Source organism: Talpa europaea, assembly GCF_964194135.1.
Source record: "Talpa europaea genome assembly, chromosome: 1".
Lineage (NCBI taxonomy): Eukaryota > Metazoa > Chordata > Mammalia > Eulipotyphla > Talpidae > Talpa > Talpa europaea.
Window position 1 is genome coordinate 111,662,157 of NC_140073.1, and position 144,179 is coordinate 111,806,335.

The window sequence follows — 144,179 nt, forward strand, 5'->3', positions numbered from 1 at the left end:
TAGTTTTAGTCGTGTAAGGTTATGTGAGTTACAAAAGCCATAATACCTATACATTTTTGAGAAGTTTAAATTATTTATTTGTATATAAACAGCGTAAATTAAATTGGGTTCTAAGAATGTCTAGTTGTATTACTTAATGGGAATGCTCTCAAAGGTGACATTTTAAAACTCTGGAGCGCCTGGGGGTGGGGTGGGGGGGAAGGTCCTTGACAGCTTTAACTAGGGAGGTGTCTGCACCTCCCGGAGGGGTCAGACAAAACTCCAGTGGGTTTGTTTTTAAAAAGTGATTTTAAAACAATCTGTGAAAGGTAAAAGCTTTTTAAAGGAAGTCTTAGCTTCCCAAGGCCCTCTACGAGGCAACTCAGGGGAATAAATCGCTAGAGTCAATACTCCGGAAAAGACATTTCATGCCTAAATGAAAATCTTGTTAAATGTTATTAATTTTGACTTAGAGCACACAGCAGCCCCCTGTGCCTTGTATTCCCTTATTAGGGATTCATGTCTTATCAAATATCTAATTAATCTCCTAGACATCATTTGTTCTGGCCAACTTTATCTCAGCTGGTCCACGGGGAAAACTCCAAATATTCTCCGTGACAAAGCTCCCTTGAAGATCTTTTTAATTGTCTAAATTAACTGCACCAAATTTGCATGTCAAACGGTAAAGGGCAACCTGAGATAAAATGTAAACGTTTTAAAAGCCCCCAAACTAAGCACTTGATTTGATAACTAGGCTTTTTAATGTTATGGAAGACAACTGCTCCTTTCCTTTTCAAAGACGGCTGATCTATGCAAATAGTGAATTGGAAATGCCTAGGTCCCCGCGCCGTCAAATGGCCCTCGCAGGTTATTTGAATATCAGTGGCGCTGCTTCTGAAAAGGTTCAAGGATGCTCTCTGACTTCTTTGTGATTACTCAGTGCGGCGTCTTATTCTGAAGAAAAAAAACTCAGGAATAATTAAAGGCTGGGATCAGGCCTGGGAACACATTTGGGACAGGAATCTCATTTAGACAGTCTCTTTCAAAATAAGGCACAGTTAAATTGACCAGAAGGCAATTATTGAAATGAAAATTATTTTCACTCTCTTTGTCTTCTGACCACCAACTTAACAGCCCAGTTTAAAAGAGAGGGAGAAGGAAGGAAGAGACGAAAAGAAAATTGGTAAATGAGATAATTTCGCAATTCGAAAAAAATGTTAATTTAGAAAATAAAGTACATAATTGACAGAATAAAAATATTTCTAAAAGGCTCCCCACACAATAGAAAATACAGGCAAAGTCAACCCCAATGGAAAAAAAGATTTTTTTTGATTACTGTCCGTCTTGGGAACTTGAATGGAGGTTTTGATTTTTTAGGGAAGAAAAAAAAAAATGCTGTGACGAACGCACAAAATGTTTTCTCGCAAACTCTGCGCTTGAAAAGCCAAAAGCAAAGAAGCCATAAAACATACAGCGGAGGTCTCCGGAGGGCGTTTGCCGCAGGAGGCCCGGTGGCTTCTTCCCTCTCCTCTGTTCGGTCTCCTCAACCTCGACTGCCCGGCTCTTCTTCCCCGAGTTTTTCTTTACTTTGGCTATTTTCTCTCCCAGCTGAAACACTTTATAACCCGGCCCAGCCCCTCCCCCGCGCGCCTTCTGCTGCAGGTCGGGGCTCGGGCGCAGCGGGCCGGTGCGCGTATCCCGGCCCCGGGTCCAGGCGCCGCAGGCCGAGACGGTGCCTGGCGGGTTTGGGGGTTGCGGCCCGGTGATGTGGAGGTGAGGGTGTGGTGGGGTTTCCGGAGGAATGAGGGCGCCGGGGCGTCTGTTCCAGGCAGCTTTGTTTCTTGTGGATAATAAAGGCAGATCAAAGGGCCGGGCCGCTCAGGTCCCGCTCGCCGCGCGCGCCCCTCCGCAGCCGAGTGATCAAGGCCTGCGCGCGGCCGTGCCCCGCGGGTCAGCAGACGTCCATCACCCGGCTCCCGCGGCCGGGGCGCGGGCGTGCAGCCGCCCGAGCAGAGCTCGCGGAGCCTGAACCCGGGGGCCAAACCCACAGAAAAACAGATCCCAGCCCTCCTGGCCAACTCCCGCAGCCCTCGCGGCCCCCGGGGCACCGTGGCTCCAGCGGGTGGCACCCCGCAGGGTCGTTGCAAATTGTGGAGGGCGTGCTTGGGAGGGGAGGGAGAGCCTGGAGCCCCGGACCAGCTTCGTCTCCGCCTGAGGTGGCGCCGCGGCCCCCCAGGGCCACCTCGGGGCTCCCGCGACCTGGGCGCAAGGCGGGGGCCAGGGTGCACGGTGCAGACCAGAGCTGCGGCTGCAGGCCCGTGCTGGGCTTGGGGACCGAGGCCTGGGGTGTGGGGTACAGACCCGGGCCCCGAGTGCCACTCAGGCCGGGATGAGGGGAAAAGCGATTTCGTTTCAGCGGGTTTCTTCCTGCGTCTCCGGGTCTGCAGCTTCCAGCCCCGCGAGGGAACCCAGACCAAGTTTGCCTCGGCCTTGAGCCCACTCGCTTGCCCCAGCCTACGCCCTCCCCCGGCGATTTCCTTTTCTGCCTACTTTCCGCACCCCCTTGGAATGAATTTAATCCTACCCGATGGAGAAAAAAGGAAAAAATGAAACGAGATTTTTCCCTCCCAAGGTGGGAAAGCAACATTACTTTGAAGAGATTAATCGCGCACCTGAGCGGCGTGTCTGGACATTCCGTCCAATCGCTCTAAGTCGTGTAAGACTGCATTTCTTTTTATTCAGATGGAAACTTTATTTATTTTAACTCTAATCTTATTTGCATCTATTATCTGTATTCACCACGGCTCTCTGCCACTACAAAAATGCAGATGAAGTAAATCTCACATAAATCCCGCCCATTTGTGTAATTGGTATACTAAGTGTTTATTTTAAGTGAGAATAATTTAGCTACAAATTTTCTTAAGGAATAACATTCTTAACACATTAAAAAAAACTGAAAACTCTGATTTGCTTTTATGTTTGACAGTCGCTCTTGATTCCCCTAAGAGGAGTGTGGCGAGAGCGGCTCGCTGGCGCCATCTAGAGCACCGGGCGGGGACGGCCGCTCCGTGCGCCCTGCTCCGCGCCCGCCGCGCGGGGAGACCGCAGCCGCCACGAGCCACAACCGTGCGAATCCAGCAAAGAAAAAACGAGTTTTTATATTACTGGGGGGACGGGCCCCGCTATTAGGGGACACTGCTTATCCATGGCCGGCACTACTGCTCCCAGCGAAGGGAGTCGTTTTTGGAATGCGCTCAAGGAGACTCCCACCAAAACAAAACAACGCCCGGCTTGACCCTAGACTTAGAGTGGTCGCGTCTACCACCCCTTTCAGGGCAACTTCAGGGTCTTCCAGTTCCGAGTTGAGCACGTTGGGCGCTGTCAGCGGCGACGTGGGTCCCGGGATGCGAACCCCGCAATGGGCGCAGCCTCCGCGCTCTTAGCCTGAAGACTCCGCATTCCCGACTCCCGGGCGGCGAGGCCCGCGTGGACCACCCGGGACCGATCGGAACCAAACTGGGTAAAACAGGCAACTTGACCGTCCTCCGGCCCCAGGCCCCTCCTGCAGAGAAGGGGCGCGAGGCATCCGGGGCTCCAGCCGGACCCGGGGGTGCCTGCTGCGCTCCTCGAGGCGGCCTCCTGCCCAAGGCGGGCGCTGGAAGGTTTGGGGCAGTCTAGGGGCACCGAGGGGCGCGCAGGAGCCTCGGAAGCCCTCGCCCCAGCTCTCGGGAAAGGTCCGCACTCTTTCCCCGCTCAGGCCGACCCCCTTTGTCACCACCTTTCGCCTTTTGAAACCCGAGTTTAAAATCGGATAACAGCTGGGGGCGTTGACCAATTTTCTCTCCTCCTGGGGCTTCGCCCTCCCCCCGCCGCCCCTTTCCCCTCCCCTTCCTAGTCCACTACCTCCCACCCCCACCTCAGTCCTCAGGCGTCGTGCGGTGTCGTCTTCCACTCCTTTCTTGAAAGCACCACCACCCCCCGCGCGGTTATTGTATTTCAGTCTTAAAAGCGAACACCTCCAAATGCGGCTCGCGTGGCAGCGGAGGCACCGTGGCCCGCAGCTCCGGAAACCCGCCGAGGCGCCCCGGCTCCGGCTCCCCAGGCTTGGGGCCCAGGAAACGCCGCGCGTTTCCCGGAATTCGCAGCCACCTTTGCAGCGGGTAACTCGGCTGGGTTTGTATTTGCTGTTTTAATACAAACCCCGCCACACTGCCTATTTCAAAGATGTGCTAATTACTACTTGGATAGCAGGGCGCAAAGTCCTTGTCCATTTTCCAGTACAAAGTAGGTTGCTAGAAAATTTGAAATTGCCTTTCAGCCTAAAGCTGCCTTACCTGAATGTCATAATTACAGTAATTATGTACATCCAAATTACATGCTAATTAAATTAGAATCAAATCGTTCTAAATCGAAATCAAATGAGGTAGTGAAGAATTAATCAATGACAACATAAATAGAGAGCTTCCTTCAGAGATATTTATTGTAACGATCCAAGGAGGAATTTGATCTGAAAAAGTCACCTGTTTATTTACTTTCAAATTAGTAATCAGTTATTATCCCTTCTCCATAATTTTAACCGTTCAGTGTTATTCTCACCCCCCCCTCTTTCCAGACGCTGGAGTTTATAGAAATATGTATGAGGTAAATATATACAGACAAGCCTACCTTATATGCTATTGATATAAATATATACAGTGTGTTTGCAACTCCAGTTAAGGGGGAATGTTTCTGAATGTCCGTGGGGACACATTCCTCCAGGGCCTGTTCAGTGACCGGGGAAAGAAAATCACTGAAGTTTTCAAATTGTTCCAAGAAGACCCTTCCACTCTATTCTTTTGAAAATTCACACCAGGAATTTTGCACTGTTTTGCAAACATATAACCTTTTCTGGGAGACTAAAATTTTTAAAAAGGCACAGTGAGAGGGTGTATCCCCAAGTCCGTTTTCTGGTCTGCAGACTGCGGGTAAGAGCTCTTTTCATTTTACCCCGCGAGCGAGAATTAATCAATTCCCTAAAACTCCCTTCTTCACCTGTGGAGGCCGAGCCATGAGAAAATCTGCTCTTTCTTCACTACCGACCGAGAGTCCGCCCTCCGACCTGCGCAGGCAAAACGCTGCCGAGGCCGGCGAGCTTAGGCGGGAACTGGCAGGCGAGGCGTGCAGCTGCCCCGGCGCCAGGTCCCCAGGGTGCAGCTACTGCAGCCTGGCGGAGTGGCCCGGGAATTTCTTCTGGAGGGTTAAGGCCACTTGTGTGGAGCGTGAGGGGGCTGGTACTTGACCCCCTTCTCGTTATGTTTGTGGGTGGGGAGTCCAGAGGTTCGAGATGGGCAGGAGGCACATCTCCTTAGGAGGGTGACGCACCCCCCCACCCAATTCTCAACCTTTCCATTTGGCTTGAGGTGTGTTCGGAAGGTTTCCAGTTGCGTCTAAATGAAAAGTGCCGGAGTACACAGAGTGATGTCGCCTCTAGGAAGGAGAAGGGGCAACCCCAACTCCGGAACCCCATCACCCTCGTCCCGTGCCACTCTCTACTCCACCTGCGGGTGTGGCTTCCTTGGGGTTTAGGGCAAAGTGAGCACCCAGCCCTGCACCTCCACTTTTGCCCTCCTCCTTGGGAGGGCAGAACCCAAGGGGTGGGATTTTCCGTGGGCAAAAAGCGGCTCTCAGGCAGTTTGGGCCAGAGTGTGCCTTTCTTTCCATTTACGAGCGACTCCTTCCTTGCATTTCACCCCGCGCCTTACCTTATTACTATGGCTACATTCTGAGAGTGAAGTCAAGTGTGGCGTGAGGGGAGGAGAAAGGGGGAAGGTGATGAGTATCTGCTTCCTTTCCTGTCAGCAGGAAGCGGGTTTTAGGAACCTCAGCCGGAGAGCTCTCAGCAGCAACCTCATTTCCCAAGCCCTAGACTTCCCTCGTTCTTATTTGTTCCTCACAACTTTTTAACAAGAATTTCTCCTTTTTGATCCCAAGCCCTGCAGCTATTGCATGTTTTCATCTCTTCAAGAAGTGGTAACTACCAAGGCTTTCTGAAAAGAAAGCATTAAGATTTCTTGATATCCTTCAGCTACTGAAGCTAAAACGCAGCCTTCTCCCTGATCTGAGCACAGGGCGTGAAGGAAGCGCCGCACTGACAGGCCTCCGTCGGCGTTTGGCCCGTGGTCATCAGGTAAGGGGGACAGTGAAATGGCGCAGGGGGATTCTGAAGTCTTGGAGCTTCAGTGCTAACAGATATTAAGCGTTCTGTGATAAAACTGGCAAATGCCGAGATCCCAGCAGTGTGGACTGATCTGATTCATTATGAAGCAAAGGGATCTCAGCGAAGAGCAACAAGAAAGCTCTCTCCAAGCCTTTCAGATAAAAAGCTTTCTTCAGATTAAAACCATGTGATTCAAAACAAGATCTCCATTTCACATCGCAAGGTAAACAGACCTGCTGCTCCGCTGCAGCAACCTCTGCCTATTTTGGCACATTTATTAACTGAAATTGTGACTAACTTACAACTAGATATTTAGATAAACAAGTCCTAACCTCCTAACCTGATCTTTCCTAGCCATTTTTAAATCGACAGCACCTCCTACAGGAATTAATTTGCTAGTGTTAAATTATGTTAAATGTTAAGGCAAGGAAAAAAGGGGGTGGAAAGTGCTCCCCCAAAAGTCTCTCACTGTAGTTTCAGGCCCATGAACAAATAGGAAATGTCACTAGGTGTGCCCAGATTTCTTTCACAGAATTCCTCTATGAAGACTGGCAAGAATGGCAAATACCATCAAACTTTTCCTATGGTTTTTCAAAAACTGCCACTGCTGAGCACTTTTATCTGGGCTCTTGAATCATAGATTCATTAAACTTGGAGGATTCTTCTTTGATTTTTAGTAGAGGACCCTCCAAATATACTAGCCATTCTCTTTGGTTTCTACCTTTTATTTCAAAAGCAAAAGTAGAATCATGGGCCTCCCCCGTGGCGCAGCGGTTGAGCGCTGGGTTGCGAAGCTGCCCGCGGCCTTTGCTGTGCTGGTTCGATCCCCGGCTGCTCCCCGGCCACCGGAGGAGGGTCCCACATGGCGCGCAGACCTCTCCTGCCGCCCGCTGCTCCCCTCAGCAGTGTACTTCGGTCCTCCTGCCTGCTCTGCTCCCCACTCTGGCTCTGGTGAATTCTCTCACCCTCCCGCGTTTCTGACTGTACCCAGTGCTTGTATAAACAAACAAACAAACAAAACATGCCTCTATTAAAAAAACAAATAAATAAAAAATAAAATAGATGAAATTGTGTCTTTTTTTTAAAAAAAAAGTAGAATCAGATGTCTAACAGTTCTATGTAAAAAATCACTTTCCTTTGACCCATGTCATGTAAGTATACAGAACAAGGTGAACCTTTTTGAAGCTTGTTTGTTGTCATGACCATGACTGTATGTGCAAAAGCCTTCCTTTTTTTGTTAAACTTGAAAAACTGGAATACTAGCCCTTTAGGGCTGTCTAACATCATTCGGTGCCCGAAGCAGAACAGCCAATCAACATCTTCCATGGAATTTTTCTTATCAGTGGATGGGTAAGAACAGCAACACCATTGGTAGCACTGAAGCTTTTCAATCATACAGTTCTTATGGCCACTTATTAAGTGGGCCACAATTTTATGAAAGTCAAATGAAAATGTATTTAATTTTTAATTACAGGACGCATTTCAACATTTCTCTTCATGAACATTACACTGCTTCAGAAATCCTTTACAGCATAAGTATTGCATAGGTTTTGCCATTATAAAAATTATAAAGTCTAAAAAGGCATAAGATAGAAAATAATCAGTGCAACACTGATGAACTCAAGGTGTAAATTAGCAGTCTATCAATTTCAAATGCATGCTTCCTTTTTTTAAATGAAGGGATCTTTGAGGTGCACTGCAACTTATTAAAGAATACTGTAGAAGAAATTTAAGTTCTCCCTCTTCCTCCCCACTCTTAAAAAAAAAATCTAAATAATCAAAGGGTTGCTTAGCCTTTTGTTAGCTTCTTCTAAATCAGAGGACATTAGTGTGGGTACATATATATGAGATAAAGACATATCAGACTACATAATGTGGTTTTACTTATCTGCTCCTTCATATGTACCTTCTTATTAAAGAAGTTGATTGTATGTCTCAATCCATCTAATTAATATTTGTATTATATTACATAATAGATGTTTTTAAAATGTGGAATCCTGATAACACACTCATCTCCATTATGTTTAAAGTATTTTTCAAATTGCACTTTACTTATAGTTTGAACTAAGTAATTTTTTCTGTAGTTTTCCTTTACCATAGCCTTTGAAATACAAGGTTAAACTTGTAGCTAAATTTAAATATGCCCATGAAATATATCCTGATAGTTTACAATGGCTCGTTTGTGGCATCATATAAATATTTAACCTTTAGAATTAAAATCTTTAATTGTTGTGTACCATCAGAAGAAAGGCTATCTGTGGCAGGCAGAATAATGGTTCCCCAGGGGCTCCCCTGGAGGCACAAGCGGTGGAGCACTGCAAGCTGCAGCACCGGTTCAATCCTGGCTGGCCAGCGAGGGTCCCACATGGCGAGGCAGACCTCTCCTGTCGTGCCCACTGCTCCCCTCAGCAGTGTATTTCGTCAGTCTGCCTGTGCTGTTCCAAGCTCTGTCTCTGGTGAATCCTCTCACCCTCCCGCGCATCTGGCATGTACTCTGGTTCTAGTATAAATAAATAATCTTAAAAAAAAATAAATAATGGTCCCTCAAAGATGTACATGTCTTATTCCCTGGAATCTGGAATGTGGTATTACATGACAAGGGGAAATTAAGTTTGCAGATAAATAAAGATTACTAACTAGCTGATTTTGAAATGTGGAGATTATCCTGGATTTTCCAGGTGGGTCTGATATTATCACAGGGGCTCTTAAAAGGGGAAGAGAGATGCAGAATGCCCAAGCGTCAGGGTGACTAGGTATAAGAACACTTGAGTAACCTTTGTTTTTGAAGATCAAAAAAAGGGCCAGGAGTCAAGGAATGTAGGAACTCCTGAGAAGCTGGAAGAGGCAAGCAGATTTTCCCCTAGAGCTTACAAGGGGAAATCAATCTTGTAACACTGATTTTAGCCCAATGAAACCCATTTCAGACTTCTAATCTCCAGAACTGTTAATATATTTGTGTTGTTTGAAGCTTGAGGTAATTTTTTTAAAGTAATTTGTTTTATCAGCATAGAAAACTAATAGATCACCCAAAAGTAAATAGGTTACCCTGTAGAACAGAACGCCTGAAGGGAGTTTAAAAGTCTTAAAAGATATACAGATGACTCTGTTATTTTAATTCACACCAAGGAGTTTCAAAGTGATTACTCTTTGCTTCAAGTAAAGCCAAATCTTAAAATACATTTGAATTAAGATCATAAAAATTAAGTAATATTCAAACTACTGTTAATTCTTTAATGATGTTTCTTTTTTCAGAACAAAGAAAATGTCAAGAGCCATATAGGGTTTTTATCTAGTATAGGGCACAAGAAACATTTATAGGCAGAAAGTATTTTACAGCCCCAAAACAGATTTCTTAGAAATATTTGCAAAGGTTATTCTTATGGTATTGATGTAGTTTTGTATAGTTTATAGAGATGAAAAATTAAAGGACAGTTTTTATATTAGAAAGACAATAGTACATAATTTAGCCCTTGCTAAAGGTATTCAATAAGAAAGTGGAGATCTTTTTATTCCCAGGCCATTGTCATACATGGTCTCTCTTGATTCTCTCTCTCTACTTCTGCTTCATTCTTTGTGTGTCACTCTAGTATGCTTATCTCCCGAGTTCTCTCTGTGCATTTTTTCTCCTCTGTATCTATCTGTGCCATGGCTTCTGGTGTCATTTCTTCTACTCTTCTCTTCACTGGGACTTCGCTGTGGCCTTTTTCTTATTTCTCTTTGCTTGTAACTACTGTGACTTCTGCTACGGCTTCTCCTCCTCTCATCTCTGCTCTGGCTCCTGCTGCTCTTCTCATTTCTTTCAGATCCTCTCTTTTCTGGGCTATGGTTATGGCTTCTGGCCTTTCTGTCAGAATCAGAATGGTTCCATTTGCTGTTCTCCCCAGAATTCTCTTGTTTTATAAACTTAGGCTTTTCCTTGTTACTGTAACTGCCAGGAAGTTCTTCATAAAGTTTTCTCTTCCTAGACTTGTCCTTCTTTTCAGAATCACTGTTGTTATTCCTTGAACATTTATTTTTCTTTCTTTTCTTCCCTTGTATTTTTTTTTCTTTGTAGTCACTCTCACTGCTGCTTTCCGAAGTATCACTGGAGGAGGAAGAGGAGGAGGAGGAAGAGGAAGAGGAAGAGGAGGAGGAAGAAGAGGATTTGCTTTTATGTTTTTTGTGCTTACTTCTGTTCTTCTGAAGCTTTTTCTTTTTACTATCTTTTTTCTTTTTCTTTTTTTTCTTCTCAAGTCGATCCAATTTCCTGTTATTTGAAGAAATTAGTAACAGATTATGTAAAAATAGTCCTTTCACCAATAAGCATTAAATTTGAATAAACAATATATTTTCAAAGAATAGCTTTTAAAAGTGATATTCAAATATAAATACATTATTTACTTTTTTATTTTTTATTTTTTTATAAATCTTTTTTTTTTTTTTTTATAGAGGCATGCTTTATTTATTTGTTTGCTGGTTTGTTTGTTTTGTTTATACATGCACTGGGTACAGTCAGAAGTGCGGGAGGGTGAGAGAATTCACCAGAGCCAGAGCGGGGAGCAGAGCAGGCAGAAGGACCGAAGTACACTGCTGAGGGGAGCAGCGGGCGGCAGGAGAGGTCTGCGCGCCATGTGGGACCCTCCTCCGGTGGCCGGGGAGCAGCCGGGGATCGAACCGGCACCGCAGAGGCCGCGGGCAGCTTCGCAACCCAGCGCTCAACCGCTGCGCCACCGGGGAGGCCCCATTATTTACTTTTTTAAATGATAGATCCTTTTCTTCCTTTTACATTTTAAATTACTTCAGTTGTATACATTAATTTTTAAAAAAATTTTTATTTATTTTTGCACAGAAGAACTGGGGTGTAGGCCAGAGGTACAGGGGGGTAGGGGGTGAGAGGATTCACCAGAGACAGAGTGGGGAGCAGAACAGGCAGATTCACTGAAGTACACTGTTACGGAGAGCAACAGGTGATACAGGCGAGGTCTGCTGAGCCATGTGGGTTACCTCCCTGGCCAGGAATCAAACTCAGGCTGCAGCTGGTGACAGCACTGAGCCTTAACCCAGGGAGGCCTTATTTCAGTCATACACATCAAATTTAAATAAAAAATGCATTAAATCTGTATTTCCTCAACAGTAATGATTATTAAGAAAAAACACTTTTTTATTTTATTTTATTTTTTTAAAGATTTATTTATTTATTTATTTTATTTACTTATTTATACAAGCACTGGGTACAGTCAGAAGCACGGGAGGGTGAGTGAATTCACCAGAGCCAGAGCGGGGAGCAGAACAGGCAGAAGGACCGAAGTACACTATTGAGGGGAGGAGCGGGCGGCAGGAGAGGTCTGCACGCCATGTGGGACCCTCCTCCGGTGGCCTGGGAGCAGCTGGGGATTGAACCGGCGCTGCAGAGGCTGCGGGCAGCTTCACAACCCAGCGCTCAACCGCTGCGCCACCGGGGAGGCCCAAGAAAAAACACTTTTGATGAGTCAGAATTTAAAACCGTAAGACATTAATGGTCATCCTACCCCAAAGAAAAGTTTATTACGTAAGACCACTGCAAACTCAAATATATAAGCTATAATCATATGCAAAATTAATTTTATGTATGTACTCTTTTAAAGTATGGAAATACAAATCCATGTAACTTTATCAAAATTCAGGAGCATATTCTCCAGAGACTTTGAATAAGCATACACTATATTTTTTGATACTCTTTTTGGTTATATAAAATAATCACATGCTAGTTTTCAACAATTACCTAAATATATAAAGAATTAGGAGAATTCTATTAAGGTAGTCTGAATTTATTAAGAGTACTTCACATTTTCAGAAGAATAACTTGTTTATATGGGTATGTCCCAGTTAATAAGACAAAAAAATGGTCCTGAAAAAAACTGGATCCTGTTCAGTCATCATTTGCAAAACGCCACACACTGAAAACAGCATGAGCTCCCTCTATTGGATTTAGCAGATATTTCATGGATTCTATAATCCAGAGAGTCTAACAAGATTTATATTTATCTTAAATTTAAGCATTTTTTCAGCATTCCTCATAAAATCTCACAAAATGTATAAAAAATTAAAAATGGCCTGCGATATTTTCTAAGAACAAACTGTGTGCAAAGATATACCCAATCTATTATGAAAAGCAAAATCTACATATAAATCTACATTAAATGTTCTGGAAGTACAATAATTTTGTGGCATAATCTGAGTATATAATTTTAACTCATTTTCATATTACTGAACAAAAGGCAAAACTGTGTTACTGCAGGTGAAGAATAAATCAATAAATGTGATACATTGTTTTAGAACCTTCATAAGTTCTTAAGATCAAGTTGCATATAATTCTAAGATGAAATATAAGAAATAATGTAGTTAACTCCATTAAATATATATATCTTTAATTACCTGAGAAGTTTCTGTTTCTGTTTGGTTGTTAGTGACTTTAAAAATTCAACTTCTGGATCTTCTTCACCCTCACTTGCAACATATTCCTGAGTCAACAAAGATATCATTATATCGCTAGACTACCAAGGACAAGTTAATTATCAATCCAGAAAGAAAACATTTACAAATAAGAGATTTTGTATTGGGCACATATTGTAGATGAGTATATACTGTGAATTGGCAAGATGGGGAATTCAAATTTTTTTTGTAGTCTACCTGCCAACAAGGATAAGAATGCACTTAAGAGTTTGCTGGCATCAAAATTAATGTTATCTCAATAAGAAAATCTATTAGGAAGAGGACAATTAAGAAACACAGATAAAACATTTATAGCATGACTTCTACTCTCTAAGTTTGATTTAAAGATTTATGGTTTAAATATTTTATTTTTTGTTGAATGAAATATTAAACATAATAAGATAATGACCCTTATGGTAAGGCCAAAGCATCCACTATTTTAGCCTTTGTAGTTTCAACAGTACATTTCAAACATGATAATTAGTTTATATCAAATATATCAAACAGTACAAAATATTATAGAGGTTATATAATTTCTAGCAAAGTTTGAAAACCAATGTGCCTCTTTTCAGTGCAGCACAAGTTTACATTAGTGGGAGTCTCAGTTTTAATCTTGGCTCTGTCTGAGATTAACCTTAGAGAAACATAACCTTAGAGAAATTACTAAACTTCTCTGGGCTCTAGTTCCTCATCAACTAAAGTACATGGTTTGCATTAGGATATCCACAGCCCTTCAAATGCAATCAATCACCTTCTGGATGTATTTACATTTTAATAAACTAAGTTTTGAATATCTTCTATAATTTTTATACCCTCTCCCCATACATTCTATTTAATGTCACTTCAGGGGTAAGTTGGAAGGAAAGAAAAAATAACAACCTTATCACCAGTTTGGTTACATTTTATCCACACATAAGTCCGGAGGAACAGTTCATTTATTAAAATATAGGTTTTAAAAACAACTTCTTATTTAGGTTAAAATAATAAAAAAGCAAAACTAAAATACATTTTAGGCATTTTCCTTGCTCTATCTTACTTTCCTATGGATATATGCATATTTGAAAACATTAAGTAGCAATTCACAGGCAATCACATTTAGATTTATAGACATTTTCAGCTTACTGATAAAAAGATCATTACCTGTGATGGATCATTTACGGTCAAGTTTCTCCCCAGTACATTTCGTTTCAGTGCAAACCCACTGTTTCTCATCTCCGCTATTAGCTCCGAGGGGTGCATAGATGGCCCTGTTCACAAAAATCACAGTTTGAATGTATCATTTATATCTCTCTACCTTTTTTGGACTCCACAGTAGGAATGCAGTTGAAGCTTTGTTAAGTAAAATCACAGCTAAATCAACTCAATAATCTTCTGCTGAGCAAATAATCAGATATGATTTTCTAAAACAGCAGTCTGGAGATTCAGAATAGAAAATAATTGCATTTTTCTTTACGTGCTAGGGGATTCTCTTATGTAACTTTGTGATATTGAAAAAGATACATTTAGGTGTTATCTACTTGGCAGTTTTTAGTATAAAATCAAAGCAAAATGATAAAAAACAAACTTTCAATAGTTACTCTAATTCTAAATTTAAAAGCATTACTTTTAGAGTTATGCAGTTTATTCACCTGGCTTCCAATTCAAATTCCTCACCCTTATTTATTAAATATCAGTATCAACTATATTGCCACTTGGTTGCTAATTATCAACAACACACGCACATTTCCATACACACGTGTACTATAGTTAACAATAAAGAACTTTAGTTTATCTCTCATATATATGGATTTTGAAATTTCTAGTTATTAGTTTGGGGTTGGTGACAAGCGGTTTTAAGCTGGCTACAGGAGGTATGTATGTGGTAATTTTTTTTAAGGGTTTATTTATACATACAAGAACTAGGGTACAGGCCAGAGGTGCGGGTGTGTGTGTGTGTGTGTGTGTGAGAGTGTGTGTATGTGTGTGTGTGAGAGAGTGAGAGAGCGAGAGAGCGAGAGAGAGAGAGAGAGAGAGACAGAATTCACCAGAGACAGAGTGGGGAACAGAACAGGCAGACGTACTAAATTACACTGCTGAGGGGAGCTGAGGGTGAGTCAGGAGAGGTCTGCTGCGCCATGTGGGTTGCTCCCTGGCCCGGGATCAAACTCATGCTGCAGTGGCTGCGGATAGCTTCATAGGTTGTGTCTTAACCCCTTGAGCCACCAGGGAGGCCCTGTGATAAATTTTTTGCAAACTTCTTTCGCCACATTTGCAAAGTCCCAAAGCTTTGCAAAACAAGCTTCTTTTTGATCATATAATATGTACTGAAGGTGAATGACACGTTTAAGAGATAAAATTAAAAAAATTTAAACGTTTGCCTCTTCCCTCAAACATTATTATATTTACATAAGATAGGAGCAATTCTTCCCTCTTTCGTCTACTCCGGTTTCATTTTGTTTTCCCTGCATAAAGCAAATAATGACAATATATTATAAAGTTTCTGGCCTAAATCAGCTACACTTGTTTAAGTGAAATACACTGAATGATGTGTCTGGAACACAAGGAAGAATGACGCAGTTCCTAATGACAAGGACTTCACAATGTAGAGTGGTGAATAGAGAAACATTCAGGAACTGATTCTCTAGTTTGTGATTAAATACTTTATGTATTAAGTTTTTTCACTGCTTTATTGGCCTTTTATTTTATATATATACATATATATATGGTCTTTATATATAGGTAGGTTGAATGTGTGTGTGTGTATATATATATACACACATTCGACCCACATGTTACCATAAAAACATAAGCAATTGAGTTTCAATCTGTTTACCAGTCAAAGAGTATCTCTGATAAAAAGTTTGGTCACAAAAGTTAAGTGTAAGGGCCTCTCCGGTGGCACAGCGGTTGAGCGCTGGGTTGTGAAGCTGCCCGCAGCCTCTGCAGTGCCAGTTAGATCCCCGGCTGCTCCCCGGCCACTGGAGGAGGGTCCCACATGGCGCGCAGACCTCTCCTGCCGCCCGCTGCTCCCCTCAGCAGTGTACTTCGGTCCTTCTGCCTGCTCTGCTCCCCTCTCTGGCTCTGGTGAATTCACTCACCCTCCCGTGCTTCTGACTGTACCCAGTGCTTGTATAAATAAATAAATAAATCATTTTTAAAAAAAGTAGTTTCTCCCTCTTTTAAAAAAAAAAAGTTAAGTGTAAGTCTCTTATTAGACTATAGGCTTTATTTACCATTCTATTCCTATTACTGTGAACTATTGAAAGCTGGCTCTAGGTATTAGGAAGATAATAAGAAAAATTATTATTACAGGGGAGTTATTAATGATGTGATGCTTTACTGAGAAAAAAATCTTATTTAATTTAAAGCAAAACAATATAAAGCAGCATCTTCATTTCATTTGACATTGATATTTATTTTATAGTAAAGGATGTTGTTTTTCTTTTACACAAGATATTTCATTCCTATGAATTACTTTAATGATTTTTTAATTGTTATAATTTGGTTGATAATATTGATAATAAGATCTTAGATAAAAACTGAATTTTAAATATTAATACTGGCTGCCTCAAAATGGCATAAAAGTGTTTAAAAAATTAGCTTTAAATTAATTATAGAATTCTCATTTTGATGGCTTCTCAAATTTTACACGGAGGAACATAATTTTATAAAATAGGAGATGTCTCTTCTGGAGGGTCAAAACTAATTTCCTTGTCAACAACTTTTTTGTATGTCAAATGAATTCAGAAAGCAAGCACACTAAGAGTTAGGATAAAAAGCACTCCAGTATAGAAAGGGCCAAAGTGCTTGCCCATTAGAAGAGGTTAGTAATTTCATCAAAAGATGGGTGATTTTAATAAAATGTTTTAGAAAACATGTTTACATTTTTAATACAGTACTTTCAACTACTTCAAGGAAATGATCTCTTTCCCCAGACTGACAGAATAACAGATTATGAAACAAACATTATTAGTCTTCTAGCAATTTTTTTTTTGTCCTCTAGCATTATATATTCTCCAAAACCGCAAATGAGGTATGTGTAGTACATATATTTAACATACACTTCTACTATGTAAGACTGAATATAGTGCCTAGTTAAGTATCTGACAACAGTACTCAATGGTAATAATGATATTTTTTATCAGTAGCTATAAAACTTTTATGATTATTTTATAATATATTTTTCATTATTAAAAAAATACTCAGTGAATGGAAACAACAAAAGTTGGAGAGGATGTAGAGAAAAAGTAATACTCCTCCATTGTTGTACGAGTGCATTTTGGTGCCTCTATGGAAAAAAAGTATGGAGATACCTTTAAAAAATAAAAATGCAAAGCCCATATGACCTACCAATACTTCTACTAGGTATTTACCTGAAGAATATGAAAACTCTAATATGAAGAGACTTACACACTCCAATGTTCAGGGTAGCACTTTCCTCAACTGCCAAGTCATGGAACCAATCTAAGTGCCCATCAACAGAAAACTGGATAAAAAAATTGTGGAATATATACCCAATAGAAAACTACTCAGCTATTTACAAACATTTTAACCCTCCGGGATAAAATGGATCAACTTGAGGTAATTATGCTAAGTAATCCAATGTCTAAAGCAAGTCAGAAAATGAAAGACAGACATTGGATTGTGTCACTCATCTGTGGAGTACAAATAACCAAAAAACCACCCTGGCAAAGCCCAGAAAAAGCAATTCTTAGGCTCTGTGAAAAATATACTGGTTGCCAGGGGGAAGGACGAGAGAATAGAGACACTAGCTCAGGATTTTGGTGAAGGGTGAGTGAAGTAACCCCAAAGTTATACAGACATGTAACTAACCAATTGGCACATTAAAAAAAAAACATTTTCAAGTAGCATTTTTCAAAATCCAGCCTTATTCACACACTTTTTGTAATTCACCATTTTATCACCAAAATCTCTGGGTTTGGATGATGTGACAAGTCAGGTTTAACTAAGATATATTTAGCAAGATATCTTTACACTTTCATGTTATTTTGACATTGGCTATGTAGAATTAAATTGACATGAGTTCTCTCTGAGAACTCAGTTTAATTGATATAATAGATTACACATATATGTTGAAAAATGGATTTTTACAAACATGTTCAAATGCAAAATGACTAATGTATGGTACCTTAATACTTTGTTTTTTTTTTTAAAGATTTATTTTTTTATTTATACAATAGCTGGGGTACAGGTCAGAGTGCAGGAGGGTGAGAGGATTCACCAGAGACAGAGTGGGGAGCAGAACGGGCAGACAGACTGAAAGCACTGCTGAGGGGAGCAGCAAGTGAGTCAGGAGAGGTCTGCTGCGCCATGTGGGTTGCTCCTTGGCCAGCTGGGAATTGAATTCGTGCTGCAGTGGCTGAGGATAGCTTCACAGGTTGCGTCTTAACCCTTGCGCCATCAGGGAGGCCCTGGTTCATATATCTCTTAAGTCTCTTTTAATCTAAAAATATTTACCCACCTTTTCCATAAGTCTTCCCTTATTACCAACTATTTGTTGAAAGAAACTGGGATGTATGTCCTATGGAATTTCCCAGATTTTGGATAATGATGTCATTTAATATATCCATCAATATATTATGACCCCAGTGCTCACTTCGGCAGCACATATATAATATATTATGACCCCTGAAAACAAACACATTCTGGCTAATGGACTAGATTAAGGAAAAAAGGCTGAGAGGGCCTCCCTGGTGGTGCAAGGGATTAGGACACAACCTATGGAGTTATCTGCAGTCACTGCAGCACAAGTTAGATCTCCAGCCAGGGAGTTACCCACATGGCGCAGCAGACCTCTCCTGTCTCGCCCACTGCTCCCCTCAGCAGTGTATTTCAGTCAATCCACCTGTTCTGTTTCCCATTCTGTCTCTGGTGAGAGGGGAGACACACCTCTGGTCTGTAACCCAGTTCTTGTATGCATAAATAAATCTTAAAAAAAAAAGAAAAAGAAAAAAGGCTGAGACTTCAACCTGGTATTGATGCTGTTTTCACCATGTATTTACTGTAGTCATAGTAGCAGTAGTATGGCCTTAAATGAGTTTGTTTAAAAATAAACCCTCAAGCATTATCACAAATAAAATGATTCTTATTCCCATGAAAGTATCATCTTCTGCTCTCTTTCATAAAGTTAAATTGACTCTATCTAGTGAATAAGCCACTCCCTGTCACTAAATGTAAAAAGAATGTTTAGAGACACTAGTTACAGTGTGCAATCGAGGAGATCGACTGGGAATTATCAAGAATTATCTCATGCTTATATTTGATTCCTAATATTACCTAACCTTTTTACTTTTAAGAAAGCTATCTTAAAAAAAGATTTAACAAGGGGACACAGTGGGAACATGCAGCACAAGTCTCAGGGAAAAAGTGAACAAAGCTATTAATAAAGTGTGTGGGTGATTTTTATTTATATAGATGGGAATGTTTTATGTATGATTTTCTAAAGGTTATGCAAGAACCAACTGTACTGAATTGTAATAAAACTGCTCCATACTGGGAATTTTCCTGACGCACTGCCAGTTCATCTTAGTGGAGGCTGGAAACAATAGTGTTTCTTATTGCCCTTATCCCAAGTTCATACTAAAGACAGCTATTTTTATCGCTCTTAAAAAAATACAATGTAAAGGAAAAATTAAACATTTAATTTTAGTCTATGTGTCTGGAAAATATACAAAAGCAAGGAAAGACGAAACTGCTCTTACTGTATGCCAGTAAAAAACACTTTATTAAAAACAACTTTGCCTAAGGGCCTCCCCGGTGGCGCAGCGGTTGAGCGCTGGGTTGCGAAGCTGCCCGCAGCCTCTGCAGCGCCGGTTCAATCCCGGGCTGCTCCCCTGCCACTGGAGGAGGGTCCCGGCCACCGGAGGAAGGTCCCACATGGCGTGCAGACCTCTCCTGCCGCCCGCTGCTCCCCTCAGCAGTGTACTTCGGTCCTTCTGCCTGCTCTGCTCCCTGCTCTGGCTCTGGTGAATTCTCTCACCCTCCCGCGCTTCTGACTGTACCCAGTGCTTGTATGAATAAATAAATAAATCTTTAAAAAAAAAAAAAAAACAACTTTGCCTCACAGAATCAATACATTTAAAGACATATGACTTATGTCTTTAAACCTACATTTTCAACTTAATTTATATGCAAATATTTTAGTAATAATCTATGTGCCAATACAATAATAAAGTAAATTCACAGTCCTAGCAGACAAAGAAAAATCACTTATGGTATGATAAAAATGAACTATTAGAAGTTCATATGTTTATTTATTTTGCATAGATGACCTGGGGTACAGGCTAGACATACAGGGGTGTGTGTGTGAGAGGATTCACCAGAGACAGAGTGGGGAGTGGAACAGGTATATCCACTGAAATACACTGCTAAGGGGAGCAGCAGGCGAGACAGGAGAAGTCTACTGCGCAGCATGTGGGTTAGCTCCCTGGCTGGGGATTGACCTCAGGCAATAGCAGTGATAGTGCTGAGTCTTAACCCCTTGGCAACCAAGGATGCCCCAGAAGTGAGTGTATTTTAAATAAATATGAGAATATGAATACTCATGAAAGGTTATGAATCCATCCATGAACTTCAAAAATATGTTGAGTCAAAGAAATTGAACAGAGAATAATTCATTTTTATAATTCCATTTATATGAAATTCAAGAACAGATAAAACTAATATATGGGACTGCAAATTAGAATAGTGGTAGTGGCAGAGGAGGTTGACTGGAAAGAGGACAGGGTATTGTCTAGGGGGATGGCAATGCGTAATGCTCTGTCTTGTCAGGCACAGGTACAAGGGTACCCGCATTTGTCAAACTCAAATTCTACACTTAAGACCAGTGTGTTTACTTAAAAAGTAAGTAAATGGCCAGTCTTATTTTGGGGAAAATAAGTTCATGTGAAGGAACAGCAAAATATATATTGTAAATTTGTGTTATAAAATATATTCACAGCAGGACCTCCCCGGTGGTGCAGTGAGTTGAGTGCAGTGCTGTGGGGCTGGCTGCAGTCTCTGCAGCACAGGTTCGATTCCCGGCCGGGCCAGGGAGATACCCACATGGCGTGTTGGACCTCTCCTGTTCTCGCCTGCTTCTCCCTTCAGCAGTGTTTTCGGTCCATCTGCCTGTTCTGTTCCCTGCTCTGTCTCTGGTGGGTCCTCTCACCCTCCCACGCCTCTGGCCTGTGCCCCAATTCTTGTATAAATAATTAAATCTGTAAAACATATATATGTGTATATATATATATATATTTAGAGCAGATGATAAACAGTGATGTTTAGGGTAGTCGGCCAAGCTTTTCTGTTTAGTCACTCACTAAGCTATTATTTTACTAAGCATGTACACTGTGCAAAGCATTGAGGATACAAAGACAAACAAGAAACAGTCCCTATTTCAGAAAAGGTTTTACTTTCCAGGAACAAACCAGAAACTGAGTTTGATTTTCAAACCTTCACAGGGTTTAGGAAAGGCAAAAAAAAAAAAGGCATTCTAAGTGAGTGGAGCACAAAGGGTCATATTAACTTCATTATGTTTGACTTGGGTAGAAGAATGAGTATTTACTTGGTGAGGTAAATTTCATTCATTCTCCTTTTCCTAAGGTAATCACTTGCTAATTTTCTTTACTTGAAACTGGCAGACCTTGATGTTAATGGGAAGAGTCAAATAAAAGAGAGTTATGACTATGATATGAGCATCATAATACTCCTTTGAGATTATGGCCAGTCTAGATATCACTAGCCCCACACATGACTTTAACTAAGCAGTCATTTTCTGACAGAATAGTCAATTTTAATTAATTTGTTAATGTCAACTTCAAGGCACAGCCATTCTAACAAATTTAATCACTGTCTTACAATAGTGCTTACAGTTTGAAATGATTTAGTCATTAGTAATCACTTCACAAATTTTACTGAATAATTGCTTTAGTTTGTCATTATTCCTTTTCAGCTAATCAGTTTCCATTTAAATGTATATGTACATGTGTGTATGTATGTTCCTGACTGATTTACTACACATAAAGGAGAGAAATGGTGCCTAACTTTAATTCCCTTATTCCCCTTATTTTGAGGTGAGCCCCTTATTTATTTAATAGATTTAATAACTATTTGAGTTCAGCTTTAATGAGAGTCTGGTAGCATAAATACTTTTTCAATGGAATTATGTTTGAGGATTAAAAGTGTGTCTAACATCAGTTGTAGTAGCTATGTAAGATTTTAGTAGCTATATATTCTGGTAGGATTCAACTTCTTTAATGAGTTGCCTAAGGAAATTCCCTAATAGATATGGGGCATTTGCAGAGAGCAACTAAGTTTTTCATCTTTCTTTCTATAGGAAGTCCCTAAAGCATAATCCTAGGTGTCTTTCTAGCAAAGCTTATGATCAGGCAATTATTTTGTTAAATTTCCCAAACATATTCCCAAGTGACAAAAATTCCTTCAACATGTAAGGTTGGTAAAGAGTGCCCACCTGGTGCCCTAGGGGTCAAGTCTCAGCGCTGTCACCTCTACAGCCTGAGTTTGATCCCCAGCCAGGGAGCTAACCCACATATGGTGCAGCAGACTTCTCTCTTGTCTGCTGCTCCCCTTAGCAGTGCACTTCAGTAGATCTACCTGAATCTACTGAAGATTACTGCTTCCCACTCTGTCTCTGGTGACTCCTTTGATTGGTAAGGAGATAGAGGAGCTACATGTGGGCGTACTACTGCAAAAAAATTCTCAGTGCTACAGCTTAGTGCAACATTCTTTTTTTTTTTTTTTTAAAGATTTATTTATTTATTTATACAAGCACTGGTTTCAGTTAGAAGTGCAGGAGAGTGAGAGAATTCACCAGAGTCAGAGCGGGGAGCAGAACAGACAGACTGACGAAATTCACTGCTGAGGGGAGCAGCGGGCGGCAGAGGAAGTCTGCGCACCATGTGGTGTGGCCGGGGATCGAACTGGCGCTGCAGAGGCTGCAGGCAGCTTCGCAACCCAGCACTTAACCGCTGCGCCACCGGAGAGGCCCCTAGTGTAACATTCTTCATGAAAAATCAAGAGTTAGGGGAAATTAAGCAAGGAAAAGAGCACTGATATGTAAACAAATCTTTGTAGTAAGTATAAAATAATAATGATTACCTTGGTTTAAACTACTTCATATTGTTTTAAACGGTAAAAACTAATGTAAAATAACTGATAGATGTGCTTATGTCATTAAGCACTTATTTTAGTCATCTGTGGTGTGACTGGGCCTCAGACTTAAGTGCTACAAGGAAATTTTGTATATGTCTAGTATAGTCAGTGACACCACTTTTAATTTGAAGTTTACTTTTATTTAAAATGTGAAATTTGGGGCCTGCCTGGTGGTGCAGGAGTTAAAATCTCAGTGCTAACAAGCTATTGCCAGCTACTGTGGCATGAGTTTGATCCCCAGCCAGGGAGCTAACCCACACAGCACAGCAGACCTCTTCTGTTTTGCCCACTGCTTCCCTCAGCAGTGTATTTCAGTAGATTTACCTTTTCCATTCCCCACTCTGTCTCTGGTGAATCCTCTCATGCCTCAGCCCCACCCCACCTCTGGCCTATACCACAGTTCTTGTATGTATAAATAAATTAATCATTTAAAAAATAAGATAACGTGAAATTTGCCATATTATCATAGTTCCCAGTAGTTAAAAAATTAAAACTAATTTTTTTTAAAAGAAGTAACTTTAAATACAAGCATACTTTGTTTCATTGCTTTGCAGATTTAAAAAAATATATTTGTTTATTTTTAACTGAGGTGATATGGGATACTCCTATCAGGTACTACCACCATAGTGCACCACCACCAATTCACCCATATTGACCGCCACTGACTATTGTGTTTCCTTTCCTCTTTATTCTTTTTTTAAAAAACAAATCTAGGGTTGGTGGCACCCCTACCATTTTTTCATGTAACGTGTTCACTTCAGATCTCTGTAACATTTAGCTAAGGTTAACCATGGACCTTTTTTTTGTTAAAGATTTTATTTATTTGTTTATACAAGAACTGGGGTACAGGCCAGATGCACGGGATGGTGAGAGGATTCATCAGAGACAGAGCGGGGAACAGAACAGGCAGAATGACAAAATACACTGTTGAGGGGAGCAGAGGGTGCAACAGGAGAGGTCTGCAGCGCCATGTGGGACCCTCGCCGGTCAGCCGGGAACGAACCAGAGCTGCAGAGGCTGTGGACAGCTTCACAGCACAGTGCTCAACCACCTGCGCCACCAAGGTAGGCCCAACCATGGACATTTTTAAAAGATATAATACTATTGCAAAACTATACTAGAGGAAATTTTAGCCTCTGACATACAACTACAGCAAACAGTAAACATAACCTAATTCCTAGTCAGATAAGCATAGCATTCACACTAAGGCTCTCATTACTAGGTTCCATTTACCTGATATGTCTGGCCTTCAATCAATGAATAACAAGTATACTAACAGACAAAAACCACAGTCTGGAGGGGAAAAAAATAAGCATCAGAATCAGATTCGGGTGTCAGTACACTGACAGCACCAAATGCTGGTGAGGATGTGGAGCAACAGGAACTCTCTTATTTCACTGCAGGTTGGAATGCAAAATGAAACAGTTACTTTTAAAGACAGTTTGGCATTGTCTTATAAAACTAAACATACTCTTACCACATGGCCTAGCAGCCATCCTTCTTGGAATTTACCCAAAGGAGTAGAAACTTATGTCCACACAAACAGCTGCAAATGGATGTTTAGAGCAGCTTCATTCATGATTAACAAAATTTGATAGCAATCAAGATGTCCTTCAGTAGCTGAATGCGTATCAGTAAACCATGGTACATCGAAACAATGGAATTTTATTCAACACTAGAAAGAAATGAGCTATTAAGCCATGAAGAGATATAGAAGAACCTTAAATACATATTATTAAAGAAGTCAATCTTAAAAGGCTACACACTATAAGATTCCAACTATATGATCTTGAAAAGGGAAAACTATGGAGACAATAAAATGATGAGTGCTTGTAAGGGGTTAGACAGGATGGGGGAATAAACAGATGGCGCACAGAGATTTTCAGGACAGTAAGACTACTCTGTACTATACTATAATTGTAGACTTATGTCATTATATAGTTGTTTAAACCCACAAAACGTATACAACAGCAAGAGTGAGACCTATGAAAAACCATGGACTTTGGGTGATAATGATGTCTTAATGTAAGTTCATCAATTGTAATGAAATTTTTTTGGAGGATACTGTTTGAATTCTCTTGATAATGAGGGAGGGTTATGCATGCATAGGGAAAAGGGACATATGTGGGCCTCCCTGGTGGCACAGGGGTTAAGTCTCAGCACTATGAACCTATCCACAGTCACTGGAGCTAACCCACATAGGGCACAGCAGACCTCTCCTGTCTTGCCGCTGCTCCCCTCAGCAATGTATTTCAGTCAATCCAGCTGTTCTGTTCCCTACTCTGTCTCTGGTGAATCCTCTGTATCTGGTGAATCACCCCCCACACCTCTGGCCTATACCCCAGTTCTAGTATGTATAAATAAATATATCTGTAAAAAAAGAGGGGGCATAAGGGAAATCTCTATCTTCCCTTTAATTTTGTTGTGAACCTAACACTTCTATAAAAAATAAAGTCTAGCAAGATAAAACACACACAAAAAATTTCAGTAGTAGACCTATAATATACAAAACTGTAATATCTATTAAGAAAGCCAAAATACCAAAACCAAAACCCCCACTTTGTTGAAAACCAATACTGTGGATTAAAAAAAAAAAGATGTTTGATTTCAATATATATATAAAATATGAGTAACAAGCTGAGAGGCAATAAGAATAAAGAATAGATAAAACGTAGGTGGGCTGGCTAGTTAGTTATACTACAATATAAACATTATATAAAAAATTCAGTCATCACTGAAGCTTGCAAGTTTCAGGAGGATATAAAGTAGTGTGGATGAAAACTTACATAGTTAAGATGATCTTATCAGTAGAAAAGATATTTTAAACCAGCTTAGCCCAAAGAAGCATTTTGATTGCCTAATTTAACTTTGTAAAGGAGAAGTAAATCTTATAGCTGGTCTCTGTAAACCTCACAGCTGGAACATTGTAACTGCACCTTGCAGTTTCCAGTGATCAAAGTAAGTTACTTTATATACTAAACTAAGAATTTCATAATAGAAATAATGTAACACCAGGGGGTACGGTTATCATGAAATAATTACACTCCTGGGAGATTACAGGCACAAGGCTGTACCCCAGGGGTGTGATTATCCCATGATAACCACATCCACTGAAATTGCCTTATTGCAAAAATAATCTCTATTCACTGGTGAGACATTATTCAATAGGTGATTTTTTTTAAATGAAAAGATTTTTTTTTTAGCTTGAATCAGCAAGTGGATTAGGAAATTGGCCAGTTTATTTTTCACTGCATTCAAATTCAGAACACAACATCACTATTATTTTTGCTTTTCTATTTGATATGGTAGAATTCTGATTTTGTTTTTGAGAAATCTTTAAGGGTTTCTATTAATATTAGGTAAGTGGTACTGCTAAATTCAAGTCAAACTTTAAAGGCATTAACTGAGCAATATAATTCAAAATAATTCAATGCATAATTTTTAATTTTTCTAAAAAAAGGCTTATTTAAAAATTTATAAATGTAATTTACCTTCACTGTTGCATAGACAGATTGGCAAAAAGATGAAACTAAAAATCTCAAGTAATCCCACTACCCAGATACAACCACTATTAATGTTTTGGTCTATCTTCTTTTAGCATTTTTTCTGAAAATATCTGTCTACATGTCTCCCCAAAATTCAGTTGTTCTTATACAACTGAAGGTGGTGGTTCTCAATCTTGATAGTGTATCATAAAAAGACCAGTAAATTTCATCAATTTATGTGGCAGCATAGATGATGAAAGTTACTGATCTATTTTTTTTAAATCATAATCTTCTTGGAGTACACTGCTTTGAGATATTCTTAGATAAATAAGGTATAGGATTTAAGAAATTAATTTGTTCTCACACACATTTTGTTCTCACACACATTTTGTCAGTTTGAAAGGAAAAAATGGAAGTTGAAATTTCCCCAATGTCTACTTCCATAAAGCCTGAGTCAAAAATGAATTCAGTCTGCTAGTTATTTCTCATCATGAACATAACCTTTAAACATAAAACATCACAATAACTCCTTACTTTCATTAGCTGCACTGATTATTTTGAAAATAAATTTAATATAGAAGTACAAAGGAAAATCTTTTGAAGGTTATCAGGTGAAAATTAATGTTTGAAAACCTAAAATTTAAGTTTTCTCCCCCAATTTTAATTGCACATTTTTTTTTTTTTAAGATTTATTTATTTACTTCTACAAGCACTGGGTACAGTCAGAAGCGCAGGAGGGTGAGAGAATTCACGAGAGTCAGAGCGGAGAGCAGAGCAGGCAGACTGACGAAGTACACTGCTGAGAGGGACAGCAGGCGGCAGGAGAGGTCTGCGCGCCATGTGGGACCCTCACCCGGTGGCTGGAGATCGAACCGGCGCTGCAGAGGCAGCGGGCAGCCTCGTAACCCAGTGCTCAATCGCTGCGCCACCAGGGAGGCCCTAATCACACATTTTAATATAAAAGTTAAAGAAATTACCCATAATTTCCTGAAATTAACATATTAACTTTTAATTTTTCCTTCTGGTCCTAATCAATATGCATGTAATTTTATATTATTAGAGTAAAAATGTAGATTCAATTGGTATTCTTTAGTTTACTTAGTATTTATTTTGTCATACAAAAAGTATTATTTAGTTTATAATGGATAGAAATTAGCAATTAGGTTGAAATAAACATTTCTCTTTTGAAAATCTCTCAGCGCACTGTCATCTTTCCTTTTCCTTTATACTACCTTCCTTCCCAAACACAACATACCAAGTGCGCATACACACACACTCACACATTCACACACCCCACACATACTTCTATGGCATCATTTTTGCCTACAATTGTTTTCCCAAATTTTCCAATCATGATCATTGAGAGGTGCGATTCTCAGACTCTCTTCAGGATTCTGATTCGACAATAGGAGCTTGGAAACCAATATCTTTAACAAAATACTTAAGTGTTCCCTTACATTCACTACATTTGAGAAACCAGCTGCAGCATCAACAGCCAACCTTTGCTTTGGAGAGAAATTCAACGCTGGTGCTACTCATTCAACGTCACCCAAGATAAATCTGTGCTTCTTTTTCTTCTGTTGTTTCTGTTAAGTCAACTTTTCTTTCCAACTGTGTTAAATCTTCAACCAAATTTGTGGTTCTCTCTGTGTGGAAGGCTGTTCTTCCTGCCTAAGATACAAAATGCTCTTCTCCCAGGTCTTGCATGGCTGCATCCTTTCTACCATTTTGGTCTCAGCTTAGTATCAGTTCCAATAAGCACTATTTCTTACCACTTATTCTAAAATTACTTCCCATTTAGTTCTTATCCCAGCATCCAATTTAATTTTCATCACACAACTTATAAATACCTACTATTTTTTATTATTTTGTTTTCCCAATATAATGGAATGAAGGACCTATTCTGATACTGTGATCCCAGAGCCTAGAAAAATGCATGGCACAGGTTAGTGATCCATAAATGACTGCTGAATAAATGAGGGTTTTTTTTTATATTTTTACCAACCCCTTACCAATGGACAGTTAGAGTTGTTTGTATAAACTATTGAGTATCTACTTTATCACTTAAAAATTTCTGGAAGTTGAATTTTTAGGTAAAAGGATACATATTTTAAAGGATTTTGATATATATTACAAAATGACTTCAGAAACGCTGCTCTGAGTGGACTGAAAGGTTCATTTTACCACACTTGCTCCACACTGGGTATACAGTTCTTTTAAATCTTTACCAAATTTGATAGATGAAAAGATAACAAATTATTTTAGCTTTTACTTCTTTTGGTTATTATGTCCTTGCAGGTATAACGGCTACTTGAATTTCTTCTTTTGCAAACCACCTATATTTATGTCCTCTGTTTCTTTTTTACTTAGCTAGAAAGTCATTAATTTGCAGACTTCTCAAGTTTGGTTACACATATACTAAAATGTGACAAGAGGGAAAAACTCAAGCCTTTTTAACTCACTCATTTTGAAAAAGTTCATTTAATTGATGAACACTACTACAGTAATATCCCACCATAAGGGGGTCCAAAACTCTGATTGTATAAAATGAATGACTGTATTATTGCATGGTTAATGAAAATAAATGGAGGGCTGTATAAGAGCCAAAAACCAGCTTCTTTATATCAAATTCACTTCATAGTCTTAAAAACAGGTTAACTTAATAAATAGCACAAGTTCTTTTGGTTGTTATCAGACTTTCTAACTCAAGATAAAGCAGGTCTATTGATTACTAAATAAAGAACTAAGTCTCGAGTCTGTCCTACTCATTCTCTCAGAGGCAGAGCTGAGGAACAAACATAACGATCACCACTGATGTCCCTACCCAATACAGGAAGCATGCAATTATCATGGCACCACAAGGCTGGAATGAAGGAAAAGATGAGAAGGATACAAACCCTTACAGAAAACAGAATATATTTTTCAGATATAACTGATCCCATAGCAATTTCAATTGCTATGAAAAGAAGCAATTGCACTGAGGCTTTTAGTCCAGTCTACTTTTATAACTCAGGAGGATATTAGTATGAGAATAACCATTTTTTGTTTTTTACCTTTTACCTTTAAATTTGAGTCCAAGCCCTGAGCTTGCAAACAGAATTTTACTCTACTACACTAAATTCTAAACATGTGATCAGAGTTCACTCTTGATCATATTTTTGAGAACATGACTTAGTCCAAAAAATCCAAATTAAACCAACCCAAAACAATAACTATAGAAATTAAAGACACGTTATTTTATCTTTGTCCTTACTATAAATTTTAAAACACCTTATGTCTAGTTCTTACCTGAGCCATCAGTGGGAACTGAACTTGCATTGATTCCAGAAAGACCAAACAAAGGACATTCTCGATCTGTGTTAACATGACCCCATTTGTGACATTTAATGCATCTCACATTTCGAACCTGAGAAACAATGAACAATATTTTGGTTATGAAAATACTAAGAATCAGGGCCTCCCAGGTGGCGCAGCGGTTGAGTGCTGGGTTGCGAAGCTGCCCGCGGCCTCTGCAGCGCTGGTTCAATCCCCGGCTGCTCCCCAGCCACTGGAGGAGGGTCCCACATGGCTCGCAGAACTCTCCTGCCGCCCGCTGCTCCCCTCAGCAGTGTACTTCGGTCCGTCTGCCTGCTCTGCTCCCCGCTCTGGCTCTGGTGAATTCTCTCACCCTCCCACGCTTCTGACTGTACCCGGTGCTTGTATAAATAAATAAATAAATCATAAAAAAAAATACTAAGAATCAAAAAATATTAATAAATAAAATAAAATACTAAGAATCTAATGTTTAACTCCCTACTCCTTGGAAGAGTTGAAGTTACATTATTCCTGTTTTTAAAAGTTCTCTAGGGAAAAGAGATTTCATAACTATGTATTTGGAATTTAATACATATAGGAAAATCTTTTACTATAAATTTAGCCTAAAAACTAAGTTGGATCCTATTTCTTTTAGATTCTTCTTATTTTGGTGGCAACAAATAAAACAATGTCATCCAAAAACAAATGGCAAAATACCAAAAAAGAAGTATGTCAAGGTTTAATCTTTTTTTTTAATTTTTTTAAAAAGATTTATTTATTCATTTATACAAGCACTGGGTATAGTCAGAAGCGTGGGAGGGTGAGAGAATTCACCAGAGCCAGAGCGGGGAGCAGAGCAGGCAGAAGGACTGAAGTACACTGCTGAGGGGAGCAGCGGGCGGCAGGAGAGGTCTGCGTGCCATGTGGGACCCTCCTCCGGTGGCCAGGGAGCAGCCGGGGATCGAACCAGCGCTGCAGAGGCTGTGGGCAGCTTTGCAACCCAGCGCTCAACCCCTAGTTTTTAAAAGTTAACCTTTAATGTTTCCATTTCTTAAATTTTCCTGTAAAAGGTCAGATGATAAATATTTTATGCTTTGTAGCTAAGATGCCTTTGTTGAACCACTCAATTCTGTCTATGTAGCAGGAAAGCAGGCACAGACAATATGTAAATGAATAAGCAAAGCAGTCTTCCAAAAAATGTCATTTATAACAAAGACCAGGCCCTGCTGTGACAGTCTGTCCCAGTTCTCAGCAACTAGTTTTATATTTTTTCTTCACATTGACCTAATTTCCCAAATTCCTTGAAAACTGCAGAGACCATTATCATTAAAACCCACCCTAAAAAACTTTGATTCCTAGCTTTAAAAAGTCACCTGTTTCCTCCCTTAGTTCTTCTACTGTCTGATACAAATAGAAGCCATGAGCCTTTTTTAAGTATAAAAAACCTTCTGGACAACAATATAAAGATATGTTTACTAAATAAATATTATCTTTAAAGGTAAAATATGTGTCACTTGCCTGAATACCAAAGGGCTGATCTCTGATGTTCATATCATCTTTGGCATATCTATGAGGTAGAGAAAATGTATAAATACAAGAATAATTAAAAAAATTAACAGTTAATCTGAAAAATAGATTTATTTAAGTACATTATGAAATGTATAATGTCAATAAACATCTAGATCTATAAAGTCTATTTAGTATTTACAAACACATTATTAAGTATCCAATCTGATGATCTGTGGTTAAAAAGATGAAAAAAAAAAAACCCAAATATGAGACTATGATTAATCAAATTCATTACATAAAACAAATCATTCAAAAAATCTCTTCATATTAGCTGCCTTCTCTAGTGAATGAAAAAAGATGTAAGATAAATTTAATGATATGTATTTTATCTTATAAGAAAACTGGTTCTTACTTTTCTCGTGGGGCTCCTTTCTGCCATTCAAATTTATATTCTGTTTCACCTTCTGTTTCTTCTTTCTAAAGACATTCATTTAAAAGTCTTTCAGTTTTTTGATAGAATTAAAATCTATTGCAAATAAATTCAAACAGAAAATAATACTTTACCTCTTTGTTTTCTTGATTGTATATCAAAAACATGGGGAAAAAAGGTACGCTAAGTTAAAAACTTTAACATAAAAGTTTTCTATGATATACTTACAAATATAATATGCTATATATTATATTTAACTGTAACTTGTAAGAATTTATTCGTTTGACTTTTCATAAGATAAAATTCAAAGCACTTAAAGAAGAAATATAATACTGAATATGAAATAGTATTTAGTAAGCATGTCAATTTTTAGACGTTTACATTTTTCAGATAGTAAATATATTTTCTATTCATAAATAATTTTAGTAAGAAAGACAAAAACATATTACAAAAGGATAAATATACTTCTGTTGATACTGAGATATTTTTTTCCTCCCAAAGGACAAGCCATGAAACATTATTAAATAATTTTCAGTAGTTATTTTACTATATTGATTACAGAACTTTTCATTACCTTAACAGAACAGTAATTTTAAACAATGAAGAGCAACTTAAAAGAAAAGTCTGTCACAATAGTTCTTAATATTTAGTTGTAAACATATCAAAGATTTCTTAAAAAATGAGGCAAGTACCTTTTTTAGCTCCTGGTGGGGCCTCATACATGAAATTAAGGCCATTCTTTACACGTTCATCTCCCATAAGCAATCTAAATGAAATAAGACAAAGTCAACAATTTTATGTAGGAGGAAAAAAATCTGCAGAATAACTCTCCCTCCCAAAAAAACCTAGAGAGAATTGAGCTAAAACATTTTTGGAGGAGATAAAATTCTCAAGCTTTACTGACATCTGAACTATATGAATGGAAATTTAAAACAATGCTGCCTTTTCAGTACTGGTTGTAAGTTCTGAGACTTTCTCATTACCTGAGGAGAGATCCAGGCCTTCCCAACAGAAAAAAGAGGAAATGCCATCTATGGTCATTCTCACATGCTTTTCTTAAACTTTGAAATGCTATGGAAATAGTGAAGCTTTGAAATATTATATGCCTGCACAAATTTGGAATTAAGTTAACTAGTGCCAACATTTTTTCTTAATTGTGAAGGATCAAACAGTTTTGGAAAAACGAGTCTCTCTCTGACTTTAGGAAGTCAAACCCAATTAAAGCTGGTAAAAGTCAAAGTCAATGAGAGAATCAAATTCTTCAATGAAGCTAATGAAGAGAGAAGAGTTTAAAGGTACTCTATAAGAGATTGATTACTATATGGAATCAATGTCTGCTGCACCTCAAAAACTCTTGTTCTAACAATGGAAGTTCCCTGTTTGAGGCTTAAGAGATATATGCCGCACCTTTTAGAAAAAAGTTCTACAACAAATTGAATGACTGGTTGAGTTGAGTTTTAATTAATAAGATCAAAGTAAACTATTGATTATAAAGAAGAAGGCTATGGAATGAATAGAATTTCCTGTTATATTTGGAAAAGTTAGTAACAAAGGATATACTACATGATCATAATTCCTCTCCTCTTATTTCCATTAGAGTTAATAAAGAACTGGGGGAATAAAGGAAAGAGCAAAAAGATGAAGGTATCTATAGCTATACAATGGAATGTTATTCAGCAATAAAAAGGAATGAATAACTGATACATGGTACAACATGGACAAACTTCAAAAACATTATATTAAATGAAAGAAGCCTGTTACAAAAGACCACATGTTGTTTGATCCCATTTATATTGCATGTCCAGAAGAGGCAAATCTATAGACATAAAGTAAGTTAGTAGTCACACAGGGTTGAGAAGCAGAAGGGGGAAATGGGAAGTGGTTGCTCATGGGTACAGTATTTCTTTTTTGATGATGAAAATGTTCTCAAATTAGACTATGATGATGGCTCCAAAACTCTGTAAATACATTCAAAATGTACATCATACACTTTAAACAACCATGCAAAATATAATTTATATTATGTTAATACCACTTACAACATTAAAATCAAGCACATAAAAAGCTCACTATCACTATTTTAGGGAAATATAAATCAAAACCATGAGATGCCAGTTTACATTCATTAGGATGACAATTCTAAAAAAGAAAAAGGAAAATAACAAACATTAGTGAAAACGTGGAGAAAATGCAAGTCTGGCACATTATTGGTAGGAATGTAAAATGATACAGGAACTAGGGAAAACAGCTTGGTGGTTTACAAAAGCTAAACATAGAATAACCATATGATTCAACAATTCTATTCCTACATGTATGTTCAAAGGAACTGAAGGCAAGGTCTTGAATAGGTATTTCTTTAAAATATATATATATATATTTTTATTTATGCATATAAGAGCCGGGGTATAGGCCAGGAGTGTGTGTAGGGGTGAGAGAGGGTGAGAGGAATCACCAGAGACAGAGTGGGGAGCAGAACAGGCAGACTGACTGAAATACACTGTTGAGGGGAGCATCGAGACAGGAGAGGCCTGCTGCATCATGTGGGTTAGCTCTCTGGCCGGGGATCAAACTTATGCCGTAGTGGCTGCGGAGAGCTTCATAGTGCTGACTTAACCCCTTGAGCCACCAGAGATGTCCTGATGTAGGTATTTCTAAGCCAGTTTTTATAGCAGCATTATTCACTAATAGCCAGAAGGTAGAAGCAGCCCGTGTTCATTAACAAATGAATGATCAATATAGGTGAGTCTTGAACTCTAATGGTAGTATACATAGGTTTTTTTGACATTCTATTTGAGTGAATATTAAAAAAGTATGTAAGAAGTCTCAGCAGTTCAAATGTAGATTTTTACTGTTCTTCTAAGCTTCGCTGAATTTGCTCACAAACTATATATGGAGTCACATCAATTACAAGTAAGGTTGGAAAAAGTGGTCATCTACAGGTAAAATGAGTAAGAATAGTTCATGGGTGAAGAAAATTTTATCATTGGGGCATCCAATTAAAACAAAGCTCAGTGATCAAAAAAAGATAAACTCAGGCCTCCCTGGTGGCACAGCAGTTGAGCGATGGGCTGTGAAGCTGCCCACAGCCTCTACAGCCCCGGTTTGATCCATGGCTGCCAGTGAGGGTCCCACATAGCGTGCAGATCTCTCCTGCTGCGCCCGCTGCTCCCCTCAGCAGTGTACTTCGTCCGTCTGCCTGTTCTGCTCCCGCTCTGGCTCTGGTGAATTCTCTTACCTCCTGTGCTTCTCACTATACCCAGAGCTTGTGTAAATGGCATGAGTTTATCTCATGCCATTTGCAGCAACTTGGATGGCACTTGAAAGGATTATGCTAAGTGAAGTCAGAAGAAGAATGATAAATAGCAAATGGTTTCACTTCTTTGTGGAATACAGATAAACCAAGCAAAGGGTCAGGAAAAAGACAAAACTTGTAAGCTGACCTTAGATCTGAGGTAAACAGCAGGGGAGGAAGAGGGATCAAAGCAGGTAATGAAGAGCACAAGGGATTGTGATGGATCATAGGTGCTACTGTGGTGGAAGAATCATACAGACTACATTAGAGGGGAGAAATCAAATACCATCCAAAAATTAACAAAGATCAATGTAAGGGGGGGAAAAATGCTTATTTAATTCAGTTAGGGATCATTCTAATGAAGCTGGTTATTCTAAAGCACCAGCATAGAATTTCTTACCTATTATCATATGATTCCTGTTCTTTAAGATACTGTTGCATTAATTCTTCTTGTTTTTTCTTATCATATGATATTTTCTGTTCTGCCATCCATACCTAAATTAGTAATGGAAAAAAATTTTAAATAGTTGGATTTAAATTAAATAGGAAATTTGTTTTTCTTTCATGATAAAATACAAGATGATACTGTACACAGTTTAAACATACTCAATTTTGATCACCATGACACCACAAAATAATAGCTGAAAAATCTGATTTGTGCCTTGTTACAAATGCTAAATGCAACCATTCAAATTGCTTAACTATTAGACACATATGCTGAAAGTGTTTATTAGTGGAAATACCAATTCTAGAGTTATGACTGATATCAAACTGCCCTATTTGGATTCTAGTATCAAAAAAACATGCTAAGCTTTCAGGCAAAAAAAAAAAAATCAAGGTTGAGAACCACCGTGAGCATCTGTGGTACAGCAACTTTCTTTAGTCACTCTCTGGGCGACCTCAGAGAACCACCATCTCTCTACACATAATATGTGTAGTATAGAAAGTTTTTTAGCATAGGACACAACCAGAAGAGTTAAAAAATGCTCAAGAGTTAAAAAATGACACCCCAAGGGAAGAGAAAATGAAGGACAAGGGGGAGAAAAAAAAAGAAAATGAAAGGCAGATGTAGAAAAAAGGGAAAAAGACATGAGAGGAAGCAGAGATAGGGTAGAGGTGCATCAGATGTCCTAGACTTGCTCAGGGACACCAACACCACAGGCATAATGTGTCTGTATGTTAAAGTCTCAAAATTCTAACCCTATATGAATAAAAAGTCCACATAACTTATGCAAAGATATTAATTATGTTATATCCAGGCTTAAAAGGTATCAAAGCCTTTATTCACATCTTAAAAAAAAAGGACAAAGTGTTTGGCAACCATTCAACATAAAACCGCAAGTCAAAACTTTCTCTCCAAATGTGCTAAGTTTTAAGAAGGTAAATTCGAGGACAAATACTTAAAAATTACTAACTGTGGGTAGAGGGAGACAAGTGTGGGAGAAGGATGTGGGACAAAACTGCCATTATTCAATTTTTGGAGCAAAACAGGGGTAGTTACTAGTATTTTAGTAACACTGAGACAGGAAGGTTCTATAAGGACACAATTTGAGACAGTGACAAGAAAAATCATTATGGAGATAAAGGCAAAAGCTGACATGAAAGGAGAACGCTTTAGAGACAGAACATACCAGAAATGTTTTTCAGTATTAGTTTCTGAAAGCTTCTTCCACTGACTTAAAAACCTATACTTGGGATAGGCAGTAAAAGGCACATGTTTGGAGTTTTCAGTGTAGTTCAAAAGGCAAAGAGTGCAACAGATAAATATAATGTATTGTTGCTTGGTGGAATAACATTAACAACAACATTGTAATGAATAACATTATTTCTACAAGAATACATGCCATCAATTTAAATCTTTTGATTTTATGAAGTTATTTTACAAATTTCAAAAACTCAATAGTTTAAATACATATTAAGTACTTATCATGGATTGGAATAAGAAGTAACAAACACATTCTTGCCTTTAAAATGCTTAGAAATCTGCTAATAGAAAACCATATTGACTTTTCTATATGTTAAAATTATTTTATAATAAAGATGCAAACTGTGCACATAAATAATAACAGTGAGGTTTGGTTTTTGGAGAACAGAAACATGTAGAAGGTAAAGAAATAGAATAAGACAAGGATTAACTTTAGGGGACAGGGAGGAAGGATATAATAAAGGAATAGAAGTTTTGGTTTTTTGAAGTCATTTAATTTTTAATTATGTAACTATACTCACAGGGCAAGATACTACTGGCAGTGGGAACTCAGGAAAAGATCCAAAGGTGTAAAATAGAAAGTAAGTATTTTGATATTACTAGAGTATTAAAATATGAGGAAGAAGAACAGCAGGAGGGGATGATAAAGTAAAAATAAACTGGATCCAGATTACTTGGACTTAATTCTATAGTATTTTAATAAGGCGCTGGAAGAAATCAGAGTCGTGCTTTAAAGAAACTATTTGGAAACAAGCCATATATTCATCAACTGGTGAAGGATAAATAAAACATACTGCAATGGAATTATTAAACAACAAAAAGGGATGATATACTGATGATTCTAAAATACAGATAAACTTTGAAGACATTATGCTAAGCAAAAAAAGCTAGTCACAAAAGACCAGAGGATTTCATTTATATGAAATGTGCAGAATGGGCAAATTTACAAAAACAGCAGATTAATGGAGCAATGATTAAAGACAAATGGGGAGTGACTGCAAACAGACAGGAGTTTTGTTATGGGGGGAGGGAGGAATACACTTTGTGGTGATGACTACACAAATCTGCAATTATACTAAAAAACAAGAATTGTACACTTTGAGTGGGTAATTGTATAGTATACGAATTATATCTCAATCAAGGTGTTAAATACAAAATATTATCTGATGGACATGTAGAGAATGAATTTGAAGAGAGGACAAGACTAAAGGCAGAAAAAGCCTTGCAGGTAAGAGTAACAGTCTAGGTTAAAGATGAAGGTAGAAGTTAATTAAGACCAGTTAATTAATTTCTGACTTGGGTATCTGGATGAAGGATTGTATCACTACCCGTATTTCCTACTAACATAAGCTAGAAAGCAGATTTAGGATGAAAGATAAGTTTCATTTCAGATTTGTTGTGTTGGAGATGCCTGCAGGACATCAAGAATAAGTTGTCTAGCATACAGTTATTTTGAGGTGCCTTGAGCTGGGGGAGAGATCTCGAATTGTAGATTTGATAGTCATAAATAAATAGAGGACGTAGTTAAACCCATGAAATCAATGTGACTGCACCGGAAAGCACATACAGTAAGCAAGATGTAAGCCAAAGATGAAAATGCTAGGGAGTACCTCTATTTAGGAGCAGGGTATGAATAAGTATGTGTGTAAGGGCAATTAACAGTTTATTGATCACTTCCTCTTTGAATGGACACAGTGCTAAGTGGTATTTTGTTTTAAATTCTTTACCTACACCATCTTCTACAGTCTTCGTAACAATTTCACAAGTCAAGGCAAACCGACACTGATCATTCCTAATTTATAGGAGACTGAGGAGCAGGAATATTAACATTTTGTACAAGACCTCAGGGCTAAAAGTGTGCAATAACTAGACTCCAGGTCTGAATCCAAAGGTCATATTCTTCCCACTTTATTCTGCTTTCCACTGCTACACCATTCAGCACTTTTCTGTAACAGCACCTAGCAGACACATAATTGTTTACTGAAAACTTCATCAAGGCCATTAAACAGGTACTATATGATGGGATGGGATTAAAAAAGAGGACGAAAGGGGTCAATTTCTCTTTTAAGATGTTAAATAAATAGGAGGTCGTTTTTGCAATGATAGTAGAGTTCTGAAGCGGTAATTTTGGGCCTCAGGAAAGAAAAAAAAATCAGTATCTGCTGAGAGAAATAATGAGGTTTTCACACGTTATAGATTTACATGGTACCGCACATAGAGGCGAAGGGAGCCGCCCATTTTTTGGATGAGGTAGAATAAACCTCGAAGGCCATCTTTATCAGCGACTGTCTCGGGGCGAAGAAAGGGCAAGAGCCCCCGAGTTTTAGGCCTGGAAAAAGAGGCGACTGTCCCTAGCATCCTAGAGAAACCGCCGCTCTCACCTCAAGAAGCCCTGAGAACCCAGGAGCTAGGGCCGGGACCCGCCCGAGCTCCCCTTACTTACTCACTTTTTTGATATTGGATTTGGAGGCGGGATGAAAGTCCTTCTTGCACATGAAATTGGCGAAGGATTTCCCCATTTTGGAGCCTAAGCTGGGAAAGTCAGGGGCTAGGTCTGGGAGCAACGTAAATAAACCCTACCGCCTAACCGGAACTGCGCTTCCGCGGGGCGGGAACTTCCGGGGTCAAAGGTGGCGGCTTCCGGACGCCAGCGCCATGTTTGGCGCGCCTCCTTCGTCAACACTTTTCACTTGACTACCTCCGTGGCCAGGTGAGGGGTGTTCCCCGCGGTGGAAGGGGCGTAGTTGAGGCAGGAATTGAAAAGACTGCGGCGGCGCCGGCTGCGCTCGGAGCGCCGCTGCTGGGGGTGCTGAGCGCGGAGCCGCCACGGCGCTTCTGCGAAAGAAGCTGGAAATTCGAGACCTTTATTCTCAGTGAACGCTATTTTTTTTTCAAGATTTATTTATTTATGCGTACAAGAGCTGGGGTACAAGCCAGAATTGTGGAGGGTGAGAGGATTCGCAGAGACAGAGCAGGCAGATCCACTGAAATACACTGCTGAGGGGAGCAGCAGGCGAGTCAGGAGAGGTCTGCTGCGCCATGTGGGTTGTTCCCTGGCTGGCTGGGGATCGAACCCGTGCTGCAGAGGCTGTGGACTGCTTCATAGTGCGGTGTTTAACCCCTTGCGCCACCAAGGAGACACTATTTTCTGTTAACTCTAACACGAGTTACATAAGTATTTCTGCCCCAATTTTCCACCTGTGTTATGAAAATAGTAATTCTTGCCCAAACTGTAGTATGTTTGTGAGGATGAAACGAAGTTGTGTTTCTGAAAGCGTTTTAGTATGAACCAAAGCGTATAAAATAGAATCACTCTGTGTATGGCGAAGACTATGGATGGCGCCTGGCCCAGTTAAAAAACGCTTCACACACATAGAAGTGAGTAACGGCTCTCGAGACCGCCCCTCCTCATGGGCTAGGGAGTCTTCCCAACTAGGCCACGTGTTTCCTGAGCTTCCGCTCGGACCCCACTTAGCCTCATCATTTAGTGCCACTTGCTAGGTCTGGAGGCTCCAGAGATTTGAATGGAAGTGGCTGCAGCTTCTGTAGGGACCCACCGACCAAGTCCTCTCGCGGGTGTGTGTGTGCGCGTGTGATGTCAAGAATGTGCCTTTTGTAAGAGATTTACTCTGATGACAAATAATAAATTTTCAATTTAGTTACTGTGCCAGGCACTGCACAGTGCATTAGATATTGACTTACTAAAATCTCATAATAACCCCATGAGATACATACCGATGAGGCAGGGAACGTAGCTTGCCAAGATTATGAGTGATGGAACAAACCCTGGATTCGGGACACAGGGAAAAACAGATGCCATTTTGACCTCTCTTTCCATCACTGAGAAAAAGAGAAAAACTTTCAGGAGCTTCACACTGCAGTTCTTTCTTATTTTCTTTTTAACGGAACATTTATTAGATTTAAAATTTGTTTTTTTAGATTATTGGTACTTATTTAGCCTGTGTAAAGACATTCCAAGGTATGGGCTTTATAAAATAAAGAAGAAAATTATATAAAACAGTGACTTCTGGCAGCAAAAGGAAAAGTTTGAAACACTGTAGTGCTCTACTAAAATTGAATCTTAAAATTTAAAGTTTTCCAACTTACAAATGAAGATGTAATTTGATACTAAATTTACCATAAGGATTTACAAGTTATATACGGAAATTTCCGTAGGACGCTTCCTCCTGGAAATCAGTAATTTGGAATTTTGACATTTTTGCATTTGTCTGATTCAGTGACTATTTCAAATTTTAGACATACTGATATTATAATTTTTGTGTATTATTCTCTAGCTCAAAGGACACTGAGTACATAGTATAGGGACTTTCCTGTAAGATAAATTTCAGAGATGAGAATACAAAGATTTATTCCCAACACTTAAAGATCTCACTGTCTAGTAAAGGATTAATATGTGTATATGAATATAGTAGAATATGATCTTTAGTAAGAAATGTAAAGGAATCCCCAGATATGGAAATAGTGAAAGATGATTCAGGGAAGACTTCAGCAGAAAAATACAATAGCAGGTAAATATGACCTATAGACTAGAAAAAGATACTTATAATTGCCATTTTCTTACTCATACTTCTAGTAGACTCACTCCCAAGTAATGATTTTTATACTACAGCACTGTATGTAGAGTTTAAAACTTTAATGAACATACTTTATTAGCAATGGCAATCATATTTCTTGGTCAGCAATTAAAACTTGGTTTTGTATGTACTTAAAAATGTTTTTCTATTTTGAATCTTCGGTGTGATTTTTAGCTTTAAAAAAATGGAACCTCGTTCTTGTGACACTTTCGTGGCACTGCCTCCAGCCACAGTTGGTAATAGGATTATTTTTGGGAAAAATTCCGATAGACTCTTCGATGAAGTACAAGAAATAGTTTATTTTCCTGCTGCAGTTCACAACAACCCTAGAGAACATCTTAAGGTAGGTGAAATACAAGTGTTGCTAGCAGTGTTTTTTTAATATCATAAAGTTATTTTTATCATTAGCTATTTGGCAGAAGCTATAGAAGGTAGAAATTCAATAATTTAAATTTGAAAATTAATTTGAGTCAAAATTGAACTTCTAGTCTTTTATCAATAATTTGGAGGAAGCTGAAATAACAGTAATGATTGTTAAATTATTTGATTATTTGAATTCTTGAGATATATGTGTATGTTAAATAGGACAAAGGATTTAAAATCTGGTGACAAGACTAGGACTTTCTTCTAGGAGTTCAGAGTCTAGTTAAGGGAATATTATGTGTATTCAACTAACCCCATTATAAAGTAGGATGGCTTCAATGCTAAATTTAAATAGAGCAGCAAGCTGTGACAGCAGTGGAGAAGGAACAATTCAGACTTAGGATCAAGGAAGACTTCATTAGAAATTGGGATTTCAGCTAAAGTCTGATGGACAAAAGGAATTCTGATTAATGCAGGATAGGAAAAGTCATTCCAGACTCTGGGAATAACACTTTTATCAAAAAAGATTTATCAGGCAAAGTGATCACGAGCATGCATTTTATGCAAGTATTTGGTAGTATTCATATTAAAGGAGCCTTTAAAATTTTCACTTAAAAATCCTTTTAAGATGGACTTTAATGTATAAGTTTATTATGCTTTTATTGGTATTACATATTTTTTGATATTTAATAGCAAATATTAGATGTATTATGTTTCAAGATTTCACACCTAGAAACCGTTTCTCTTCTGAGCATCCATTGCCACCTTGCTTTCACTTTTCACTGCCCTTCAATTTTGTATTTTGTTGTATATTAGTTGATGTACATGTCTTAGTTTCTTGAAAGCAATTTCTGTATCTGATTCATTTGTGTAACTAACATATCTCTTAGTGGAGTGCTTTGTAGTAGGAGATGCTCAGCAAATGTTGAATAAATGCTTCAGAATGAATAAATTCTGAATCTGGTTTCATTATTGAAAATTTCAATTTATACTTCATTAATCTCTTTCATAATGGTCATATCTTCTCATTGATTTTTAAGATTCTGGACTTTGATAACTTTTCCTTTTTTAGTTTTATTGTTGTTGCTATGACTTTCTTACAGTGTACTTACATAGAAATTGATCAAGTTCCTGAAACATATGCTGTTGTTCTTAGTCGCCCAGCTTGGTTGTGGGGGGCAGAAATGGGAGCCAATGAACATGGAGTTTGCATTGGGAATGAAGCTGTGTGGGGAAGAGAAGAAGTTTGTGATGAAGAGGCACTGCTGGGCATGGACCTTGTCAGGTCATTTTACATTATATTTTTGAACTATAGAACTTGTCTAAATTTTGAATTTTGATGTAACACTTTTATGTTTTATTTTCCCTTTTTTTTCATTTTTGGACTTTGATACTTTGTGTAAAACTAGAAGCATGCATTTTTTAAGACTCAAGTTTTATTAATTGGGAAAAGGGAAAGTAGTTCAAAATTATTCATTGGAGGTCCTGTTGTACTTTATCACACCATAACCAACTCGCACGGTAACCTCATAGGGTATATATATTTTTATACTCACTTAACACATTAGATATCTGAGTTTCAGAAATAAAATAACATGTTAATAATTTACCAAGTTGGAATATAAACATGGATTTATTTGATTCCAAAAACAAACTTACTTCAGAAGAGTTAAGCAATTGGGATACAATTTATTTGTTAACTTGAAGTTTGTTTGTATTTTTCCCCTTGAATATAATCATAAAATCTCGTGTACATGAAATTATTTAAGAAAAATAATGAAAATTTATTTTAACTTGAGAACGTAAACATTTGTATTTTAGACTTGGTCTTGAAAGAGCTGATACAGCAGAAAAAGCCCTCGATGTCATTGTTGACTTACTAGAAAAATATGGCCAGGGTGGAAATTGTGCAGAGGGTACATTGCTATTTAGCTATCACAACAGTTTCCTGATAGCTGATAGGCATGAAGCCTGGATTCTGGAGACTGCAGGAAAGTACTGGGTGGCAGAAAAAGTACAAGGTATGGGCAATTTTTCACATTTTAATATGTTTTATAATGAATAAAATACCTCCTTAATTGTAGACATTGCATTTAATGTTTTCTCAAGATTTATAATCCAGTGCAATGAAGGGAAAATGAAAACAGTTCAAAGAACATACAGTGAAAGAGCTCTATAAAGAGCTGTCTTGGGGAAAAAAAAAAGTGGCATCTATTTGATACATATGAACATGAATAAACTATTTTCTGTGCAGCAACTTTTGACTTTGATGGTACTTTTTTCACATTTTCATAAATTCTTACTGCTTATTCCTCTTTTAACTTTGGGCAGAACTCTTAAATTTTATCATGTATAGGTATGGAATTGCAGAAAGGGGAGTAGGGTTGGGAAGTAGGAAGGGGATATGGTCTGTGGGCTAGTGGTTAGAAAGAATATATTGATGCAGGGCCTCCCCGGTGGCGCAGCGGTTGAGCGCTGGGTTGCGAAGCTGCCCGCGGCCTCTGCGGCGCCGGTTCGATCCCCGGCTGCTCCCAGGCCACTGGAGGAGGGTCCCACATGGCGCGCAGACCTCTCCTGCCGCCCGCTGCTCCCCTCAGCAGTGTACTTCGGTCCTTCTGTCTGCTCTGCTCCCCGCTCTGGCTCTGGTGAATTCTCTCACCCTCCCGCGCTTCTGACTGTACCCAGTGCATGTATAAACAAAACAAAACAAACAAACCAGCAAACAAATAAAGCATGCCTCTATAAAAAAAAAAAAAAAAAGAATATATTGATGCAGTCAAGTTTGATATAAAATTTGATATCATTGAGTAAAAGAAAATAATTTAAATTTTGGAATATTTTGTATTTATTTTTTTCATGGTTGCTTTGCCTCTGTTTTCAAGTGAGGAAATCCACAGATGTGAAGTAATGTACTGGAGGCACTGAGTGAAAGACTTAGAATTTAAATCTTTCCATCCTGACTCTCAGTTCATTGTCCTTTCATTAGGGTACAGCTTTGTGGTCAGTCATGATCATGTTCTTGTGCACTGCTTTGTGAATCTCCTGGAGATAAGATACACATGTGATAATATTAAATCGTGCATGAATGATACACTGTGAACATACAGAGGAAGGAAAAGTTACTGTGAGCTGAAGAATTTTAGAAGGGCTTTTTGAAGATACCCTTGAACTTTGGAGTATTTGTATGTTTTTTGTTTTTGTTTTCAAAATAGGTCACTGCCAGTTCTTAGACATGCTATATTTTGCATGTATGTTTTTTAATACATAAAATTGAATTTAAACTATTTAGACTTTCAATTATTGTGACAACTGACCTAACTATACTATTTTTTATTAAATGTGCCACTTGGAAGAGAGAAACGAATAAAGATATTCAGTTGAAAAAGATAGCTTCATCTAACTATACAAAATGAACACCTTAAAAAAAATAAAGTGCAGGATTACAATGTCATTTCTAAGACCTAAAAAGTCTTTCTGGGTGTAATAATAATACAAAATAATGGTAACAGAATTCTTACTTTAGAAATATAAATATTACCTTATTGTAGAAGCAAATACCTTCATTGGGTTTAATTATCCAGTTGTAGATTAACTATTCAGTTATTTCTTTTTGTATTAATAAATGGACCCAAGATGTAAATAGTAGATGGAAAACCCCTATTCGCTATCTTTGATTCTGTCATTACTTAAGTCTAGTTTTTGTAGTAGGAATATCTCAAGTGTGACTTTATTAAGGTAATTTAATGATTTCTTCCTGGTAGACTGTCATCCTAAATCTTTTAAAACATTAGCAATTTTTATTTAACATGATCTATTTCATTTATTATGAATTCTTTAGAATAGACTTTTATTGTTTCTTCTATTATATTTTAATTGAAAATTTTGTTGATAATTTAGTGCCATAATATTTTTGGAAACTTTATGTTTGTGTTCTACACTTACTCATGTCTATTTTTAAAAGTAATTTATGTAAGACTAATACCTAGAATATATAGAGAACTGTTGAAACTCAACAGTAAAAAAAAAATCCCATTAGAAAAAAGGGGCATAGGAAATGTAGAAACATTTCATTTAAAGGAAAGTCAGTTGTCAAAAAATCACATGAAATGATGTTCAGCATCATTAACTGTTAGGGAAATATAAAACCACCGTGAATTATCAATATACTGTTATCAGAATGGCTAAAATAAAAATGACACCACCAAATGCTAGTAAGAATGTGGAGACTGGATCACTGATACATTGCTAATGAGAATTTACCATCACTCTGGATAACATTTGGCAGTCTTATAGAAAGCTAAACACACAACTGCACAATTGAAATCTTGTTTATCCTGGAGAAGTAAAAACTTAAATTAACACAAAAAAAAAGTATATGAATATTTATAGCAGCTTTTGCCATGATAGCCAAAACCTGGAAACAACCCAAATATCGTTTAACTGATAAATGGTTAAAAAAACTATAATAATCTATACCATGTAATACTATTCAGCAGTAAAAAGGAATGAACTATTGATACATATAATTACCTGAATGAATATTTAGAGAATTATACTGAATGAAAAAGCCAAAAAGATATATACTGTATCATTCCATTCCATTCCAATATTCTTGAAATGACAGTTGTAGAAATAAATAGCAGACTACTGGTTACCTGGGGTTAATGGAGGGGGGAGGGGAGAATTGGATGTGACTCTAAAAGGACAACATAAATGAGCCTTATGGTGATGGAAGTATTCTACATCTCAATATCAGTATTTGCTTGTGATATTATACAAGATGTTACCATTGGGGGAAACTGGGTAAAGAGTACATAGGATCTCTCTATTACTTGTTACAGCTGCATGTGAATCTATAATTATCTCAAAGTTAAAAATGTTTATTTAAAAATTTGTTTATCTTTTTGAATATGTAATAGAGTCACATGGTACAAAATGTAGACATGTATATCTACATTCAAATAATGATTAAGAATCAACTTTTCTTCTGTTTTTCCCTGTTCTTTGAAAACAGAGGGAGTTCGTAATATTTCTAATCAGCTTTCCATAACAACCAAAATTGATCGGGAACATCCAGAAATGAGAAACTATGCTAAGCAGAAAGGTTGGTGGGATGGCAAAAAGGAGTTTGATTTTGCAGCAACTTACTCTTATGTTGACACAGCCAAAATGATGATTTCACCAGGCAGATACTGTGAAGGTAATAAGCTTCTGAATAAACACAAAGGTAATTTTATTATTTAAATAATATCAGAATGAAAGATTATGTGTTTGCTAGATAATTTGTGGGTATGATAACTTTTTTAAGGAATTATTCTTAGTAAGATATAGTTTTATTAAAACCTATTTATTGTGACATAGTAAGGTATTTTTGAAGATGAGTGAAGAGCTGTATAGTTGTGAGAGAGTAATGATTCTTTTTGCAGGTCAGAGTTGCAATCCTTACTAATACTTTCTTTTTTAAAGATTTATTTATTTTATACAAGAACTGGGGTAGTGACATAGTAAGGTATTTTTGAAGATGAGTGAAGAGCTGTATAGTTGTGAGAGAGTAATGATTCTTTTTGCAGGTCAGAGTTGCAATCCTTACTAATACTTTCTTTTTTAAAGATTTATTTATTTTATACAAGAACTGGGGTACAGGGCAGAAGCGCGGGAGGGTGAGAGAATTCACCAGAGCCAGAGCGGGGAGCAGAACAGGCAGACGGAGCTAAGACACTGCTGAGGGGAGCAGCCAGCAAGGCAGGAGAGGTCTGCTGTGCCATGTGGGGTTCTCCCTGACTGGCCGGGAATTGAACTGGCCCTGCAGAGGCTGCAGACAGCTTCGCAGCACGGCGCTCAACCTCTGCACCACCCGGGAGGCCCACTAATATTTTTTTTTGAAGATTTATTTTTATTTATGCATACAAGAGCTATAGGCCAGAGGTAGGGGGTAGGGGTGAGAGGATTCATGAGAGACAGTGGGGAGCAGAACAGGCAGATTTACTGAAATACACTGCTGAGGGGAGCAGCAGGTGAGGCAGGAGAGGTCTGCTGCACCATACATAGGTTAGCTTCCTGGCTGGGGATTGAACTCAGGCCTTAGTGGTAATAGTGCTTAGAAAACCCTTAGGCCACCAGGAAGGCCCCTGAAGATGAGTTTAACAAAGTGCATTGTTGTGTACTTTTTTGTGGCAATAAATTTAAAACTGAGGACATAAAATTAGTAATTATTCTTTAAATAGAGCACTACCACATATATAAAGTGGAGAGGAAAATGTAAAGGATCCTGAGGTTTAGAATAATTAGAAAAAAGGAAGAAAAACAGATATAAAAATTATAAATTAATTATCCATTGAATAATAATTCTGTTACATTTAACAGCAAAATAGCTAAATCCTAGATTTGAAATGCATACTGATCATAGTTATAGGTGCATCTGACATGAAACATTTTTCCTCAAGTGTGAAGTACAGTTCATCCAGCTTTCTGTGCTTTGCCAAAAGAATAAATGTATTTCTAATACTTTCATAGAAAATTGTCTACTAGTATATTATGATTAATTTTTTCCTATGATTTTTCTAGATGAAAGAACCTACCTCTCTCCTTTCCAACTATCCCTACCTGATAGCTATTAACTGTGCTGCATGTATATCCAAATTGTATCTATATTCACTCATGTATTTTAAATAACTAGTTTAAATTGCGATGAAATTGCACCCTGTGTTTTGCATTCATTTTAGTGAACCCTGCCACTGCAGTCTCAGTACTTATTCAATGCTTGCTAGTGGATTACTTACAGATGTCCTACTCAAGTGATCATGTAAATCCTTCTTTCATTTTGAGAATTACAGGTTTTGAATACAGAAAACATTTTTATAATACATGTATTATCACAGTGTTATGGTTCTGACATTGTTTTCATTAAAACTTACCATTTATAGGAATTTAGATTTGAATCATTTTACAATTCTCACTAGGCATTGAAGCTATATACCCAATAGATAGGAGTGGGCTATATGCTTTTGCTTTATTGTTTAGTTTTCTTATTAAGTGTTGTTTTTAGGTAAATCTTTTTTTTTCTTTCTGCATTTTATCAACATTAACAGAAAGATTGCTCCTGTAACAAGTTATCTATAATTTTTCTTGAATTTGAAGTTATAGCAATATTATAGAGAAACTGAAAATTTGCTATTAACATATTGGTAGCTTGCATGATTAACAGAGCGTAAGAACATTAGATTGTTTTATATGAATGCCAATTTTATTTTAAATTGAAATGCCACAAAACTACAATTTTGGTACAGTCTTGCTGTAAACTGTTTTTCTTTTAGTTATTCTCATGTATCATGAGAATGGGGGAAATTCTTGCTTTACAAGTTCTCTTTATCTTCGTGAGTTACCTAATTTTTTACTCCTCCACTGTCATTGTGGTAGGGCTTTGGAAGAGGAGGAATCTAATACTTGTTATTAACTGTGTTAAATTACAATTTTGGGGGGGGAACTGATTTTAATGTAATATGTCAACATCTCCATATAAAGTTTCTGAAGATATCTGATGGCAAGAATTATATGGTTTTTTAAAAAAAACCGTATGTTACAGTGTGTGTCCATTGTGTTCATTACCATTATAAAGAAATTAATACTACTTCAGGGAAAAAAGAGACTGATGTATGTAATAAATGGAAAGCATATTACAGTAGTCAGCCCTTACCTGAGATTTTGCTTTTAGCAATTTCAGTTATCTGTGATCCACTGGAGTCTGAAAATATTAGGTACAATAAGTTATTTTAAGAAAGGGAGGAGGGGAGAGAGACAAAGATTGAGAACACATTCATATAACTTTTATTACAGTATATTGTTTTAATTGTTTTATGTCATTGTTAATCCCTTACTGTGCCTGTTTATAAATTAAACTTTATCATAGGTATGTAAGAATAGGAAAATACTCTGTGTGTGTGTGTGTGTGTGTATTGTATATAGAGAGAGAGGTTTTGGTACTTCTCTGAAAGTATAACTGGTTCTTTAAATTTTCTGGTGGAATTTCTTTCCAAATAATGGGATTCTGTGGCATTCTGATGCTATCTGTGCCCATAAACATATTGTGCTTGTTAAAGAGAAAACAAATTTTTTTGTTTTTCTCAAAAAACTCCTTAAAAACCAAGTTTACAAATAAATGCAGAAAACAGAATATAATGTCATCTATTTTCTTTACATGTAAACTCTGAAAGTAGTGCTGTAGAATTATGCATCTATAAACTAATAATGTTCTTTGTTTCCTTTATTCCCACCCAGATTATAATTCATATTTAAATGTAAGAGTATTAATTTCAAGCACAGAAATTATTACAGGAAGAAATAATTGTCATTTTGCAAGGAATAGCTATATAATATTGAAAACGAAGCACAGTATTTTCTTGAATGTGTGGTTCTCGGAATAGATAATAGTTATTAATAGTGTCAATTATTGCTAACTAAATACATCTTAAAATTTTTGTAATGGCAGTGAGATTGAATATACTTTCGCATTATTGATTTCTTCTTTGGGAGTTTTATACAGATTCTGCTTGTTTTAATGGTTTTTTGAGACTGCATATTTTGTATTAAAAAAAATCTTCCTATAACAATGGAATGAGTTTAATTACACTTATGATAAATTTCTAATTTATGCCTAGATCAATATCATATTCTATATAATCAATAGAGAAAGGAGTTCATATTTACAGGATACCAATATGATGGTTTTTAAAATTGTTTTCCTAGGAAGTATAACTTTTGAAACAATGATGGAAATTCTCCGTGATAAACCTAGTGGGATTAATATGGAGGGAGAGTTCCTTACTACTGCAAGCATGGTTTCTGTGTTGCCTCAAGATCCCTGCCTTCCTTGTGTTCACTTCTTTACAGGGACGCCTGATCCTGAAAGGTAAAGTCACAAAATATAATAAATGGCAAGGGACTGGGATTAGGGTAGAATCATTAGTCTGCTGATTTTTGTCAGGCTAAATTTTTGTTACACAATTATGACAATTACTTGTAGATACAACTTCTGTATCTTAGAGATACAAAAACATAGCTTGCTATGTTCAGATGCACTAGGCCCAAGTGTCCATGGGAATATAAAGCTAAAGAAACCATGGCTGCCTACCTCAGAAGGAGATCTCAGTGTACCAGGGAGAGCAGGCATGAGTATAACTAGTATGATAGGAACAAATTGATATATAACAAATTAATAGAAATTCCTAACTGGAGGGAATCATAGTTGATTTCAAATAATACCAAGTATTTTTTATATCCCCATCAGCTAATTTAATAAAGACTTTTTCTTTTAGATCTGTTTTTAAGCCTTTCATATTTGTGCCAAATATTTCACAACTATTGGATACCAGTTCACCAATATTTGAACTTGATGAACCAGTTAAAAAGAAGCCACATTGTAAGAATAAGCCTGACAGAAGACACCCACTCTACCAAATACATCAACAGGCATTGGAAGTAATAGATAACAATGAGGTAGGATTATAGTATAGTGTTTGTTATATGATTAATCATTATAATTTAAAATGTGATTAAATTCATACTTTGAATGTTGAAATTTCAGCTTTCTCTCTCCTTCATGTAAAAATGGATTTTAAAGTTTAGATGCTCAGACTAATGTAGAACTATATTATTTTTGGCCTTTCATTAAGAATAATGGTTAATAATGTACAGTGAATGTTTTGGAGAAATTTAGTATATTAAACATAATAACAATAACAAGCATTTATTGAGAACTATTCTGTACCAAGCATGGAATATTTATTTAATCTTACATGGAATATTTTATCTTCGCAGTCACTTTATGAGGTAAATACTATTATTATCCTCATTTTTGATAAAGAATCCAATGCTTAGAGAGTTTAAGTATCTATCCTGCACCAAAAATTACTAAAGGGCATTTAACCTGTTCTCTCACATAATGTTTTTAATCATATAGTCTCAGATTTATTTTAATTAAAAATGACCAATACTTAGTATTTTTAAATGTAAGCATTTTAGAAAATCAGCATGCACCAAATCTCATCTCCAAAAACCAGCAGGTGTATTTTTATGGTACATATCTAATAGATGGATAGACAAATACTTCTGTAGTATTCATACCTCTCAAGTCTTCTCTCTCTTTGCTCTTCACCCCAGATATAAAAAAAAAAAAAAATAGAAGGAAATAGAAAGGCTACATAAAGACTTTTCACAGAACCATCAATTGATAGCTATAATGAAGAAAACAGTAGGCTATTTAATATATTTTCTCACCTGTTTCTACCAACTCCTGATTTAAAAATAAACAAAATAAAAACATCTTTATTGAGGTATAATTCACATGCAGTATGACCTGTCTCAAGTTTGCCAACCAAGGAGTTTTGAATCTCCTCACTTTTATTGCCTGTAATTTTACTTCATCAAGACATAAACATTTTGGGCCTCCCTGGTGGCACAAGGGGTTAAGAGACAACCTGTGAAGCTGTCCACAGTCACTGCAGCACAAGTTCGTTCCCTGGCCAGCCAGGGAGCAACCCACAGGGGCAGCAGACCTCTCCTGACTCGCCCGCTGCTCCCCTCAGCAGTGTACTTTAGTCAGTCTGCCTGTTCTGCTCCCCACTCTGTCTCGGGTGATTCTCTTACCCCACCCCCACACCTCTGGCCTATACCCCAGTTCTTGTATGCATAAATAAATAAATCTTTTTTTAAAAAAAAGACACATTTTCATTATTTTTATGTTAATGTTCCTACACATATATACTACATATGTCTGTAGTGTGTTTGCATAGTTGTCTTGCTTCCCCTTGCTGTCCATCTTGCTTATTCATAAAGAATAATAGCTCTGTCCAAACCTCCTATTTGCTATGAATTCTTAATATTATTCCTCCTTCATCTGGAGCCATTTTTTTTCACTTTTTTTAAAAAGATTTATTTATGCATACAAGAGCTGGGGTACAGGCCAGAGATGCGGGGATGAGAGGATTCACCAGAGACAAAGTGGGGAACAGAATAGGCAGACTGACTGAAATCACTGCTGAGGGGAGCAGCGGGCGACAGGAGAGGTCTACTGCGCCATGTGGGTTGCTCCCTGGCCAGCTGGGGATCGAGCTCGTGCTGCAGAGGCTGCGGATTGCCTCATAGTGTGGTGCTTAACCTCTTGTGCCCTGAGGAGGCCCCCTCCTGATTTGTTTAATTTAGCATAACCCTCTCCAATTCCATCTATGTTGTCACAAATGGCAAGACTCGTCTTTTTTTATAGCTATATAGTATTTCATTGTGTGTATATACCACTTAGTCCACTCTTTTGTCCTTGGGCACTTAGTTACTTCCTTAAACAACACTATTGTAAAGAGCTGCAGTGAACGCAGGAGTGCACATATCTCTTTCAGTTAGTGCTTTTTTCATTTTCAGTAGATGTGGAATTGCTGTATCATATGGCAGATCTATTTTTAATATTTTGAGAAATCTCCACAAACTGTTTTTCATAGGGGTTGGACCAATCTACATTCCCACCAACAGTGTATGAAGTTTCCTTTTTCTCTCCATCATCACGAACAATTGTCGTCTCTGGTCTTTTTGATATAGGCCATTCTCAGGTGTGAGATGGTATCTGATTGTGGTTTTGAGTTGTATTTCCCTAATAAGTGATGTTGACTTTTTTTTCATGTACCTGTAGGCCATCTGTATGTCTTCTTTGAAGAAGTACTTATTTAGCTCTTCTGCCCTTTTTTTGGATTGATTTTTTTTTTTGGTCACTGAGTTGAGTAAGTTCTTTGTAGATCTTGGCTTCTAGCCCCTTATCAGATGATTTACAAATACTTTCTCCCATTCAGTAGTGTCTTTGTTTTAACAATAGTTTCTTTGCTGTGCAGAAGTTTTTTTAGTTTGATGTAGTCCCATTTGTTTGTTTTGCTTTTGTTTCCCTTATTTAAGTCCCCAAAGACATCCCTTGTACCAGTGTCATGGAATGCTCTAATAGTGTTTTAGCCCGTGTATTTTTATGGTTTCAGGTTTTACTTCTAAGTCTTTAATCCATTTTGTATTAACTTTTGTATCTCATATGAGATCGTGGTCTAGTGCCCTTCGTTTGCATGTGGCTGTCCAGTTTTCCCCATACCATTTGTTGAGGAGGCTTTCCTTTCTCCAATGTATATTCTTGGCTCTTTTATCATAGACTAACTGTATAAGTATGGGTTTCTTTCTGGGCTCTCAGTTTTATTCCATTGGTCTCTGTGTGTGTTTTTACAATGCTATACTGTTTTGATTACTATAGCTTTGCAGTATAGTTTGAACTCTGGGTGCAGGATTTTTTTTTTTATCTCTGTAGCTGTAACTTAGTGATTTGAACTCCTACCTTTCAAGCAGGTGGTGCTATGGCTTTTATATGATTTTTAGATGTTTGGCCTTTTTGGGCTTCCATGTGTCTGGAGAACTGATCTTGCAGCTGTCAAGTCAGGGGTGGTGAAGGACAATGATTTTTCCCAAAGAATATTCATTCTTTTTTATCTAAAGATCAAGAGGAAGGGAACAGAATCTGAAATAGAAATCAGAGTGAACACATCTTGTCTTTAGAGGGAATTGGAATTTGGTTACATTTGTGTGTATGTATGTGTTTATTTTTATTTTTTTAATTGTTCAGGAAAAAGCCAAAACAATGCTGGACAACATAAAGAAACTGGAGAAAGAACTATTTGAAGAGATGGAATCAATCCTTCACAACAAGCATGTTGATGTGGATAAAATTGTTAATCTCTTTCCTAAGTCTGTAAAAGATGAAATTAGAGTTTATAAGTCTAATTAGTTCTTAATGATCATATAAGTGGCCAGCAATTTCCCCAAAGTCAGAATCTGTCACTTTGGTAAATAACATACTTAGTTTGAACAGATCTGATTATTCTTTAATGGCATTCAACTGATAATCTTCAATACTACTACTGCTTGTTGAAATATTGAGAAAGAAAATGACATTGTAATGGACACATATATAATGGAATAGCCATTTTCTACAGGTAACAACAGGGTTTTGTTTCTTTAGCCATAATACCTGTTTTTGAAAATTTTAATAATTATTCAATTCTGCATTAAGTATGAAACATCAAAATAATGTAAGAGTTCATGTTTATTATAATTATGTAGTATCTTCAAATAAGCTTCTAAATTACAAGACTGAAAACTTATCTTTAGTAATGGAAAATAGTCACAAGTGGTAAGTGTTTTGTGGTTTAGGCAAATAATAACCTGCTTTACCAAAATTTTCTAGATTTATACATTGTTTTATTACAATGTATTATTCTGTGAATGCACTTTTATTAGCACAGACATGCTCTTTATCCGACTTAGCCGACCTGTGAGCTTTTAACTAAACTAAAATTATCTGACATATTATGCCATTGTCCTTAATTTAATTCAAAGGCTCACTTATGTTAGGTTTTTTTTTTTTTTTTTTTTTTGAAGCGCTTATCTGGGAGATTAGGAAATGGGATTAAAATCTCACCTTTTTTATATGAGGGAACTAAGTATAAGCTGCTCATTGATTTATCCAGGGATACATACATGAATCTTAATTCTCTCTGGAGCCAGCATCATTTCACTGTCTTCTTTGACACCATTCTAGACTGGACTAATACCATCTCGCACTAGACCACTGCAGTTAAGTGTTGTTCTGCACCCTTTTTTCTTTATCTCCATTGTTAGTCACTATAGCCAGAGTGATTAAAAATTTATACCTGACAATGAATTTCCCTCCTAAATTAAAAAAAAAAAAACCCATTTAATTTCTTAAAGCAGTTTCAGGTTTAAAGCACAATTTAGCAGAAAGCAGAGTTGAGCAGAGTTCCCATATATACTCACTGCATCCACACACACATAGCCTCTTCTGCTATCAACAGCCCATACCAGAGTTACATTTGTTACAATTGATGAACCTACGTTGACATATGATAACCCAAAGTCCAGAGAATATAAGGTTCTAGATTACATATTCTGTGTGTCTGGATAAAGTATAATGACATGTATACACAATCATAATATAAAGAATAATTTCATTGTCCTAAAAGTCCTCTTTTTACCCTTCTTTCCCCTTAACTCCTGGCAACCACTGTGTTTTTTTGTTTTTTTTTTTTTTTCCCCACTATCTCCATAGATTTGTCCTTTCCAGAGTATCATAGAGTTGGAATCTTATAATATGTAGCCTTTTTATACTGGCTTTTTAATTTCCTAGTAATACGCACTTAAGGTCCTTCTGTGTCTTTTCACTGCTTGATAGGTCATTTCTTTTTAGTGCTAGTAGTGTTCTGTTGTCTGGATGTACCACAGTTTATTGATCCATTCACCTATTGAAGGACATCTTAGTTGCTTCCAAGGTTTGACAATTATGGATAAAGTACTTTAAACATCTGTGTGCAGGTTGTTGTGTTGTTTTCAGCTTTTTTGGAAAAATGCCCAGAAACACAATTGCTGTACAGTATGGTAAGACTATGTTTGGTTTTGGGGCCTCCCTTGTGGCGCAAGGGGTTAAGACGCAACCTATGAAGCTATCCGCAGCCACTGCAAAACGAGTTCCATCCCCAGTGAGCTACCCACATGGTGCAGCAGACCTCTCCTGACTCACCTGCTACTCCCCTCAGCAGTGTATTTCAGTCAGCCTGCCTGTTCTGTTCCCCACTCTGTCTCTGGCCTGTACCCCAGCTCTTGTATGCATAAATAAAATCTTAAAAAAAAAAGTATGTTTAATTTTGTAAGAAACTGCCAAATTGTGTCCCAGAGTAGCTGTACCATTTTGTAGTCCCACTAGCAATGAATAAAAGTTTTGTTGCTCCACATCCTTCCCAGCATTTGGTCTTGTCATAATTCTGGATGATGACCATTCTAATAGGGAGATAACGATTTCCAGTTCCTTGACATATGATGTGGACATTTTTTCATATACTTCCTTGGGTGTTCATAGCTTCAGCACATTTTTTAAATCTGGTTATTTTCTTATTGTTGAGTCTAAAACTCCCAGAAAATTTAAGGCTCTCTTAAATTTCATTTGTGTCTTAAGTATAAAAAAATACAGTAGCTGAAATTAAACTTCTTTGGGTTATCCCATAAATAATGTGATTTACCATTATGTAATAAATTAAGGGAATAATCTAATAAACTGAGAAAGTTTGATCATTGATGAAAATCAATTTATATATTAATCCTCAACCAAAAATTTTGCGAAATAATTATGCAGCCTAAAACCTTGGAAATTTACTTCCTACTTAGAAAATCTGCCAAAAACAGGTTCTAAATAATAAATGTTTTCTCTTTGTAATTATTTCAAGCCATTACACTAGTTTCAAAAATTTATCATCCTGTCTTTTCCTGAAAAAGTGGTATTTCTGACCTGTGTTTTCAGCCTTCATTCATCATTTGACTAGCTATATAGTCAAATGGTTTAAAGTTATTTAATATCTTACATGATATTAGTTATGAAGGGGCAAATACTAAAAGGTGTATTCTGCGAAGAAAACATAAAACAATACTTTTATACTTTGCATGCTTTTAGGACCTTAATGATATTAATCATTATTCTTAAAACCTTAAGCATACTTTACACTAAAAATACTGTACTGACCTTGAAACACAAGCCAGGCATGGAATAACTCACTGAGAACAAAGACTCATTGTTTTTAATTACAGTTGTATTATCTTCCTAGCAGTGGCCCCTGCATATTAAGAATTATGAAATGTATGAAAAGGACTCCATTAATTTTGACTCATTAATAAGTGTTTCTAAGTGCATAATAGGGCTAGGTACCATAATTTCAGGAGATTCCTTTAAGAAAACATTTAAATTTTATAGGAAAAAAAACTCATAAAAATTCTTATGTATTACTCAGATTACTCAAAGAAAAGATGTTGGCAATGCAAGTTAAAATAGGTATTTTATTGAGAACCTTGTCAGTGTGGAGTAAAAGTTACAAATATTTTTATATAATAAAATTCGCGTATCCTTCATTCTAAAACATCTTAAAAGCCTTTATTATCTGAAACTGCAGATCATTCTGATCCAGGATTTTCTTTTAGTGTCTTCCAAGGAAAAAGATGCTGCAGATTCCCATCATGCAAATAACGTGTGGTATGACTTATTCACAAACAAAACAAATTTTCCACTTGAGTTTGAGTTGCCTGCATGCGTGTGAATTAATATCTCAATTGCTGTAGCCATAAAAATCTGGTACAGCAGTTATGTTTTATGCTTATCCTTACTCCTGAGAATTCAGAGTTACAAAGTGTTCATTTTAAAAAAATTTAATAGCAAGACAGTTCTCCTGAAAAACATCCCCATTCTCTAATTGTAACTTAAAATTGGTATAAGTTAATTGTATACACTAAAGTGTAATTTGCTTGTTAAGTGAAGTAGGTTTCCATGCAAGTTTTTTTTTTTTGCATTAAAAGGGGAATCACCTAACTATAAATTATTTTCTAAATGGTTTATACATATGAGACACTAAAAATGAGACAAATATTTGAAACATGTTTTAAATAAGTTAAGTCATCACGGACACCTAGTAGTTAAATGAAGTTTCAAAGGTCATATAAATCTCTTTTTAGCTTATTAAAGATAAAATTTATGAGGGCAATATTTAGTAATTTTCAAGTTTATAGATTTTTATACATGAGTATTTTTCTTTTTAATTGCAGGGAATACATTAATAGGGTTATCTTTGCACTATGATACTTTGTACAAACATCAGAAATGATACATCACATGGCAATAATTTTACTGATAAAATTTAAATGTATCTGTTCAAATTATCCGTAGTTCAAAAGTTAAAAATTGGACTTTAGTTGATGGATTTGCAGACAGTAATATTTATGAAGGTTCTTATTCTTCTAATGGCACAGATTAGTACTTTGGATAGAAAAGCAAGAAAAGATGAGTTTTAAAAATAGTGCTTCAAGTTTTTAATGAGTGCTTTTTGTCAAGGAAATGAGAAAAATAGAATAATAAGGCTTCTTATTAGGATCATTAAAATTCTTTAGGAGGTGCCATCAATAAGTGCAAATGCTATCATAATTTAAGATCCATTCCAACCAGCAGGACATCTACCCAAATTTGGCAATTTAAAGTAAAAAGAAATTGGATGTTGGTTTTAAAATTATTGCGAAAAATTGTTGGAAGAAATGTTTCAATATCTTGGCATAATTAATTAAAATTGTGGTTCAGTTTTCTCTTTTTTGCTAAGTCAGTTACATAATATAAAGTCATGTAGTGTTATCATGGGGTGGAAACACATCAAATTTTATAGAAGAGGTGACTGAGGCTCAGAGAGATTGAGATGTAACAGATCTAGGGCTAGAATAAGATTCCCTATGTGTTTCTTTCCTTCATAATTTAGGTCTTAGGAGATGGATATGAATGCTCAATATCTTTATATCTTTCTTGCTGGGGAGAGTTTGCATGAACAACAGGAGGACTCCGTTCAGGACTCTTTTGAAGGAATCTGTAAAACAAGTACTCATCCCGAAATTCATATTCATTGGTGATATGTTGGATGACTCCCCCTTGCATCAGTCTATCTCCATATATGACAGCTTCACCACGGTCGGAGGCAAGGCCAACTTCAATTAGCCAGTTCACCAGATCACAGCCACAGAAGGTCCCAGCAGAAGTCTTTGCACCACACCTGTATGTCAAAGGAATGATTCACCCATATGTTCTGTAAATCTGGTATCAGCACTGCATGACAGAGGATAATCAAGGAAAAAAATAGGAGACAAGGAAAGACAGCATGACAGTTAAAAGTATGGCAGGAATGAAACTGTTCTGAATATAAAGGGCTTGTTGTCACCTCATCTAGAAAGGCCTACAACAGAAAAGATGTGCCAATAATGCTTGTGAAAACAGAAATGCTTAAAAAATAGCAAAAAAAATCTTAGACAATGTAAATCCATTGACAAGCATTTTTACAGTACCATAGCTTTTATGGCTATAGATAGCCAAATATTATATATTTTTAAAGTGATATTGAGTTATATTGTCTCAGGAACATTAAATAATACTTTTTACAAGTTCTTAAGAAGTGACTATTTTTACTAAGCTACTCAAATGATTTATTTTCAGCTTATTAATGTGTCTAAAAGTAGCCTTCTTATCATCAGCAGCCAAAATAATCTTTCTGGTATGTTTTTTAGGAATTTGCTGCAGTTGGAAGCCAGGAAAGAATAAGTAAAATCTGCCTTTTTAAATGTACGCAGATTATGAATCTACTTCTTGATTGTTTAAAATTTGCATTCCTAATGCAAATGTGGGGCACCTAGTGTATGAATAAATAAACACGGGAAAGAAATACAAAAAGAAATTCTGTGTATTTTCACACATGTATGCAATCCTGAATCTGTCCACAAGCATCAGTCAAGCTGTAAAACCTGAAGAGCTTGACAATAGGAAAAATGAGGTGAAATAAAGATGGAACAAGAAATAGATAAGAAAAATATTAAAACATTTAATCACAAATGAATATACATTAGTTTCATACAAAAATTAGATGAGAAGTTAATATACATGACAGCTTTTCTCTAGTATATAAAATCACAATATTTTAACACCAGTATTTCACTTAGTAATAAAATAATTTATGCTTTGCTACTACAAACATCACTTTCAACAAAAACCTGAATATTACAACCTATGTCTGAGTCTTCTTTTTATGTGTTGAGTCATAACGCAACACTTTCTATCCCAGACACTAACAGAATGATTGTTTCCTGATGACTGATCAGGCAGCTAAAATCACAGCTCATGGAGGTGTAAAGAGCGGCAGTGAATGTGACACTACAGGCTGCAGAGCAGTACTACTGCCAGCAGTGTCCACTTAGCCGCCTGGGACCTGGCAGCCCTGCAGATGACAGAAGCTCACCTTCTCATAATCAGCAATCACAGTGGACCCGATGAGCTGACTTGGGGCTCCCTTTTTTTAATTTTAAAAAGCAGTTGTAAATAGTTGAAACAATCCATAGGCGGTACTTTGATAATAATTGTGTTTGTCTTAGAAGGGTGGGAAACTAACTTTTCTTCAAAGTTTACCATTTCCAGGTCCGTTAAATAGATTTTTATCAAACACTGACAGCCAGGTATTTTAAAGAGCAAAATGAAAGTTTAGAGACTTGAAGTTGCACAGTGTCATACAGCTAAGAAGTAACAGATCCAGAAGTTGAGTCTTAATGTCAGTCCCCATGCCAATAGCTATACCAGACTATCTTCTGGTTATGATGAAATATAGTGACAGAATATTTGTAAACAAAGCATCTTGAATGATAATCATAAATTTTCAAATTTTCAGTTATGAAAGTTTTTGGTTCTTTATGGTTTTTTCCCTCTCTTTTAACAACAGCCAAAAAATTCTAGCACTAATACATTTACTTTTTCACTTCGTACTGCATACTCCATACCTTAAGAATTAGCAAAATAATTAAGATGTCACAGACTGAGAATTAGGACTTGAAGTGAAAAGTAAGCAGCAGCAGAATTAATTAAGGGACAGAAATTTTATTTCATTTTCTTGACATTACATTAGTGATATGAAATAATATACTACTAGGAGACATGAACATAAAATCGCCTCTAAATCCAATGTATCTCAAAATTCAGTGAGTTTTTAATGGCCAACATAAAGTAACTTAATATTTTATATTTTTTCCACTCAAAACTAAAGTTTTAAAATTTTATATAAAATCAGAAGTTATATTACATTTGAAAAAATAAATATCAAAATGACATGGCTCTTTTAATGCTGTTTCTTAAACTATAAACTGATCCAAAGCTATTTTAACTTTTACATGTATATGTGTAATTGAAATAGCAATCATTTAGTCACACCACCTTACTTAGCCTATTACAAACCAAAATTAATCATCCAGATATAATAATCTGGAATGTATACCTACCTTCTTTCCTTGACAATATTCTGGATACAGAGGTCACGATGATAGTGGATAAATTGTTGACAAGTCATTTTTATTTCCTCTGGAACAGGAGAATTCCTATTTTCTGCTGTTTCTTTACTGGTCCATAGGAATTCAAGTCTGAAAATGAAAATTTAAGGAGGCCATTTTTAAGGAAAGAAAATCACTGAGAGAGTACCCCCCCCCAACTTAATACTCCATCAACAGGGCTGGGGTGGGTGGTGGCTAGAGGACTTGAACATTTTATAACCTCTCCAGACATACTTGACCCATTTCAATTTCTGCCAAAAAACGTAAACTATTCTATAGTCCACTGTTTTAAAATGCAAAAATATCTTACAAAGATCAAGTACTCCATCATTTTCCAATTTCAGTACTAAAAAATGCTTGGATCTGGAGTAGAGAACACTTCTGTTTCTGCCAGCCCAGACAATTAGCATTGTTGGCTTTTTTTAAACTAAGTACTAGACATTATGAAGCTGATAACTAAGTTCAGTGACTTTCCTATTTCACTTCACTCCCCTCATGAAAGAATTATGACCCAAGCAATATATCTTTTTTATTTATTAATTAATTTTCTTCTATCATTGTTCATTTTTGGACAGTATTTGATTTCTCAGTTGTTATCTCCTTAGTTCTCCCACCACCATAGCATCCGTGATCCATCACCACAGTCCCTTGTGCTCTTCCCTTCCATTTTGATCCCTCACCTTGCCCCTCCCTTGCTATATGCCTCAGATCTATGGTCCAGCAGCTGTAGCTTATGACGATGAAAAAAGAGAAGGAAAAAAGAACAGTTTCTACTTTATGCCTTTTATATAGCTGGTAGGATAAATTCTATTAGTACTTTTAGTTTCTACAAATTTTGATTTTGAAAACAAGTATAAGGATTTGCCTTCAAAAAAAACTTTCCACTAAGCTAAAAAAAAAAAACCAAAACTTTAGAAACCTTGAGTTTTTAATAAATTATCAGTTTGATAGAGAAATCCTGCTGTCAAAGGAGAAAGACAAATACAGATCTTTGGGGGCATGCCCCAACTTCCATTTCTAAATACACGAAATCAAGTTTCATTTAACTTTATGTAGTTAATGGACTACACAAACAGGTGTAGAAGTCAGCATCCATCATTCCTTTTCAAGATGCAAATTACAATGTTGGATTAGTAATAGTCTTCCAATATTTTTTCTGCAATTATTTACAACAAATATGTGAATCAACAGATCACCTTTCTGCGTTGTTTAGTTTAACCTTCCTGTATCTCCTAGCAGCTATTAGAGGTTTAAAAATATCAGTATCTTAATAGGCTGGCTTTGTTATCACCTTTACAGCTATACATTTATTTGAAAACTAAATTTACCTTCTTTTAAAAGGTAGGATGATTAAATGTTTGTCCAATCCAAAGATTCCAAAGGAAATAAATCCCTGTGAAAGAAAAAGAAAGATTTTATGAACTCAAAGATAAATGCTAACACAGGGAAATAACGGAATTCACCTGATTTAGTGCATGGGGAAACAAACCTATCATGATTAGAAAATTTAAATAGAACACACAGGCAGTTTCTCTAAAAATTTAGTGCCTGGAAGCAGGTATGATACTTGGCTGCCTCTTCCCCATCATCTGTCCTACTATGATGGGTGATATAAACCAATGCTGAGCAGCCACATGTATGTGCTAGCTTACTGAAGAAAAGTGAAAACATTTAAGGGCTGCTTATTTTCCCCTTAAAAAGGTGCTTGAGCATTTATTATTTTTTCTGTTAAAATTTCAGAAGTTATAGAATTAACAACGGTTGTAGTATCTGATTATCTGCAGTCATTACAGAAAATTTATGTGAAATAAAACCGGTTAGTGACCAGGAAATGTTTGAAGGATTTCAAGTTGCCACTTGAAGGTGCCATTTCCAAAATGGCACCAAATAGCAGCCACAGATCAGGACAATAAGGAATGCTTGTGGAGACAGGAGTCTGGGAACTGCCATGTGTCAGCCGCACTGGGAGAAGAATGTAAACCAGGTTGGTGGGAGGCAGGATGGTGAATGCAGTGTATTATTCAAAGGTCCTACATTTCTACAACCAGCCAAAAGAATGATTTTACACACCTTCCCAAGAGGAAAGTGGGATGGAAACAGGGATTTGCTTATTTTTTCTCCCACCTTTGAAGCACTTGAACCATAAAGCTGTGGATGTACCAATGCAACAATCCTGGCATTACCTTCTGATATCAAGCTTTCCTGGGATGACTCTGTGTGGAGTGGGCCTTCTGGATGCAAAATGCTAAGTGAGACTATGATTTTTCAACCTACTGTTTTATAGTTCTTGGGCACAAAGTCAGGTCTTAAACAGTATCACAAAGTGAGGTGGGCATAAGGCAGTCGTTGAGATGCTCACATCTGTCTGTAATAACCTGACTGAAGTCACTGGTTTATCTAGACACAGTCAAATTTGCTCCCACAATAATGGCGAAACAAACTGGAAATATTTCCAGAAATCAATGTTAGGGAAAAACTTGCAGGAGTATCTACTGATAAATGTTAATTAATTTATACAGCCAGTTCGTTCAGATCTAAAAGACAAACCCAGTAACTTCAAACACATTTTTTTCAGCTAAATAGTCAATTGGGAACTAATATTCTCTATTTAAAAAGTAAGGGATTGAAGACAACATTAAATTTGAAATTTGCACATAAAAATATTTTCTCAACATGTAAAATGTCATTTATCCTTACATTACCCATTTTAATAGTGACATAAAGGCAACAGTACCTGTCATAGTAGGTCTTTGTGGATTTTAGTTTCTAAGTTTTAAATTGGGAATGATAATAACTTTGCAGATTTTATTGTGATGTTTATGAGAGAATTAATGTAAAATGCTTAACAATGGTTGGGATATAGTAGACTCTCAAAGAATAGTAACTATTATTATCACTTCCCAAATTTATTCAGACACCACATTTTAAAAAAATTTAAGTACCTATTGTTCAACAAAACATCAACATATAAATAAAATGATGTTTATACAGTAAACTGAAGACTCCGGGAAGGTAAGTCATTTTCCCAAAGTGACCGAAACAAAGTTTGAAAGAACTTGGAACATCTTGTCTCTGCTTAAATTATCATTCTTTATCTCAAAACCAAAGCAAAAAAACGATTTGGTATTTCTGATTGAAACACACAGTGTGCATTCTGATGACTTTAACCAATATAATAATTCATCTCTACTAGGAGATAGGCAGCAGCTGTCAGCTGTCATGCACACCAGCAGCTGGCAAACAGACTAAGCCCTTTTGATTTAAAAGAAAACAACATCCACAGGGCCCTCCCCCCCCAATAAACCCATCAAAAAAGACAAAAACCACTCAAAGTTCTCAATAAATACCTGGCCAAAGTTAAATACAGCACAGAAAAACTGTAACTCAACATATAGTCTTCCAGGCTCTTGGTTGAACAGCCACCATAAACAACTGGAAAGATTCTGTAAAGGAAGAAGAAAATAGTACTTTAAAAGGAAGCAAGCTAATCATTTTTCTCTATCCAGAACACAGTACAATAACTTACCTACTTAATAATTAGGGAGAAAAAGATTAAAGGGAAAAACACCGAGAGAATATAGAGGCTTTGTCTTTTGAACAAGAGGTTTCAACCTCTCCTCTTGACAGATGTCATTCAAACAGCATCTATTCTGATCAGACTTGAAGCACGAAGACATGAGCCATAATACAGAAGCTTACATAATACATCAGGACTGCCGACTAGCCTAAGACAGGGCTGATTTTAAAATTAGTTCTACACAATGAAAACAATCACATCACTAAGCAGCAATTCTTGGCAGCATTTCTTACTTTTGGATTTTTGTTCTGAAATAGCAGTTAAAATGTAACAAGAATCCCGATGTGAAAAGGGTAAAAGGGTTTCTTCATAGGCTATATGGTCCATTTCCCATCTCTAGACAAGTTATAATTGAACCATCTCAAAGAATTATATAACAACAACTGACAATTCACTAATGAAGACCTAAAACTAATTTTTAAAAACCTATGTTATCAAAGAAATGCATTCTTCTTAAACAAAGCATATATTTTACTTTAAAACATTTATAATATTCAATGCTAGTGAGAGTATTTTACAAATCTGTACTACTCCTTTGGAAAAAAATTAGTGGAATGCATCCAAGGTCATATAAAAATTCTTCCATCTTTGATCCAGGTTCCCAACTCCAAGACTCTATCATAAAGAAATATACTGTATGGAGATGTTTATTAGAGCACTTTGAAAAACTAAGAACAATCCATAAGGAAGTAATTAAGTAAATTATAGTGTACTGCCTTTATGGTTGATTGAGGAACATTTAAAGTAACAGTTATTAACAACTATGCAGCACATGCATGGAAATGTTTGATAGAATTGAAAAACAGGATGTTGATCTGGATGTATGATCAGAACCTTAAAAATGTACTGAAAAATAGAAGGCAGTTGTTTTATGGATATTTCCCCTCCTTTTTCTATTTTGCAAGTATCTTTTATATGAAGTGGTTATATTGTGTGTATCTATATATGGGGACTATATGTATGGGGGATATCTTCTGAGAGATCATGTAGGCATTTATCCACTGAAGTTAAAGAATAAATTAACAAGGGGCCTCCCTGGTGGTGCAAAGTGTTAAGACATAGCAATATGAAGCTACCCCCAACCACTGCAGCAGGAGTTTGATCCCTGGCCAGGGAGGTGACCCATATGGTGCAGCAGACCTCTCCTGACTCACCCGTTGTTCCCCTCAGCAGTGTAATTCAGTCAATCTGCCTGTTCTGTTTCCCACTCTTTCTCTGGAGAATCCTCTCACCTCCCCCACCTCTGGCCTGTACCCCAGTACTTGTATGTATAAATAAATAAATCTTAAAAAAAAAAAGAATACATTAACAAGTGGCCCTGCATATGTCATGGAGCTATGTGGTTTTACCAAATTCTAGCTTGAGAGCATAGAATGAGTAAGTGATTCCAAGCAGCATAAGCTTTTGGGGTATGCAGGCAACAAAGTAATGTGAATTATTCATTCTTTTCACCCACCTACCCCCAAACATTTAGCTCAAGATTAGGATTCAGATAGTCTATAGTCTAACTGCCAACCCCTAGGAAGTATCAACTAAGTTTCTCCCAGATGCCTGAATGAAAACCTTTGTTAAACATTTAAAGAAATGCCCCCTAAACAAAATCAGAAGAAACATTTACAGCAAACAGGCCAATAATGAGAAGTAAACACAGCAACACATGTCGAGTCAGTTGTTGGTCTCCACTCTGTAGATACTGTTCTTCTTCCTGGGCTAATATACAGCTCTGGGAGTTACAGCGACTCACACAATGATCATCTATAAGACAGTAAGTACAACAATTTGTAATCAGAGCTTTTTATTTGAATGCATTTTAAATTCATAATGACTTCCTAAGCAAACTACCCCATATGCACATTCAGCTCAGAATCAGTATATTATTTTAGATGAAATCCGAGGAAGGCTCCTTCATATTGTTGTAGGATAGTTCTACTTTAAGGTCTTTTTATTGAAAATAAAATGTGATTAGCATACAATAGTTCTACACCATTCAACAATGTAACATATGGTGTGTGTAGCACTCATGTGCATATACATAAATTAATAATTCAAGTTTCACCTATGATAAATCTGTATATTAGACAGGAATACTCTATTTTGGCTAAATGTAAAACAAATTTACAACTACCCTTTTCATCAAAGAATTTAAATTTTGCCTTAGAAAAGATCTTAAGGAACCAAAGAAAAAGTATTATACACTTTGTTCTGTTCACATATGAAAACAAGTCCAAATCACAGGGACAATACTTTTCTGGCCTAAAATAGAGATGTGGGGTCTTTCACAAGAAGCCTTTTTTCCCCTACCTCAACTCCACTTGTAGACATGAAATCAAAAGCTGAGAAAAGCATCTTTACAAAATAGATGTTAAGTCTAACAGTCAGATTTTTAAGTCAGTGATTAAAAATTATAATTTTATAGCTCTTACCCTCAAAGCAACAATAAAAATTTATATTTCCTAAGGCCACCTTTTAGAAAAAGGATGCACACAGAGTTTAATCATGGTCTAGCATAACAGAACTAATGGCAATGGGGGAGGTTTACAATGTTGCTAAGTAAAAATAAAGTAGGCTGTTAAACTGTCTCTGTAGTATGATCCTGTTTCAATAAAAATTATTTGTGTAAATCTTGGCATAGAGAAATTCTAGCAGTATAGATAATAAACCTGGTGTTAAAATATTATGTGCAGGTATTATAAAAGTACATAAAAATAAATTTCTTTTTTTTTTCATTTGCCTTTTTTAAATTTTACATATTACAATATTTATTTTGTCTTTGTGCTGTGCCAGTGTTTTGTTAAAGAGCATTACTATTACATATATTGTGCAGGGGGAAAAAAGTGAGGCAAGCCAAGGAAATTCTGAAGTAAAGAAATTTGCTTAGAAAAGAGACACACAAGTAAAAGCTGAAAGACAGTTCAATGGAATGCCAAAAGGAGTTCCCTATTAGAAAGTCAGTGAAGATCTAACATCTGATAATTTTAGTTTTCTATAGAAATATGAATTCTACTATGTAAAGATTTATTCCTTGCCAACAGATAATTTAGTATAAACCCCACCTGAAAAATAACAAATATTATGACTATTATTGTTATTATTACTACAATGTTTAATGAGCATTTGCTATGTAAAATATTAAAGAACTAGGTATAGCAGCCATAGCAAGACAGCAGCCATTTTGAGGAAAGATGACATTTTGAAGGGCACAGCTATGCCCTAGTTTCGTTTCTGGGCAGAAACCACAACATAAGGAGAAACAAAACCTAGCTGGAACCATGACAGCTATTCAATCAGGGTGGACCCTGCCCCAGGTGTGAAAAGTCCCTGCATCCTGTCAACAAAGTACAAAAACAGCTGGTTGCTCTGGGAGGGGGTCCCTCTCTCAACCTGGTGAGACTGCTGTGTCAGTATCCAGGCAGAGTTGGGCCCTAGCTTAAGCTAGCAATAAAGCCTTTTTGCTTTTGCATCTCTGGCTCCGTGTGGTCTTTGAGAACCCCGGATGGAGTTGAGGTGCCAACTCCTAACAGCTATAATACTGTACAAAGTGCTAAGTGATTTGTACACATCATTACTTATAATTCTCACAACATTTCTTATATAAAAACATAACACCTGACAACAATACAGCTGACATATGCTTCACCAGAAAGAGAACTTTTTGGGGTTTCCCTTTCTAGTTTGATTATAATTAAGCATAATTATTGAAAGTACACTGCAATTTCATATAAATATGCTCAGTTGTTTTTAAAAATTTGCAATTCAGACCACAAATGTGATTCAGTCTCTTAGTCTAACTGCCAAAAGATTATTACTTTTAGTCCTGGCCCTGGAAGATGGAATGAGGGGAAATTTGGTCCCTTTGGACAAATTTCTTGGAATTAATCACTTGAATCTATTGGAAAATAACATGTGTATATATAACATTACCTATTACTGTATTGTAAGAACTTCATTCTTTAAAAAAAGTCATTATTAAAATCGCTTCTCGGCCTTTTGGCTAAGATCAAGTGTAGTAAAAAAAGTCATTATTGGGGGCCTCCCTGGTGGCGCAAGGGGTTAAGATGCAACCTGTGAAGCAATCCACAGCCTCTGCAGCATGAGTTCGATCCCCGGCGAGGGAGCAACCCACATGGCGCAGCAGACCTCTCTTGACTCGCTCGCCGCTCCCCTCAGCAGTGTATTTCAGGCAATCTGCCTATTCTGTTCCCCACTCTGTCTCTGGTGAATCCTCTCATCCCCACACCTCTGGCCTTGTACCCCAGTTCTTACATGAATAAATAAATCTTTTTAAAAATGCATTATTATTATCCTGTTAGTACTTTCCACCATCTTATTTGAGAATATATTTTCTCAAATATGTATCTTCTACAGAAAGTCCACGTAGAGTTCTTTTGAGGCATAAAGATAAATAATCAATCTTCTGTTCCTTGGGCCCATCCTATCAGCCCAGAGGTACTTACTTTTCTCAAAGGAAGGATTCAACGACCCACTGGTGCTTGTGTTTGCTGCTGGCTCTGCGGATGGGCAGCACAGCTCACCATTTCCCATGGAACAGGAGCAGCAGCCTGTAAAACAACACGTCAAAGGAGAGCCCAATCACAACAGAAATGGACAGCTTCAGGAGATGCCAAATAAAACAGAAAACAAAACTTACCAAAAGTTTTATTCAAATGTACATACACAGAAGTGAACAAATAAAGAGTAGCAGACATAGGATCAACTCCTTTAGATATTTTTCCTCTTTGTATAAGACAAGGAAAATGTCTTTATATTATCAGTTTCTTTTGTGCTTTGGGAATTGAGAATTTGAACATTTTCCTAAAATACCGCATTTATTTCATCACTCCTCACATTAATGCTTTATTGCTTATTGCAGTTAAATTCAAACTCCTTGGCCTAAATTTGAAAGCTCTCTAGGACTTGGCTCTCTCTCCCTATTCAACCACCCCTGCTATTCAGTTTTTTCAAGACAATTTTTTAGTGTTCTCCACAAACCCCATTCTTAATTGGGTCTCAGCCTAAATAAGTTTGCCATGGAATTCCTATTCTTGTTAATTCATCCAAAGTTTCTCTTTGGTCAAAACTTACTTCTCACTTCTTTTAAGAACATGTTTCTACAAGTTTAGAGAATTCAATAGAAACAATTACATTCTTTTTTCTTTTCAAATAAATACCACTGAAAATCTCTTGTTGGCTTATAGGTAGACTGGTTTACAGAGTTCATGCCGAGAATCTACTGTAGTGCAGTAATTTTTTTCCCTGTATATTCAGAGAATTGCATGCAGTGCATTTTACACACATATAGACATGGTGCTCTTTGACACAGATTATAATAGAATAGTAACTTTGCTAATAAAATTTAGTGTGGGGAAAAAAGAAATAATTCTTAGGCAGAAATTTATTGATAATGTGTTTTAATTTTCAGTAGTGTTCTTAAAAAGAAAAAGATTCCAAACTACAATCTATAATAAGCTATACAAATGTTTTTCTAAAATTAAGATAATGATGCTACCTCAAGGTTAAAATAAAACCACAGATTAGTAGGAAAGAAAATAGAGATCATCTGTGCCCAGCCCTCTTATTTTCAGAAACTTAAAGGTTTAAATCAGCTAAGGAAAAAAAACTGTTAAAAAAACAGACAGAAGGCCAGCTATTGCAATGACATACATGTAGGGAACCCGAAAACATACATACACACACTCGCACACACACAACAATGGCCACCATGAAAAATACTATGGCAGTTTTTTCCTTTAGACATAAAGATTATATAAGTAGCTCATTAGCCTTCTCTTATTAACTGAACCTTTAATCTCATGTTAAAATAGGTTAATTTCCCTTTCAGTTATAATTCTACACTTATGTGCAAATCATGGAGCTCTTGCAGAGGTGGCAGAGGTCAGTGAACTAGTTTGGGTTAATGAGATTGAATGGGGGGTGTAGCCAGGATACCTAGTGTGTCATGTGTTATTACTACTAGCCAAGCAGAAAAGAACAGGATTTAAGGAAGGAAAAGAACCAGCAGATTTAACAACCTTTTCTCTAGGAACATGAGTGAACAGGTATATAAACAATTGCTTTGCCATAGCAGTTCCCAAGATAGCTTCAGAAAACCCTGGTGTATCCTATCTACCTATCCATCCATTTAACAAATATTATTAAACAGATATAGTCAGCCTGGTACCAGGCTAGGTGCAGAGGCTATAAAGAAGGGCAATCAGTCACAGCACTTACAGTCTAGTGGGTTATGTACATCACTTAAAAAGCAATTATAAAAGAGTGAGATAAGAGGAGTAGGAAGTATAAACATTACAGAAGCTTTCCTATGGAAATAAGTGATAGCTGTCTTCTATACTAAATAGCTGTCTTTTATACTAAAACTACAAGCTAGTTTTCTTGCTGGAGATAATGCTGACAAGATTTAAGCAACATCTATGGTATAGAATTTGCTATTTTTAAAAGACAGGTAAAGAGATAGCAGCAGCAAAAGTCTCTGGGCTTAAGACATTTAGTTTAGGGCTCCCCACTCAGGGGATTAAGAAAACTTAGAGCCAGCTGAACATGGGGGTCTAAAAGCCCTGCCTGAAAACAAAACCCAGACTGTTTTATAAAATAAACATAAATGACCACAATTTAAAGTGAGGAGGGTAAGGATACTGGGCATGATCAGAAAGTTTAGACTTAGGGAAAACAGTTTTTAAAATTTTGGTGAAAATATAACATTTTTGAGTTTCCATTTTAAAAAGGAAAATGGTCAAGAGGGTTCAAAAGAATGAAATTTTGATGCTATATTCACAAAGATTTATAAATAGGAATCTAGTAATGAACTTGCAAACCCTTTCTATTATTGATTATGATTCAAGCTCCTCACTGACAAATATTTGTGATATTGCTATCTTTAATAAAAATTAATATTAATATTTAATTAAGGTCATACTTGTTTCTGGGATAGAACTTGTAAAAGGTTCAGGTTCGCTTATTGGCACAGGACTCTCCTCAAAAGCAGTGTTTCCAGGCTCTGCTACTTTGTGGTTCTGAGACTGGTCAAATCCTTCATAGCTTCCTGCCTGGGTGGTACGGTTCATGCACATGAGTGACACGCCAGCTATAACAATGCTGCAGAACAGGGTGACGGCTGTGATGATCATCTGCCAACATTGGGAAAAGACTATTAGGCCACCTTTACAATCCCATCTTGGTAGTAGAGAAGGTGAAGGGCACTTTTTGGTGAAAGATGCAACATCTCTATAGTTAAAAATGCTCTAAAGTAGTTCTTTAAAAAGGGTAGGAGTATGTAAAATATGTAAGTTACCTAGAGAAATTATGGTTTGCTTTTAATATGAGGTTTCAAGATGTTTCTCTCATACAACAAAGTCACAGATTTCCTCTACAAGTAATCTAAATGTTTGCTTACAAACCTTTTCTTTACTTCATCATTCTTGCTTACTTTATTACATCATTCAACGTACTCCAGAAACTAGAGACTTTTCATGGTACTAACACAAAACATAAATAATTATAGCTAATATAAATTGAGTACTAACTATAAACTAGCACTAGTTTAAGTCCTTTATATGTATAATCTTATTTATTTTCACAGCTCAGTAAAATTCAAAATTATAAAACAAAAGGATAAATCAAAATCATATGAAAAGGTTTTTATAAAACATACATCCTTGGGCCCTTCCCTTGGAAAATTGATTTATTAAGTCCTATAAGCCTCCCTCTTGAGACCTTGTTTTTTCTTTTTTTAAAGATTTATTTTATTTATTTAATGCATCCAAGAGCTGGGGTGTAGGCCAGCGGTACAGGGGGCGGGAGTGGGGTTAGAGGATTCACCAGAGACAGAGTGGGAGCAGAACAGGCAGATAGATGTACTGAAATACTCTGCTGAGGGGAGCAGCGGGTGAGAGAGGAGAGGTCTGCTGCACCATGTGGGTTAGCTCCCTGGCTGGAGATCGAACTCATGCTGCAGTGGCTGCAGACTGCTTCATAGTGCTAAGACTTAACCCCTTGCACCACCAAGGAGGCCCTCAATAGCTTTTCAAGCACTCTTTTTCCTAGATACTTTTGGTCTGAAATTTGTATGTGTGCTAAGGATTAAAAGTCAAGAACTTAGCTTTTATTATTATTACTGCAAACTCATTAAATGACTTTAATTACTCTTTCCGCCAATAGAGGAAACATAATTCATAAGTATGTTTGAGACCCAGTAAGTTTCAAACATTTAGAAATTCTCTGCTAAAAAAATCACAGACATGTAAAACATTATCACATTTAAGGGGTAATTTAAGAAAGTAATAAGGATCGCCAGTGTGATATTCAAAAAGTTGGAATAGATTTTCAAAATTAATTTCAATGGAAATATATCAAAACACATTTACAAGCTAAAAAGGGATTCTCAATATATAATCGTCTATAAATTCTTCTTACCTGCTCTTTCCCATAAAAAAAAGCCGAGTCAATGCTCTCTCCATCATGTTTCCCTGTTATCAAAAGAACACCAACAAGGAGAGCAGGAATTCTGTAACAACAGGGGTTTAAAGGGAAAGAAAGATGATTAATAGCAACTTTGTATATGGAAACAAGTAAGGGAACAGAAAACTACCAACTTACCCCCAGCCAGATATTATGATGATTCCAACAGGAATTTGCACCCTCTCTCTCTTTTTCAAAAGAAACAAAGAAATTGCTAGAAGCCCTAAGAACAAGAAATAGAGGTGAAAGATCATTACTGTTGATCAGATCACGACGCTTTAACCAAGTAGTCTATAGCATTTGCCCTAAATTTTTTTTTTTTTTTAAAGATTCATCTATTCATGCATACAAGAACCGGGGCACAGGCCAGAGGTGTGTGACAGCAGAGACAGAGTGGGGAACAGACCAGGCAGACCGACCGAAATACGCTACTGAGGCGGGCAGTGGGCAAGTCAGGAGAGGTCTGCTGCACCATGTGGGCAGCTCCTCGGCCCTAAGTTTTATTCCTTCTAAGTATATGCTGTCTGTCCCCAATATTTTGAAGCAAGTTATCTTGCTCTAAAGTCATTCATGTTTTCCCCTCTATGTTGCTGACTTATTCAGATCTTTTAATTTTATTCTTGATTTTTTTCCCCAAAGCCCAAATCATTTTATTCTTTTGACTGATATGTCTAGAATCTAAGTGTACTTGGATAATAAGTTTAACTGCATACAGAAAAATTCTGAAACTAAAACACCCACATTCTGCTGGTGCCTAGAAGCATAGGAAATTCTTAACCAGGTTATATTTGCAGAAAATGTCCCAAATCAAAATGATGGACCTTAGTAAAAATACAATATAAACTTAATAAAAACCAAAACAAATGTTTTAAAATTTCTGAGATTTCCTTAAACCTTGTATGTAATTATTTATACAAATAACATCTTATTTAATAAATTCTGCATAGCTATATATTTTAGGGTTATTTCATTTCACACATAGGGAAATAGGTTTGCCTAAGTCACACAGCCAGCAGAGGGCAGAGCAGAACTAGAAACCCAGACTCTGACAAAAGGTAAGTCTTCCAACTCTATCAGTGTTTCTAAATTTCAGGATTCCTAAGACACATGTTACCAGACTTGGAAATTCCTACCAGAAATTTTAAGTCTTCTTGGTTTATTTTCAGTGCTAATCATCTGAATGCCTATCTTATAAGCAAAAGTAGTCTCATGATTCCAGGGCTTACATTTGATCTTACATTAAGTCTGAACCAAATGAAAGCCAAATGATATCACAACACATAGTCCAAATGAAGTTTCTATGGTAGTTTGATGACAGAAAACCAATGAGATGATCAGGTCATAAACCCACATGTGGAAGCAAAGGCAAAGCAAACTAAAGAAAGGAAGTGAATTCTACTTTACATTTCAAGCTGTCATTCAGATTAGGCTTTGTCATACCAATTAACATTGCTAATTAAAATTACTGAATTTGTAGTTTTGTTTGAATCTCACCTGTTTCTTTGCTTTAGTTTTAAATATTAGATTTTGGCTGTATATAAGAAAATCACACCTAGGCCTATGATTGTATATATTAGGTAATGCTATGCTAGAATTAACACCAAGATCCTTGAAAACTTTTTTTTTTGGTCCTTGAAAATTTTTTGTCTCTATAGAGAATCACTATGTTACTCAAGTTCAGAAGATAAAGTACTATAACTGCTCCTCCTAAATAAACATGCATACTCTATAAAAGGCTTTCAAATTTCAGGGAAACAAATAATCAATTACAAAAGTATGCCAACTGTGTTACAGTAATCATGGGCACTCTTTAAGTTTCTAATAACATAGGTTGAAAGGAAGAGATGTGAATAGTTACTATATATATATGTAGAAACATATCAACAAACCACCAACTTACCCCCAGTCAGATTCAATGACTATTCCTACAGAAATCTGTATTCATCATTCCTGATTTGTGAACAGACTGATATTTAAACATACCAAGTCTTGCTGTGACTCTCACCTGCCAGGTTGTGAGTACTCATGTTCAAACCAGTTAACTCTTTGGGGCCTTATTTTCCTCACTTTCTAAACGAGGGTCTGAAACTAGACCAGTGTTTTTCCAAAAGTGCAGAGACTATAGGAGGCACAAGGGTGAAAATTTGGGGGCCAGTTTTGTGTTAATTTTAACAAGTGCTTAAAAAATTTAGCTAGTACATGAAACTCACGATTTTTATGATAGGTCTCAATTTACAAAAGTAAAAGAGTGAGTCAATTTTAAGGGGAAAAAAAGGCTAACTAATGTGCAGATATGGCAAAAATCATAAGGTTGGTATGCAAATGAGTAAAATTGAAAATGGCAGAATAGGATGATTTTAAATTACATTTTAAGTCTCAAGTTTTATTATATCATAATAATCTCAAGGTTAAAGGGCACATTCTTCCAGGTCAGAGAATTAATAACGCTTTATACAAATATTGGCATGCATGATTGAAGAGGACTTCAGGGAAACTTGGGGCTCTCTATTGATCTATTTGCTGCTGTCTTATTCTCATTATTTATCCTTAATAAACTTAAGTATCATTAGAGATCAAGCTGGCTCATCTATATCTGAAAGTAAAAAAAGAGTCTCTGGGGTCTTTTACCTTGATGAATCTTACGCTGTGCAAGGTGTACCTGCCTTAAAAAAAAAACACAAACCTCCTGTTTGCACTGAATTTTTCATTCTGTAATGAAATGGCTGCTTTACTTCAAAAGGCTGTTGACTTAGATGGGCACTGCTTTTGATCCTGAATGCATGAAATCAAAGGTCTGTCCCCAGTAACCACTTCCTGACACCTGCCTATTAACAGTGTCTCTAGCTGGCCCTATCATCCTACAGTTTCTTTTCATGTGCCTTTTCACATGTTCACATTTGTGATATGAATACAAACAGCTATATGAAATGTTTTACAAACATACTAATATAAATGCATTGAAACAAATATTATATCTATAAAATAGCAATGTGCTACAACATCTTGAATATCCTTTTCTGGAGCCAGTTGAAATAAGAAAGTCTTTCTTACTTGGTTACTCTTTCATTTCCACCCCCTTTTATTTGCTCACTTTTTTTGTTTTCATATCATCCTTTCCCCCTCTGCATAATGATACAATCCAATTTATGAATGCCTACCTTATATCAGGCATAAATACCCCTATTTCATTTAATTCTCAAAATAACCCTATAAAGTGCAATAATCCATTCTAACAGACAAGGCGACAAAAGTTAAGTAATTGGTATAAGCAAGAGTCAGCATCTTTCATTAAGTTCACTTGGACTGTGAAAGTAAGCCCTGCAACACACCTTATACCTCTCTGCCCATTCTTTTCTCCATCAGTCTGTGTCTGCTTTCTTGGTATTTCCAAAGAGAATCTGTATTGAGACAGCCTAGAGTCAGCGACAGCAAGGAAAAGGACCACGAGACTGGGAACATGCAGAAAGAGAGTACATTAGGAACAACTCAGTCGTGCAGACTGCTGGTATCAGTGGGTGTAACTGCCTGAGTGGAAGCCTTAATCCTACACTATTAAACTTCAAACAAATCACTAGAAGTTGAAAACTTTCATGATCCAACTTACCTGTCCACAGGTAGGTGCTATAGAGGGAGCTGTACAATAGAACAAACACCAGGATTTGTCCAACAAAATTTTTTTCTTTAACAAAATTCCATATCATCATTCCAGCACAGACAATAGACTAAAGGAAAAAAATATGGGAAAAAAGCCTGTCATATTTTATTCACAACAAATATAATTTTCATATTAAATCATTGCTGAGTACTATCAGCAACTGCATACTAGTTATACTAAAACTTCAAGTTTTATGATTAAAAAAACTTTTTATGCAGAACCTTTAACAGCATAAATATTCAACTGGAACAGAAATGACCACATTTTAAATACTAGTCTTGAACTTAGTAGTGGTTTTAGAAAGTGTGAAATTTCCTTCCATTATAATTTGAGACATACAAAGATTTAACTGGAAAAATAAGATCATGGGAGCTCAGTTTTTAATGATTCAACTATTTCTATTAAAATGCATGATTATCATCAGATGTCATTAACTTCAACACTATATAGTTTAATACCTTATATATAGTTTAGCAAATTAGGCAAAATTAATTGTAGCCAAGTTGTAACTGGTAGCATGTGGTGATGTTTCTGTGGGAAAAATCCAGCAAAGTAATTTCCACCTCTGTAGTAGAATAATACATGAGAAAAGCATAGTTCTGAATATATTTGTTGGTTTACTAACCTGCGCAATAAGTAAATTGGTTGTAAGCATATGTGGAAGCTGTTTGTATTTCTTACTCAAAAGAAGGATAGCCAAAGACCAGATCTTAAAAGACAAAAGGTTCAAAAGTTAGTCAGGTTTATTAATCTTTATAATTAGGTATTAAATAACTCATTGATTAACCTCTTAAAAGAAATCTCTTTATCCTGGTTTGGAAAAAAACTTTAAAATTTTATTTACTTTAAACTGTCTAGTTCCCAAAAGAGTGTTTTTTCTGTTTTGTTTTGTTTTAAAGATTTTTACTTATTTATTTACACAAGAACCAGGGTATAGACCAGATTCCTGGGAGGGTGAGAGGATTCACCAGAAACAGAGCGGGGAACAGAACAGGTAGACTGACTGAAATACACTGCTGAGGGGAGCAGCATGTTAGACAGGAGAGGTCTGCCACGCCATGTGGGACCCTCGCCAGCGGGCCGGGATGGAACCGGCTCTGCAGAGGCTGCGGACAGCTTCACAGTGCTGCGCTCAACCACTGACCCACCAGGGGAGGCCCCCCAAAAAAGTGTTAAGGTAAATTACTATCCCTAAAGAAAAGTAAAAAGCATAGAGAAATACTATTGTAAATTAATTGTCTAAAGATGTCATGGTCTGTAAGAAACTAATGCCTTGACCAGGAGTGGGACAGAGGTTCATAGTCAACTCTTCAGGAAAAGAGCTTAAATGGGAGATGCAGTTACAATACACTATTCTAAAGTTTTCCCATTTTGATTTCCTCATACTAACTCATGAGTATCTAAATTCCAGTCATTCTTACTTCAATCAATATACATTGCCCACCTTAAGATTGCTTTGTGTTCCTTATATTTATTATTTTTTTTATTATTATTATTTTTATTATTTTTTTTTTTTTATAGAGGCATGCTTTATTTATTTGTTTGCTGGTTTGTTTGTTTGTTTTGTTTATACATGCACTGGGCACAGTCAGAAGCGCGGGAGGGCGAGAGAATTCACCAGAGCCAGAGCGGGGAGCAGAGCAGGCAGAAGGACCGAAGCACACTGCTGAGGGGAGCAGCGGGCAGCAGGAGAGGTCTGCGCGCCATGCGGGACCCTCCTCCAGTGGCCGGGGAGCAGCCGGGGATCGAACCGGCCGCGGGCAGCTTCGCAACCCAGCGCTCAACCGCTGCGCCACTGGGGAGGCCCCTGTGTTCCTTATATTTAAAAACATTACATTGCTATTCCATTTACACCATGGCCAGCAAACTATCCTGGTTAGTTTTCTGCCTTCCCCCCACCCCCGCAATGTTCATTAAAATGTATAGTCTCTCTCTCCCCAGATTGCCTTCTTATTAGTGGGCACAGATTTTAAGAATATGCAAGTTTAGGGCCTTCCTGGTGGCTCAGGTGGTTGAGCGCCGCAATGTGAAGCTGTCCGCAGCCTTGGCAACGCGGGTTCAATCCTGGCCCGCCAGCGAGAATCCCACATGGCAAAGCAGACCTCTCCTGTTTTGCCTGCTCTCCCCTCAGCAGTGTATTTTGTCAGTTACCCTATTTGTCAGCGCTGTCTCTGGTGAATCCGCTCACCCTCCCGCACATCTGGCCTGTACCCTGATTCTTGTATAAATAAATAAATCTTAAATAAAAAAAATTAAAAAAGGAATATGCAAGTTTAATTTCCTAAAATTACTCTAATTATGCATATATTTGTTGCCAATATACATGTTCATCCCCACCTCTGTTCTTTTAACAGTAAAAAGTTTTTTTTTCAGCCAGAATGTTTGAATTCAAGGGCGACTTGATCTTTAAGATAATCTAGTTGTCAAGTATTTATGTATTTAGTTTGAAGTAGATACATTCAAAAAGTTTCACTAACATTAAATGGGTAGTTGGCCATGATCCCGAAGATCCCTTCCAACCCCAGACTTCTATAGCAAGTGGTATTTGTATAGTGATTTGCCAACTGCAGAATGCTTTCCATACATACCGTCTTACGTTATCTTTAAAACAGTTCAGGAAAATAGGTAAAATGTATCTCTATTTTAAGAGATAATGAATCTCTATAAGAGCAAATGAATCTTAGCAAGATTGAGGTAATAGATAATAGAAGTAGTTTATGATACATATCTTGAAGTCAAATCCAACTCTGACAAAATCTCCTATTTTGTCTGCTATACAATCTAACTCTCAACTGGAAAGACAGAACTCAGAAGCCTGGTGTATTTTATGGGGAGGCTTCAGCTTTCTCTGTTGCATAATAAATCAGATTTTTAAATCCCTAACTTTCTGTTATCAAGCTATTCTCAAATTCATTCCGTAGTTTTCATTCATTTTATACTGCAACACACTTACCAAGGAGACCAGGCTGATAATACTTATATCAAAACTAACATTCTGGATGGCATATGCCAATGGCTTAGGGTCCATAGTGGGGAAGGTCAGTAACCAGGCAGAAACGTACATGATTGGAGCAGACACAAATGTGCTTATTACCATCCCTGAGGTTATCTGCAAAAATGATGTCAAAGTGAATCACACTCTCATTTAGACAATTACCTTAAAATTTAAATAGCCAGAACATATTAAGGCATTCAAAAATAAAAACAAGAGCCAGAAAAAGGAGATTTAGAATCCAGAATATTATCAAATACTCCCCTTTCCTTAGAGTCCTTAAAAGAAAACATAGTTAAGTTTCCTTGGAAGCTCTTCTAAGCTAAGCTCAAGTTATATTAGTATATAATAGAGACATTCACTGCTGATGGTTATCTTCCAGGTTGTAGAAAGTAAATAATATCAGTGATCTAATGAAACCAATGTCCAGTTTCCTTCTATGCTATTTCATAAAATAGAGGGCAATGAAAGCAATTCAAAAAGAGAAAAAGTGAATGTCAATATTTTATAGATTAAGTAACAAAACTGCCCTTCATCAAGCAATTTTAGCTCCTTCATATTATGTTTTAAAAACATTTAGTCTGATGAGGCAGATAACAAGTATAGTTAGTGCTTAGACACTAGCAACTTGGTGTTAAATGTTATTTTAGTTATTTAAAACAATTGATTATATGGTGCTTTGCATTTGGTGATTGATTAAACACATTTTTCTCCTCAAAATTTCAAGTTACCTTTCTGTAAATAACTTTTAGGCTTAATTATAAATACAGCAAAAATATACTTGAAAACAAGAAAGATTAATGAATAAAATCATGGCTAAGTAAAGATCCTAGATTAAATAACTCTATTGTTGAATGATGCCTCCTTACTTATAATGAGGTAGTTTACAGACATCAAATTGTCCAAAAAGAAAGCTGATTCTAAGGGTCAAAAAAAAGACAAAATTTGCAAGCAGATCATATCTGAGGCATCCAGGGAAGAGCCAAGGGAGGGGTCAAAACAGGGGAGGGAAGAGAACAAGGGACTGTGGTGATGGTCACGGGTGCTATGGTGGTGGGAGAACTATGGGGACTACACCTGAGGGGAGAAATCAGATACTGTCCAAAAATTAACAATGATGTAAGAAAATACATAAATAAATTTATGAAAAATAAATAATGTAACTAACAAAAATGCAGATTCCTGTGTTTAAAAAATTAATTTTTCTGCTAACCACACAAACAATCAAACTTAGAAAGCAGTATATACATACAATCTCTACTTCCATGTTGAACTGTGTTGCAAAGATAGCCACTCCTGGTGCTACAGGAAAGACACCATACAAGAATGCATAATTCGATAAACTTGTATGGTTCACTACACTGTCGCCCTTGTCCAAGAGTTCCACCATTTCTCTGCATAGAAGTGGCAGCACCAGGCTGAAGAAACAAGAAATGCATTATTCACTTGATATCAAAGCAGGCTGGTCCTTAAGTAGTAGATTGCTTTAGTAAACTTGGCACTAGGTCATTCTTGTCTACCCAGGAGGTATTATCTATTTGCACACACACATATGTTCTGCATGCCAAATGAGGGTTCTTTGTTGTAAGAATCAAGAATTCAACTCGGAACCATTTAATGTGGAACAATACTCTAGAAATACTTCAAACATAAGGGATTAGGAGAAAAAAGAGGACTGTTTTACAAAAAATTATTTTACAAATAATCTTCTTTTTTGGAAATACTTATTTGTTTTTTTTAAAGATTTATTTATTTATACAAGAACTGGGGTACATTCAGAGGCGTGGGAGGGTGAGAGAATTCACCAGAGACAGAGCGGGGAATAGAACAGACAGACAGACCAAAGACACTGCTGAGGGGAGCAGCGGGTGAGGCAAGAGAAGTCTGCCACACCATGTGGGTTTCTCCCTGGCCAGCCGGAAATTGAACCCACGGTGCAGAGGCTGTGGACAGCTTCACAGTGTGGCGTTAAACCCACTGCACCATGGAGAGGCCTGAAATATTTGTTTGTTTGTTTTTTTTCATTTTATCCAAAGATCTAGCATTGTTTCTGCTGTAAGATAGATGTCTTGGATGACCAATTCAAGAAAGTTCACTTAGTTCAACTTAAATGAAGCCCATATCCTTCACATATTGCCAGAAGCATTGGTGGCACATATTGAGGCGTTTATTTCTGGATTAGACTATGTGGATTTGGACAGGTGCAGCAATCCTGTCCAGATGGCACCAGATGGTGGTGACCCATCTTGCTTTCTCTGAGACACAAGGCAAAAGGAAGCAGCCATACAAACAGTTTTCTTGCAAAAAAAATTGTAAAAAGTTATATCTGCTTTCTTTATTAGATCATTGAAAGTGAAAAGAAAAAAGATCAACTTTTTTCCAAGAAAATTACTTTTTGAAAAAAATTGATCTTTATGTATTTTAATTAGGGGTTTAAACAGTTCAGGTAATAAGAATGTTGCTCAATTAAATTCTAATACCAGTAGAAAAGTTGGTATCTTACAATTAACTCTTCATCTTTGTAAAGACAAAAAGGTTCGGCAAAGAGAACTGGAATAACTGAGGCAGAACACAAAATTCATGAAATTCTGACTGGATGAAGAGTCAAACAAATCCTTCAGGATTCCATAGAAAGAGCTTATTAACAGTAGCTGAGCTAATGGAACTTTCCTTTAAAAAGAACAAAATTGATAGCTTTGTCATAGTAGCACCCACAGAGACCCACCAGGACAGAGTAAAGAACTACTCTTCTATGTATTTTTCAATGTGAAAAAAGATGAAAATATCTAATAAAGATAAAAGACCCAGGAGAAAAGACTTAAAAAATGGGATATTTAAATTTTACTTATAAGTTGAAGTTGATAATATTATTGTAGAACCATATTTATTACTGTGGCAATGCTAATCAGTACTTTATTTCCAAAGAGCATAAGACCACCATAACAATTTTCAGAACTTTCATTTTTATCATTTTGAAAATATAAACACTATTTCATATTGCACTGGTTTCATGAATTTAACTATATATGCCAGAGCTAAATTCAATATAAGTATGCCTCAAGTGCTTTGTGCTAATCTAGCAGTAAAAATATGTCACCTGTACCATAAAGTATAATTCCATGATTAATGAACTAAGTAAGCTGAAGAACTGTAAACAATTGAGTTGGTAAGAACTTTTTATTTGACAGGATAGGATCAGATGGTTGATAAGAATCATTCATAATGACTTACCTATATTTAAAAAGCTCAACCACCCTCAGAATTACAGAATATTTCTCCCAAACTCATGAAAAATGTTTATATATAAAATTATTATTCTCATAACAAGCTACGTTAGGATTTTAATCGATTTAGAAAACTCAGAAATCTTGCAAAATCCCTTTAAAATATGATCAAACCAGAACATTAGGAGATACTAAGTTATATTAAATTCAAGGAAAGCCAATAGTCCTTATCTCCTGACAGTAAAATGGAAAGAACAATCTACCAACATCACAGTTTCTTTTAAATCACAATTACTCAATTAGGAGGTCTATTATTATCTGACTATTTAAAGAAGAAAATAGTTGCAAACATAACCCAATGAACTGGAAGGCTTCCACAAAGTACAGTCCCCAAGATAAATAAGTGAAACTTACAGTTTTGCTGTGATGAGAAGAATCAGGACAACAAATGTTGACTTCTTCAGTTTCTTTATTTTTCCTACCATTGTAAGACCAAGATAAAATAGGGCTGATCCAGAAAAAGAATTTGCAAGTCCATCAAGAAAATTTTCCATATATACGGGCACCTTTTGATCAAGAATAAAATTGAAGGCTATGCCAATGAAAACCATAAATACTATTGGGTTCTGCAACACACGTAGAAGTCCAAGTCCCACGATTTTTACTTTGTTTTGAGAAGCATTTTGAGTGTCTTTCCACTTCTGGATTTCACAGAAGATAAACCCTATAGGGTTTAACATCATAAGAGATACTGGTGCCACCAAATAAATATACTGAAGATATTCTGGATATGTAGTTTGATACAAAGCTTCAACTGCAAAACAAGGATTAAAATGGACTTTTAAGTCACCACCATAGAAATACATTAATATATTATGATATAATGTTTTCAGGGCTGAATTACAACATATTGTAAATTAATGTAAATAGTACAGAATGATGCTCATAGCCTACTTTTAGAAAATGCGCACTTTAGAAATAAAGCTGAAATGGAAGAAAAAACTATATTAATAACGTTTAGCATATAAAATGATAACCAAAGTTAAAATATTTTTAGTAAAACCTTCCTAATTTTTACTATCCAGTAGTAACAGCAACAAGCTGGTTGTTAATTCCCTTGAGAGAGGTTCTCATTGGAGTGGAGACGCAAAAGTCAGAGTACAGAGGGTTGGGGAGTGAGCTGGAAACAATGAATGAACAAATAGGCACTGAAATGATGGGGTCCAAGCTATACAAGAAAAGATGTGAAGATGGGGGACAGCTGATGGAAATTACAGGGGTCAGAGACTAGAGGTCCCTATGAAATCCAAGATTTATGTGTAGTTGGAAGTTTAGGAATTTGGAATACATCAGCTGGTAAACTACTGAATTTAGTATTTCCCAGAAGACTAGATCCAAGATGAGGCCCTGGGAGTTGGCGGCTGAAGCGGTATAGACGTAAACATCACTGGAGATGAGGAGGCCCGGGAACCAGGAGGGCAGAGAATTTGATATGTAGTGCACATGGATGCTAAGGTCGAACAAAAAAAGGGCAAAACTTGGGAATATAGAAGATGAAAGTGAGCCGGATGTTGAAGTCTCCAGTGAATGAGGAGGGATGACTAGACTGAGGCCAGCAGATAACAGAAATGAAGATCAGAGGTCTAGCCAAGCAGCATGAACCTCAAGGTGCAGTTTTTACCAAAAAAGCAGAGAATGATGCCCTAGCAGTGGTACTGGATGGCCAAGGCGGATGCCAGTCCTGCCTCCCACTGCTCATGTAGTTTGCAGGTGATGAGAAAATGAGCAGTCTCCATTTGAGAGGAATGAAAGGCTGTGAATGCCTTCAGAAAAGACCAGTGAAGATGCTGAGGAAGGGATGGAAAGGTGGAAATAAGAAAAGGAAGGGATTACACTAGAGTCATGTAGATGCAAATTTATCTAACCTGAATTCAAATACACTTTTAGGAAAACAAAAGTGTCATTCTTTCCATAAAGCATGTTCCCAAATGCAAACTAATTACATCACTTGTTCACTGAAGAACACGGCTCTATTAGACTTAGTGATGTGGTCCAATACACACAAAGTATGTGTGCTGTATTTTATGGGTGACTAAAGGGATTTTTCAAGGGTTTGACTATACACGATAACTTCAGAACCTAATCACTGCTTAAGATGAGTTTCCTTGGTGGGTTGGATCAGACTTCTAGCAATTTTTTGGTGAACGTGAGGATTGGTAGCCTGTTCTTATGTGGAGTGTGGCAACTTAGAGTATTGGAGTAAGCAAACTGGTCTCTACACATTTTTTGGCAATGAGTTCTGAAATTATTTAACCTAATACATGTAAAGCCTTATTCATAAATAATTAGAGGTTGAGAAAGATAAAAAAAAGAACAGCCATAATCACAAGGAGAGAAGCAATCATGTGAAAAAATGTAAAAGATTAGGTTTCTCAATTTACATTAAGATAAAGTGACACAGGTAGGAAAATATATTTGTTTACTTACTCAGGATAGGTTAAGTTCAGTTAATGTCATGCACATGTCCCGTTGAGTTATATAACTAGTTATATAAGATTTAGAATTCACCTTGTTCTCATTAGCTAAAACCTACTTTTTATACAATTCCAATCCTTTTTTCTTTCGGCTAAGCATATACAGAGGTCTATAATATTGCCAAAATGAAGCAGCGGTTGAACAAAACATATCTGATTACATAAAATTTCACAAATTCTTTCCACTGATAGCCAAATTCCATACATTAACCCTGTAACTTTTAGTGGTTTCCTTTCATGTTTTATAAGGTTTCATCTTATAAGTAAAAAAAAAAAAAAAGGCAGCATTTTTAAATTGATTTGCCCCTTGTATACAAAACTACATCATTCAGGGAGTATAACTTCACATCTCAATGTGTGCACATAAAAAAGCAGCACGTTTTGGTAACTATTTCTCCATAGCTATGCTTCTGCTGATTAGACATTCTATCTCCAAGGGAAAGCCATCCATATCTGCGCACCACTAGTTTTTAAAATAGAGAGTATATTTTTTGAAAAGCACAAGAATTTTCTCAAGTGGCCAAACTAAAATGCTTCAGGTCTTTCCTTTGACAATGGACAGTGCACAATACCTCTTAAGTTAATGTCTTTCCCCCAGAAATTTACATTCCCAGCATAGTAGCACTTAATCACCATCATATAAAGGACACGAGAATGTTTTAGAAGCTCGATGCATATTTGAGAGATCGTATTTATTACATGTGACAAGTTCTTTCTTTTGCAGAATCTTTCATGTTTTCTACCTGCAATGACTAAGTCAAAAATCTCAAAATTGAAATGAGTTTACGTACCTGAATTTTTTTTGTTTTTTTCTTGACCAGCTCATCTACTTTATTCATTGCTGACAATATTATCTAAATTTTAATTTTTAAAAATTAAGGTTTTCCCACAGCTCTCACTGCTCACAAGAAAAACTGTGAAAGCTTCATTTTGACTCTTACAGGTCAGTCTTCACTACTGGTCTAGTTTATCTACCTCACCTATTTTTTTTTTTTTTAATACTGATTGATTTGTGCATTTTTTTTTTTTAATTTATACAAGCACTGGGTACAGTCAGAAGCGCGGGAGGGTGAGAGAATTCACCAGAGCCAGAGCGGGGAGCAGAGCAGGCAGACTGAAGTACACTACTGAGGGGAGCAGAGGGCGGCAGGAGAGGTCTGCGTGCCATGTGGGACCCTCCTCAGGTGGCCGGGGAGCAGCCGGGGATTGAACAGGTGCTGCTGAAGCTGCGGGCAGCTTCGCAACCCAGCGCTCAACCGCTGCGCCACCGGGGAGGCCCACCTCATCAATTCTTTAATGTAAAGCCTCCTCAGCCACTTTAATGTCATTTGCATAGGACAAACTACAGATTAATAATTACTAGTTCTACAAGCTTATCATCCCCTGTATTCTTGAACTCTCTCCTTTCTTATCTGAGCCTCACCTACTAGTTAAGGTCTGTCTCTGGTACCACTTCTTCCACCAAGTCTTCAGTCCCCTTCTTTGGGTTGCTCTGGTAACTTGGTAACTAGTTTCATGTTATTGCTACCTCAAGAGTTTACTTTTTTTTTTTAAAGATTTATTTATTTATGCATACAAGAACTGGGGTACAGGCCAGAGGTGTGGGGGGTGAGAGGATTCACCAGAGACAGAGTGGGGAACAGAAAAGGCAGAGTTTACTTCTTGGAGGAACTCTTTTATAAGGCCCAGCACAGGGTTGAGCAAATCTGAAGATACTTGCTGAATGGGATTAACTAACACATCAAAGGCTTCAGTCATAGTAAAAATGTATTTTGTAACAGCAATTTATATTTAATTGTTATTCACTAGGCCATTTCTTTTTTAAATCGAAATTTTTTCATATTCTAGATATTTATAAAGCAAGTTACTAAAGGTATTTAAACTTTTAGTATTTAAAGTCAGTGGAACAAGTATGTGAAGACATAAACAAATACTTGTTAAATTACTGTAAGAATAGGGTTCAAATGAAATTTCAGTCCATTTCTGACATTCATTTGCATAATTACTTAATATTACACAATTGTCTGTAAATTGACAGTGCATTTTTTATTATGGGTCTGAAGATGGTTTTACAAATATGAAGGCAGTGACCTAAATCAACAAATTAGATTTATAATCATTATATCAACTATTAAGTTCTAATTAATTAATACTTATAAATAAGGTGGGGGGGAGAATCCCAACGATGAGGAATTATTATATAGCTTTGAAGAACTAAAAGACAAAATTAGCCACCTACTGTGGCTCCTATTTTGATTCCTGCAGGGTTTCAATCCCTAGCAAATAACACAAAGACCCAGACAAGATCATTCTATTATTTAATGGCATATAGTTAAATGCTTCATTTCCTTTGTTTACAGTCCTAGCACTAGAACATAATTATGATTAGTCAGGGTACTTATGCTATCAGCATTGTTTGAAGAATAAATTATAGGACTTAACTATGCCCTATTAGTACCTTTTAATGACAGAGGCAGGGAACCATTCTGCTTTGCTAAAATCAACATTTCACCTTGGTAGATTTTCAGTTTCTTCTCACATTCAAATTTCTTAAAGTACCTTGGAAATAACTGTTTTAAATAGCCATGAGTTCTTTTTTAGTCTGTAATAATTCCCAGTATTATTCTGTCACTTGAATATAGATAAATCATTTTATTATAATTTTAAAGACTGTTATAAGTGTCATACTACAGAAGAAAAGGAAACATAACTGTTCTTTTTCTATATACACAAATTGACCTCCCTTCTCCTGAGTCACCTCTAAGTTGGACCAATGTTGGGGGACAAACGCAACCTTCAAAAGGACATGTCTATGAGCTATGATACTTATTTGTGAACAAGAGAGTGGGACTTCCTAAGAAAGGTCATGTAACAAATGGAAAGAAAGGTCTTCTCTAGGGACAGTCTTCTCTGTTCACCCTGAACAAACCAGGGGCAGATGGGCATGGACAGCAATAATAAATAACTTCGTTGAAGCATATGCACAGCTCTCCAGTTCTCTATCACATCTTTCCATTTGCAGATATTAGAGGGTATTTCTGTCTATACTACTGGCTTCTGGTAAAGTTATTAAATACAACCTAATGTTACAAGAACTCATTGTTTATTTAAAAAGAAAAATTACAACACAAAATCTATAAGCATAATCATCAGGGAAATGTGGCTAGCCTGGCTGCTGGAAATATGATTATTACAGATTCATTGATTTAATGTGGGACATAAGAAAAGCAACAGTGACACATTGCTTATTTACAAATTCTGCCTCAACATGAAAATGGTTAAACTTCTCTAATGGGTCCTGCTATGCAGTTTATGGACTATTTTTAGAATAATGTAAAAACAAAACTTTCATTCCCTCTGAAACTAATGTATAAGGGCTGGTTGGGTCTTCTGAAGATTAAATGAGCATGTTACATAACTGTGTGGCATAAAGACTACCCAGGATTTAGAACCAGAAGATCTAGGTTTGGGTCTCAGTCACCTGTTTGCTGTCTGACCTGGAATAAGACAGTTAAATCTCTGAAATCTCTGTAAGCTGTCTCCTTATTTGGAATTAAGGATAATAATCTTCCCTAGCTCAAATGCGATAAGTCTATTAGAAAGTACTCTTTAAATGATAAAATTACAAATGCTAGTTCCATTTAGTTGTGGGTTTACTGATCTATAAGATCATAAAACTATATACTTGAAATTCCTATCTAAGTTGCGATACACTGATATTTATTAAATATTTAACATTTTTATACTAAACCACATCTAAGGTCCTGATACCATAAATGCCTTGCCAAATTTACATTATTAATATTCTTGAAGAGATGGTCAAACACATTAACTCCGTGCCCTTTTATTTCCAAAGTATTAAAACACTTGGTTTACCCCTAATTTTGAAATTCAATTATTTTAAAGGAACACATGTTTAGTTCTGACTATTTACAGCTGTTATCTAGCATGTAGACTTTCCTCTCTCATAAAACTTTAGTTTTACTCAGTTATTTAATTTTTGGTATATCTCTATTTCTCATAAGTGAGATGAAAGAGGGTCAATGGGAGAAAAATAAAAAGTATAGTCCACTAGAATCCTTTTGGTGCCAGTGGGGAAATGGGAGAAATTTGAAAGTTAACAGTAGACTTCAATTGTCCATTTCAGTATGTTTCATTCAAGTCTCTGCTCAGAATATCATCAGAAAGGTCTTCACTGACCCCACCACCTCACTTCAATTAGTACTTCTCATTCTGATCTCTCTATATAACTTTATTTTTATGGCCCTTGTCTGATATTTTAATTTTATTATTTATCTTTCCATTAAAATGTAAAATCAGTATGATGAGAACTTTGGTCAGAAGTGTGCTCCCGGAAGCTAGTACAGTCACTAGTAATATGAATGTGTGAATGATTAGATTCATAATATCCAGGACCTCATGATACATGATTAAAGTACAACATAAACTTTTCTTAGTGGCAGGGCATTTTATTTTTTATTTTTTTGATTTTTTAAAAAAAAAATTGCAGGGAAGGAGGGGATTTTTATTTTTATTTTTTTAAAGATTTATTTATGTATTTATTTATGCAAGCACTGGATACAGTCAGAAGCGCGGGAGGGTGAGAGAATTCACCAGAGCCAGAGCGGAGAGTAGAACAGGCAGAGTGACGAAGTACACTGCTGAGGGGAGCAGCGGGCGGCAGGAGAGGAGGAGAGGTTGCGTGCCATGTGGGACCCTCCTCCGGTGGCCGGGGAGTGGCCGGGGAGCAGCCGGGGATCGAACCGGCGCTGCAGAGGCTGCGGGCAGCCTCGCAACCCACGCTCAACCGCTGCGAGTGGCAGGGCATTTTAAAAAACATAGTTTCTTTCTTTTCAAGAGAGCTCCGCATCCCAAATTGGTATGTTACTGTTTTGCCAAGAATATACACACAAAGAAACACAAAGCTAGGCAGCTTAAAAGGTTGGAATGGTAAAGAAAGAAAATTTGGAAAGGTAAAAATGCCCACATCATTTTTGTTCTTAAGAAATTAATTTGCATTAAAAATTTTGAATAACTCGCTCAAAAATAAATTTTTAATGTAAAATTATACATATATATTCTAGGTGACAAGAAAAATAAAGGAAGGGGAAAAGTCACTTATAAATTTCCACTTTTTCTGTATAAAAAGAAACATTTTTTTTTACATAATTTAAATCAGAATCTAATCCTTCTGGAAGTCAAACTTCTTTCATATGTGATTACTAAGATAAAAAAGAATACTATAGACAGATGATTCAAAAAATTTACATGGAGGTGACATTTGAAGGATCCTCAAACTCTGAAGTTATGCAATTCAAGATTTCCTAGAGACACAAAATAACTATCACTAACAAATACTAAGTCTTTAATTTTAAAGGCTTACATTTTGTTACTTCTTAAAACACATGAATTTCTTAAAAACTTGAAAAATAAAAAACAACTTACCTATTGGATATCCCAACGCAAAGTCATTACTTTGTGTAGCAAATATAGGGAATAGTCCAGCTTTTCTAAATCGACTGTCAGGACTGGCGACCAATAAGGTCAATACACATACAATGAAAAATACAGAAGCTTTGGCAATTAAAATACTATATAGAAAAGACCAATCTACATTGGAAAAATTAAGCACAACCATGTTTTTAAATAACAAAGCTGGAAGTGCAAATCTGGAGACAAAATTTCCCAATCCTTTGGCTTGTGTTGATGTTATGACATTGGCCCTTCCTGCTATGTAGCCACAAAGGACTATGCCAAAGCATTCTAGTAAGGCTGGAAAAAGCCTTGTTATTGACATAGAAGGTGGGTCACCAGTGGAATTAAATCCATATGTTACTGTTGAGGACAATGTCTTGGTCATATTGGATGCCAAGGTTAAGTTCTCTGCAGGTAAATCAGAAAAAGAATTCATTTTCTTTCACCTTTCAACACCAGTCAGATATCTAAAAAGGAAGGAAGAATGATTCAATGTGACAATAAGACAAACAATAAGAATTCTTGTTGAAAAGTTACATTGGTAAACCTAGACTTACTAAATGGTCAGGTAAACATATATACTTCTTCAGTTACCATCAGAGTGAAATACAATATAAAAAAAGGGGGGGTACAGGTAATTGCCTCTCAAAGGTTGATGATCTCAAAATGTTTCTGTTACTGTCCTGTATTCAGAATGTGACACAGAATAATATTCAGAATGAGACACAATTATTACAGCAGCAGTTATGCTCTATGATGCCCAATGATCCACACTTCAGTCCCCTTAGTGGTTAAGAACATGGAGCCCACAGGCAGTCTCTCTTGAATGGCAACCTGTCTCTAAATCCTCATGAAATTTCAGAAATTCTTAGAGTTACATCAAGGAGTCACACTGGACAGAAGGGTCCTTGTCAGTTGTGGTCATATCTGAGTACAGGACAGGAAGAGAGTGCAGCATGGTATCATTTATCATCTTTGAACCAGTAACATAACTTTTCTGTGCTTCACTTTCCTCATCTACGAAATGGCAATAATAGTATCCACATAGGAACTAGAGATTATTCAAGTAAAGTCCATTATAATCACATCTGGCCAAAGTGATTATTTTTTTTTATTTTTATTTTTTATTTTTACATCATTGTTCATTTTTAAACAATATTTGCTTCCCCCGCCCTCTCAAGTGTATTCCCCATAGTTTCCTTCACCAGTGCAGCCGTGCACCATCACCTCAGTCCCCTGTGCTCCTCTCTCCCCCCTCTAATCCCTCTCCCTTCTCCTCCCCTGCAGTATGTGTTTGATTTATAATTGTCTGTTTTTGCTTTGTTGTGTTTTGTACTATTACTATTTTTTTACACTGATGTCTTATTTGGTTTTCCTATATTCCTGCTATAAGTGAAACCATCCAATATTTTTCTTTTTCCTTCTGGCTTATCTGACTGAGCATAATTCCTTCTAGCCTGATCACAAAGATATACAAAAAACTCCCACGGCTCAACAAAAACAAAATAAGCAATCCAGTCAAGAAATGGGCAGAAGAACTTAAAAGACATTTCTCCAAAAAGGAGACACAAATGGCCAACAGGCATATGAAAATATGTTCAACATCTCTGATAATCAGGGAAATGCAAATTAAATTTTTTTAAAGATTTATTTATTTTTATACAAGAGCTGGGGTACAGGCCAGAGGCGCAGGAGGGTGAGAGGATATACCAGAGACAGAGCAGGGAGCAGAACAGGCAGATGACTGAAATACACTGCTGAGGGGAGCAACGGGCGCGACAGGAGAGGTCTGCTTCATCATGTGGGAATCTCCTTGGCCGGCCGGGAATCGAACCCATGCTGCAGAGACTGTGGACAGCTTCACAGCACTGCGCTCAACCCACTAGGCCACAGGGGAGGCCCCGGAAATGCAAATTAAAACCACATTGAGATACAACCTTACACCAATAAGAATGGCACATATCAAAAAAACAAGCAACAACAAATGCTGATGGGAGTGCAAACTGGTCCAACCACTATGGAAAGCTGTCTGGAGGTTCCTCAGTCTACTAAAAATGGAGCTACCATATGACCCGGCAATTCCACTATTAGGGATCTACCCAAAGGACACAAAAACACTGATTTAAAAGAACACTTATACACCTATGTTTATTGCAGCACTATGTACAATAGGTAAAACCTGGAAACAACCCAAATGCCCAAAAATAGATGACTGGATCAAGAAGATGTGGCATATATACACAATGGAATATTATTCAGCAATCAAAAAAGATAAATTCATGCCATTCACAGCAACAAAGTGCTTGCTTAACAAAAGTTAAATATAACTTTTGGTAGAAAATAAGAATGAAAATAAAAATGATGGTATCCCACCTTATAACAGTCTCACATATTAGCCTTATTGAATGCCCCTTAGTCCCTTCATGCTACAGGGACTCTTACATGCAGTTCACTATAAAAATGTGCTTTTGAGGGCCTCCCCAGTGGAGCAGCTGGTAGAGCGCCACACTGTGAAGCTGTCCACAGCCTCTGCAGCGCTGGTTCAACTCCCGGCCAGCCAGAGAGAGTCCCACATGGTGCAGCAGACCTCTCCTGTGTCGCCAGCTGCTCCCCTCAGCAGTGCCTTCAGTCCGTCTGCCTGTTCTACTTCCCACTCTCTCTCTGGTGAATCCTCTCACCCTCCTGTGCCTCTGACCTGTACCCCAGCTCTTGTATAATTTTTTTTTAAATGTGCTGGGCCTCCCCTGTGGCGCAACGTGTTGAGTGCCACATTGCAAAGCTGTCCGCAGCCTCTGCAGTGCTGGTTCAATTCCCGGCCAGCCAGGGAGAATCCCACATGGCGCAGCAGACCTCTCCTGTAGCACCTGCTGCTCCCCTCAGCAGTATATTTCGGTCGTCTGCCTGTTCTGCTCCCTGCTCTGTCTATGGTGAATCTTCTCACCCTCCCCCGCATCTGGCCTGTACCCCGGTTCTTGTATAAAAATAAATAAATCTTTTTAAAAAAGTGCTTTTGTCTCCTCATCATATGCTACTCTCTACATAATAACACTTATTCACCTTCTACATCATATAGTTCAGGAGTCATTTTATTGTGTGAGGTTTCTCTGACCCCACTTTTAGTGCCACAGAAGTAGGGACTATGCATGATTTTGCTCATTGTTGCGTCCCTAATATGTGTATGTGTGTATACATGTGTGTGTGTATCTTTTTAACATATGACTAAATAACCTGCTCTCAAATAAACCCTTTACCCTTTAGTGGAGCCATGTTCTCTTTTAGGAACTATCTAGTTCATGAACAGAAATCTCTTTTTTTTGAATGATAAAGTATTCTAGTTTCTTTTTTTTTTTTTTTATAGAGGCATGCTTTTATTTATTTGTTTGCTGGTTTGTTTTTTTGTTTATACATGCACTGGGCACAGCCAGAAGCGCGGGAGGGTGAGAGAATTCACCAGAGCCAGAGCGGGGAGCAGAGCAGGCAGAAGGACCGAAGTACACTGCTGAGGGGAGCAGCGGGCGGCAGGAGAGGTCTGCGCGCCATGTGGGACCCTCCTCCGGTGGCCGGGGAGCAGCCGGGGATCGAACCGGCGCCACAGAGGCTGCGGGCAGCTTCGCAACCCAGCGCTCAACCGCTGCGCCACCGGGGAGGCCCAAAGTATTCTAGTTTCTTATTAAAGTTTCTTACTAAAGCAACAGCCCAAGATGACAAAATGGGTACTAACATGTTCTAAAGCTACTTATAAAATATGTTGTGAAATGTTTTATAGATGGTCAGAAAAACATTACACTGCTTATCAGATTCCTTTTTTATTGCCAGGGACACAATGTTCTGCAACTAATCATCTTTTGTTGTTGCTGTATACAAGCTAATCAATTTATTATAAGCAAGTAGTCATCCAAATAGTGGGGCTTCCATACAACTCAAAAAAAAAAAAAAACTAATAACCCAATCAGTAAATGGGGAGAAGAACTAAATAGGCACTTCTCCAAAGAAGATATGCAAATGGCCAACAATCATATGAAAAAAATTTTCGCCATTACTTATCATTAGGGAAATGCCAAAGAAAACTACAATGAAATATCAACTCACACCTGTGAGAATGGCTCATATCAAAAAAAAAAAAAAAAAACCCAGAAACCTCTTACACTGTTGGTGGGGAAGTAGACTGACCCAACCTTTGTGGGAAAAAGTATGGATGTTCCCCAAAACACTAATAATGGATCTATAATATCACCCAGCAATTCCATTCCTAGGCTTCTACCCAAAGAACACAAAAACACTAATTCAAAAGGAACCCTGCACTCCAATGTTTAGTGCAGTACTATTAACAAGTGCCAAGATATGGAAACAACCTAAATGCCTCACAACAGATGAATGGATCAAGAAGATGTGGTATATATACACAATGGAATATTATTCAGCGATCATAAAAGATAAACTAATGCCATTTGTGGCAACATGGATGGAAGTAGAAGGGATTATCTAAGCGAAGTAAGCCGGAAGGAGAAAAACAGTGGATAGTTTCATTTATATGTGTACTACAGAGAAACCACAAAGGATCAGATAAAAACAAACTTTAAGGGGCCTCCCTGGTGGCACAGGGGTTAAGCACCATATTATGAAGCAATTCCCAGCCTCTGCAGCACAAGTTCGATGCCCCGCCTGCCAGGGAGCAACCCACATGGCACAGCAGACCTCTCCTGTCTCGCCCGCTGCTCCCCTCAGCGGTGTGTTTCAGTCAGTCTGCCTGTCCTGTTCCCAGCTCTGTCTCTGGTGAATCCTCTCACCCCACCCCGCCCCTGCATCTCTGGCCTGAACCCCCAGCTATTGTATGCATAAATAAATAAATCTTTAAAAAAAAAAACAACTTTAAAATTGACTCTTGAAAGCTGACCACAGATCTGAGGCATCCAGAAGGGAAAGGGGAGGAAGATGGAGAGGGGAGAAAACAAAGAGGGAGGAGAGCACAAAGGACTGTGGTGGAGGACTATGATTGCTTTGGTGGTGGGAAAACTACGGTGACCACGCACCTGAGGGGAGAAATTCTATACTGTGAAAAATCAAACAAGGATGTAAAATAATATGCCATTAATTAAAAATAAAAATAAAAACAAAAAGCAAATGGTAGAGCTTCTACTGGTCTTTCAATTCCTTCGGTTTTCTAATGACAGACTTTACTGTGATGGCAGCAGTGGGGTTGTAGGTCCAGGTACCACCAGCTACCGTTTTCATGCAGGAACCACAGTGCCAGATCTCCAATGGCTCCACCTTGATTTTGCCACAGAAGGAGCAAGTGTACTTGGCATGTTGGCTGATTTCAATATTCTTTGCCATTTTCCTGAGGGAAGCACCATAACAGGTCTTGTATTTATTGACAATTCCAACCGTCTCAGTGTGGTTAGCCACAAACTCAGTCTGAGCTCAGAAAGCCTATTCTGCTTTTATTAGTGATTTGAAATTAATTAATTAATTGCTAAGTTCTAAGTGATTATTCTGGGTTAACCATCTAAAATGATTTTATGTAAGGTAAAAATTGAAAAAGCTCATGCTTCTTACTATTTACAATAATGAAGTTAAATTCTCAAACACCCACATCACATTAAAAAACACTCAGATGGCATAGCAGAGACTGGCAACAACTGATATGTGGGGGTGTGGATGAGATAATTTTCTCTGTGCTACCCCTAGTATAAACTGAACCATTTTAAAACCTTATATTTAATCTGGATTAAATATTTTTCTACCAGGATTAGGTAGGAGTGGTCAAAATACACAAAACCTACAATATTCGCATACTTGAAGTTTATCAAATAAGCATCAAATTATATCCTGGGAAAGCTACATTGGTATAGGTACCCATAGTTGAAATAAGGAGCCAATGAACAATGAACAAAGGGTAAAATGTTTTGAGCTCTAAGGGGGGCAGGGATAAATATTAAAGTAATAAACTACTCTAATTCCCTGTTATTTTTTTAAAATTCCCTATATTTGCCAGGTACAACTTATACTGTTAATAACTCCTTATTTGCATTACACTTGCAACTCAATGAATTCCAATAATTTTTTTAACCAGCAGTGGTTGTTCAGGTAAAAGAGTCAAACAGATCTTAACCCAGTTTGGGGCCTTACTGCTTATCAACTCTTTCACAAGAGTTAGCCTCCCTGAATCTTAGCTTCCTCAAATGTAAAATGAGAGTAAACTCCCACTTATGATGGGGATAGTGTGAGAATTAGAGATTTCATACACAGCATATTGCTATAGCTTATCACAGAGTAGGTCTTCAAGAAATGGTACCAGTTACCAGTTGCTATTTTGAGTTGTAATTCTGATTATAATAACAATGTAACATTAAAAACAATTCATTGTCCTATGCTAGTTCTTCAAACATACGTGGCATTGAAGATTCACCAACTAAAACAGAGGGTCAAAAGTTTTTGCTTTATACTAAATAGTTAAGAGGAATTCCGTTTAATTAGTTTGATCTCAAATAGCTGTCAGCAGGGAAAGGAAGGCTCTTCATTTTGGTTGAGGTGATGGCTAAGTAGTTGTAAAAATGCCCAGGTTTAAACTTTCAATTAGTTGAAAAATCAAGAGAAAACTTTGAAAGGTAACGTGCCCCTTCCCATGAAGTCTCTTTTAATGTTCCTCAAAATGTTGAAAAAAGCAGTATCTGCTAATTGAGAGGAAATCAAAATAATCAAAAAGGACATAATAAAGTTTCATCTCATCTTAACCTTTTTCCCTCCCAGTGGGAGGAAAATATGCTTTCTAAAGCATTCTTTTATAATGAACAGGAACCAAGCAAGGGAAGTTTAAAAAAAAAATAGTATCCAGTCTTTTCATCTAGTTAAAAACAAGTTTTGTTACAGAACAAACAAGTTGACCTGAGACTGTAAAAGGGACCGCTCACCAGGTCCTGGAGTCGGGAAATGTTACACACAAACCACTTCTGGTCACTGCATAGGTGATTCAGATAACATCATGGACCCACTGAAACTGTAAACAACTATTAAGTGAAAATGGGAAGAAGGTTCTGATTAACTTCAAAGATAAAGCTTTAAACTCAGGGTGTCTGTTTCACAAACACCCAATAGCCTTATCCCAAAGGGAAAGCACAGTACAACGAGGTACAATTAAAGCACTCTTCCACATCATCCACCACCCACCCACTCCCACCTACTAGCAGGGGACCAAATGTCCTCCCTGAAGACCCAAATGTAAAATGAGAGTAAGCTGGGGAGTGCTGAGCACTGCGTCCTTCCCCCGCTGGCAGCGACAGACTTTGTCCCTTCAAGATAAGGGTATGGAGAGTCTCTAAACAAATATGCCGCCCAGAGAGCTGCTGCCACCCAATGCCTGGGCTAGCAGCAGTGGAAGTGGAAAAGCAGCCGGGGGTGTTGCTGGGATTTAAAAAAAAAAAAAAAGTTGGTCGTTCAGCTTCCACAGGGCATAAGAATCACAATCCCATGGAAATTGAGATGCTCCAAAAAAGAGTAAGGGTGAAAATTTGATCACCACTCCGTGTATCTTGGGAGCAGCTCCCAGGATGCGCAGATACTGAGGCCACCCCGGGATAAATGGAAGAACCTGAGAAGTCAGGGTGTACGCACGTGCAATGAGGGACTCCTTAAATTGGGGGGTGGTAATTCTATCACCAGAGGGGAGAAGTCGCCCCTTCCCCCAGCTCAAGCCTTCCCCTGTGGTCCCAAAAGCCGGCGGCGCCTGGCAGAGGAGGACAGGTGCAGGCAGCGGGCTGCGGGCTTGGGCGCCACTGGCTGGCGCTGCCCACCTGTCCAGACCCGAGGGGACGAGGCACTGGGGACCATCAAGGCCGAGCCAAGATCCCGCAGGTCGGCGCCCCTGAGGTGCATCTCACCTGCTACGTCTGCAGCCCCGGGGCCGCGAGGAGAAGGGAATCGGTGCGTGCGGTGGGTCAAGCAGGGAGGAATTCACAGTCATCTCCCACCCCAGCCCTCCTAGCCGGCTCAGTCACGATCGGAGAAAGTGAGGTGCGGGTAAGTCAAGGCCTGGTCAGCTCCTCCCCTGCTCGCCGCGGAGCCCCGCCCCCGCCCCGCCTTCAGGCCCGCCCAGGTCGGGAACCACCCGGCCACCAGGCCCCGGCCCCGCCCACCGGCCCCGCCTCTGGCCTCCAAGCTGCACAGTCCGGGTACCGCCCCCGGTCGGGAGCCTCCGGGCAGGGTCTCGTCTTCATGCCCGCCCACCACCTCGAGCCGGGAAGCCGCACGGCCCCCAGCCCCGCCCTCGGGCTCCGCCCCCGACCCCCGAGGGGCAGACGCACTCGGTGCCCGCCCCCGCCCCGCAGAGTGCGGGCCGCCCACCATCTAGCTGGGGGCGGTGGGACTTCCGGCACTCTGCGCCCGCAAAATGGCCGCCGCCGCCGGGGCTTTCCAGCCTCCTTCTCCTTTCTAAGCTCGAATATAGAGGCTTTCGTCTTTCTGTCTACCCGGGCCTTCTGTCACTCCTTTCTTAGCCTGGTTATTTTTATAGCAGAGTTTAAAAGCAACGACTTAGAGTCAAACCTAGTTCAGAATCCTGCCTTTCCTCAAGCAGTGTGACCTTGACCTTTCTAATCACATTAAAATGTCTGAAACGTCAGCCCGGTGCTTGGAAGTGGTACGCAGAGCCTTAGTGTACTGAGAAGAAACTGGTTGTATTGGTAGAAAACTTCCAAAGCTGCTTGAAATGAGGGATTACAAATGTAGAGCTTCCTTTTGAAATCTGAAGAAACCCTGTGTTTGAATTGGTCTTTAGGAATCAAAAATTATTTCAAATTTAAATATATTTAGAACTAGGCTCTATATGTCTTATCGCCAAACGCATCTGTACTTTGTAAAACCTGTTTTGCTTTTTATCTTTTCTGATGTTAACTGGAATAAAAGTCTCATAGTTTAAAAAAAAAAAAAAGAGTAAGCAGTCAGATTTTACTCTGTGAGAACTGTTCCAAAAATCACAGCTAGAATTTAGTTTATATTGGTTGGAGCAGTAGGTCATTGACATTAAGAATTAATTATTTTTGAAGGGGGCTTCTGGTTCTGAGTTTTTTGACCTAATGCTATCTATGTGCAGAGGAAAGCAATGCTGGGGTTTAATCTCTTATTGTCTAAGAAGTGCGCTGTGGAGATATAAAGGATGGGTACCCATTGTTAAATCTTTATCCAGTTCCTTAGTCGTTAGTGGAGGTTGAAAAGACTGGCTTTACCGGAAGGCAGCATATTTTGCATAACTTTCATAGACTGCAAGTCTATGAATATGGCAAGGAGGGGCTCTCAGAAAGTTCTACAGCAACATCAGTGTCCTCTTGGCAGTTTTGGTGCTGTCAGGGAGGAGGAAAGGGTGATTCTTCCTTTTCCCTTTCTGTTATAGGCTGGCAAATTGTCAAATTATCATCACACAGATTGACGAGAAAAAAAGTTAAAAACTAAATATGTATACCTACTGTATATATGGGAGATAACAGTAAAAACCAAAATGGCTTGTCACCTTTTTAAATAACTTAAGACAAAGGATGGTGGGGGTGGAGGTGAGAGAAGATCAGTTTTGAGACATTTTTAGGAAAGGTACATTAAACAAGGCCATGACTATTATGCAGATTTAAGTTGCTGCCTCCCTTACTGAATTAGAGATATTTGGTTTTTCTGGTATAGAGAGACACCCTTATAAATGGAGATTTTCCTTTATACATATGCATGTCTTTTACTAAAGGGCAACCTCCAACCTGTTTTAGAGCCCCTCCTATGGCATAATCCTAATCCCAAAGAGACATATTATAGGCAAATTTTGCTCCCTTATAGTACAAAGATGTAAAAACATATGACTGAACTTGAAAAATCATGGCAAGTTAAGAGTAGTTTAAAGTATCTGAAAACCAAGCGCTAGAAAAATGAGCAGGAACTGAAACTATAGAAAGGTCACACATTTTGCTCCTATTCCACTCACCTTTGGTTTCTATCTTTCTCACTTTCAACTGCCTTCCTTGTATTAAAAATTTAGAAAATGACAGTTTCCAAAAGAGGTTCTCGTGCTAAGCCCACCAAGATGCAATATCTAACCTAACTGCAGTTTCAGCCTTCCCCAGGAATATAGTCCTAATGGACCAGTAGGGAATTTTCTGGTCAGCACCAATGAGGCAATCTTTTACATTCTCTAGTGGAAAATGAGAAAATCTGCCACAAAACACTTACCCATTCTGTTACAAGGCAGCCCCAATATAAAACTGGCTTGATGGCTTTGGTTTAGAGTGGGGGTGGAGTCCACAAAGCCTGTATGGAATTAGCTCAGGACATCCTTTCCCCCCTAACAATTCCACACAGGTAGATTACCTGGGTCTGAAATAATTCCCTCTCCTCTTACCTAGTCTGTCGATGATAGTAAAGTCTGGTCAACCAGGTTACAGCTGCAGAGTGACAGTTCTTGTTTATAGCTTGAGTATTACAGCAGAGGTATCACAACTCAAGTGTTAAAGTTTGAGTATTACAGCAATAATTAGGGACTTCTGAACTGTAGTCCCCGGGATATAAACTCAAGTAGCACTTGAGCTGAATTCAGCCCAAATTGCTCTAAGTGGAGCATGCTTCTGTAGGCAAAAGAGATAGAGCTAGTTTCGCTTTCAGGGTAAGTTTTTCAGTCAGTGCAGTTGCAATTGGTGGAAAGTTTGTGAAGCAATGCTAGTCTGAATTTCAATCCTGGGCATGGATTGCCAGTGTGGTTTCATTTCTTCTTGACTGTGGACCCATCTGCATGTGCCCCAACATGCCAGGGGCCCCCTGGATGTGCCTGGGATCTAACCCTCAACTACCTCTTGGGTCTGTTTTGTTGTTACTGAGACTTGGAATAACTCCATGTTCATTTTTCTTTTTTACTTTATTTACAATGTTTTCTTTCTGCCCATAAAACCTTTTATTTTGTACAGTTTTTTTGAGCATCTTCCTTCTGTCTAGATTCATGAATCATTTAATAAAGCGAATTAGATGTTTAAAGTTAACTGGTTGTGTGGTCCAGTTTTGGGGGTGCTGGATTTGGGGGTTTTTTGGTCCTTGACTATGGTGGGAGAAGAATTCATTGCCACATCTTTTTTTTTTCTTCCAAGATTCACCCATTTATGCATACAAGAACTGGGGTACAGGCCAGAGAAGCAAGGGTGGGGGTGGGGTGAGAGGATTCATCAGAGACAGAGTAGGGAACTGAACAGGCAGACTGACCGAAATACACTGCAGAGGTAACAGTGGGCGAGGCAGGGGAGGTCTGTTGCGCCATGTGGGTTCCTCCCTGGCTGGCCAGGGATCGAACTCGTGCTGCAGAGGCTGTGGATTGCTTCATAGTGTGGTGCTTAACCCCTTTCGCCACCAAGGAGGCCCCATAGCCACATCTTTAGCAGAAACAAAAGCAAAGTTTATTCAGAGACAGAATGAAATTACTCCAAGAAAGAGGTCTGGGCAGAAATTCCTGGGGAGAATAACCGCAAGGGGAGAGAGAGGAGCTCTTCTCTTAAATGGGGCATAGGAGTTAGTTGCTCACTCTGTCCCTTCCTGGGGTATACTGCACAGGTGCCACCAGTGTTTTGGTTTATTTGTCTAAGTCACTCACCCTTCTCCTGTGTTCCTGGGCTGCAGGTTTTATCAGTCTGGCCCCAGGTTTGGGTGGTGTCAGCCAGCCCTACCCTTCCATTGGGAGGGAAAGAACTCAGAGGCATTGTTTCACTGCCCAGAGAGAGACCTGACAATTCCCAAGAAATCCCCCCTCTAGGTAGCTTCTTGCTGTCCTCTGGCTTTATCTACCTGCCTGTGGGTTGAGGTGGGGGCTGCCTTTTTCCCCTCTCAGTGTTTCTTGCCTCTCCCTGGGCTTTATCATCTCTGGCAAGTGTTTCCTGGGGTCCTGGGTAAGCTGGCAGCTTAATTTTCTCTAGGCATGGCCTTCCCTGCTCTAAATGTCTAACACTTGGATTTTTGTTATTTAACAGTAGTTTCTCTTGAACCTGGGCACTTTAAAAAACAAAACAAAATGGATATATTATATCTAGGCTAAAAAGGATTTCTATTTAGAAAATATGAAGATTCATTCAAATATATACTAATAGACCACTGACTTTTAGGGGAATACTGGAAAATGGGTTTGAAAAGGTAATTGTAGGGCCTCCCTGGTGGCACAAGAGATTAAGACACAGCACTATGAAGCAATCCGCAGCCACTGCAGCACGAGTTCGATTCCTGGCCAGGGAGGTGACCCACATGGCACAGCAGATCTCTCCTGACTCGCCCACTGCTCCTCTCAGCAGTGTATTTCAGTAGATCTGCCTGTTCTGTTCCCCACTCTGTCTCTGGTGAATCCTCTCATCCCCCACACCTCTGGCCTACACCCCAGTTCTTGTATGCATAAATAAATAAAATAAATCTTTAAAAAAAAAGGGGGGGGAGAATTGATGGAACTAGACTACTGGTAGGGCTAAAGAAGATGGAGGTGATAATAAACCTATGTATTTTCTTACCCATGAAGTAAAGAAAAGGAATTGCGCCTAACACGACTTTCCAAATTCTCAAATTCCATTATTTTCTATTAATCTATTGTCTAAAGATGAAAGGAAGAAATGTTTTAAATGAGAAAGCAGTTATAAGAAGACAATGAATTGGTTTTAAGTTAAAATCTAAAACCTTGAGAAATTATCTAGTTCAGTTTCCTGTCCTGAAGAAGTTACTATCATTCCATCTGAGATCCTGGAGATTAAGTGATTGGCCTAAGAATACCCAGCAAGGTGGTTTATAAGAATGGGAATAAAAGTGCTCCACTGTTCTTTGAAATAACTGCTCATGAAGGTATCAGTACCTGTAAGTAGATATTTTTGGTAGTACCTCCAGAGAAAAGAGAATCTCAAGAAAAAGAAAGATCAGAGATGAAACATGGTTTGGAGATATCTTAATGGAGCGGATGAGTTTTCTGAGAAGACCAATCTATGGGGGGAAATTTGAGGAACTAAGTGAATACAAAGATGAAAGACTTGATTAAAAAGTCATCCTTAGATAAGCAATCACTGAGGAATACTCTTAGAAAATCATTGAATTCCACTATTGTATCTGTCAATTGTCCTTCGAGATGCTGACCTATATATAAAATCAACTAAAAAAGGAAGAAAAGGGTCTTCCCTGGTGGCGCAGCAGTTGAGCGCTGGGCTGCGAAGCTGCCCGCAGCCTCTGCAGTGCAGGTTCGATCCCCAGCCACTGGCGAGGGTCCCACATTGTGCGCAGACCTCTCCTGCTGCTCACTGCTCCCCTCAGCAGTGTATTTCGGTCCATCTGCCTGTTCTGTTCCCTGCTCTGGCTCTGGTGAATTCTCTCACCCTCCCATGCTCTGACTGTACCCAGTGCTTGTATAAATAAATAAATAAATCTTAAAAAAAAATTTTTTTTAAAAGGAAAAAAGGTAGAACCTATTCAAAAAGGGAAAACTCTAAATTAATCTTAACTTCCACATAAATAGGACTGTACCTTTATATACAACCATATGTCCATCTCCCCCTATTCTAGCTGATCAATATTGTAAAGGGGATTAAATTGAGAGCCTTACACAAGGATGGAGGTCATGTAGGGTGTATGTTGAGGCAGTATGATATATATATATATATATATATGTAGATTTTTGGTGGATTTTCTTTTTTCAAGAATGTAACTTTTCCTAATTTTGAAAGTAATAATTACAAAATATTCATATAATATAGAAAGGAATGAATAAAGTAAAAATTACAACACCTATAGATAATATCTGTTAATATTTTACCATGTGTCATTTAAATATTCTATGTGTAGATTAAGAAAAATAGGATCATACAATATGTATGATTTTTAGTAATCATTTTTATTTAGTAATTCACAATTAATATTTGTATTCATAAGTATAGACCTATATCATAATTTTTAATACCTATTGAGTACTTCCTCCTGAAAATTTGTGGGTGATATTCCTTGAAAGAGTAAGAATTCTAGTAAAAATATAAGGAAAAAATAAAATAGTATGAGTCTAGAGTGACTTAAAAGTACTCTTTGGATGTCTTATATGATCTCAAATTTCTGTTAAGATATTTATTTTTTATTTTTAAACTCCCCATTCCCACCCTAAAAGGATCAATTTCTCTTTAGAGAAGTGGCTTCACTTTGTCTCAGAGGTTCTGTGACTAACCTAGGCTATCCAGTCAGTACATGCTACCCTTTTGAACAATAACTGAATTAGTGTGGGCATAAGCTCTAGATAGTTTGAGCTTCTCCTTTCTTGGACAAGAGAAACTTGTAGGCTGTAATCTTGGAAACAGCTGGAAGTCAGTCCTAGAATAATGCAGATATCAAGGAAGCACAGCAGAGAGAAGGAAATAAGTAGTTTCTTGATGAAATACTGAGTTGTGGGGACAAGTGTCATGTCAGTGGATTTCTCATTCTTGTGAACCAATCAATTCTCTTTATTGTTTAAACAAGTTTGAGTTGTAGTTTCTATTACTTGAAATCAAATGTACAGAAGAAATTTCTAGAAGAAATACCAACAGTAATTGCTTGCTTGTGAGTGGTAAAAATACATGATTTTTTTTTTTTGTCTGTAAAAAAGCACCCGAAACTTCTATGAAAACATGTATACTGGGCCTCCCCGGTGGCGCAGCGGTTGAGCGCTGGGTTGCGAAGCTGCCCGCGGCCTCTGCGGCGCCGGTTCGATCCCTGGCTGCTCCCCGGCCACCGGAGGAGGGTCCCACATGGCGCGCAGACCTCTCCTGCCGCCCGCTGCTCCCCTCAGCAGTGTGCTTCCGTCCTTCTGCCTGCTCTGCTCTCCCCTCTGGCTCAGGTGAATTCTCTCACCCTCCTGCGCTTCTGACTGTACCCAGTGCATGTATAAACAAACAAACAAAAAAAAACAAATAAATAAAAAAAAACATGCCTCTAAAAAAAAAAGAAAAAAAAAGAAAACATGTATACTGATTCATCGGGAAAAAGTCTGAAATAAGTTATAATATATATTTTTGGCTCTATGGAAATGATGAAAAACACCAAATAGTAAACATTTTCTAAAACAAATTTAAAAGTCACTACTATGTATCAAACCACGTAGGTAAACAAAATCCATTCAACAGAACAATTTAGGACACCTAGAAGGTGCAATTATACAAGGCAAATGCCTTGTTTTTGTTAATCTTTGTATTCCCAGCATTTAGAATAGCACTTTCCTTGACATATGGTAGGTTTTCCATAAATGAATTTTGAATTATTGAATAAAACATAATTTCCTATGGGCTGTCCAAGATGTCAAAACATATTTCTGTTCAAAGGGAACTGTTTGATACAAGCAACTGTGGTAGAGCTCTTTCATAGTGGTTGGGTTTCTTACCCTTTCAGTTTTCACTTGACCCTGTTTAGAGCTTTATTTAAGTAGACTCCCAGTTTGGGAGACTATTCTCCCAACAAATTTGGAGCATGTTCTTATTTTCATTATTTTAAAGATATAATTAAATAACTTAATTGCTGGTCTCACAACATAAAACCCAAATATTATCTTTCAATTTAATATACACAAATTTGTGTATGCTTGTGTTTGTTTGTTGCCCCTCTTTCAACTTGCTATTAAAATATTCTTACAGCGGTGGCGCAGCGGTTGAGCGCTGGGTTGTGAGGCTGCCCGCAGCCTCTGTAGCGCCGGTTCCATCCCCGGCTGCTCCCCGGCCACCGGAGGAGGGTCCCACATGGCGCGCAGACCTCTCCTGCCGCCCGCTGCTCCCCTCAGCAGTGTACTTCGGTCCTTCTGCCTGCTCTGCTCCCCGCTCTGGCTCTGGTGAATTCTCTCACCCTCCCGCTCTTCTGACTGTACCCAGTGCTTGTATAAATAAATAAATCTTTTTAAAAAATATATAAATAAATAAAATATTCTTACAAAAAGCAATGAGGAAAAGTGCAATCTGAGTATCTCACCTTGTTATTATTACCCACAGGTAAGGCTCAAATGTGGTTGTATAGGCAGAGACTTGTCTGGGCCAGCACTTAAGAGGTTAGTAGAAAAACAATGGAACCAGAATTAGATTATGAAACTCAGAGTTAAGTCAGTAACTTAGATAAGACAGAGCATAAAATAGAAGAAGGGTGTAGAAATTGAACAACAGAAGCATGATGACTTTGAAAGCTCTTTTTTTGGCCACTTTTTTTTTAAGGGTGTTCATGAAACTGAAAAACTTTTTTTTTTTTTAAGATTTATTTTATTTATTTATACAAGCACTGGGTACAGTCAGAAGCGCGGGAGGGTGAGAGAATCCACCAGAGCCAGAGCGGGGAGCAGAGCAGGCAGAAGGACCGAAGCACACGGCTGAGGGGAGCAGCGGGCGGCAGGAGAGGTCTGCGCGCCTGAAAAACTTTTTTTTAAGGGCGTTCTGTTTTTACTACTAGTTTGGTCACTTAAAAATATGCTCATAAAATTAATAAAGAATTAATAAATAATAATTAATTAGTTAAGAATCTTATAAATGTGGAGTATTTGTAATCTGAATCATCTCTTAGGTGAAAAACGAAAATGAACTGACTGTAAAATAAAAAGAGAAAGTTGAGGGCCTCCCCGGGTGGCGCAGTGGTCGAGCACTGGGCTGCAAAGCTGCCGGCAGCCTCTGCAGCGCGGGTTTGATCCCCTGCCGCCAGTGAGGGTCCCACATGGCGCGCAGACCTCTCCTGCCGCCCGCTGCTCCCCTCAGCAGTGTATTTTGTCAGTCTGCCTGTTCTGTTCCCTGCTCTGGCTCTGGTGAATTCTCTCACCCGCCTGCGTTTCTGACTATACCCAGTGCTTATATAAATAAATAAATAAATAAATAAATAACTCTTAGAAAAAAACAAAAAACAAAAACATCCCTTTGGTTCTTTAAAAAAAAAAAAAAGAGGAAGTGGAGAAAATCTCAGATTTAACTTTGACTTTGGAGTAAGATTTTTACCTATTTCTAGGCACTACAAGAATGGATCTTTTGTGTAAATTACTAGCTCAGAAAATGACTATCACATCCTCAGCACAGACCTCTGAAGTGTTTGTCTAGAAGCTTGTGTATTCCAGGAGCTCCACTACCTTTCCTCCTTGAAAGGGCAGATTCCCCCTCTGTGTTGGTTTCCATAGTAATCCTTAGTGCGGGAAACAGTGACTGGCTCATAGTAAGCACCTGATAAATATTTGTTGACCTACTAACTCTTGAAACCAGATAAGTTGTGAATTGTCTGTATTTAGAGAATCCCTTAAAACAGAAACACCTGCTCTTTCTTATTTTACTATCAACTATCAACAAGAGAAACTTACTGAGAAGTATTAGAACCCAAGTCTCTATGTGGCAGCAGAAGATCCAGATTGTCTCAGCAACTAATTGTATGAGGAATCCCCTGCAGTTCCTGGGTTGGGGGTATAGCCAAGTGTCCCTTTACCCTGCCATTCCCTTAATGCAAGATTGCCAAAGCTGGTGCTGGGTGGGTTTTCATGTCTCTACCGGGTTTGGGTTTTGAAAAATCACATTGGTTTTTGAGACATGCAGTTCAGGTTTAAACCTGGCCATTGCCGTTCAGATGCAGCAGAGCTTACCCATCCAGCTCCAAGGCAGGGCCTACCGCTGCTGCCTTGAGGCTGCAGGACCTCAGTGCAGGCTGGAGCCAGTGGGATTTGGTTTTAAAGCCCACACCTTTTTGTAAATGGACCAATCAGGTTTGAGCTTACACCTGGTGCCAATCAAGACTTGGAAATGGTGGCAGTTTTCAAAACTGACCTCTTTGGTTTGAAAGGTGGATACCCTGAAGGCAATATAAGCTGGGGCAGTAACCAGCTTCATTCATTGATTGGGAGTCTCTTGTTGGGTGTTCATTTATCAAGACCTTCATTCATTGGGAGACCTTTTCTCTGACCTCCCCTTGGAACTGCTTTCTGACTGCTGCTTCTGCCCCAGACTCTGCTTCCACATTGCCTGCTGAACAGAGCTGCTGGCCTAGGCCTAGCATCTCTGAAAGAGTTGTACACTAGTACCTGGTGCTTTAACATTACCCCTGAAAGATCTGTCTGCCATTGGCCTGTACTTGGCATCTCTAAGAGCTGTGCACCACTGGTCTGTGCCTGGTTCCTCGAAAGAACTGCAACACTGGTGCCTGATCCTCCACATTGCCACCTGCTGACAGGCACTAGCCAGTGGCTGTGACCTGATTGGCATTGCTGGCCTGTACCTGGCTACCTCTAAGAGCTGTGCATTGCTTCTGATAGAAATATGACCACTACCTGACCACTGCCCCTGCCTGTAGCATGTCCAATACTACCTCCTGGTGCTGTTGAATCTGGTGCTATACAGCCTGGCCTTTAGCTGTCTGCTGTGTTGCTGCAGTGCTGCCTCAGTAAGGCCACCTGTGACTACCTCCAGCTGCCATTGTGAGTTGGGTCCTGGTCCACCACTTACTGGTGTGCCACCAGCTGCAGGCTCTTGTCAAAGGGAAAATGCCATCTTGCATGAGCAGTTTTTGGCTTGGACTACTGGATGTTGCAGATAGTATCTGTGTAAGACAACTAGCCACTTGTGGACTTAGAGACGCTTTGCTTTCCTCCAATTTTCCCTTTGTTAATAAACCCTGTTATTGTACTCTGAGCCTGAATCAGAGTACAATGTCTTGCCGTTGTAAGCACATGGGTGAGGACCTACAACTGTGAATTCCCCAGCTTCCAAGTTTCATAACAATGGCTGAAACAAAATAAATCATGGGGGGATATCATCATTGGTTGTGACATAGACTAAATATGATAAATTGTATCCCAATAATTAGTGCTACAAATAAATAAATGTCCCCAGAATTCCAACAGTCTATATCAGTTTTCCCTAAACCATATAACGAATTTGAAATAGGAAAGAGAACTTAAGACTTATGAAATACAAGAATATTACCCAGACCTAGCCAGAAAGAGGCCTGGTCACAAGATTTGGAGATGGTTGTTCTTGGAGAATAAAGTTGATGAAAACAATCTCTCAGTGTGCTATTTAGTGGAATCTAGCCTTGTAGAGGCTAAGACCAATAACACAGTTATCAATATCTATAAGTCTGATGTGTTATCAGTTATAATGACCTAACCCTCTCACATGGTTTTATTATACTCAAATATTTTGGAGATAAAATATTTAGAGTAATGTTATAATTTGATAAAATTCCTAGAATGTTCTAAGAAGTTTTAATTCAGATGTTGACTCAGTAACTAGTCAAGAACTTTGAAAAATAAAAAATTCTTTGTCAAACAAGGAACTATTATTAAAAGTTCAGGGCCAATGTTTGCCATAGTGAATATGGTTGTGTGTTTTAGAGGCAAAAAGGAGCTTATCATGAGGGCAATGAAAACAGTTTTTTAAATCTTCAAGCCACAAGCGTGATCCCAGTGAAATTCAAAAGCATCATCTAAATATCTTTTTAACCACTTTAATATCACTCTTTCAACCGTGTGTGTGTCAAAACTTAGAGTATCTGGGGGAAATGGCATTTTTCCTGTTTATCCAAAATCCTTCTAACTTGGGAAAATGGTAAACAGAAAAGAAATATGACCTCTGTTCCAGGGAGTTTAGCCTGTATGAGGAAGTTGGAAAGGAAAAAGCCTTCATGGGAGTAGCTAGACATCTAAAAAAATGTAAAAGGTTAGTGGAAATAATTACAAAGTAACCTGAAGAAGAGAAATTTATCTCCTCAGCTCTTGGAAATAAGAGAAGCTTTGTATCAGTACCACTGAGGCTGGGGACCAATGGGAAGCTGTTGTCAAGGCCACAGCTGTTACAGGGATTATGCCATAGGTAATACTCTACAAAAGGATGGGGGTGGGTGGGGTTAGAATTTAGACATTCCCTCCTATTTGACAAAAGTGGTTTATTGTTTCCTTTTGATGTGCTTTCAAACGCTTTTTTTCTCAACATTTTTTCCCATCTTCTCTTCGTTATTATTATACCCTAGCAATTTGGTGCTAACAGGCTATAATATGCTTCGCATATTATTTGTTCAGTATGATTTGCATGTAAGTTACTGATCAAGGACCTAGGAGAGTCAAGTGAGCCAGCAGATGGAGTAATAGTGGAGTGAGAAATCAGTGGTAAGAACGAAGGTACAGCGTGGCAGAAGACAGAATGCTTAATCACAGTCAGGATCCAAAGGTCTGTCACAGTCATTCTCAATTAGTATGTCAGAGCACAATCACTTGGGGGACTATATGTTTTTAAACTACAATGCTAGGACCCCAACCAGGCTTACTAAATCAATGACTCTGAGATTGGGTCCAAGATTTGTAGTTATTTTTTCCAGCTCTGTGAATGATGCTAATGCAAATTCCTAGTTAAATTACTCATTTAAGGAATAAAGTAGAAATTATAAATCTGTTTTATAGTCAGTTGGGAATATTTGTCTTTGAGGAGGGCAGAAAAATTTTATGGAGTCTTAGTGCCCTATGGGGAGAGATTATTTTCATTATAGGAAGCAAGGCACAGTGAGTCTGGCAACTTCTTTAGGAAATTCATTTCAATAGCTATTTTCCTACAGGACAGTGTACCTCACATGAAATCCATTTCTTTTTGGTTTGTCCTTTGTGGAGAATCAAAGTAAAACAAAACTAAACTAAACTAATCACTGTCATGTTTCTTGTATGTGCCATTATCAAACTTCAGTCAGAAAGTTCATGTTATGGGTGAAACTGGGTGAAGTAATTTTGTGGCACATTCAATAACTAAGCCAATTACACTTGCTGTATTGTGGATTGTGTAGCAAAACTCTAGTGCAGTTATTTCACCATCTCTTAAATCGTCAGTTTTTGAAAAACAATCATAATTCCTCTTATCTTCTTCAGAGATGTTATTTTCTAAAATATGGCTTTTTACTAATCTTTTCCTTTACAGTTTGTGCATTTGGGTCTTATTTAAGAAACTCTTCCACCGAGGTTGCAACATACTCACCTACATTTTCTTCTAAAAGTTAAACACCTTTTAAAGTTGTTACTCTTTGTACCATTTTTCAAATTCTCATATGTTATAAGAGTCCTACTCTAGACCCAAAGTGTAGAAAGTTCCTGTCCAACACGGAGAATACTTTGGCAGCTCCAGCTACAAGTCTAGATCAAATAACCCTCAGTGTGGACTAAAATAATATCAGAATGTACAGAGAGATAAAAATCTATAAGGTGTAGTAAAAGAAGATAGCAAAACAGAATCAGCTGATGGAAATCTAAATTATCTTAAAGTCAATGTGATTTTCCCTAGAGGTACTAAAACTGTAAAGCCTTAAGCTCTGAGAATAGCATGTGTAGACTAATGACAGGTAACCAGGCTTTGGATAGGCTTATCTCATGTTTGTCAAAAGTCTAGCAGAGATATACTTATCATGTTTGTCAAATGTCTCAGGGGGCCTTTAAGATGCCCTTGAGCAAAAGTCATATTAAAACGCCATGCAAACCACTTCCAAGAAAGAAATCTTTTTGATAATATTCTGAGAAAGTGTCTCATATCTGAACCCCGTGCTTGCTCCCCATAGCTACCTACTCCTGTAGGATTGCAGTTCACTCTGGAAGTGGTTGCTAGATTTTGGGTTTAGGATATTATGTATTCTAGTAAATATATATATATATATATAAATATATATATTTATTTAAAAAATATATTTATCATTTATATTTTATTTATATATATTTATATTTATTTATTATACTTTAAAATATATTTAAATATTTATATATTTTATATATAAAATACATACATATTTTATATTTTAAATATATTTTTAATATATTTAAATATATTTAATATATTTAAAAATATATTATATTTTTAAAATATATTTATTATTTAAATATATATATTTAGTATATATTTATATATATATATATAGTAAATATATATATATTTGATCATTCACATGACCAAAATTTATTTCTCATACATATTTGGTCATCATTCACAGTTTCTTTCTCTCAGTTCCCCCCAAAGCTCTGGAATATCTTCAGGGTTGAAGTGTTATTTACTATGTTAAGGCAACTTTTGGAAAGCTGAGAGGCTGGTTACCTGGGAAACCAACATGAATAGAGGGTAGAACTTTCAGTTCCACCCACCCTCCAGAGATTGAGCTCCACTGCCACTGTCCAACGAGATAATCAGTCATGCCTCTGTAATGAAGCCTTCATTAAGTCCAAGAGGACAGGCTTCAGAGGACATCAAATGTGAAGATTTGGGGGAGAATGGTATGCCTAGAGAAGGCAAGGAAGCTTCCTACCTTTTTGTAGGGTAAGGAAAAATGTCAGGCTTTTCTGCCCTCCCGCCATCAGAATCGATGATGGATCCTTGCGGTCCTGAATGCATGCCTGATGGCAGGCACCTGGAGTGGGGTGTGGGCATAGGTAGATAGGATTCACCTGGGCTGAGACTGCTTTTAAAGGCGGTGTCACGGGGACGCCAGTAGGAGCCAAGAACGAACAGAAGCCAAGAGAGCAGCAGAGAAGGCCAGAGAGTCCAGATAGAGTGAAGACTTGCTTGGGGCTGGGAGCCCTGCCAGCCTCCTGGCCCCCCAGCACCCCTGCCTGCAGTGTACCTGGTAATCCCAATAAAAGACCTGCAAAAACCCCTGAGGGCTCCAGGATTCCTCCTTTACCCGGTCTGCTGGATCCTAGAAAACCTGCTCAGTGGTCCAGTTCTGCCCTTACACTTTTCCATATACCTTGCCCTCTGTATCTCTTCCTTCTGGCTGTGAGTTTTAGACTGTAATAAACTGGTGATCTAGTAAGTGGATTTCCCATGTGCCATTCTAGCAAATTACTCAAACCTGAGGAGGGTGTCCTAGGGAACCTCTGATCTACAGCTAGCTGGTCAGAAGTATAGTACTATTCTGGGTATGCTAAGGGCACTGAAATTTGAGGAGGGAGCCCTGGTGACCTCTGGTCTACAGTCAATTGGTCAGAGGCATGGGTTCACCTGGGGTTTTCGGTCAGTGTCTGAAAGGGAAGGTAATGTGGGGAGACTGAGTCCTTAACCTGTGGAATCTGAGGCTATCTCCAGGTAGGTAATGTCAGATTGAGTTGAATTCTCAGACACCAGCAGTTGTTGTGGGGTATCCTCCACACCCCTCCCCTGGAATTGAGCTGCATGACATATAATACCAAGTGCTCCAGCTCTTGCTTTATGAATATCTATTATCTACTCTCCATTGCCTGCTTCTAATGCCAAGTGAGCTGACTCACTTTTGTACCCTCTGCTTTAACTAGTCAGAACCTTAGGGCTTCTGTGCAGGATCCTTAATACCATCTCAAGCTGTTGCATATAAGTTTCCAACCACAACTTTGCAGCTGTTACCCCATGAAGACTATTACTTGCATTAGCAAAGCTGCACCTTTATAATACTCTCCACATACTCAAATGGTCTGACAATCATCATAGTGAAGGAGCATATCTATAGGTATAAAACAATCTGTTTTCAAAGGTGTCATTTTGTGTTGTGCTACTCTGCACAATACACCCTTTGTGGAAGGATCTGCTGTTGCATAGGGCAACACCACACTAATAAAGAAACAGGAGATCCTGGCCTTTTTATTGATAGAAAAATAATACAGCATCAGTTGTGAGGGTAAAGAGGAAAAAAAGGAAAAGGGAAAGGAAGTAACTAGAAAATGTGCTGACATCTATATTGTCAGGGATTGTGAGACTGCTCTTCCAGGCACTTCTCATCTGCTTAATGACTCTTATTGTAATTGAGATCAAGCCTGTAATATAAATGATTTTCAGGCTTTTCTGCCCTTGGCCATTAGGTTTGCCCTACCTGATGGGGCACCTTCATTTTGTTAAATTGTTATGTTATGTTGTTTACTTCTGTGGGCCATGGCAGCAGTATTGAGATATTTGCCCAGAGAAGCAGAGGCAGGAGAGTGGCAGGAGAGAGAAGGGGAGAAAGAACACCAGAGAACCCAGAGTGAAGACTTGCCTAGGGCTTGGACGCCTTCGGCCTCCTGGCCCCCGGCACCCCTGCCTGCCATGTACCTGGTTGCTGCACTACATCTAAAAGCTCAATAAAATACTAAGAAAGCCACTGAGGGCTCCAGGACTCTTCCTTTACCCGTCTTGTCTGCTCAGATCACAGAAATCCTGGAGCTCTGTGTCATCCTGCCACTACAAAGCCCTAGTTCCCCAGCCATGGTTTCAATCTTATCAACAAGGCCGTCCACTGATCAGCTTCTGGGGTCCCTTGTCATACATCAGTCCTTGGACCCCTGGGCGTTCCCTGTCATACCTTGTAATGCATAGCCTTCCTGTCATGGTCCATCTTTGTGCTATGGTTTCTCTCAGTTCCCTCTGCTCAGATGTTTTTCTCCCCTCACGAAAGTCTAGTTCCTTAATTCAAGTTTCAATTATGGGCTGCTTGGCTGCTGCTCATTCTAAACTGAATCCCCACTTCCTGTCTGTCCCTCTGGGCTTTCTTTTTTTTCTAGGTCTTCTTAACCAGTTTCACTATCCTGCCCTGATCCCTGCAAAGAATCTTGTTTACTCGTTTAACCATTTCCCTTTAAATTTAAGCTGCCTGAGCTTATCTAATTTGTTTACCAAGGTATTTCCAGTCCCTAGAATAATACCCAGTGCATAAAAGATATTCAGAAGCTTTTTATAGAACATTCATAGGTTTATTTTCTTTTGTAATAGAAAAAACTTTTATTCACTTTACAAAAATGTATTTACTAAGCACCTACTTTGTGGCATTACCACTTTGGATTTGCACAAAGACGCTGTTTTTTAGAGGTTGTATTAATTTCCTAGGGTTGCCATAACAAAAAACCCCACAAATAAATAACCACAAATGTCTTAAAGCAATTTTATTACCTCACCAGTCAGGAGGCTGGAAGTCTGAATCAAAGCGTTGGCAGGGTTGGTTCCTTCTGGAGGCTCCGAGGGAGAAACCACCCATGCATCTCCCCAGGCTTCTGGTAGTTGCCAGCAATCTTTGACACCCCATGACTTGAAGACACATCATTCTGATCTCTGCCTCCCTCGTGGCATCATCTTTTCCTTTGGGTGTCTTCTGTCTCTTATAAGGGCCTCCTCACTGGATGTGGGGCCCACCCTAATCTCATATGACCTCATCTTGGATACTTCTCTAAGTGACCTTATTAATGTCACATTCTGAGGTTCTGTGTGGATATAAATTTTAGGAAGATGCTATTCAACCTGAATAGAGGGGTTTACAATGCAACTCAGCAATGGGCAGTCTATTCTTGATGTAGGGTAGTGACATGGGTTGTGTTTTCGATGACCAGTAACCGTTCTTCTTTCTCAGAAGCACCCCAATTTCCTGCTGGGAATTACTGCTTCCTCTTTGTAAGCAGTTTTAATGGGGATGTAAATCAATATTCTTCATCCCACTGCAACCGAGAGGCCACATGTAATCCAAGGGAAGACACCTGGACTATTTCATTTTTCCAAATTTATATCTCTTTATATCTTGGCAGCCAAATGAGACCTAGCTTTCACTCATTCTAAATTTCCCATGAGTTTAGCTGGAAATCTGTGAATGCAAAGGAAGCAATAAAAGATCTGGACCCATGGAACCTTTCATTTTGAGTTGAGGCCCAAAAGAACGGGGAGAGAGGGAGTATGTACATCATAGCCTTGGCATCTAGGTAAGATCTGTTAAGCTGTTCTTGCTGTTGGGGTGCCAGGAACTGGCCTCCTTCCTGTCTTGTGTCCAGACCTGGCTCTCCAGCTCCCATTTTTCTGAGTTCCTGGCTTGTACTCTGTTAAAGTCCCCTTTGGCTTAAGTTTGCCAGAGTCTATGCCTATGGTTCCCAGCAGAAGAAACTCAACAGTTAACACTGCAATCCAAGGTTTTTCAGTCCTGGTGCAGCTCTGCATATTTAGCTCTAAGTTCTGACATCTGCGTTTACTACTACAGGAGATATTACCTTCAAAATGTCAATTTTACCCGAAACCTACAAATTAGTGCAATTACAAGTCAGCATATTAGCTTCATTATTAATTTATTTATAACCCATCTTATTTCAAAAGGATTTCATTGTGTTAAATTACTCTACAAAGGTACAGCAAGAAAAAATATATTTAAAATAAGAAATGAAAGTGAGACAAAGGAAGAGCAAGGGTAGAAAAATGAGAAGGAGCCATGAGTGAACATACTCCATAAAATGACACCAGGAAGACCCAGACAATGTGTAAAAGACAGATGCATGAGGTGAGCTATGGTTGTTGCCATGGTTTCGGCAATAATATTTTTTACTTGAAGTGTTACAGGGCAGGGAGAGGGGCAGCCCAATCCCCCTTTCCTGGGGACCACCCTGTTACAGAAGTAGTACTTTTTCAACCTGCATTTCAAAGCATTTTGTATCTCCTTGCAGTAAAGGATCATGAGATAATCAAGCAACTTGCCAAATAGGGAACTGCCTAATTAAGTAACAGAACAGACAACACATTTGCTTGGAGTTATTATGTTATAACTTTAAATATGGTTAAAAATAATCCTGAAGTATTTAGGATTTAAAATTTGGGGAGAGGGTTAAAATTGCTAAAAAAAAACCCAACCCTTTAAAAACTGTATTTTCAATTAATAACTTATTTTACCTTAATGGTAACTTATTTCATTTTATTTAATACCTGGACTTTGAAACACTTGTTTGATAATCTGTTTTTGCAAATTAAAATATTTAAAAAAGAATAGAGGGACTTAATATTTACTCCCCCCCTTTTTGATATCAACTATTACTTTCTTATTATTTTTTTGATGTGGTGTTTTCACATATTATAGAAATGCTGGTTCCCCTCTTGCAGTTTCTATAAAAGAAGTGAAAACCCAGATTTTAAATGCAAACACTGCATAATGATATTGCTCATACATAATAACATAGTAAACACAATCATAAGATACTGATCTTCATTATTATAATGAAGATTTTCCCATTTTAATATTTATTGCATTTTCCCCCTACCAAACCTTTTCCAAAATGAAAAGGCAACTATTGAATACATCACAAGTGCCACCTAGTGCTTTCCTGGAAAATAACATTTTTATCTTTAGAAACCAGAACAAAACAAGTTGTATGGAGAAGATTGTGCTCCAGGCCAGAGCTCATTTAAATAACTCTGCTTCCTGAAAAAGAGTGTTATATGTCAAAAAAAGGCTGTGAAAGTAGAATCTGAAAATGAGTTTTCCTGACTGTAGTCTGATCTCTCAATATGGCTTGATTTTACTTTCTCTATAGATAGAGATGGAGTGGAGTAAAGGGGTGGGAATGGCTAAAGAAAGGGAGAATGAAGGCATTTCACTAAAGTGCAACAATATTTTCAGGACATATTTTCTTCCATCTCCCAAGGGGAGCTGACCTCTTGCTAAAGCTCTAAACCCATTGTCACTATTTTATGCCCCAAGTCACTGCTCTTCTCGATTTTTCTATCTTTAAGGCACTTAAGCATCACCGTCACTACCACCACCCCCAGTCGCTATAGCTGAGTGACTATCATTGCGGGACGCAGTGCAGGTGTCAAGGAAACAACTCTGGCTTTAGTCCCCACCATCAAGGATCTTAGTACCAACTTGGAGAGAGAAGAGGAGAGGAGGAGGGTCAAGAGGAGGAGAAAAAGCATATGTGTAATAGGAGAAGAGCAACATTAGATAAAAGTCATACTGTTTTCCAGTTCAGAGATCAGAAAAACATTGAAACCGTTCCCACCCTTTATCCTCACCTGGTGCCTGAGTCCTGCAGTCCTCTTTTGAAACGCCTCTCTTGACATGTCTATTGTCCATTTATTCCTCCAGCTCATGCCTGGAAAATTGCAACAGGCTTATCCTTTGACTTCCTGCCTCTCCTACATCCAGGCTAACATTACTGAAACGCTACCCTTCATTCTCTTCCTCAAGAACCAGTTATGACTATCTTGTGCTTAGATGATTATGGGTGCTCAAGTCAGGAACCCCAAGATTTTCTTTTCTTTTTTTAAAAGATGTATTTATTGATGTATACAAGAACTGGGGTACAGGCCAGAGGTGTGGGGGGTGAGAGGATTCACCGAAGTCAGAGTGGGAAACAGAATAGGCAGATTGACTGAAATACACTGCTGAGGGGAGCAGCGTGCGAGCCAGGAGAGGTCTATTATACCATGTGGGTAGCTCCCTGGCCGGGGATCAAACTCATGCTGCAATGGCTGTGGACAGCCTCATAGGTTGTGTCTTAACCCCTTGCGCCACCAGGGAGGCCCCCAAGATTTTCAAAGTTGTCTTCTTGATGCCTCGCTCTGACAGGAAGATTCCCTTGAGAACATTGAAGGCCCTGGAGGCTAAAGAGAAGCTCTTTTCCTTCCCTTAATTCATTTTTTGGGGGGACTAGTGTCAGGGGTGGGGGTGGGGATGTCTTGCAGGTGTAGGTGTATCTGTAAACATGTCCTCTCAGAGTCACTCATTTTTATTTTCAGAGTAAAGATGAAGTCAGTCTCTCCTTGATATGTGAAGTCCCCCCTCCTCTCTCCTCAGCTTCCCTGTACCCCTTCCTTCATCCTTTAGTTAGGGATTAAACCCCTTTTCCTGATTGGAAGTGGGAACTGCATAATCACTGTAGCTCCTCCTTGCACACATTATTGATTTTTTCATTCGTGATGAGTCTCATGTTTTGATTACTCAAACTGTCAGAGGGGAACTCCCAGGGGTGGGGGAATTTTCCCCTGTGCCTTGGCAGTGCAAACCTCTGGGCCTAGCTTTGAGGCTCTTTTGTAATTTACATGGACTTTTAACATTTAATTTGATTGGTCACTGTGCCCTACCACTACATTTTTATTTATTTATTTTAAATTTAATGAATTTCAATTTTTTAATGAAGTACCATTGTTGTATACCCTTGTTAATATTTTGACAGTATAGGATTTCTCCAAACTAAATTTTTATCTCTGGAGAGAGCAAGTCTCTTCTTACTTTGAACCAAAGAGCATAGTGTGCTTCCATTTCCTTTTTAAAATTGTGTATGTTTTTTGGTCCCCTCCCCCCCCCCCCCACCGCCCCGGTATTTCTACCTGCATTTTTTTTTTTTTTAAGTCTCTTGTGACATTGCCTTTACAATATTTTCATCTTCTTCCAGCTATTTCATTATGGCAGTTGTTCTATCACTTACTGCCATTCGCCGCCTCACACACTCTTGTCCTGGTACCCTTCCACTTGGGCAGCCAGTTCTTCTCCAGTCTTTCCTGGTTGCTCTCTCAGGCATATTAGAACTTCCCTTTTCTGTCTGGATTTGTTTCACTGTCTTCTCCATTACCAGTCTTCTCCTTTCTTTACTCTTAATTTTGCTGTAGAATATTTTCAAGTAACGTCGCAAGAATGGGCATGTGAGACATAAATGTTCCAAGTCCATGCATGTCTGAAAATGTCTTTATCCCACCTTCCCACTTAATTGTGTTTGTCTGGGTACGGTGTTATAGTTTATAATCATGTTGCCAAAGAACTTGGTAGCTGTTTCCTCATTGTGTTTCAGTACCTTTTGTTTGCAGATGAGAAGCCAATGTCAGCTTGGTGGTTTTTCTTTGGAATGCGAAAGAAAAATTCTTTGTATTTCATTACTATTAAGTCAAATCCTAACAGTCCATTTCTCCATTTTAATGCTGAGCCCCACAAGTTGGAATTCTGCTTTTAATGCTAACTAATGACATTTCAAGGCTTGCTTGTGAAATTTTGCTTTTAATGTAGATCTTCACAATTTTTTAAAATATCTGTTACTGAAGCTATAAATCTTTCTTATTTTAAAACTTGATCAAAGGATCTGATGGAGTTAGGTGCTAAATGTGAATTCTCATAAGCACATCAGTCTTCTTTCCTATGTGATATGAAGTCTTGCACAAATACAACTGCTACCAACTCATTCTGTTCTCTATAATATAAGTCATTGGAATTATTATTTGAACAAAGGAGTCTTATTGATGCTACAAATTTTAATTATACCTGTCATTCTGTCTTGCTTGTTAACATTTGTTAAGATTGTCTTATTTGTGAACCTGGCGATAATGTTGTAGTTGACACTTATGTTGCCAAGTGATATAAACATTATCAGAGTTTCTCTGTCAAATCAGGAGAGGATCCTTGGCTCTCTATTTGCATAGTGGACAAATAAAAGTCTACTCTGTTAGAGTGCTTTAATAACAAAAATTTTGTGTTTTGTTCCATTTACATTTCCACACTGACATCCAGTTTCTTTAGCACCATGAACTACGATGGCAATTTCTCAAACCAAGAGTTGGTTTTATAAGATATTTATCTCTGATACCTGAGTGCTATTTAAAACATGTTGGACTTGGGCCTCCCTGATGGTGCAGGGGTTAAAGACACAGGGCCATCAAGCTACAGCCAGCCACTATAGCACTATGAAGCAGTCTGTAGCTACTACAGCGTGAGCTCGATCCCTGGCCAGGGAAGTGACCCACATGGTGCAGCAGACCTCTCCTGTTCCTCCCACTGCTCCCCTCAGCAGTGTATTTCAGTCAATCTGCCTGTTCTGCTCCCCACTCTACGTTGGGTAAATCCTCTCACCCCCAGCAACTCTGGCCCACACCCCAGTTCTAGAATGCATAATTAAATAAATATTTGAAAAAATAAAATAAAACATGTTGGACTTAATAAACTGCCTTTGCTTTGAAAAATAAAATAATAAATAATTTTAAAAAGTCACCTTTCAGTAGTATTTGCAATATATATCATTTCAATATCTTTTGGGAACGCTGGGATGGGGAAAGAATATTTGATAACAATATAAAAAGGCAAAATAGCAATTTCTTTAATTAAAAAAAAATTACTCCTCCCTCTCAACATACATGAAGATTCAGGAGAACAATATCCCAGAATATTTTCCTAAATATGGTGAAAATCTTCCTACCAATACAAAATCAATTGTTACGTAGAGTGATCAGTTCTAGAACACAGAAAAGCAGGAACAAAATAATATGGAAAGGAACATTTCCTCAGATCCATGTGAAACTCCTGTTATCACTGAAAAGTGATTACAGCAGTAATAAAGAGAAGAGAATAGAGTCAAAATATAGGTCCAAACATAGAGGATCACTTGATTTATCATGAAGGTTGCCAGTGAAGTTAATGGTGGTGAAAAAAAGTTGTTTTCAATAATACAGTACCGGTTCAAAGAATATTTGTATTTAAAAGTTGGATAGTTATCATATTAATCACCAGAAAACTTATACTAATTCATACTCTTAACAACATGGTTTAAGGGTGCTTTGTGGTCTACTCATGTAATTGTTCACTGCTGTTTGAAAAGAAAGGATATTCTGTTTATTGAGCACAAAGTCCTCTTTCTACACGTGTATGGAATGTAATGCATTCATTGTTCAAGCAATAAGTATTTACTGAATGTTTCATACATTCTAGGTATTGCTTTAGGCATTTGACTGAAGGCAAAGTACCTACTTTCTTGGAGCTTACATTCTTGTAGGGAGAAGACAGATAATGAACAGGTAGAAAAATGATGTAATTTCATAGGGTTCTAAGCTGTATGAGAAGAAAATCTAGAATGCTAAGGGTGATAGAAAGAGACTAGGGGTGAGGACTCTAGGTCAGACAGTAAAGTCAAGGAAGGGCTTTTTTTGCAGAGGGGACCAGCACAGTGAGGAGAACAGCACCAAGCAAAGTTTGGGGAGGGAAAGGCGTGTGTCCCAGACTGGAATTCAGGAGCTGTAGAAGCCTAGGACAAGAAACTGCTTGGAGTGGGAGAGTCAGAACGAGGCCAGTGTGGTTTGAGAGTGTAGAAGAGATGCTCAAAGAGGTAGACAGGGGTTAAATAATGCTGACCTTGTTGGACATTGCAAGACATTTAGCATTTGTTTCAGTATGATGGGAAGCCATGGAAGGATCTTCAGTACTTTGAAAGATAACTTTGAAGCTGTGAAGCTGTCTGCAGCCTCTGTAGTGCCGGTTCCATTCCAGCCGGCCGGCGAGGGTCCCACATGGCAGACCTCTCCTGTCTCGCCCGCTGCTCCCCTCAGCAGTGTATTTCAGTCGATCTGCCTGTTCCCCACTCTGTCTCTTGTGAATCCTCACACCCTCCCGCGCATCTGGCCTGTACCATAGTTCTTGTATAAATAAATAAATAAATAATAAATAAATCTTTTAAAAAAAGAGATAATTTTGATTGCGGTGGGAAAATGAATTGGAGGGGAAAGTCTGGAAGCAAAAGACCTTTGGTTCTAGCCAGGGGGATACTAGCTAAGAAGAGGTAGTAGCTGGGGAAATGGCAAAATGTGACCAAAATTGGGACCTATCTGGATGATATAACAGAACTTGCTATAGTTTTGGAAGTCAAGGGTGAGGTAAAACTAAGGAGAAGAGAAGAATCAAGGATTACTGCTAGGTTTGGGGCCCCAACAACGGATTCAGTGGTAGTGCTACAAATGGAGAGAGAGATCACTGGGAAGGGAGAGAGCCAGGGACAATGGGAAGGAAAACTTTGTGGTGTCTAAATGGTGTGACCATCAACATATGAATGAGTCAACCAAATGTGGTGTAACTATAAGATGAAATATTATTCAGCTATAAAAAGGAGTGACATTATGACATGGGTGAAACTTGAGAAGAAGTCAGACACAAAAGACCACATATTATGATTTCATTTATGTGAAAAGGCCAGAAAAGATAAATCTATAGAATCAGAAGGTACATTAGTGATGGCCAGAGACTCAGATTAGGGAGGTGGCAATGGGAATGACTGCTTAATGGAAGTTCCTACTTGGGATAAGAAAAAGTTCTGGAGCTAGACAGAGGAGATGATCACATCACATTGTGAATTTAATAAATGCCACAAAATTATACGCTTTAAAACTGTTACTGTGGTAAATTTTCTGTTATATGTATTTTGCCACAGTCACAAAAATATGAGACAACACAAATTTTAGAATGTCTGTAGGAAAAATCAGGAGTTTAGTTTGGGAAATGTTAACTTTCAGTTGCCTATTAGGTATATTCAAGTGGAACTGGATGACAGAATCTGGAGCTCCAGGAACAGTGCAGGACTGGAGAAATAAGTCTGGGAGTCACAGAGATCACATTTAAAGACAAAGGATGAGTGAGAGCACTTAGAAAGGCAATTTAGAGAGAAAGGAGGAGAGGGGGTGACTGAGTCCTGGTCTTCCTTGATCTTGCGAGGTCAGGAATAAGAGGAGGAACCAGCAAAGCAGAGTGAGCACACAGGATCTCAAGGCAATGGGAAAGTGAGGAGACTGAAACATTTCCTGAGCCCAGGAAGAAAGAGCCTTTTGGAGAGAAAAGATGGTCAAATGTAGTGAAAGCTAGGAGAAAGCTGGGAGACTCTGGATTTTTGTGAGTTGGAGGGCTCTGTCATCTTTGCACAGTTTGTTAATTCCAGGTACTTAAATGCACAATGCAAATATTCTTACTTAAAAAAATTTCTTTTTGTCTATCAATTTTTGAAACAGATGTATTAAAAATTTCCACCACCATTATCAATGGAACAATGTCAGTTTTTTCACGTATTTTTAAGTCTTTTAGTTTTTGAAATTTTAAGTTCTAAATTAATAAAGATTTTGTGTCATGTCATGTTTGGGAATACTGAATTTGTCTCTTTTGGAAATAACCTTTTTTCCTTTTAATGTTTTTCATGTGTCGTTGGTAAATGTCACATAGCTGGATATTTTTTAACCCCACATCAAATCTCTGCTTTTTTTAATGAAAAATTTAGCTGATTCACATTTTTAGGTATATTTCTATTATCTTGGTTCATGTATATGTCTATTATCTTTGTTCATATTTAATATTTAAGTATATTTCTATTATCTCCTTGGTTTATGTTTTCAACTCAGGTTCCTTTTTTTTTTTTTTCTGTGTCTCACTTCTACTTTGTCTTTTTTAAAGATTCAAGTTTTCTTTATTCCATTTGTTTCCTTCAAGGGTTGGCAAAGCTATTCAATTTCAGTTATTTAAATGTGCTAAATTGTATTCAAACTCTCATAGTTATATATGTTTTTAATCAGTATTTAGAATTAATCCATCTTTATGTTTTCCCATTAAACAAAAATTTATACTCTCTGACTTCCTTTTTCTACTGCTACCTCTACAATTGTAAGCAATTTTACCAACTTAGATTTTTTTTGGCTTGCTTTTTTTTTTTTTAGGATTTATTTATTTATACAAGAACCGGGGTACAGGCCAGATGTGCGGGAGGGTGAAAGGATTCACCAGAGACAGAGCGGGGAACAGAACAGGCAGACTGACGAAATACACTGCTGAGGGGAGCAGCAGGCGAGACAACAGAGGTCTGCCGTGCCATGTGGGACCCTCGCCGGTGGGCAGTGATTGAACCCGTGCTGCAGAGGCTACGGACATCTTCACAGTGTGGCACTCAACCGCCTGTGCCACCAGGGGAAGCCCTTTTTTTGGGTTATTTTTGACATTGTTGTTTAGTTCAAATGCACTTTTTAGTATTGTAATTATTCTATAGATAGCATGTGGCAAAACTCCTGAGTCCTTGTATATTCAATGTCTCCCAATTTATCCTCACACCAATTCCAAGTTTACCTCAGTATAGATTTGAGGTTCAGAATGATTTTCCTTTCAGAATTGTGAAATATTAATTTAGTGTCTTTAGCATCAGGATTGGTGATGAGAAGTCTAATGCTAATCTATTTATGTGGGATTTTTCAAAATGATGTTTTTTATCTGTGAGTTTTTTACATTTCATTAGGATTTGTCAGTGGGCCCTTTCAATCAACAATTTTTTCTTTCTTTTATTCAGGGAAATTTTATTTAACTTTTTTTCTTGATAATTCCACCTTACCTTATTTTGTACCTTCTTTCTGAAGCTCCTATTAGAGGGCTTTCAGATCAGCTGAATTAGTTCTCCATGTTGCTTAAGTTCTTTCTTAAATTTTCCATTTACTTTATCTTTTTTTATTTAAAAATTTGGGGGATTTTCCTACCTTTGGTTTTCAGGTCACTGGTTTGACCTTCCATTGTATCACTTCCATTGGTCATGTATTCATTCAACAAACATTTTAGCAGATTCCAACTATGACTTAGACTTTAATTTATGTGCTGAGACTTAGTGGTGAACAAATCCTCTTGCTGGGCTTTTATTTTTCAATAACTCTATTTCTCTGAATCCTCTTGTTGTCCATGGGTAAAATATTCCTAAATATCCCTGAAAATATCAAATGGACTTTTCTTTTTGATGAAAATTTGGATCTTAAATTTGTTGTCACAAGAAAAGCTTTTTTCTAACTGATGCTGACTGATGTTAACTAGACTTATTGTAGTGATCCTTTTACAATATATACAAATATTGAATTAATTTGTTGTACAGGTGAAACAAATATAGTAGTATATGTTTATTTTAGCCCATTTTTTAAAAAAACATAAAAATCATATTTGGATTTTTTTAAGGTCAGTTCTACTTGTTACTATTTGTATAGTTGAGTCTTGTGCTGTTGGTTTTCCTTAATATCTGCTGATCCTGGGTTATCCTTTACTCTTACAAATAAGGAACTAGGTTGATTATTATAAGTAAGTGGTATGGATTTTATCTGCTTTTATGTGGGTTTGCTATCTGATTGACCTCTCCTCTGAATGCAAAAATCTCAGTTCTTTATAGGTGGGAGGGGAATGTCCACAGGAAACATTTACTTAAAGATACAGCAGCAGTGTGGAGTAGACAGGTGGGACATTTTGCATCTGAATTATTGATTAGAAGTAAGAGAAACCATCTCTGGCTTATTTATGCAGTAAAATATTGTATTGGCAGGCTGTTGTGTAGCTTTCAAGATTGATCAGAAGGCTAAATATTGGGCTTGGGAAACCAGCAGGATCCAAAGAGAGTGGGCAGAACCAAAGACACTCTATAGACTCAGCCTGGTTAGGTCACTTCTGCCAACCTGTGTAGGTATTACATCAGATTCAGGCTGCCAGTGCTCTAACTGCCAAACCAGACAGCAGGTTATGTGCAACCCACCAAATAACCAAATGGGGAAGGCAGAAAATGGCCCCAAACATACCATCAGCCTAATCCCAGAAACTTGTGAACATATTCCCTTACATAGCGAAAGGGACTTGCAGATGGGATTAACTTAAACAGTTTGGGAAAGGGAGAGTAGCATGATTATTCAGGTGAGTCCAGTCATATGATTCCTTAAAAGTAGAGAACCTTTGCCAACTGTGGTCAAGGGGCCACGTGACTGTGGAAGAACCATTAGAAAGACATCATGTCGCTACCTGAGATGACAGACAAAGGCAACCAGCTAAGGAATGTGGTGGCTTTTAGTAACTGGAAATGCAAAACCCAAATTCTCCCCCACAGTCACCAGAAGAATGTACCTATCTGACACTTTGATTTTATCTCTGAAGTTCTGACCTACAGAATTGTAAAATAAGGAGAAAGCAAACATTGCACAAAAAATGAACAATGGTGTAAAAAATATATAAATTATATTAATATAAAAGGAATTGTAAAATAATAAATGAGTGTTGTTTTACCACTACACTTGTGGTAAATGGCACCAATGGAGACCCAATATACCACACATCTGCAATATTTCCCTGCCACAGCGCTAAAGCAGGAAAGGTTTCACTGGAGGCAGATTGTACATTTTCTTCCTTGCAGAACTATCTTGTCACTTCCTAGCACTTCCTCATATGCACACATCTCTCATTCCCAACCACACCCCTCTGTGCCCTCTCTAGATCAAACACTACTGGTGTTTTCTTTCTGCCAGTTTAGGAGCAAGGGAAGGTCAAGGTTCTGAATATAGTTCTTACATGAAATATCCTCACAGGCAGTTCAGAATCTTCTGTGTCATTGTAAATGTGCCTCTGAGTTTTGGTTTCTCTCTGAATTTGCTGTTACCTTCCCATTACGTAAATCATTTATTTGGTTAATTTTCTGCAGCCAGTTTAGGGATATGATTTTTCTTTACTTTTTTTAAAAAAAGATTTATTTATTTATGCATACAAGAGCTGGGGTACAGGCCAGAGATGCAGGGGGGTAAGGATTCACCAGAGACAGAATGGGGAACAGAACAGGCAGATTGACTGAAATACACTTCTTCCCCCCCCCACCCAGCGCCCCCCTCAAAATACACTTCTGAGGGGAGCAGCGGGCGAGACAGGAGAGGTCTGCTTTGCCATGTGGCTTTCTCTCTGAGCGGCTGCGGATCGCTTCATAGTGCAGTGCTTAACCCCTTGCGCCACCAGGGAGGCCACTTTCTTTACTTTTTCAACGTTGATTTCATTTAGTATTTTCTGGATATTTCACATTTTTCTGCCCTTTCCTATTTGTCAGTGCTGCATACATTTCTTCAAAAACTACACTTTCCCTGTTGTGAGAAAATCTGGACATTCTCTTTTGACCTCAGATCACTGTGTTGATTCAATCATTGCCTGATATTTAGACTGATAATTCTACACCTCAGACAGAGTCCAAAGGGCTAGAAAATTCCCTGAAAAGTGGACCTTGTGGTCTAGTCTCAGCAGCTGGCTATGGGATAAATGCAGATTCATAGTGGCTTAGTACTTAGGAGATCTAGGAGAAAGCAGATGCAACATAGGGATTGGGAGGATTCAAGGGGTGACAGGGGAGTCCCTTAACAGGAACAGAAGACAGACCTGCCTGCATTCAAACCTCAGTTTTGCTCCTTGCTAACTCTGCAATCAGGCAAGTTTAGCCCCTGTACTTCAGTTTCCTCACTTCAGTTTCTCACTATGAGATTGGTTTGCTGCAAGGATTAAACGAGATAATACTGGTAAAGTGCTTACCACGGGGTTGGCATCTAATAATATTGGGTATTTACAAAGTGCATTTTGACAGTTTAATCTTGTTTAATCCTGATTATTAAGCCTATCACACAGATCAGGAAACTGAGGAATAGAGAATTTAAGTAAGCTGCTTAAGACTGTAGCCATTAAGTGGCAGCACAGGGATTTGTTTTTTTTTTTTTTTTAATAATAAATTTTATTGTTATATTCCCCATACAATTGCAGCCCCCCCATTCTGACCCCAATCCCTCCCCTCCCACCCCTGCCCCCCTAAAAGTGTCTCTGGTTCATAGTTTTTTGTTGATTTTGATTTTCACTTTCTTATAGTTATTCATTTTCCTGGTCCCTTATTTAAGTTTTCTAGATTCCTGCTATGAGTGAGACCATCCGGTATTTTTCTTTTTCTTTTTGGCTTATTTCGCTGAGCATGATCCCTTCCAGCGCCATCCATGTTGCTGCAAATTGCATGTGTTTATCTTTTTTGAATGCTGAGTAATATTCCATGGTATATATGGACCACATCTTCTTGATCCAATCATCTATTTTTGGGCATTTGGGTTGTTTCCAAAGCTTAGCTATTGTAAACAGTGCTGCTATAAACATAGGGGTGCAGGTGTTCTTTGGAATTGATGTATCTGTGTCCTTTGGGTAAATACCTAGGAGTGGAATTGCTGGATCATATGGAAGCTCTATGTTTAGTAGGTCCAGAAATCTCCACACAGCTTTCCACAGTGGTTGGACCAGTTTGCACTCCCACCAACAGTGTAGAAGAGTTCCTTTTTCTCCACACCCTCGCCAACATTTGTTGTTGCTAGTTTTTTTAATATGTGCCATTCTCACTGGTGTAAGATGGTATCTCATGGTAGTTTTGATTTGCATTTCCCTGATGGCAAGTGATGTTGAACATTTTTTCATATGCCTGTTGGCCATTCGCATTTCCTCTTCAGAGAAGTTTCTTTTTAGCTCTTCTGCCCATTTTTTGACTGGATTATTTTCTTTGTTGTTGTTGAGTCTCATCAGCTCTTTGCAGATTTTTGTGATCAGTCCTTTATCATTAGTGTTGGGTGCAAAAATGTTCTCCCAGTTGGTGGGGTTTCTCTTTGTTTTTGTTATTGTCTCTTTTGCTGTGCAGAAGCTCTTTAATTTGATGTAGTCCCAGCTGTTTATCTTTGCCTTCACTATCACTGCTTTGGGTGATGTGTCTGTAAAGATGTCTTTGATGTGCAAATCACGTAGTGTTTCGCCTATATTTCCTTCTATATATTTTATGGTTTCAGGTCTTATGTCTAGTTCTTTAATCCATTTTGAGTTGATTTTTGTGTATGGTGTGAGGTAGTGGTCAAGCTTCATTCTTTTGCATGTAGCTACCCAGTTTTCCCAGCACCATTTATTGAACAAACTTTCTTTGCTCCAATGCATAGTCTTTGCTCCTTTGTCAAAGATTAGTTGACCATAAATCTAGCACAGGGATTTGAACCCGGGCAGGCTGGTGCTGTCATCTCTGCACATTCAAGACCAAGCTAAGATTACCCCATGGTTGAGAGCCCGTGGGCTGAACCCTCTACTCTGACTTTTTGAACTTCCTGTGCAGTCTTGGGGTAGAAAGGTAGATTAATTTTAGGAATTGGGAAGGGATTGAGTCAGCAAGAGGAGGCTAGTGGCCCCAGTAACAGGTGAGTCAGAGCTAGCAGGTCATTATAGGTTATTGTTTAGGATCTGTGTTTGTTGGCTTGTTTGCTTTTATTATGTATTTATTTTGTGGAGGTGACATTTACATAGCAGCAAAGTACACATATTATGTATACAACTCAATGAATTTGCATATATACACCTGTGTAATCATCTTCCAGATCTGCCCCCTCACATCAATACCTGCTCAAAGCTAACTGCTAGATCATCAGAAGTGAGTTTGGTCTGTTTCTGAATTTCACGTAAATTAAACAAATAGCTTGTACTCTCTCATATTTGGTTTCTTTCACTCATCCTGTTTGCTTTTTTACCTTGATAAGGATGAATCTGTGGGCAGATGACCTCAGTCCCTGAACAGATAGTTGAGATCTGAGCGTGACCCTCCAAGGCTCTGTACACAAACACAGCCTTCTGCATCTGGGTAGCCACCTGAGGGGGATGGGAGAGAGGAGGAAAAACCTGCCTGGGCAGGGTGGCCATCTGCTCCAACGCCCTGTGAAAGCTCTTGGGTCTCCCTGAGCCCCAGGGATAAAGGACTGTATACAGGTGCCAAATGAATGTTAGTTCCTTTTCTCTTTCTGGGTTCCCCAACAGTCAGATTTTTAAATGGGACATCTGCTGAAATTTGGCTGAAGGTGGCACGTTCTATGCTCTTTTGCAGCCGTGGTAGAGAGGAAAATTGAATTGTAAGAAATGTCCACACCTCCCTCTAGTCTCTGGGGAACACATCTTTTTAGGGTGAGGGCAGATCTGGTGTCCCTACCATTTTGTTTTAGGATAAGTACAGTTTCTCTTCCTAATGAGACAAGTACTCTCAAAGGCCTGATTTGGGCTATCTCCGGGTCTCCAACAGAAACAAGAACAGGGCACAAACGACTCCATCATTGCTTTATCCTGTCTCGCAGCACTGGGTTCCACCCCCAGTGTAACAGTGAACTACAGGACAAACTAGAAATGGTGTCGATGCCCACCTTATGAGGATGTTGTGATTAGTACATGAAATTAACAATTTGCAATGCTTTATACATGGGGGCCTGAAAAATGTATTTTCTTACATAACACAAGCGGGAATCACCTGGTGACCCAGATGACAGGGTTCTGGGATGGAGAAGTGATGAATTTGCCTGGTGGGTGGGAAGCAGATGGGGCACACAGAGACTTTTCCTCCCATCTCTTGGGTTCCAAGCAGGTAAGTGGCATCAATAGGAAGGTACTAGAAGATATCCCTGTGCTCTCAACAGTAGCATCTAAACCTGACTGAGCATTAGAATTACATGGCAAGGGCCTCTCCGATGGCGCAGCGGTTCAGCGCTGGGTTGCGAAGCTGCCCGCAGCCTCCGCAGCGCCAGTTCGATCCCCGGCTGCAGGGCGAGGGTCCCACATGGCGCGCAGACCTCTCCTGCCACCCGCTGCTCCCCTCAGCAGTGTATTTTGTCACTCTGCCTGTTTTACTTTCTGCTCCGACTCTGGTGAATTCTCATCCTCCTGTGCCTCCGACTGTACCCAGTGCTTGTATAAATAAATAAATAAAACTTAAAAAAAAAAAAAAGAACCACTATCTCTATTAAAAAAAAAAAGAATTACATGGCAAGTTTAATAACAGCCCTATGCCATTCCTTACTTTCTCCTACCCTGGCTGAGACCAATTCAGTATGGCTGAGGGATTGAAAATGTTTATTTAAAAAAAAAAATCCCCAGGCAATTCTTATGACCAGTGAGATTTAGAGACTACTGTTCTGAAATATATTCCTGCCTGAAAATCCAATAGTATTTCCTTATTATCTCAGGACAGGGGAAGGCATGAGTTCCTTTGACTATCCAGAAAGAAAAAAACATAGAAGTGTTAAAATTACATGACCTTTGTCACATGCATTGTGAAGCCTGTGTTTTGATTTTTTTCATAAAATTTTCGTCAAAGTAAAAGAACAACTACCAGCACCTGTCAAGTAATCAATACATTCCCCAATACTCATTTCTAAATACATTAACCAGGCTATGCCTTTAATTGGGAATTTTTATTAGATTCATGTACATTAGAATGATCAGGCATGCTTGCAACTTCTCTTTTTTATTTTATTTTTAAAGATATTTATTTTTGTGTAGAAGACCTGGGGTGCAGGTCAGAGGTGCACGGGAGGGGGATTAGAGTATTCACTAGAGACAGAGTGGGGAGCAGAACAGGTGGATCTACTGAAATACACTGCTGAGGGGAGCAGCTGGCAAGATAGGACAGGTCTGCTGCGCCATGTGTGGATTAGCTCCGTAGCCAGGAATAGAACTCAGGCACTAGCAATGGTAGCTCTGAGACTTAACCCCTAGGCCACCAGGGAGGCCCTTCTTCTCTTTTATATCAGCTCCTTAGTTTCTGTTATTGAAGGGGTTTTAATATCTACCTCTATAGGATGTAACCTCTGAGCATTCTAATAAGACACTTTGAGGACAGGCCCTTAGGACTATGAATTGGTAGCTGAGAATATGTATTAGAAGTTGCTTAATCAGATCGCTTTCCTAACAGCTAGATTAAATACTGACAGAATGGGAGATAGATTTTTGATGGAAGAGAGCTTGAGGGGATTGAACAAACCTAAAATTCTAGTAATGTTTTATTACATATGCTGTAATCGAAACCTTAATTTGGGAATTCATAATTGAATTTGGGAGAACTGAAATTTAGAGAGGGCAAAATGAGAAAGACTCCAGTGAGTCAGAGGAACGAACTCAGTGCAATCCTAGGTAGTGGATGCAGATAGATGGAGATAGACAGGAAAGCAATTGTGGAGGTATAAAGATACCAAAATAAATATGATTTTCTTCTGCTCCTAATGGTCTTTGCTTAGCAGTTTCCATCTTAACTTTCTCCCACCTCTTGTCACTACTTCATCACAGTAGGAATGAGAACCAACCTGATTCTTGAGCTAGTTTCAAAGTGACTCAAGTAGCAGTTTAGGAGATGCTTAGATATAGCCTTAAAAATACCGAGATGAATCAGACCAATTTTGCCTTGTATGGTTGAGATACCCAGTTGGGGGCCATGCTTTTGATCTTTTGAGAACAATCTGGAGCTTGGACAGTATCTCATTGTTAATATTTTTGAGAATGTTTGAATACTGTCTGCCTATGCTATTAGTGGTGGTGTGTGTTTTGAATTAGCTTTTTGGAAGATTTGGATAATGGAGTCATGTTAGAGCAAAACTGGCTTGCTGCTGTTAAGAAGTCTGATTTTTGATTTTGCTATTATGATAGCAAGCAAACGGAGTCTAAAAGGAAGTTTGTTGGTTTTAAGTGTACCAGAGCTATACCTTCTCAAAATGAACAGAGGATTTACTGAAAGTAAATAAATGACTAAAGCTTCAGACACCCACTTGAATTATAATATGTAGAACATGACTTGAATTTGATTTTATTGTACTTATTTGTTTTTAATATTGAAAGTATATTTTTTACCGTGGTAACATTGCTTTACAAGACATATATTATTTTGGGTATAGGTTCATACCTCTTCAGATTTTTGCTTCCACTCCATGCCTACCACCAATACAGTTTTATTTATGTAGAGAAGAATTTTTTTTTAAGCCCTCATAGGTTAGAATTAGCAGTCTGTGACCTAATGACACTTATTTTATTGAGATTGAGTTTTTTTATTTGGAGGTGCTTAGTTTAGAATACTTCATTTTCTCACAACAATGATGCAAATGGTGGGATTCTCACTCCCAGGCTGCTGTTCTGAGTATTCCCTTGGAACTTTCTTGAGGTGGCCCCCTTGAAGAAGCAGGTCACCCACTCCAGGATGCCAGGGTACATGTCAAGGAATGAAATCCCAGCAGAGAAGTTCATTGGCCCAAATGGCTGACTGAGTCAGGCAGAATCGTTCACTTGACCTTTCTTCTATTCTTATTTGTACTCTTTCTTCATGTCTTATTTAAAAAAAAAAAAAGAAACATAGGGCCTCCCTGGTGGTGCAAGGGGTTAAGTCTCAGCACTATGAAGCTATCTATAGCCACTGTAGCATGAATTTGATCCCTGGCCAGGGAGCTACCCACATGGCACAGCAGACCTCTCCTGTCTCACCCGCTGCTCCCCTCAGCAGTGTATTTCAGTAGATCTGCCTGTTCTGTTCCCCACTCTGTCTCTGGTGAATCCTCTTACCTCCTGCACCTCTGGCCTGTTACCCAGTTTTTGTATGCATAAGTAAATAAATCTTAAAAAAAACATAAAAATTACTATCTCAAAATAATTGAAAACAGTGTGAATTGTATAATGAGCCCTTATGTACACATCACCCAGCTTCCCAGTTATTATTCCTAGTCTATCATTTCCCCCATCCCTAATTTTGAGGCATTTGAGGTAAATCTCAGATAGCATATCATTTCTGCTATAAACATTTCAGTATGTCTAAGAGATTGAAGACTTTTAAAAAACATAACCATAATACCTTTATCATTCTTAAAAATATTGACAAAAATTCCTTAATATCAGCAAATAACCAATCAGATTTAAATTTTCCTGATCATTTCTGGCTTTTGTTGATTACCTTCCTGAAGAGTTAACAAGTTTCTCTGTATCCTATACTTCCTATATGCTGAGTGTTATATCTACAGGTTTAATCTGATTTGATTTAATTTTTTGGCAAGAACACTTCATTAGTGACATTGTATAATTCCATAGGAAGGCATGTGATGTTAGCAGGCATTAATTATTATTGCCTAGGAGATTTTCTTTCTTCATTTTTAATCATCCCTCAACCCAATCATCAAGCTACAATGCCCCCTCAACACACCTCACAAATATCCTCTTTCGCATTGTTTTAACGGAAAGGAACTAGGTGCTTGGTGATAAATTCATGTCACAAACATCATGTCCTTGGAAAACAAATAGAAGACCCCTTTAACCTTCAGTATATGCAAATTGAATTCTTCTAAACTGGTGCTATGGTGATATTGTTGGTTGTCTCTTCAACTGCTATCCCTTCCACCCTTTTCATGTGCTGGCAGGGCCCACAACCTACCCGCACCCCCAAACCCTCTCCCCTCTTTGCAAAGCTGACCACTATTCACTTTTCAAAAGCTGACTGGTTTCTGGGAAACTCCTTAGTGAGGATACCCTTATCCTTGTGCCTTATGATGATGTGTGAAGCTGTTAATTTGGAGATGCCGTGGCCATCATCTGACCAGAGGGAGTAAAGTAAGCTTGAAGATTAACACCAGAATGCCCAAGATGATGGGATGGAAATGTGGGAAGAGTCCAGGTCCTCAAAAGTCACGGAGATAGTGAGATAGCCAGCCCTGCCAACAGCAAGCCTTCAGACTTCTCCTTATGTTGTGAATGTAACCACATTTAGATAATCAACATACCAGGTATATTTAATCTCTTGTGTTTCTGTTTACTACTTATGTTCCTGATGTACACACAAAAAGTTATAGACCTTAACCTTGAGTTTCCCATAAAACCAGTCTTTCTTATCCATTCTGAAAAGCTGAAATGATAATAATACAAAACATTGACTCAACATCAAAATTAATTTGTCATGATGTCATATTTTAAATAAAATCAGCTTTCAATAGTTGAAAAAGCACATAACAACGTAAAAGTAGAGATGGATGCCTGAAAATTCTATGTTGGTGGTAGAGTTGGAGTTAAAATATTTTCCAAGGATCATCCTCAAAGCACATAACTAAGAAGTTGACTTTGCATGTTGGCAACAAAGGGAAACTTTTCTCCTATTACATTATGCTGGACATAACATTCTTATTAAGTAGGAGAATTGGAATTTCTGCGTCTTCTCCTTTGCAACACAATAATCCCCAAGTTTCTGATTGAGTGCACATGATTAGCATGTAGAGTGATGAGAATTTAATTAAAAAACACTAGAGGGGAAGGGAGTTGGGGGTAAGAGAAATGAAGGGAACGAATGGAAACTAGACTTCTGGTACTGATCATGATGTGGTGTCTACAGATGTGGGATTATAGTGCTGTACAGCTGACGCTTCTATGGTGTTATGAACCAGTCACTTCAATACAAATGTGTTAATTAAAAAATTAGTATGATGTTTGATAAAGAACTGGAAAAGTAAGGGACATCTGGTGATCTGTCCTGGGCTTGCTTCTGCTTCTGGCATTTTGCATTCCCAGACCCTTTTGTTTAATGGCAAAGCCTTATTGTTTTTTGGTCAGTAGATTGCACCTTTGTCCTTGTAGACAAGGTGATGACAGCAAGTGGTTCCAGGAAACCCTTGGTAACAAACTCTCTTTGTGTGTGTGTGAGGAAGCTCTGGCTTGTAAATGGATGACTTCAGTAGGCTTTCCGCCCACTCCTCTGGATCTCTCCATGTACAGAGAGTCATTGTTAATGATTTTTACTCTGAACAGCTGCTAGCTCTCCTGGCTTTATTCACTGTGAAGATGCTGTCATACATGCCAGATCTCAAAGAATGTGTCCTGTTCTCAGATCATGTGTCTGTCCATCTGCCCTGGAAAATATGATCATGGGGCAAAACCCTTCCAATTTCCTTGTCTACCAGGAGGTTTTACCCACAAGTCTCATTGTTGTAGACACATCTTTTATGTTGTGTCCCTTCTCTTTTACCTGAAAAGCAAAACCTCCATGTGTCTTCAGTGGAAATACCCTCTCATTGGAGATCTGCTTAGAAAGGATTTCAATGTAGTCTACACTAAAATTAGACAAAGTAAGGATCAGATTCTGAGAGTTAAATGTCCATTATCACAATCAAGTTCAAAGCTCTTTAGAATGATGCACAATGTGATGCATTGGAGCAGTTGAACATATCTTTGAAAAGTCACTGAAGGGAGGAGGCAGCTTTAGGGCTCACTTTGAATGTTAGAGAAATGCAAAGAGCAACCTCAAAGCCCAAGGGAGGTGAGCTCATTCACAAGCATTGTGTCGTGCACTTGGCTCTCCTTTTACTCTAATACTGTGGCTCAGAGAACAACCAGAATCTCTGCTATGCACTTAATGTGATGAGCCATATACACCAAAGGTGTCAGGAGGGGTTTGTTGAATTGCATTGACAAGTAACTTGTTTGAACCTACTGCTTGCTGCACCAGGGAAATGAATTTGAAACCGTATTTCAGAGTATTAAAGCCTACCTGAAATATTTTTATTTGAGGGTAGTCTTTCGGTGAATTAGAGCATTGATTTTTCTAAAAATCTGAGTATGTAGCAAGAACTTTAGAAAAAAAATTTAGGGGAGGACAGACAATCCTTGGTTAAAAGGAGATTGGCAGTGACTTGGGACAGCTGAATAAATAACACATTTAACTGGCTCCCTGGGCCTTACCCAAGCCTTTTTTACAACTACCAGGTGTTTTATAGACACATTTTTCTATGAAGTAGTCAAACTGTAAACAGAGTGGATCCTGACTGTTAGTCATGTCTTCAAAAAAGAGAAAGAAGGAAAAAGAAAGAGGAAAGGAGCGGAAGGAAAGAAGATAGAAAAGGAATAAAGGAAGCACCTCCATCATTGTCTTCATGGCAATGTCTTTTGCCTTTGTCTGTGGAAACACAGGACCAGGGGTGTGAGGGCAGATTTTGGGCTGTGAGCTATCACATATTCACTCTACTTTCAATCCATCTGACTGTGGAGGCCATGTAGGCCATCCTCCACACGTGGCTGTAGAGCTGGGCCCCCTGCACCCCAAGGACAATCCCATAATGAGGAATGGTGGATACTCAGTAAACATTTGGGGGTAATAAGGCATCTGGTGTTATTTAGCAATATTGTCAATGGTCTAGCTTCTCCTTGATAGCTAAAAGTTCCTTGGATCAAAGATCAACTCTTGTGCATCCAAGTATCTTTTAATATGCAACCGTATGCACCAAGTAAATATTTGAGTTTGAGTGGAGGAAGGGCCAGGTTCAGAAACACCAAGGAGAGCTTCTGTTGGCGACTGTCTTGCCCATGCCACCAGCATCACCTACTTAACAACCGAATGTTCTCCCATTTTCTTTCAATGTCTCACACATTCATGACAAGAATTGGAAAAGGTTATGAGACATTTAGACCAAACATTTATTTTATAAATGAAAAAGGGTCTAGAGAGAGAACATGACTTACCCAATGTCACAGAGTAAGTTGTCAGCAAAGAAAAATTTTGAATTTCCTTGAAAACAATTTTTTTTCCTGCAGTATTTAAAATTTTTATATAAAAGATCTTCACTTCATGGCTATATATATTCTCAAACAGTTGCTATAATCAGTTATTCCTCAAGAAAGCACTAAAAAAATTAAGCTAGTGATTTCCCATTTGACACATTTCAGGATGTTAAATAAGAAGTTCTGAGTTATCAAGATAAAATATATGACAAGCCAAAGAGAGGAGCCATAAAAGACAGAAATCTTTAAAAGAGGTTATCAAAAATGTGGAAACATAACTGAATATCTGCATTCAAGGTAAAAAGATATGGAAGCTCCGAGGCGCCCCAATAAATAACACTTGTCTTTTCAACCAAGGGTCTGAACAAATTGAGAAATAGATGAAAGCCAAAATGTCACCATTGCTGAAAGAGACAGCACTGGAGGGCAGCACTCAGTGTGGCAGCTATGTGGGGCTGTTCACTGAACCCCAGGTTTGGGCTGACTTTTAAGCAGAACAGGTATGTGTCTGAGGGCAAGGTCAGTGCCAAAAGGAAGAAGACTTTCCAGTGAGTGAAGCGTTGGTAAGTGATTCCATGAAAAGCCCAGGAAGTTGTAGCTAGAGCAGGATTCACCACAAGAGTAAGAGTTCCTCATAATAAAAAGTCAGGGGGTTGAAGGTTGGGAGGGGAGATTTACGAAGAGGTTTTCTCTGGAAGGATAATCTAAAGGCCCTCCCACCCCAAAGTGCTTTCCCACTGAAATAAGTTCATTCAGAAAACTTTCCACAAGTGACCTGCAGCTTAGAGGAAGCTTGTGGAGGGTGCTAGAGACTGGTGTTTGGCTCCTACCTGGAAACTCTAAAAGAAAAGAGAGTTTTAGTAGTGGGAGCAGAGGACAGGTGGCTGGCCTGGGCAGGCCAGTATAGGGTGAGGAAGAGAGAGAGAGCGAAGGAATGGAGGGGAAAGGAGAAAAAGCTTGCCTAAGTTAGCTCTTGTCCAACAGGGCCACCTACAGGGGCTCTTAGGCTTTAGCAGGGAGAAGCTAGAATTTTAATGCTGAACTGAGTTTTAACTGACCAAGGGAACTGCTGTGAGTGGCCTCCAGCAATGGGGGGTGGGGTGGAGTGTCAGAAAAACCATGGGAGCATCCTATACGAGGAAGTGACAGCTTTGAATACGGTAGCTTAGCCCAGCCCAGAGAGAAGTCACCTTATGAGAAAAGCAGTCAATAGAAACTTTCCTCTCTCTTCCCCTTCTCTCCTCTCACCCTACTTTATAACCCGAGAATGAACCACGGTTTGAGACAGGCAGTTGAAAGCAGTAGGTAAGGAAAAGCAGATGGATCTCGCCCCTTCCCTGGCATCTTGACTGCAAAAGGCCCCAGCATGTTAGGGGTACGCTTCAACCTTAAGTCTGAATCTAGAGTTGATTATTACACAAGATTGGATATTCTGACTTTTAAATTGAAACTGTGCTGGAGACCTGAGGTGGCTGTAGGACTTTTTATTACTTATGAGCAATGAAAAGCAAGTCACAAGATTATGGAAGTTTTTAATCCAGGGTCAGGGGAAGAACTTTCTCCCACTAAATAATTTTTTAAGAAGACAGCGGGACTCAAAACCAGAAAGACCCCTTTTTTCTTTACACTGAATGGCTTCACCTTAATTTTGTTGGTGTTGATTTCTCTAGCCCACCTTGTGGGACTGTTTGCAGCCACTCTGTGTTTCCTTGAGCAGGCAACCTACACCGGCATTGGGAACACTTAGATCATCAGAAACTCCAACTAATTTAGGACCAAATCCCACTGATGGCATTTGCTCCATTTTCCCCAAGGAAGCATGGTGCATGCGCAACTATGAACCCCAGAAGGAAAATGGTCGTCTTCCTATGACCGCTCTCCCAGCACACAGCACTATGTTAATCCTGTGGTGAGTAAACTCAACCGTAGATGTTAAAAACCTCTGTCCATTCCTGCTGAAGGGCAGAGACCAGCTGGAGTTCTTCTCCCAAAACCCTTTGTTGTTTGGTCAGAATAGCTTCCTTCTATAAGACATTGTGAATCCCACGTCTGCTTTAAGAACTTTCTTTATTATATGTGAAGTGATTGAAAACTGCCAATCATGAATCTGGCAATCCCTTCTCATGAGCTTAAAGACTGTTCTGATTACGATAATTACATTTTTATGAATATCCTACCTAGAGAGTAACAATTTTACTATGTCAGACTGCACCACACAAAGATGCATCAATTTCATCTGCAATGAAAAATAGAGCCTAATAGCACAGTTATATTTATGTGATAGTCAAACATCAAGATGCAACATAAGTACTTCCACTGAAAGAATCCTGATCATTATTTAACCTTGAGATGATGATTAAGGGTGAAGTCTTGTCAGCTTTCATGAATTTTTCTTTTTTCATGATTTTTGCTGTTTTGATTTGATTTTTAAAACTCCATCATTAACACTTATTAACATTTCGATCCTATCCCCCACGGTAAGTGGACAAGGCAACAAAAAAGACAAGATTAGTAGATACGATTCATGGTCAAGGAGAGAGTATAAGACATAATTGGGGGCCTCCCCGGTGGCGCAGTGGTTGAGCGCTGGGTTGCGAAGCTGCCCGCGGCCTCCGCGCCGCTGGTTCGATCCCCGGCTGCTCCCCGGCCACCGGAGGAGGGTCCCACATGGCGCGCAGACCTCCCCTGCTGCCCGCTGCTCCCCTCAGCAGTGTACTTCGGTCCTTCTGCCTGCTCTGCTCCCTGCTCTGGCTCTGGTGAATTCTCTCACCCTCCCGCGCTTCGGACTGTACCCAGTGCGTGTATAAACAAAACAAACAAACAAATAAATAAACATGCCTCTATTAAAAAAAAAAATTTAAAAAAAATTAAAAAAAAAAAAAAGAGACATAATTGGGCCTCCCCTGGTGGTGCAGCGGTTGAGCGCTGGGCTGCGAGGCTGCCCGCAGCCTCTGCAGCGCTGGTTCATTCCCCGGCCACCCGCGAGGGTCCCACCAAAAAAAAAAAAAGATGTAACTATGTTTCAGGTATAAGACTGCCCTGCTCAAAGCCACACAATAAAACTCATCTCCAATTGTTTTTGTTTTAAGGAGGCAAAATCCCTATGGAAGTTATGCAAAAATAGACACTGACATGAGTAGTAAAAATTACTACCACTATTTTTATGCTGTGTTGGTATCAAGGGGAAAGAAAATGCAAACACAAGTAGCTCTGCTGAAAAAAGAAAAAAAAATTAACATTGCTGCAGGTCCTGGTCAGTCAGAACAAGAAAAACTTTATTGAATCAGAACAAAATGCAAAAAAAAAATTACCAGTATTATATCAAAGAAAACTTAGTAAAAATTAGGTGTATTTCCAGGTCTATTCAGCCCTTTGTAGGAAATTTTTACTCTCACAGTTCCATCAATAGGAATCTGTCGAGGTCCTTTTTCCCTATTTTTTCCAGAAACAATTTCTGTATATATCAAACAATTGAAATATACAATATTACAAGGCAACAATCACCATTGACAATTTACATACATATCAGGTACTGAGAGGTTTTACACACATTTTAGAAAACCATGTTAACATTTCTGTACATGTCAAAATTTTACCATTTTCCCAAGTGACAATACTTCCCTTCTAGTTTTACTTTACTGGGTAAGCCAAATAGGACAAATTTATCTGATTCCTTTCCCAGGAAGAAAGGGAGAAACTTTGTGGAGTGTCTCAGGAGCTCTACTGAGGTTCCACAAAATTTCCTTAGATCAACCAAATGACAGGCTACCAAAATTTTTCTTGAATTTAGATTTCTGGGAAACTTTGCCATAAACATCAGAAAACAACAGTAACAACAATATTCAATCTTTATGAAAGCACCGGCTTAGTTCAGTAATACAATATTGACAATCAAACCATAACCTTTAGTTTTTTTCCTCATAACTGAGACTCTTTTCTTCCCCAGTGTCTATAGGCACCATGTATACCAATTTTTTTCAACCTCTAGAGGCCAAGACAGTTACACACAAGGACATACAGACATACAATATAACAAGGACAGTTTTGTCGAAGTCCAAAAAATTGTGGAATGTTGCTGGCAGAAATCAGTTTCCAGTTGTTATCTTACAAACCTGAGACTTTGGAAATAGGAAGAAAAAGTTCTATTAGTCACAAGAGTTACATGACCTTGTTTATCACTTTAGGGGTTTCGGTGATAAAGCCTTTTTTATTGGAAGCCAATCCTGGGGTATCCTGTACAGCAGCTGAAAGAGCAAAAGCAACAGTTAACTTTTAAGCAAAAGGAGTCATCTCTTGCTAGCCACCAAACAGGCAATCTTTGGGTTTCCTAGAACAGAACATGAAAGAGCAAAATCAAAATATCAGCAATTAACTTTCAATTAAAAGGAGTCATCTCCTTACTTCTGTTAGCCACTGTGGGACAGAAACTGAAAGAGCAGATTCAACATCAACGCACAGATTACACCTCCCCCACATTAGGGAGGGACAGCAACCACATAGGTGTGAAAACCTGGTACAGGTACATGATGCACCATTAAGAGTGCTTTTCACAACAGACCTTCCTCAGTAGGAAGCAGAAACTTTAAATCTTGTCTTACACCAGCAATTAAATCCAGAATTCAAATGGCAAACATGCCCAAAACAAATTGTGTAGACAAAATTCACAGCAGCAAATCCTTTCAGACTCAGACAAAATCTTTTTAATTTTTCTGATCCAGATTTTGCAAAAATTCAAGTTATCCCAAGAATCCATCAAGGCTACTGGCAATTACCAGTTACTGCTTATGGCTACTCTTTCCTTAACACCCAAGCATACATTTGCTAATTTAAACACCACTGCTCCACAGTTGGCTTGCAAAACCCCTCAGGCAGAGGTCAGGAAGTAATCGAAGACAAAGCAACATATCACTGAAGAATCATTATTGCCTTTAGAAATGTTAATGAGACAGCAGAGATCACAAAAATAAAAAAGGTCCAAAGTCCTAGCAACAAGAACCTCTGAGTTTTACAAGAGCCTGCCAAGTGGCCTCAGATGCCATCTTTGACCTGGCCACATGGCCCTAATCTTTTGAGTAAAACTGTTGCACAGAACAATGTCCACAAAAATCAAATCTTTTAGCAAGTCACTACAAACAAATTACACACAGACATGCAGAATCTTCACAAAGCCCAAGCCAGTTTTTCAGCAGCAAATCTACATATGAAACAAACACACTAGAGAAACCAAAAATCACATTTGCGCTTATGGTAGCCAG

The 144,179-nt window shown here is 38.2% G+C and overlaps 4 protein-coding genes across 6 annotated transcripts; 1 reads left to right on the top strand and 3 right to left on the bottom strand.

Annotated features, from left to right (window-relative positions):
- Nucleotides 1–9,680: 9,680 nt before the first annotated feature.
- On the bottom strand, nucleotides 9,681–39,011 carry CIRSR (corepressor of RBPJ and splicing regulator; the record flags this gene model as incomplete). The annotated part of the gene is made up of 10 exons (XM_084239664.1): nucleotides 9,681–10,421; nucleotides 12,569–12,654; nucleotides 13,766–13,872; nucleotides 29,551–29,668; nucleotides 31,075–31,123; nucleotides 31,478–31,542; nucleotides 31,630–31,640; nucleotides 32,188–32,261; nucleotides 35,188–35,282; nucleotides 38,940–39,011. 10 exons carry the CDS (start codon nucleotides 39,009–39,011, stop codon nucleotides 9,740–9,742), a joined length of 1,359 nt encoding a protein of 452 aa, XP_084095790.1. The 3' UTR covers nucleotides 9,681–9,739.
- A 2,257-nt stretch (nucleotides 39,012–41,268) lies between these two features.
- Nucleotides 41,269–54,249, top strand: SCRN3 (secernin 3; the record flags this gene model as incomplete). Its single annotated transcript, XM_084237095.1, has 7 exons — nucleotides 41,269–41,430; nucleotides 42,554–42,735; nucleotides 43,272–43,471; nucleotides 46,465–46,677; nucleotides 50,193–50,355; nucleotides 50,762–50,942; nucleotides 54,088–54,249. Exons 1-7 carry the CDS (start codon nucleotides 41,272–41,274, stop codon nucleotides 54,247–54,249), a joined length of 1,260 nt encoding a protein of 419 aa, XP_084093221.1. The 5' UTR covers nucleotides 41,269–41,271.
- Nucleotides 54,250–58,815: 4,566 nt separating this feature from the next.
- On the bottom strand, nucleotides 58,816–91,780 carry GPR155 (G protein-coupled receptor 155; the record flags this gene model as incomplete). Of its 3 annotated transcripts, none has more annotated exons than XM_084236997.1 (15): nucleotides 58,816–59,107; nucleotides 61,368–61,505; nucleotides 62,744–62,808; nucleotides 64,763–64,858; nucleotides 66,611–66,747; nucleotides 69,447–69,551; nucleotides 71,924–72,134; nucleotides 73,420–73,510; nucleotides 73,603–73,687; nucleotides 77,069–77,186; nucleotides 77,745–77,828; nucleotides 80,073–80,228; nucleotides 81,364–81,529; nucleotides 83,750–84,149; nucleotides 91,315–91,780. In XM_084236997.1, the coding sequence occupies 15 exons, from the start codon at nucleotides 91,778–91,780 to the stop codon at nucleotides 58,816–58,818; spliced, it is 2,610 nt and encodes an 869-aa protein (XP_084093123.1). The 3 variants fall into 3 exon arrangements, with proteins under 3 accessions (XP_084093123.1, XP_084093124.1, XP_084093125.1); XM_084236999.1 differs by lacking the exon at nucleotides 58,816–59,107 and adding an exon at nucleotides 59,115–59,160; XM_084236998.1 differs by lacking the exon at nucleotides 77,745–77,828.
- Nucleotides 91,781–95,966: 4,186 nt separating this feature from the next.
- On the bottom strand, nucleotides 95,967–97,204 carry LOC311187369 (large ribosomal subunit protein eL43-like; the record flags this gene model as incomplete). The annotated part of the gene is made up of 2 exons (XM_084258731.1): nucleotides 95,967–96,759; nucleotides 97,187–97,204. The coding sequence occupies 2 exons, from the start codon at nucleotides 97,202–97,204 to the stop codon at nucleotides 96,478–96,480; spliced, it is 300 nt and encodes a 99-aa protein (XP_084114857.1). The 3' UTR covers nucleotides 95,967–96,477.
- Between the last annotated feature and the right edge of the window lie 46,975 nt (nucleotides 97,205–144,179).